The sequence below is a fragment of the Echeneis naucrates genome, chromosome 17, assembly GCF_900963305.1.
Source record: "Echeneis naucrates chromosome 17, fEcheNa1.1, whole genome shotgun sequence".
Classification (NCBI taxonomy): Eukaryota; Metazoa; Chordata; class Actinopteri; order Carangiformes; family Echeneidae; genus Echeneis; species Echeneis naucrates.
In genome coordinates, this window is record NC_042527.1 from 18311774 (window position 1) to 18432225 (window position 120452).

The 120452-nt window shown below is 41.6% G+C and overlaps 10 protein-coding genes and 3 non-coding genes across 19 annotated transcripts; 1 reads left to right on the plus strand and 12 right to left on the minus strand.

The window, feature by feature from the left end:
- Nucleotides 1–3587: 3587 nt before the first annotated feature.
- rabggtb (Rab geranylgeranyltransferase subunit beta) lies at nt 3588–9807 on the minus strand. The gene is made up of 9 exons (XM_029525161.1): nt 9748–9807; nt 9299–9406; nt 8633–8830; nt 8169–8274; nt 7987–8039; nt 7783–7893; nt 7324–7449; nt 6284–6433; nt 3588–5592 (listed from the first exon to the last, which is right to left on the minus strand). The coding sequence occupies exons 1-9, from the start codon at nt 9748–9750 to the stop codon at nt 5452–5454; spliced, it is 996 nt and encodes a 331-aa protein (XP_029381021.1). The 5' UTR covers nt 9751–9807; the 3' UTR covers nt 3588–5451.
- A 580-nt stretch (nt 9808–10387) lies between these two features.
- acadm (acyl-CoA dehydrogenase medium chain) lies at nt 10388–17079 on the minus strand. Its single transcript, XM_029524499.1, has 12 exons — nt 16997–17079; nt 16110–16218; nt 15834–15931; nt 15431–15500; nt 15194–15294; nt 14910–14990; nt 14466–14596; nt 14192–14300; nt 12802–12942; nt 12020–12115; nt 11668–11916; nt 10388–11584 (listed from the first exon to the last, which is right to left on the minus strand). The coding sequence occupies exons 1-12, from the start codon at nt 17009–17011 to the stop codon at nt 11513–11515; spliced, it is 1272 nt and encodes a 423-aa protein (XP_029380359.1). The 5' UTR covers nt 17012–17079; the 3' UTR covers nt 10388–11512.
- A 922-nt stretch (nt 17080–18001) lies between these two features.
- Nucleotides 18002–21972, minus strand: rps8a (ribosomal protein S8a). Its single transcript, XM_029524475.1, has 6 exons — nt 21936–21972; nt 20784–20890; nt 20421–20520; nt 19980–20155; nt 19342–19471; nt 18002–18681 (listed from the first exon to the last, which is right to left on the minus strand). The coding sequence occupies exons 1-6, from the start codon at nt 21937–21939 to the stop codon at nt 18572–18574; spliced, it is 627 nt and encodes a 208-aa protein (XP_029380335.1). The 5' UTR covers nt 21940–21972; the 3' UTR covers nt 18002–18571.
- Nucleotides 19603–19671, minus strand: LOC115058409 (small nucleolar RNA SNORD38). Its single transcript, XR_003842079.1, has one exon. It is a non-coding gene; the product is annotated as a small nucleolar RNA SNORD38 (small nucleolar RNA).
- Nucleotides 20286–20353, minus strand: LOC115058402 (small nucleolar RNA SNORD38). Its single transcript, XR_003842073.1, has one exon. It is a non-coding gene; the product is annotated as a small nucleolar RNA SNORD38 (small nucleolar RNA).
- On the minus strand, nt 20629–20736 carry LOC115058410 (small nucleolar RNA SNORD46). The gene has a single exon (XR_003842080.1). It is a non-coding gene; the product is annotated as a small nucleolar RNA SNORD46 (small nucleolar RNA).
- A 784-nt stretch (nt 21973–22756) lies between the features above and the next one.
- hectd3 (HECT domain containing 3) lies at nt 22757–29244 on the minus strand. The gene is made up of 20 exons (XM_029525026.1): nt 29151–29244; nt 28364–28837; nt 27541–27794; nt 27320–27455; nt 26881–27002; nt 26613–26726; nt 26141–26223; nt 25832–25997; nt 25606–25687; nt 25169–25351; nt 25023–25075; nt 24772–24940; nt 24575–24688; nt 24390–24479; nt 24073–24279; nt 23858–23987; nt 23657–23731; nt 23417–23498; nt 23209–23280; nt 22757–22955 (listed from the first exon to the last, which is right to left on the minus strand). Exons 2-20 carry the CDS (start codon nt 28706–28708, stop codon nt 22871–22873), a joined length of 2562 nt encoding a protein of 853 aa, XP_029380886.1. The 5' UTR covers nt 28709–28837; nt 29151–29244; the 3' UTR covers nt 22757–22870.
- Nucleotides 29245–30015: 771 nt separating this feature from the next.
- best4 (bestrophin 4) lies at nt 30016–32979 on the minus strand. The gene is made up of 10 exons (XM_029525366.1): nt 32714–32979; nt 32433–32605; nt 32234–32334; nt 31920–32153; nt 31591–31745; nt 31429–31506; nt 30779–30931; nt 30606–30686; nt 30371–30525; nt 30016–30284 (listed from the first exon to the last, which is right to left on the minus strand). The coding sequence occupies exons 1-10, from the start codon at nt 32783–32785 to the stop codon at nt 30017–30019; spliced, it is 1470 nt and encodes a 489-aa protein (XP_029381226.1). The 5' UTR covers nt 32786–32979; the 3' UTR covers nt 30016.
- Nucleotides 32980–34735: 1756 nt separating this feature from the next.
- On the minus strand, nt 34736–42950 carry LOC115058062 (leucine-rich repeat and transmembrane domain-containing protein 2). 2 transcript variants are annotated; one of them, XM_029525368.1, is made up of 3 exons: nt 42738–42950; nt 38716–38888; nt 34736–38629 (listed from the first exon to the last, which is right to left on the minus strand). In XM_029525368.1, the coding sequence occupies exon 3, from the start codon at nt 38625–38627 to the stop codon at nt 37416–37418; it is 1212 nt and encodes a 403-aa protein (XP_029381228.1). In that variant the 5' UTR covers nt 38628–38629; nt 38716–38888; nt 42738–42950; the 3' UTR covers nt 34736–37415. The 2 variants fall into 2 exon arrangements, with proteins under 2 accessions (XP_029381228.1, XP_029381227.1); XM_029525367.1 differs by lacking the exon at nt 38716–38888.
- A 506-nt stretch (nt 42951–43456) lies between these two features.
- On the minus strand, nt 43457–82286 carry glis1a (GLIS family zinc finger 1a). Its single transcript, XM_029524848.1, has 9 exons — nt 82168–82286; nt 65624–66752; nt 58710–58871; nt 54098–54211; nt 52194–52320; nt 50368–50488; nt 45940–46073; nt 45755–45853; nt 43457–44962 (listed from the first exon to the last, which is right to left on the minus strand). The coding sequence occupies exons 2-9, from the start codon at nt 66527–66529 to the stop codon at nt 44820–44822; spliced, it is 1806 nt and encodes a 601-aa protein (XP_029380708.1). The 5' UTR covers nt 66530–66752; nt 82168–82286; the 3' UTR covers nt 43457–44819.
- A 4674-nt stretch (nt 82287–86960) lies between these two features.
- LOC115057974 (heterogeneous nuclear ribonucleoprotein C) lies at nt 86961–94261 on the plus strand. Of its 6 annotated transcripts, none has more exons than XM_029525249.1 (9): nt 86961–87099; nt 89247–89359; nt 91044–91324; nt 91602–91674; nt 91863–91916; nt 92032–92201; nt 92712–92825; nt 93093–93253; nt 93569–94261. In XM_029525249.1, exons 2-9 carry the CDS (start codon nt 89355–89357, stop codon nt 93674–93676), a joined length of 966 nt encoding a protein of 321 aa, XP_029381109.1. In that variant the 5' UTR covers nt 86961–87099; nt 89247–89354; the 3' UTR covers nt 93677–94261. The 6 variants fall into 6 exon arrangements, with proteins under 6 accessions (XP_029381109.1, XP_029381110.1, XP_029381111.1 ...); XM_029525250.1 differs by having other exon boundaries at nt 93096–93253; XM_029525251.1 differs by having other exon boundaries at nt 91044–91312.
- Nucleotides 94262–96384: 2123 nt separating this feature from the next.
- LOC115057976 (putative ferric-chelate reductase 1) lies at nt 96385–100239 on the minus strand. Its single transcript, XM_029525255.1, has 7 exons — nt 100091–100239; nt 99804–99895; nt 99362–99553; nt 98397–98498; nt 97791–97935; nt 97450–97620; nt 96385–96987 (listed from the first exon to the last, which is right to left on the minus strand). The coding sequence occupies exons 2-7, from the start codon at nt 99891–99893 to the stop codon at nt 96938–96940; spliced, it is 750 nt and encodes a 249-aa protein (XP_029381115.1). The 5' UTR covers nt 99894–99895; nt 100091–100239; the 3' UTR covers nt 96385–96937.
- A 2680-nt stretch (nt 100240–102919) lies between these two features.
- apold1a (apolipoprotein L domain containing 1a) lies at nt 102920–119971 on the minus strand. Its single transcript, XM_029524298.1, has 48 exons — nt 119900–119971; nt 118041–118093; nt 117924–117950; nt 117781–117834; nt 117158–117211; nt 116918–116998; nt 116623–116682; nt 116466–116522; nt 115901–115987; nt 114865–114915; nt 114405–114491; nt 114148–114219; nt 114001–114066; nt 113790–113858; nt 113641–113697; nt 113475–113546; nt 113336–113398; nt 113187–113258; nt 112696–112740; nt 112507–112578; nt 112298–112351; nt 112158–112214; nt 111650–111718; nt 111328–111399; nt 111028–111075; nt 110886–110954; nt 110694–110756; nt 110544–110618; nt 110401–110466; nt 110269–110322; nt 110123–110185; nt 109565–109630; nt 108922–108987; nt 108783–108848; nt 108594–108659; nt 108468–108503; nt 108312–108383; nt 108155–108217; nt 107856–107927; nt 107715–107771; nt 107491–107562; nt 107344–107406; nt 107102–107164; nt 106805–106876; nt 106691–106727; nt 106560–106611; nt 105905–106319; nt 102920–105299 (listed from the first exon to the last, which is right to left on the minus strand). The coding sequence occupies exons 2-48, from the start codon at nt 118086–118088 to the stop codon at nt 103809–103811; spliced, it is 4713 nt and encodes a 1570-aa protein (XP_029380158.1). The 5' UTR covers nt 118089–118093; nt 119900–119971; the 3' UTR covers nt 102920–103808.
- Between the last annotated feature and the right edge of the window lie 481 nt (nt 119972–120452).

Sequence of the window (120452 nt, forward strand, 5' to 3'; positions counted from 1 at the left end):
TTAGCTCTTTTTCAGTTTGCTGCTGCCGTTTCATCGGCCGCCACCTGGTCCTCCAGCTTTTGGAATAACAGAGCGCACAGATAACCGCTTGGGCTTCAGCTCAGATTGAAATCAGGAGAAACACGTACTGGGGCGGCACGCTGTGCGTCAACTCACTGCGACACGTTTCTGTGTTTGATTCCCAGGCCGAAGACCTGTGGCCTTCCTCCTTCCCTCCAAAGACGTGGTGGTTCGGGGATAATTGGTGACTCTAAATTCAGCCTGAATGGTTGTTTATCTCTCTGTGTCGACCTTTCACCCAAAGTCAGCTCGGTTCAGCCCAGCGACCCTGACAGTAAGCAGAAAAGATAAAGGACAGGGCAAGAGCGTGCGAAACAACATCTGCCGACGTTATATTTCTGTCTGTTAGATACACAAGTATCATTTCTGAGAGATGAGGCCACTATCAGCTTCAGAGAAGTTGGTATTTGGACTTTTAGCTGTCTCCCTTTATGCTAAGCTACACTAATCCTCTCCCAGTTTCACATTTATTGTTTGAGCACGAGTCTCCTTAATTTAATGAACGTCTTTCCTGAAAAATCAAAGTTTTCCATTGGCTGTGACCTGTGAGATAAAATATCTTGAAATACACTGTAAATTCTTTCCTCCAGACCAGATCTGCTAGATTTAAGTGTTTCCTCTTGCAGACAAGAGGGGGACTCCTGTGGCTTTGGCAGCTCTCAGTGATCAATTTGTTGTTTTGAGGTTGTAGGATTTCTATTTTCCTGCAGCCACCAGCTGGTTTTATAGAGTCGGTTCAGAGATTATGGTCCCCAGCTGATCCTCCACTTCTACCAGAGTCAGTCGGAAAAATCTATATCTTTGCGTGATGGGTTTGTCAGAGGACATCACAAGTTTGACCGAAGCAACAGCCCCACGGTCGGCAGAAACCATGGTAACCGGACAGCCCATAAATCTTCACAGTGACATGAAGTAAATTATGAATTCAGAGGAAACAAACTCCCTCCAAACAGGAGTCTGCGGTCCAATGCTGGAGTGCTGTGCTGTAAAAACAGACCTTGCTGGAGCTGCTGGGTGTGAATAATAACATGTCACACTGTGTCCCCGATAATAACTACAAACTAGGTGAAAAGTATAGCAGGACTCCATCGTGTCAACTTCTCGAAAGTATTTCCATCTTCTGCCAAACTCATGAGTCATCTCCCCCACTCACATACAACAGCGTTTTAATTAAGCATTTATTAAGCGATTGTCTGTGCCGCCGTTGCTTCAGCAGTGTTTGGCTGCAGCCCCCGTGGCCCGGACTAATCCTCAGTATTTTGTGCTGCGAGATAACAAGAGGGTGACAGAACTGAAAGGGAGGAGAGGGAGGAAAAACTGGGTTGTGGCTTTTTCCTGCAAAAAAAAAAACCAAAAAAAAAAACCCAACCAAACAAAAGGAGGTTAAAGCTGCGATCTATCCGTTCTCCATCTGCTTTCCTCGCTCTCTGCCTTTATCTCTCATTCCCACTTTTCTTTTCCCGCTCTCTTCCACCTCCTGTCTCCTCCTTCATCTCTCTCCTTCTCACTAATGAGAGCCGGTGGGGTTTCTCAGTAGCCTAACAACCGGCATGTTTTTCTCTGCCCAGACACCGGGGGCCCGCAGATTACTGCTCCCCCATGGACCAAATAAATTGACAAATAAATACAAAACTCACAGGATTGCCACTACATTTTCTTTTCTGCACAGAGAATGTCGTGTGATTAAAAATGCATAGAGCAGGAGCAGAAGGGCGGCATGTCAGCCCGCCAATCGCAAACCAGAGTTAGTACAGCGGATGTATTACTAGGACCTGCAACCAGAGACCTGCATATAAAAGCAGCCACTAAGACTCATTAAATAATAAATTACGACATAAAGACGCAGAATTGACCACAAACGGCTACGAAAAGAGATGCAAAGACACAAGGCCTCCAGAAAGATGAGACACAACATGCATGAGATGTTCCCAAAAGGACAAATTATCAGGACGGTCTACAGAAACTAAAAGAAATTCAAAGACACCTGCTTCATTTGTATTTGACTTGTGTCTCTTTTGGTCTCTGGTGTTTTTTGTGTTTGTGGAGGGGGGGGGGGGTGCCTTGTGTGTGTCCAGGAACCCACTGTCACAAAATCTGTCCATGCCTGTAGGCCATTTGGAATTACAAACAGCAGCTATTTATTGGCTTTGTTTGTATTTGAATATTTCAACTGGCTTATTTATCGTCACCATGTAAGCATAAATAAATAAGGTAGCTGCTAGCAATGCAGTTGAAGAATTATTAGCAAATCGCAGGGTTGAGATGAATTAATAACCGGGGCATTAAATGTTTGCTTTAAAGCACAGTGGTCCTCGTTAATGTTGAAAAAGTTTCTGAGCAGGACGTGAGCAGAGGTGAATGAGAGTAATAAACCGTGCAGCACTTTCACTATCATGATGCAGTAATTAGTGCGTGGAGATAATAATGTACCACCCAGTTATTGTTATCACTTCATCGTTAGTCTGACATTTTATGAAAGCAATTGTTTGAAATTGTTGCCATTTTCTTATCAGGCCGTAGATTGTAGAGAAAGTCCTTATCTTTATTACATAGAGGAAAACAGGTAGGAGAGAATTACCTGCCTCTAATTACTCAGGCGGAGAGCATCAATCTTTATGCGGCCCCATTATTACCATCTGCCGCTGTTATGAAACATAATTTCTCAAACAGCTGTGGCATTTTGCAAGGTGCCGGCATCATTGCTGCAGACTCCACAGCATGAATCAGCATGGAGGTGACGTTGGGCATGAAATGAATGGAAACGGGTAACCAAAAATGATATGATGTGTACAGCATACATTTAATTAGCACCGATCCAGAAGACGGATTCATTTGTTTTTAGCTTTGAAAAACAAACATACCTACATTGAAGTGGCCTCAGCCTCTAAAATGCATTATTTTGAATATTTGCAGTTTCCTCAGTCTTCAATATCAATAAGTGGCCATTTTTACAAGAAGCTCATAAATATGAGCTTTAAATTTCTTTTTTTTATCTCATGGTGGTTTCACATTTTCACACATCTCAGAGACATTAAGCAAAATACTTCAATTTGTTGCCTTAGTATGAGGTTTTTTTTGGTAAGTTTATTTTTTTAACCAAGATTTTGGCTCATAAATCAACGTGAATTGACTTTAAAGGTCAGGCTGCCATCTAGTGGCAAAAACCACTCTGAATCCTCAAAAGCCACAAAAACTCATTTGAAAAAGGGACCTTTTTGGTTTTGGATCCACGTGTAGAGGCACAACTCTGCCTGTATTATATAATGAAGGAATCATATTTAAGTAAGTGAACAAAACACTATGATTTCATGATAAATCGATGAGTTGTTGGTCAGCTCTGGTTGCACAAAAATGTTCAGCCTTTTTTTTCCCCCCATATTAACTTAGAAATGATCACAACAATTGCTTTGCGCGGTCCTTTAAAAAAAACAAAGAACATCATCTTAACGTGACGGCAGGTCGGTCAGCGTTCGTTAAAAGCTTCTCGGTCTCAGTGCAGAAACACACTGAATCACAGCTTGTGGAGAGATCAAACATTTATTGCCGACAGAGGAATCGAATAATTTACATTAATATTCTTCACACATCGAGATGTGAATAAGATGACAGCACAAACATGACATGACAAGGGGTAGTTTAGTTGTGATGTTCAGGACGCACTTAATGTTTCAAGTTGTTCCTAAGATGTATAAAAAAAAAAAAAGAAATAAATAAAAACCTTTAAGCAGCACATTTTACTGAGAACTGTATGTCTAATTCTATTTCCTTATATAAGATTTTGTTTGGGTAAAGTTTTTGTATTAATTCTATATAACAATGACAATGAATACATTTAGTTTCGGGTATCTGTCAACGTTAGGAGGAAGGAGAAACATTTAATAAACGGTTTATGACAATATTATGCAGCTGAATAACGTAAGTGGTTATTAATGCACTGAGTACAACATCTCTGATGAAGATTTATTTTATATTACTACAGTATTTCAGTATATTGTCCTTTATATCATCATAAATGATTTATTAAGTGTTTATATATGCCTTTGAAAAGTTCAATGAAGTCCAAAATGGGAGAAGTCATTATCGTCGTGCTTTGTCTACTCTGTCATGCACAACATAAATGATGAAAACGTGCATTAATTGAGACATCAGTGTAACACAATGAGGATTCAGTTACTCATGAAAGAAAAACAAACAAGTAACGAATTGAGCTGATGTAAAATTCCCCAAAAGCTGTTTGACACATTCTGTAGAGAATCCTCTCAACATGTCATGACTTCTTACACACAGTGTGGGGGCTAATCAACCCTCTGCCCACAGCTACATTACAATGCTGGACTGAGTAACAAGGATTTAAATAAAGAGTGCAGCGCAGCTGAGACTGTGGATAAGATGGCAAATATACTTGGCCAGAGTCACCTCCATGTGTTCCATCCTTCCACTGCTCGCCAAAATAATAGCCTTCTTTTGTCTGTCTTGTTACATTGAGGTTATTGTAATGTTGTAGCATGAAGAAAAACGTCCCGTGTTGCATCTCCAGTTGTGAGAGGAATTGTTAGTAGTGTTGGTGCGTCTGCTCTTCAGTGTAAACAGAATGAGGATGGTGTGCCCTCACTGCACTCTTGCTATTCAACGTTGGAAATGATTTTCGTTCAAACAGGTTGGGCAGGAAAAGGCTCCAACAAATAAGACAAAACAAATATGCGGTGCCTTTTAACCAAATCGCTAACAAAGTCAAGCGTCTCATGGAAAAGCAAAGCCAACTTTCACCTTTCAGCTGAATTTGGCTGATCTTCTCCCACACACAGATCTCCAGCGCTATCAAGGCCAAATGTACAAATCTGTTGCGTGAAACAGAATATTCCTCATTTAGCAAACAATGCTGATAATGAAACACAGCAGAGTAAAAGCCTCTCTCCCTGCTCTGCCAAAAAAAAACAAAAAACAAACTACAGACAGGAGCAACTAACTAACTTGCATTAGTTGACGAGCTGAAAATGTTTGAAAGATAAAAAAAGAGAGATTTCTAAACTGTTTCATGTGCTAACAGTTGTGTTTTCCCTCAAACTCGTATGTGAACAAAAGTTGAGGAATGTTGTTTAATGATTTCTGTGCTGTTGCAATGATGGTTATACGTCAACACTTCTGTTTCTGACTCCTTCAAAAACTGTCCATACCATCTCTCGCCGTCCCCCCCGACTTGAGGGTTTGAAACTCAATTAGGCTTTAAGTCCTTGGTGAGCGGAGTCCAAAACCTGCATCTGAACTGTGAGTGTAGACTTCAGCTGACACTACGATGTGTGGTGGTGGTCTCTCTGCTCCCAACATCCAGTGGTTGTGGTTGAGTGTGTGCGAGTGTGTGATGTTGGGGTTACGGGTGTCGGGGAAGGGGGGCTAGCTGAGGAGGTCCGGCTGCAGTCCGACCCTCTGCAGGACGTCCTCAGGCATGCACAGTACTGGATTCACTGGCTTGATCTGTTCGTCTCCGAGGAGAGAGAGACCTGCCACCCCGAACAGAGTGTGGAAGGGATCCACCTGCAGCGGACAGGGACAGTTGTTGAGAACCAAATGGTAACAGCAGCAAAATATAAAGATTTACATCATGGAGCTGGAAGACATTAAATTAAACTGCGGCAGCAGAGACGAGCAGCTTAACAAAAATGCCATCAAAAATCTGGCGTAGCAAATACTGTCTTTGTATTAGATGATAACAAACTGAACATTTGTTCTGATAAAAAAAATATAAAAAAAATCTAAATCCAGACTTTTATGGCATCTACAGACTAAAGCACAGCACATTCTGATTGATTATGACATGCTGTGCCAATTAACAGCTGTTGATAAGAACTATCGTGGTATCTTTGTTTATTTGAAGCCTTAAAAATAAGATTAATGCTGCTTTTCTTCCAATTTTCTGCTGATGAAGTTTGTTTTTCTGATTAATTAAAAAAAATAAAATAAAAAAAATAAATCAACAAAAAAAAAAATACTAAGCCCTATTAAATTGCAGTGCAGTATTCTTTAGTAGTTTAAAACTTCACACAGTTCAGTGCGTCTACTGAAAGTGAAACTTATCGAGAGAAAAGACTCTGTATAGGAAACAGACAGGAATGGCAGAGTCCAACAGGACAGGGGGATATAACAAAGGAGAAACAACACAGTCTATCTCAGTCCTCCTTTCTGAACCATCACTCAGGTTTTAATTATGTTGTGCTTGGCAGCTCACCATGTCTCCCGGCCGATCGGCGAAGCCTCCCGTCTCCTCGTCCTGGCAGGCCAGAATAAACGTCCGCAGCTTGGCCTTGTCGATCCAGTGAATCTTGTTGATGATTTTCAGCGACGCCAACACCCACCATGAGTAGCAAACATCTGGGAGCTGAGCAAAGTAAAAAAAAAAACAACAACAACAAAAAAACTAATTAACACTTAAAATGTACTCTGCAGAGGTTTGATCTAATAATTTAAGCCTCGTTAGGACTGTCATGGTGTTTGTTTCTAACCAGTTCAAAGTAAAATGTGTCTCCCCTCTTTTTCACTGCATGTGTGCTAGTTGCATGATTTTCGTTTTGTTGCCTTTGCCATCTGGTGTTTGTTTCTGTTTTTCTTGGTGGGTTTTGCCTTTTGGCTTGTTTTTAAGTTTAATGAGTATTTTTCATGCCGTGATTTGCATTATGAAAAGTTTTAGTTATTTGTGGACCTTCAAGCTATACGTAAGAAAAGCTCAGCCTCGTATTTATTGGAGCTCCCTCACCCTGTTAGATAAGCTTTGAATGAGGACAACTCTCAGTGAGGACATGGAAATAATTGCCTATAAACGGCCGACATTATATTTTTTATGTCTGTCTTTTGAGAGTGACAGGTGTTCATAAATATGCATTACAACGCGGAGAGATCTTAAATCCAAGGCACAGAAAAGGAAAATGCAGAGGTGTTAAGCAGAAGGGTGTGAAAAATGAAGCAATTTCCTTCACACATTTAATTGATATTCCATGGAGCTATGTGTTCAATAGTGTATGTAGCATTTAAGAAACTTGCCTGGGGCAATGATATAATATAACAGTGTAGATGTATTTACAACAGCGAATTATTCAAATTACAAGACAAAATTTCCCCCGAGACAAGACACAGTTATGTTAAAGCTCTTTTTCAAATTGAAGAATTCATTCTCAATACTGGAGACTGAACCATTAAACCATTAAAACTGCAACATTAAACACTGACAAGCTGGTGTCTGATTTCTCGAGACAACATCTATGGAGCTCAAACCTTCTCAGGGCGTCCATTAAGGCCTCCAGACGGCAGCTGCCTCTCACAGAGCCACCAGCCCAGCAGGTCGGCGTTCACCTGGTGCAGCTGACCAGTGAGGGACAGGAAGCCGGTGCAGCAGTAAATCTGATCGATGCACAAGAAAACATTCTTTCAGATGATTTTAATACAGGACACCTGGCAAGGGGGGTGTAAACGCTCTCTCTCTCTTTTCTTTTCTTTTTTTTTTTTTTTATAAATCGAGGGCTGGCAATCTATTGGTTGTGTCTATCGATAGGTTGAGACCAGCCTGCAAACAATCATTTTAACACCCGATCCAAAGTGAGAACTAGCAACTTAACACCTCGTATTTTTTATTCTGTTTTAATTTGTAACTTAATCTTAACTCAGTGAGTTCAACAAAACAGTAAAACTCTCAACAGTTTGTCTTGCACGGTACAAGTTCATCAGTGGACTCACCTGACCAGCGTGAGACTCTGAGCCAGGTCTGCAGCCAAAACCTCCATCAAAGTTCATACACGTTAAGACGAACTCTACAGCTTTGTCAACATTTATCTTGTCCAACTTGCCCTTTGAGGGAAAAGAAGATCAAAAGACGTCTTACAATTACAGTGTTGTTGTGTACGTGACGACAAAAACCTGCAGGAAAAGTCGCACACCTACCAATAATGCAAGAGTAGCAACAGCACAGAAGGAAAACCTGGTGTCTATTTCTCCTGTAAAAGCAAAGAACTGTCAGTAAAACGGGCTAATATTTTATATTCCATTATTTATTTTCTTGACTGAGAGTTCTTCTGTATTTTTAGTCAGATGACAAAGATCGAGACAGAGTAAACCCTTCTCACCCCATTTGTCTCCTGCAAATGAGCCGTCTTCCTGCTGGAGCCCTTTGACATATTCCACCACTTTGTCCACATCAATCGCATCCACGTTGTCATACAAGCACAAGATCTGAGGAAGGTATTTAACAGAAACACTATAATTAAATAAAATATAAACGTAAAAAGAGAGGTAACAAAATCATTCAGAGACATTTTGAGTTGACGACTAATCCGTCTGTTGACAGAGTATTTCTGAGCAATATTTTGATAATGAACAAATCATTTTTAATGAATTCCACATTTTGTAAGCTATGATTTTTTTATCTCTATTTTCTGGCATTTTAATCAACAAACGACTGACAAATTAATAGCGCAAGCAATCTACAGATTAACTCATGAAAACATTTCTGACAATATATTTTAACTAAATATCTAAATATCTCAGAAATCAAATGGCAGCATCTGACGCTGACTGTGTTAGAAGTCACCTGGACAGCACTGAGGGTGTAGAGCAAGTGGGGGTCGTGTCCGATGCTGGCGCTGATGCCTCCGCACTCGTGCTGACAAGCCTTGATGAAGTCTATGATCTCCTCCCGATTCATGCGCGACAGTTGTCCCATCAGGTCCATCACTGTCAGCCCCCAGTAGATACCGCTCATCCTCAGGTACTCAGACAGCGTGTACTCCTGAGGAAGTAAAATATGGATCAAACATTTGCTTCTATTTTTACACTGACAAAAAGAAGAGACGCGAAGATGTTGAAGATTTTTCTTAATTTACATTTTATAGAGCAAAAATTTGCTTTCATGAGAAAATTATTAGCAGATGAGTCAAATCTGAAAGGTATTATTCATTGCAGCCCTGCGACACATTCATTTATAAAAATATATATTAACAGCCATGTTCCTTCCTATTTGTATTCAGTTATATCTTACGTTTTGATTTGGGTTGGGTTTTTTTTTTTCAATTTGGTTGTTTTTCCTCTTCTATTTTTCTATTTTAAGTGTTTGTCTCAATTTCCACTTTCTCTGCTGATGCACAAATTCTTGCCTTGTCATGGTGCATGAACAGCCCCGTACTGCCTGATTATATCAAAAAGTGTCCTGCGAAGATCATCACACAAAAGAAGACGAAGAAAAAGGAAAACCTCTCACATAGTCATCTTTCTTGGAGCCGTAGGCAGCGATGTAGTCCGCATGTTTGTCCAACAACAGTGAGCTGGGAGCGTCAGGTTTAATGATGACATCCTTCACTTGGGTCCCCTAACATGAACACACACCGGTTTAAAACATTTCACTGACCTCCATCACATGTGACAAACCGAGAACCCCCCTGGACTATTCTTCTATTCTTCTATTAAAGCGGACTCTAAATAAAGGACTGAACGACATGAGCATCGCTTGTTGACAGGCGGTGCTAGCCATTAGCCACATGCTAACGCTGATGCTGGTTAGATTTTAGCCACTTTTCTTGCGATTTTTTATTCATTATAGGTTAAATATGCGCAGAGTAAAACAGAAGGCTCTTTAACTGTAGCTCGGCTGCAATGTTATCAGAAAGTATACATGCTAACGACCAACATTGACAACAATAAGTGGGTTACCATTCTGGAAATTTTAGCATGATAGTTTCTCTTCTTCCGCTTCTTCTTCTTCTTCTTCGGCGTTTTCGTCTTCTTCTTCTTCTTCTGCTCAAATGTTGGTTACCGCCACCTTCCGCCTCGGAGAAGTTATGAGACGGAGCAGTGATTTTATAGATTTCATGCTTTTTATTTCTGTAAACTTTTTGCTTTATTTACTTGGGCAGCTGAAATTCTGTTTATTTATTATGTAAATAATATGAGTTTGGTTTTTTGTTTTGTCCAAATAGGCGGATCAGTTTGAAGCACATAGTTCTGAATGATTAACACGCAGGAGGTTTTAAAACTTCTTGCGAATATGATCTGTAACCATTAAATGTAAGGCGTGCTTATATTTGTTTAATTTATTTTCCTTATTGAAATGTGTTCAATAAAAAACTTGATATTGGATAATTGAAATTAATGAAATAATGAAATGTCTTCAGGTAGAAATGGGACTGAGATTTGATTGATAAATGGAGAGAAAGTTTGTGTTGAGTAGCTTTGGTACCAATATAAGGAAGTTAGGTTTAATCAAGAGAGGGAGAAATGCTGTGTTGCCAAACACAGCAACAAATTCACTCAGTCCTCCACAATGAGTCAACACAATGCTTTACACAAGATGTTTGTTGGTTGAGTTTTTCCAGGTTTATTTGACTTCACTTTTAATGAACACAAACGGAACACGTCCATCACTTCAAGGTCAAATGGAATAATTTAATGATTGAAGATGATGTACAGATTAATTCATTGTGAATTATGTCAAACTGTGAAAGAACACTCTTAGTCTACTTCTTCTATGTGGTTAAATGTAAAACTGATATCTCTTTATCTGACACAACCATTGTAAAAAAAAACTCCAGCAGTTAAGGATTACATGCCCAATCAGGCTGAACTCCACTTTCTGACAAAATGAAGTATAAAATCAGAAACACACATTCCTCCATCTGAGACAATCTGGTTAGAATCAAACTGGTATAAAAACATGACTGAACTGGTTTTACCAACAGAAATGCGTACTGCATCCAAAAGAAATCTTTCTGGAAGTTTAATTGTGATATGACGTGTGTTCAACTGTGCTACATTTGGCAGGATGTCAAAAACAGAATAAGGCATGAAGAACTGGACATCATCATCGCTGCCAGTCAGACTGAAGAATGAGGACTTGAAGAAGAACTTGAAGTTGCTTCTTTTCCCCAAAACGAGACAAACTTCCCCCACCAGTTGCAAACAAGTTAAATGATTAAAATGGGATGGACAGCTGGCAGACAGCATACCAGACAAGTGTTGAATAAACATACGTCTTTTGTTCTCCCCTGGAATGAAAGCTGAATCCAGGCTGCTATCATAAGCATAGACGTTTGTGTCTGGCTCGCTTTGTTTACTACCCTCGGCGGACTCATTTTCAATTTCATTTGTCATATGTACAAGTCTGCTTGGAGAGGACTGCCTGAATGCAAATAACTGCAAAGCAGGTAAACATGATCATGTGACATTTTGTGACTTAATGAGCTGATGGTCACCTGATGACTCAATTTTAAGATAAATTGAATGAATCATGGCATCATTTCAAAGGCTTTGTAGACTGTTGGCTGGATCAGTCTGAAGAAGCAGGGCAGGTTCAAAATGGCTTTAAGGCAGACGGGATTTCGCTCTGTATCTTGAATTAAAGCAACAAGATCTATTTCTGTAGCATGTATGTGTATAGAGAAGTTAAAACAAACTGCATTTAAATGGAGGACCGCAGAGTTCATTTGTGGTATTTTCCCAGATGTTCTCGGGCAATAATGAGTCTCTGGATTTGAGCCGTACCCTCATAGATCTAAAAAGACAAAATAAGGGAAAATTACATTTTGTCAAATAAACTCTGCTAGCACTCATAAGGAAAACAACATCATCGCCCACCTGGTAGATCTTTGCGTCTCTCATAAGCTTCTCTACTGGATAGTCGCTGTTGAATCCGTTGCCTCCAAATACCTGAACAGCGTCGGTGGCCACCTGATTGGCGATGTCTCCTGCAAAGGCCTTTGCAATGGAGGCATAATAGGTGTTCCTGCGGCCCTGGTCTACTTCCCAGGCCGACCGCTGGTATGCCATCCTGGCCAGTTCCACCTTCATTGCCATCTCAGCCAGAAGGAACGAGACGGCCTGGTGCTGTGTGACAGGAGACAAAAGGGGCTGCTGATGCCGAACTGAAGCGTCCTGCACTGTACAGTGACAATGACTCATGAGAATATGAAGGTCTGTGGAAACAAACCTCAGCGATCGCTTTGCCAAACGTCTTCCTCTCCAAAGCATAATTAGTAGCCTCATCAAGTGCCCTCTGTGCCAGGCCCGTTGCTCCTGCTGCCACCTGGAATGCATTTATTACATCAGTAAACATCACAGACACACAAACCTCATTCGCATATTTAAGCTTGAAATTATATGGTTAAAGAAATTCATTAACATTGAGAAGTATCTAAAATACTTTTCAAAGTTCTTAATGCTGTGCAGTCAGTACAGCAAACTATCAGGTAGATAAAAGTGAACCTGTCATATATGGATAACTCCCCTCATTTCTTTCCAACATTCATGATGTGAAAGACTTTGTGAAGATGACAAACATCAACAATCATGATATTGCCAACCCTCAGATTCCATTATCTCAGACTCCCGGTGTGGTCTGAATCATTTTTGAGTCTTTGAGGTATGATCTGTTGCAGCTGTAATTCCTGGCTGTTTCCCCCCGCTGCTTCAACTCTACATTAAAGACACTACAAACTCATTTTCAGCGGTCATGAATTTATTTCCTCTGTGGCAGCAAACCACTTTACAGAGAGTCCTCTGACTCTCCTGCAAGAATAGCTTGTCAAATAAAACACTTGGACACATAAACTCTGACTAGTCTGGCAACAGTAAGGCTATAAACAATCCATAAAGCGACACTAAAATTATTGACTCAGGCCAGCGTGATATGCTCAATCATATGATTAAATGAAACACATAAGGGTGTTTTGGAAATGCTCAATCCAACCTGATTACAAGTAAAAGACTTACTGGTGGCCTCGTATTGTCAAAGGCGCCCATTGCGATTTTAAATCCAGCTCCCTCTCCGACCAGGACGTTCTCTTTCGGTATCCTCACATCCTCAAAGGTGATGCCTCTGGTATCAGAGCATCTCTGGCCCATGTTCATCTCCTATCAGCACAAAACAGATACAGACACATAACGTGTGTACACCACAGTGGCAAATTATTGAACTGCACCAGTCAAGTACTCCTGGCTGAGTAGCAGTGAATGAGCGTCCGTACAAATATATCTGTGTATACTTAATAGAGCGAAGGGAGACAAACTGCAGGTTTCTAGCTCTAAATTATTCTTCACTGTAACTTAAAAAAACAACAAAAAAAAAGTACAGGAATAAATATGTGTTTTTAAAAATGGGTTAATGTCGGTAATCATGGACAGTTGGTGTTTTCACTACAACATAACTGCACAGAGATTATTCCTCAAGACAGAAAAAGGATATTTGTATGCAGAGTGGATTTCAGCTGAACACAAAATAGACCGAGCTGGTGAACCAAGTCGTTCAGGAGACAGAGCAGCATCTGTTGTTTATCTCCTGAGAGGTTTTGGAATTTTCTATCAATTAATTGCAAACGAGGAGTGATATTCTGAGCAACAAATTTTACCTTCAGTTATCAGAGCACACACGTGGCATTGAACTGCTTGTGTGAATCATGACCTTGTTTCCTTTTCCTCTGTGAAATGTGACACTCGTTTTTCCATTTTGAGTCAATTATTTGCAAGAGTGCTCAAGTTACTTTAAGTCCTCAGATCAAGTTCACTTAATTTAACTGATGCTGCCCTAACATCTGATTTACTGCAAGAAGAATCCTTATAGACGTTTTAATCTAAAGTAACTTTTGATGTTTTCTTTAAGTGATGTGAAAGTGACGTGCAAGCTGAACTCAAGTTTCTGATAACTTTGAAGACGCTTGCATTTTATGTGTTGCCAGCCATCTTTGCATATTCACATAAGTGTAAATTTCAGGACATGTATCTACTAACAATCAGAGAATTTCCCCAAGCAGGTTTATCTGGATAAAAACGGAGCATTCTACTATATTCCTTCTTCTGTTTACTTCAGGCCTAGTAAACATCTCTCATTGTGCCTTTCCAGGTTTTACCGAGGAGGTTTAGCCTGACAACATCATTAACCTTCCTCAGAGAAACCATTCACATGCGCATCACCGTCCAATGAATAGTTACCTTTAATGGGCAGCAGCACTGAAAAACAGTTTGTCATAGTCTAAAGGAGGTTCTCTGTTTTTAATTGTCTTGCAAAAATAAATCTCCCATTTAACGCAGTGTTCTGAACTTCCCAGAAAAATACTGATCGAAAAACAAAAACAGCTCATGTTAGAGAAGGGAACAAATGTCTGACCTTCCTTCCAATTTGAATTCCTGGAGTGTCGGCCTCCACGACAAAGCCGGTGAAAGCTTTGCCAGCTGAACACTTAGGATCTGTGTTGGTGCGGGCCAGGAGGAAATACCTGTGAATATGAAAGGCATGAATGGTCAAACAACCATCACAATTGCAACAAAAAGGATTTATTACAATAGTCTGTGATAATTATACTAGTTTTAGCTGAGTGTACCCAATAAAGTAACAACAAAGTTTCTCTTTGTGTCCAACAGCAATATTACTGAAAACACACCAGTTAGCTTTCCCGCCATTTGTGATCCACATCTTCTGTCCATTAATAACATACTCATCGCCCATCTTCACCGCTTTGGTCTTGATGCCGGCCACATCAGAGCCTGCCCCCGGCTCAGTGACACAGTACGCCTGCCACAAAACAAACCATCCAAAGACTTAACAACATCTGATATGATGGAAACAAGAAACAGCTTTTTCCAAGTCAAAACAAAAACAGAACTATGATGAATCATCAGTGGTTTTAATTGTATGCAGCCAATATAAATCGTATTTTATGCACACTGGTTATTGTGTGAGCTTCATAAGAAGTGTGGGACAATTTGAAGCTCATTCTTATTAAGACCTGCAGGACCGGAACTAAACCCCATCATGGCTCAGTCTGACATTTCTTCATGTAAATTAACTCAATTTACTCCCATTACATTAAATATTAGATACTTACACACATTAGTGGCTCCTCAGTCATCCTTCCTAGGTATTTCTTCTTCTGTGCATCATTGCCAGCGAGAATAACTGGCATTTGCTGTATGAGAGCAAAAGATGCAGCTGAATTACCTTCCTACAGCAGGCACATTTCCGTTGTGCTTACATGAGCCTTGTTTTCTTTTTTTCTTTCTTTTAAAAAATGAATACACCTTCTGGGTATTTTACAATTTTCAGAAAAAACTGTATTCTCAATCCCATTTATTTGTTCTGACATAACATCTCAAGCCCTGGTAGACTTACACCCAGAGAGTTTGCCTCTATGGCTGTCTGCACCCCGGTGCAGCCATAGGCCAACTCCTCTGTGATGAGGCAGCTGTCGAAAATTGACAAGCCCATTCCACCTGAATATGAGAAGAAAAAAACATTTTAGAAACCCAGAACAGGGCACCACAAAGTACGGGGCATTCCACAGTGGGGGAAGCCAATAAATTCAAAATATGGCAGGTGATATTAGAATAATCCAGAAAAGTAATGTACCATATTCTTGTGGAATGTGACTATTCATCAGACCGAGCTCCCATGCTTTTTTGATGATGGGGAAAGGATACTGCAAAAAAGATCACATTTAAGAAGAGTTACATTCATGCTGATGAAAAGAAAAGAACTGTGTCTTTCTGAAACTAATCAAATTATTCTGAAAACGGACAAATTCCTCAAATTTCACCTCAGTTGGGCCTTTACACGTACTCTCAATCCTTTGTTAAAATAATGAGAAGAAATGTGCCCACAGAGACGTAGTCACTTAACAGGTTTATGAATAACAGACAGTATGTGTGTACATATTCTTGTAATAATTCTATTTAAACTCTGGAAATGTATGTTATTATTAATATTAAAATATATATATATTAATATTTGTATTTGTGATCCTGATACTCACTTCCCCACTCCTGTCGTAGGCCGGTGCAGCAGGGACGATCTCTTCACGCGCAAACTTCCTAGCCAGCATTTGGAACTCCTTCTGCTGCTCTGTCAACTCTGAGGGAAATTATAGTTTGTCATATTAGTGCTAATTTGGAAAGGGATCTCCTCCAGGCTAGTTTGGAAATGATGAACAATTACAGTCGCTTTCGAACAGCAACAGCAGGTGAGTATCCGAGACACAAAAGGTGGACATAACTTTTACAATTCGGGAAAAGTTTTTCTTTGTACTGACCAAACGAGTAGCCGAGGGACGTGTGGCCAGCAGAAGATGCTGCAGTGTTGACTGCAGAGGCAGAGGAGCTCTGCAGCCGGATCCCAGACCGCAGGCTGGCCCTGAGCACCTGAGACAGAGAGGACAGACAGCAACACATTAAGCTCATCTTAAAGCGATCACCTCCAAACGTCACACCCATTCAAGTGACAAGTTAGTGCAAACTTATTTAAAACCCAATTTCTGCCTCCAATCTATCATCATAGGCAGAAGAAAGCACAATGGCAGGTTGTTTAAAAACAAGCATTTCCCAGATAAAGGTATTTACAGCATTTCAAACCATGTGGATAATAAAGAACGGAAATGACTGGATGTTTTTCTTTTTTAAAAAACACACAGCAGATGAATAAATAGTAGCAAATATATGGCCAGTTTGACAGAAATTAAGCGAAGGCAACTTGTAAGGTTCAGTTTTTCGCGGATTTATAACCACCAAGTCTGTTATACACCTGTTATATAGTTTAATATTAATCGAGGAACAACACAAGTTGTAAATTTGTTTTCCTTCATTTATGTTGTGATGAAACAACCCGACGGAACCAGTGTACACAACTACTGCCACTATGGAATAACATCAGGGCCAGATTATAAATCAGAGGCTCATCCCTCCGTTTTTAATTATCTGTGTCATATAAATGCTGGAAACTTTAATGATAAAGCGTGTTTTTTTTTTTTTTTTTTGCGTATTAACTGATGCAGTGTTATGCTAGCTCCCGTTAGCTTTGATGCCTTGCCCCCACCGCCCTCACTGGAGGGAATCAAACCTCGTGTCTGGGTGACCATCGACAACTGGTTTAATAAATTGTCATGAAAAACAAAGTCGTACGAAGTTACAACGACGAACTGACCTTGTTGAGCAGCATTGTTTTCACTCGTCTTGCACACAAGAACTTCACTTCCACCTTTCACCCAGATTAAGACAGCCGCTCTGTCAGCCAATCACGGCCGTCGGATTCAATCACGTGTCACATCTCTGGCTACGTCACGCGACTTCTGGCCTATTTTTTCACGTAACTTCACCGCCAGTTTTTCCGCTCTTTCACCTCCTGACGTCCAGCGGCCGACTTTTATTTGCTTCATTTTGTAACATTTTTGTAGATATATTGTAATGTCGGTCCAGAACCATTATAAAGGAACCACAGCCGACCCCGAAGCACCAAAGTTCTCATTTTAGTTGTTGTTTAATTCTTCTAATCCTCTCTGAGGCTCCTGACAGAGATTTCCTCTCTGCACATTTAAATGTTTTCTGTTTGGCATCAATGATGTCCTGTTGTCCACTGCTGTGCATGTGTTATGAAATGTTAAGTTTAAAAAAAGTTCTTTGCCACCCACACACTTATTTATCCTCAGAAAATTCTAAATGACCCCCCCAACAAAACCACATCTTCTTGTTTTGTTGTTTGTCAGTTCAGGCAAAAATAGCCTCCAATTTATTGAAATTGAGTTACAATGGTATTCAGTGATATTCAAGTCACAATGACATAGATTTTGGAATTTAAACCATGAATTAAAATGTCACTGTGATAAAGCTGGAGATTGATTAACTTTAGCGTGCTGTCTGGAATGTTGCAATTATTCTAATACATTGAACTAAATCAGATGGAGATTTCTATATACTACAGGGCTTAAAGTAAGAAAATATCCTGAGCCTGAAATTTTTCCATTTAGAAATTAAAGATTTTAAATGTTAAATGTGAAACTCAGCCGAGCTAATTAATTTGAGAATTATTCCATTTGCAACCATTTCATTCAGCAAAAGACAATTTATACAAAACTATTTGTAAATACAAGCTGTTTAGAAGGCAGCATCACCTGCTGCTGGTTCAACAAGTTTTCCAAGACCCTCTGGTTAGACTGGCTTCGAGGGAAAGCTGTGCTACTCATTCCATTGGTAGGCAAATTTTTACTTTTTATGTTGATTTTTTTTTTCCTAAATCACAGTCCAATGACACTTGTCGGTGAGCCGACACTGTGCCAGAGTACTTTAAGCCCTGAGACCAAAGGGAAAATACCCCAACAATGAGGACACCCTAATTAAAATATCAGCAGTAATTTACTCAGATTGTCCATAAACTGAATCACAAGTCATGATGTGAAGCACCGACTCAGAGCAAACATCCTTAATGCCTCCACATGAAATATTGTAAATTACTACATTATATTACTGATCTGAGGCTGCTGAATTTTACAGCTTGATGTTAAACTGTATTTTCCATCTCAAGAACCAGTCACTCTTTGTATAAATGGGAATTTTTGAACATCGCAGCAGCACTCATTGTTTTATTAACAATGAAAACTATTTCTTCTCAGCCTTAAAGGTAGACTTAAATGTGAACGTGGATGAGTGATGGAGTGCCAACGAAGCAATAGCAGGCAGTTGTGTGGTGGGAGGAATTTATTCATGTTATCAAACAGCTGTACATCTATTTGCCTTTCTTGGCCTTGATCTTCCTCAGGTAGAACTCAAGCTCCTTGCCTTCCAGGATGTACCCATCAGCCCTGCCACACTGGCCAGGTCTGGAGGCAATGCAAGCTGCAATAAGGGACAAAAAAAGTCAGAATAATGAAGGGAATTAAACTCCTGGCTTTCATTATGACATGTTCCAGAAAACCTGTGCTGTTGGTGTCTGCGCTAAATCAGATTTATTAATGATATCAAAAGGGTCCAATGTGACTAACATTAAAAGAGTTAGTGAGCCATCAGTGTCTGATGACCCCTGAACAGCCCACTGAAGATGCCACCAACATGAAGATTAAATTTCAGGTTTGGCAGACAATTCTCATAATCCACATGAGGGGTTTATGAGAACAGCAGCCACTAAGCATAAGGAATGATGTGCTGATCTTGCCCAGTACTTAGCATAATAATAACATTAGCTCAGCCCAATGACTGTTAACTTGCTGTGACTGACAGTAGCTTCTATGACTTTTCTTCACTCTGGTTAACTGACGTGCACAGTTTCTCAGTAAAAACAATGGTTGGACCTAAAGATGTTAATGGGGTTAAGTGAGCACTTCCCCCAAATTGTGCCTAGTCATACTTGAAACAAATCAGTTAATCCTTAAGGGGAGATTGACTTCTCTGAATATAACTAAAGCTTTGGTCAAGTTAAGTTTTCAATATGCTGATAGAAAAACAAACTTTACATATTAGGCCATTCAGGGCAGTAGAAAATGACACGTTGAGACTTACCAAGCAGTTTTCCCTGCTGGAACTGCTCCTCCAAGAGGCTGCTGATCTTGGCTGTCTTTTTACGCTCATCATATTTCTTCTGGGTCCTCTTTGACCTCTTCTTGTTCAGGACTTCCTCCTCCTCTGGAGTCTATGGCAGCAGAGAAAACGTCTTATTTGATGGATATGAAGTGCACACAAGCAAACTGCACTTTGGAAGTCAGTACAATGGGATGTAATTGCATAAATGAACTCTGCTGCAGATGCAACTTTAAATAGGCCTTTCTCAGAGTCTTTGCTATCACCACTTTCATTCAGTAGCAGAACTGGACAAAGTTATCTTCATGGAAAGACGTGCAGCAGATCAGGTGCCTCATAGACCAAAAGGTGATCTGTGATGCATCTGAAATCTGAATGACTTGATATACCAATCATTAAAACAAGTGCCAGTTTAGTGCTGACATCAAATCAGAATTACCAAACAGTATTACATGTGAGATCAGGATGCTCAATCATTTTCGATGAAATGACAGCTTTATTTAAATAGGACAAAGATCAATTTTAACTCATCTGCTTTAGAAATTCCATTCCTCCAAACATTAGCTACCACCAATGCTTTGATTATCATCTAACAGAACACGTTATTTTCCCCAACATACCAGCTTGGCTCCCTTCTTGCGTCCCAGAGGAGTGATGTAGTGAGCCTCATACCACTGCCTGTAAGGAAGACTGTCAACAAGGACAACGCAGTTCTTCACCAGGGTCTTAGTTCTGACCAGCTCGTTGTTGGAGGCATTGTAGACCACATCGATGATCCTGGTCTTCCGTGTGCAGCCTGAGTACAGGGGGAAAAAAAACTGTCAGAAAGAGCAATCTCTGTATTTGAGTTAAGATCTAGTTTGTTTCTAGAATAGGAGACTTTTGATGAATTTTGGGGGGGGATGCATATCCATATATGAAGCAGGTCTTCTCAGAGTCTTTGTTATCACCACTTTCATTCAGTAGCAGAACTGGACAAAGTTTTCATCATGGAACGATATGCACATCATGGAGAGCTGAAGAGGCTGCATTAAGTAAAGAGGGACTGATGACAAACTTACACTCAGAGCCCCATGAGAAGTTTCCAACATCCAATCTCAGAGCACGGTACTTCTTGTTCCCACCACGGACCCTCACTGTGTGGATGCGACGAGATCCAATCTACAGAAATGCATGTTTTTATTAGTGTGAAATAATTACCTTTAATAATTTCCTTTTAAAGTCCACTATGAGAGCTTAAAAAACAAGATTACCATGAATAGGCATTGAGGCGTGTCAGTGTAACTATGACAAGTCCTAGCATTGGTAAGTCCAAAGCTTTGAACCAAAACAGTCCAAAAAAGACAAACCTAAGGTCAAGTTTTCATCACCCACGCTACATCACATTCATCTTCAGCTAGCTGGATCACAGGTTTAGAACTTACCTTCGTGTTTGCAGCAGGGCGTCCAAGCTCATACTTCCTTTTCTTGTGGTAGGGCTTGCGTTTACCGCCGGTCTTGCGGCGTTTATGCCAGTTGTCCCTTGAGATACCTGAATGAGTGGGAACAGGTAACAAGCAGGAGTTAGATCACTTGAAAACTTTCAGGATCTTCAGCACTGAATTAATTTTACATGCTTGAGTAATCAGTTCTCCAAGGTAGAGGATGTCCGCATTTTTCATTTGGATTCCGCAAAATAAGATTCATCATGTCACTCAAGCAATTGTTTGCAACCATCATCTCAACAGTTACAGCCTGCCCATCCAACACATGGCAGAAATGTGCTCGAGATATTCTCAACTATGACCATTTCATAGCCTTTTCCTCTACAACACTGCAGGCCTTTACCTTGAACTTGGAAAAATCACTACAATTCATACTTATTTCTGTCCAAATGCCTAATAACTCAAACCTAACACGTTACATGTGATGCTTCCATGCCCATTTTTCTTATAATCGTTACTACCAAGAAAAGCATGTATCCAACACCGTGTTGGCATGAGGGCCAACTACATTTTAACCGAATTTTCTTAACATTTAAGTCCTTCAAGTAGCATGCAAGTAAACTAATCCGGGTAAGTCTATGCTAAATAGCTTAAAGCAAAAACTGTAGGTGAAATTGAGTTTAAAGCAGCCAACAACCATATTAAAATGATTCGCAGCATTTTAGTGCAGCAGCATGACATGATCATGGCCAGTCTGCTAGCCAATGCTAACAAGCTACGTGTTGGTCTTGCGTTCTTTTACTGATTAAATTGGGAAGAAAATTACTACTGAAACATTTACTAACACAAATAAAAAACTATGGGTTCTACTTTAATGCCTAAAACGTCGCCAACTACTACCTGGACAGGTTTTTCACCACACTTTATCATCCTCCGCTAGCTACAATGCGGGCAGCCATCTTGCATCCCAGACAGCCACTCTTAAATTACTTCAAAAATACAAACTCGATCAAACGTAGACAATTAATAAAAAACTAAACCCATTTAAATAACATTTAGCTTCAGTATAGCAAACCATTATGGGATTATTCCTTCGTTTAAACCCCAGATGGACAAGGATTCTCTCTCCAACCCGAGCATGAAAACACGTACCCATTCTCAGGCGCCGGCTAGAAAGAGGAACCGCAAAGGATCATGGGGAGGTTTGAGGCCACGCGCTCTCGCGAGAACTAACTCCACCGCGAACGAGATTTCCTGGCAACAACGTGGTGGGATGGGAAGTTCTGAACGGATGATTATTTCTCCATAATTTTTTTTACCTTTAGTAATATAACATTTTGGCGTATTTGTCATCTTTTTACACTATATCTGCATGTGCAAAATTGATAGCAAATAGCTGCCAGTTGCAAGTTAAGTATTTACGTAAAGTTTTATTGAGGTTTTATAGAATACAATTTGTTCAGTTTTTCATAATTCAGTTAAATCAATGCTGAATAGTTTTATTTGTAAAAACATAAATGTAAAATTCTAGAAAATAATGAATATACATGGATATATATGCATAAACCTATTCAAAATATGTAAATATATACTTATAAATTTCAAATCCAAAAAGCCCCATCCGTAAGAGATATTTTTCAGTAAAATACCAAAACCACTAACAGTTTGCTTTAGACAGAGTGCATGTTGCATCCTGTTCAGTATTTCATTACAAAAAAAATGACTGAAATGAACGTTGCTTGCTGAATGCACGCAATGATTTCATTTTGGTTTGATTCAGATGTTCAATTTTAATCAGGGTTTATTATCTGAGATTTAAAGGTGCAGCATTTCTCCTCTTTTATTTGTATATCATTCATGAAGAAAGTAATTTCTCCTTATTGTTAAACCTGTCATATTTTACAAAAACTCATCCCTCAATCTAAATCTTCATTCAGCAAAGAAAGTAAAATTGTAATCACCGGAACACTATACCCATTTATCCATATAATTCTTTATTATATACAGCAGAATTAATTGGCAGTTGTGTAGATATGGTGATGAACTTGGCAAGCTTTCTCCATTCGTTCAGTGAAGTAGCAGAGGAATCACTCTTCCCACGGGCTCATGTCTGTATCTATGGCTACACAGTTGTATGCAGCATAACGCAACTTCTCTTCACAAACTTTTGCACTGCAGGAAAGAACAGACAAGAGCAGAAGATGTAAAAGTAAAATTACCATCAATAAAAAAGTTTTACAAATTAAGTTATCCACTTCATAATGTCATAGGGAGTTTTATTGCTGAAGTTCCTCAAAAACAGCTTTGTATCAAATTGCACAATAGCATTACATAGACTGCATTGTAAGCGCAGTTGTCTATTTAACATACACATGAAGGTATTATCACAGATTCTGAGTATACAAAGCCCAGTATATTAGGATACCTTGGATAGTTGGGTAAAAAAAGCGTGCTGGAACATGTGGATGATTGTGGAAGTGCATCTGTCATTTCAGAACTATATCAGGAAACAGAAAACCTTTTGTGAGCACACAAATAAATAGCATCATATTCTAATGCCCATTTTATAAATAAGTGTTTTAGCGATTAAAGAATATACAGACATTTAGCTTTGACAATGTATTTTCACTCACCCATGCTTGTCAGGGAAGACGTAGATAGGCGCAGGAAGACGACTTCTACCAGTTACAAACCTCAGAAACCTGCTGCGATCCTCTGAAAAAAAAATTCAAAGCCACTGTCAGTCATTCACCATATATGTCAGTTCATAACTCATCAGTAGTGCAGAAGATGCTGCACTTGCACACAATTAATGTGACGTTGTTAAAGCCACTGACCAATGTAAAATGTTGCTAAGTAAACTGTGAACTGACCATTGGTAAAGTTTGTCAGCGCTTCCCACAAGTACTGCACCCGAACGTCACTTTGTTCCAGGTCTTCATATCGTGCTGGTGGAGATAGAAACAACACTGATTTCAGTAGTGGTATCAACAACATAGTGTCATCTCTTGAATCACAATAGAAAATGTGTGGTTGTTGGGCTTTGCCATTTCTGTCCAATTCTGAATACTTACTGAGACGTTTCAAGGCTTCCACAGTGATCTCAGGGTCTCCACACACTTTCTTTTCCACTTCCTGCCAGGTGAGCAGATCCAGCACTGCCTGAGGAACCACCTTCAGCAGCCCCGCCTGCATGGCTGCAATCTTTAACACAAAGAATATCATCATCGATCAGCTAAAAGCAGCAGGAAGTCAGAACACATTCAAAACGTTAACACTGAAATCTGACCTGCTTCTTGCTCTCCTCCAGCCGAGCTTTCTGCACCAGGCGGATGAACTCGCTGCGGTCCTCATAGCGAACTGCCACATTACTGCCACCGGGGATGAGCTCCACCATCTGACCGTCACTTAGCAGGGTGGTGTAGAGCAGCTCCTCCCCAAACCTGAACTCAAACATCTCTTGGTCCATGTTCTCCATGGCCTCCAGCAGGTTGACCTGAATACATCCGAAACGATGAAGACAGCAGCTCAGTTTACAAAATAAATGGGGTTAAAATGAACATTGCACTGCCGTTGAGCTGAAGCAGATAATGTGAACGTCCTCACCATAACAGAGTCTACAGCAGGAAAATCTTTACTCCAGCTGATGGCTTCCCCGGTCAGCTGCTTCCATACCAGCCCAGGCAGAGCCAAGACCTGCACCGTTGCACACAGGAGAATTCAGAGGGGGCGATTCGTGATTGATAAGAATACAAACGACCTTGAGCAGGTGGAGAGCTGGCATCACTCACCAAGAAGTCTTTCCCTCGTAGAGCAGCTCCCATGAGCTGACCGATCCACTCGTACTTGTGGAACTCTTTACAGGACGGGTTGGGGACGTAGTAATCTCTGGCCTCTACGGCTCCCTGGGAGAGCAGAAAAAGACATGTATAGAAGGCAGACATCGTGTAAATTTTACTGTATGCAGGCGGTGACCACAAGTGATTACCTCATTGGATGTGCGAGAGAAGAATGGCAGAGGCATGAGACACTCAGCTGAGCTGGGACAAAGCTCCTCAGACATGTCTGCCAGGCTGTCGCGAAATCCACCTCCCTGGTCAATGATTCCCTCTGCGATGAACTTACATTCCCACCACTGGTCATAGCGAGCAGGCCATCTGATGAGTCAATAATATTTTTAGATTTAGAATAATCTTTCCTGAAACTGAAATTGAAAAAACTTTTTCAGAAAATGCACACCTATAATCCAAGGTCTTCTCAAACTTGTCTGAAAGCCTGAGGCCTTCATACACCTGCACGCAGAAAAATTTGGCAAATTCATTTCATTTCATCGCGCCAATGTTTAAGTAAAATATGAAGGCAACAGTTAAGAGTCCAGTCATTACCTGACTGAACACAGCATTCTTGCAGCTCAGGTCTAGAGAGGGGTTGTCCTTGTGCTCCATGGCCAGACGTCTGTTGATGTATAGTCTGGGCATGAAGTTTGGCTTACTGGTCTCAGAGTCCTTCAGGCACTGAGTGATGAGAGCTGCGCGGCGCTTTGACAGCAGGAGGAACTGCTTTATACTCTAGAGGGTGCCAGAGAACGGACAAAAATATCAGCGGAGATCTCGTGTCACGATTAAAGATGCTACAACAGGTGCATGTACATGTCAGAATACATCATCGTGAGCTCTTTTAAAATCAGCCAGGGTGTGCATGAGAAAATGCTGCTCCTGTGTTTCAGTCACTACATACACTGTCACATGTGATCCATTCATGTACGTTTAATCAAAATCTGTGGGCTGTTTCGGGCCTATTGTGACACAGTGAAATGGCTCACTTTGATCTGGTTGAATGTGCCAAGGCTGTAGTCCCATGCTGGAACCAAGTGTGGGAGCACACTGTCCAGAAGGCAGATGAACCTGCCAGGAGCAACACACAACAAAATCAAAATCACCACAAACCCTGAGAAATACTTTCTGCCTAATGATTATAGTGATTGTTGTTTCCGAAATTTAAATAACTTTGGTTCTAAGAGCCAAGGCAGTTGATGAGTGTTTACCTACCTCTGGATGACTAATGCCCTGCGGTACAGGACGTCGGGAGGGGTGCCCTGCAGACGTGGGTAGCGCACCAAGTTAGAGGACTGGAAAACATCAGCATTTAAACCCAGGTACCTCTCACACGATGACTTGATCTTCAAACCTCGAATCCGGACGTCTATCCCCTCGTCTGGAAAACAAAGGAGCAAAACCCATCTTTTAATTCCACAATATCATGATCAAACATGGTTGCAAGCAAAAAAAAAAAGACAAAACAGGTATTCAAGTTTATGTATGTACTTAAATATACATAAAAACAAAAAAAAGTATTACCTCGACATTCTTCAATTCGGACTTCAATGACAGGCAGGTGAGATGTCATATCCTCCAGCACGCACACTTCTCCAATCAGGTTGCTTGAAGGAAACAGCCATCGTCAAACTGACTGAAGGTTTGTAAATTTGCTAAAGATTAAGCTGTTTCCTTGATGTTCTATTAAACATGTCTAAACTTGTGTGTTGCAGTAATTAGTAGCTTTCTTGCAGAAATGTTATAATATCATCATATTTTCCAAATGAATGGAAATGAATCATATGATTTTCCCAACCCCGTTTTGAAAAAAAAATAAATAAAAAAAATAAAAAAATCACCTTCAAATGTTCAATCCTATCAAAGAACACGGTTTCATAACAGCTTCAATACCAAACCACCCTCTAAAACACGTGGTGTAACCTGAAGCAGGTCTGTGGGACCTGATGAGTTTTTTTTTTATGTATATATTGATGAAATTATTGTAGAGTCTCACTCGTCTATGGTGACATCACTCAGTTTCTTCAGGTTGTCTCCCTCTCCTCCAAACACTGTAACTCTCTTCGGCATGTAGTTGTCATCTGTTGCATCCACTGTCAATATCAGCTTACTGAGATCAAAGAGAAGTCCATTACATAAAACAAAAAATCATTCCTGCAATTTATGTATAGACTAGGTAAACATTTATCTCAGACCCTAACATCTTGATTTTATTTGGATCCCTATTGGTCACAGTCATATATTTTTGCTTGGCAGCGTCTTACTTGACCACGGTGCCTCTCTTCATGTGCAGGCGGATCCAGTGCTGCCCCTGCATGCCATCACTCTCCCAGTAAGTTTCCGTGTCACCATCAGTCAGACAGCTCGCCCCTCCACTTGGATCCTCCTATCAACAAATATGAGGGTGGTTTGTGTCAATTCAGCAGTATTGTAATTGCAGGTATTTACAGAAACAAACATCTCTGTAAGAATCACTACTATGCCATTTCTGTCAATTTTTTTTATGTTTCCAGGGAAAACAATAGCCCATAAACAGATGAGTGTTTGTTTATTTGGCTCTTATACTGTGTTTTTTCAAATAGCTTTATCTGCAGTGGACATTATATGAAAAACTCAAACCCTTGAGCGTCTTTGTCCAAAAACGAATTTCTAGACTGTTTCACACGGCTTCAAATTATACACAGAAGCATAGATGTGACTCACTGAGCACGAAGAAACATCGATGCTGGTCACGCACTGCTTCACACTCCCCAAGTTCTCATCCTCCTTCCCGATGTGATCATAGAAGTAGTGGACCAGGTCCTCATCACATTCGTATGTCCAGGTGGGAGGAACATACCTTGAAAACAGAGAAAAATATCCCATATTGACAACCTGCTATTTTCCCTGAAACTCTAATTTGACTTCTCACAAACAGGGTCAACCTTAGCTTCTGGACAGCAGCTTCATCACATTCAGAGATTTTGGGTTTGGAGCCGATGTAAAGTGCATTCTCCACATCAACCACCTGCTCCCATCTGTTGGAGGGTTTGTAGTCGTAGCCCAGGAGCTGCTGCTGCCTGCTGATGCTCTCTGGTGACTCTACCGGCACCAGCCTGTCACCTCCCTCCGTACGCTTACACACCAGGATCCAGCCTTCCTCCAAATCCTGCCCGGTACGGTGCTCTTCCAGCTGCTCCTGGTAACACAAAAACACAAACAGGCCTTTATGTGGTTTGTAGGGTGCCCCCAGTACAAATAGGATCATTCACATTTGTTAGGTCTCTTCAAATTATTCTAGAAAAAACTTTGGTCTAGACCCGCTCTATATATGAAGTTCCTTGAAGTACCTCTGTTATGATTTGACGCTGTGTAATAATTCTATCTTTAGGCAACACAATGTCGAAATTCACTTAGTTAAATAATTAAAAAATCTGACATCAAGTGGCCCGCATAAAAAAAAAAAGAGAAGACTTTATGATTTTAATTGATAATCTTCTCTTTGTTGAAGAGATCTTATGCTTTCAGTCACACCACACTCTGTGGAACCTGTGCTTCCTTTTTTAGATAAAAAACTAAAAGTTTAGGTCTCAACAAAGGCGTGTTCGGATTTTAATTAATCATACGCCATTGCTGCATTTTCTCTGGTCTTTTCTGTCAAAAGATACATTTACTGTTGATTTAAAAAAATATATTTGTTTTTTTTATTTACTGGGTAATTTGTGATACTCTTATTTTACAGAAGATGTGCATGAAGGTGTCGTGCACCTTGTTGATTTTGACCCACAGGCCCTGGCTGTTGCAGTATTCCTCCCCTGTTGTCCGGATACAGGTTCCTTTCTTTGGTTCAATGTTGTACTTGCAGGCTCTCTTGCTGTGGGGGATCTGATGTGGACTTTCAAAGACGGGCACCAGGGTTTTCCCGACGGTGGAGCCTCCTGCCGACCCTCCTGAGGAGGCGGACGACGAGTCCTTGCAGACTTTGTAGCACACCTCTCTGGGGACGTAGCAGAGACACTCCGGCACTGGCTCGCTCCTCCTGAAGCTCTCTATGCACCTGTTCAGGAAGCGGATCCTGCCAAGCAGCAGGTGAGGGTTGTCGCCCAGGGACATGATGAAGATGATGGAGATGAGGAGGATGACAGTGGTGGTGCTGATGGAGGTGACAGTCAGCAGGAGGAGGAGGAGGAGGAGGAGGAGGGGGCGCCAGCTGACATTACACCAGCACTGTCCTGGACAATCCTGTCAAACAAACCCAAACAAAACCGAATATTCCCCAGAAACAGAGGCCTCCATCAACAACAGGAAAAACACGGGGACATTATCACAGCTTAACAGGTCAACAACGCGCTTATCAGCAACCAAAGTCCGCGGAAGCTGCAAGAAAGAGTGTCGGCTTCTTTAAACAGGACTTACTGGGCTAACGTTAGCACGCTAGCTAGGTGCTGGGCAAATGATTGGAAAGACACGATGAGTGAAGTCAAAAGCGAAGAGGACAGAAATTATCTATGAGCTAGAAGCCAGAGAGATGTTTTAGAAACAGCTGAGAACATACCCCCAGTGATGGGAAGGCTTTTTTTCTGCTGTCAAACTCGTCGGTGTTGTAGATTTATGCGGATATTTGACCAACGCGGAAGAAGACTTTTGACCCAAACGGACATCCGTGGTTTTTGTATTTCAAAATAAAAGTAGCGCATTTAATGAATTGGTTTATTGTTACTGTTTATTAAAAATCTATGGAAAGAAAAAAACATATACATTTAAAAGAAATAATATATCACAGTTGTGTGGTTCTACAGGTCTTATCCCGGGTTTTGACTTTGTTTTTGCTTTATTTTCTTCATTATGTAAAAAAAACAGGTGCGGTCAAATATAGTCTTCTGTCACATGTTGCATGGGACACACACATTATACAGTTTGTGTCATTGCAATACTACATGGCAGATTAGGCAGCTAACCTTACATTAGATAATCAATTAGTAAACAGAGAAGTCACACTCAGCTACAGCATCACTAGCTTTACCTCGACTGTACTTTATAAAATGTATGGCTGGTCTTTTTCTGCTGTTGGACTTCCATGTTTGTGACATGTATTAAATTAAAAGTGATCGTAAACCAAAACTAAAAATGTGAGCATGAAGGATTGATGAAGATGATGATGATAATAATCTGAATTTGCCAGAGTTTATGATGTACTGTCATCCTTTTGACACTCGAGATTCACGTCTGGAAAATAAATGACCAATGAAATAGAATTCATTTTCTGATTTACATAATTACATCATTTATTTCACAAATTAAATCTTTAGTGTTGAATCAAGAAATATTTTGTACAACAATAGTTTTAGGTTTTGGTTCAAAAACACCATGTTTGAAGCAAAGCTATCAAGATATCACATGGAGCTATAAGCCGGGTTATTTTCAACAGTGCTCCACTGCAATTTTAATCAATGTCTTTTCTTGTTCTTTGTGGTTGGTGGCGCTGATGTCAGCCTCAACATCATCTTCTTCCTCATTTGGGTGTGATGAGACATCTATCAGGGATGGGAGGCTCACTCCACGTAGGATTCCTTTACCCCTCTGTAGGAGACCGTCAAGGCCGTCACCCAGAGAGCCCCTCTGAGGGAAATACTGTTTCTTTACAGGAGTGTCTTCAGGCTGGTGAATTTCAAGATCCTCAGTACTCATCCTGCAAACATGAGAGATCTATAAACTCAAGTCTTCCAGTGGTTAATGTGCAGCAGCAAAATATTAAAAAAGTAAGACGTAGTTGACCTCATGTCAAAGGTGGAGCCTTTGAAAGCTGGTCTGAGAGTCTCTGCCACTGTGGACAGAGTATAAGGGATGGAGAAATGTCTCTGCGACCAGTGCTTGTCTTTCACAATTGGCGCCAGGTTCTGGTACATGTCATCCACAGCCAGCATTGACACCTACAGGAGAGGAGAAGAGAATTTAAATGAGCGGTCCCACGTTACTTCAGGTGTTGACAGAAGTTGTACCGGAGATAAACCTGAATGTTCCGGTCAATCAGCTGGTTGGTTTCAAAGTCATCGTCGTCTTCACCAAATGGATTGATGATCAACTCCCCCACCTGCAGAAAGGAAACGCAAGGGCATTGCTCTGTAATCACATAATCAAAATAAAATCTGTCTCTACCAGTGATGCATGGGTGTGCTGTGTTACCTTGAGCCAGCCGGTGTAGAAGAAGAACTGCAGCAGTGTGAAAACAGGGACGTACAGGTCCAGTTTGTGATCCTTGTATCCCTTCTCTGGGTTCAGGAACTGGCGGCCAATCACACAGAAGGCAAAAAACGAGTAAACTGCAATAGTAACAACCTGCAGAGACGAGAAACAAGGTGGTCATCAACTCCCTTTTCAAATGAATTTTGGATTTACTTTAAGTAAAATTAAGAGTAAAAGAAAAACAACTCACAAAAAAGGTCTTATGGTCTTATATTAATGTTATGGTATTAAAAGTAAAAGTATTAAATACAAAGAAACGGCCTCAGTCAGTGTTATACATATTAGCTTATTCTGAAAGCGCACACATTCACTTGTAAAGTCCAGCTGCACAATTTAATGCAACTAACGATTATTTTCATTCTGAATTAATCTGATAGTAATTTTCTTAAGTAACAGATAGATTATTTTTATCATAAGTGACATTGCTCGATTAGAAGACAAAATATTACAGAAATATTTCCTTTCCATTGAACATGTAAAGTCTTGAAATAAAGTAAACCATTTCCCTCTGGATTATAGCCAAGACATGTAATTCTGGATTACTTTAGAGTAAATGTGCTCAGCTACATCTCACCAATGGCTCATCCTACCTGAGTGTAGACCAGAGGGATGGTGATCCAGTCGTAGTGGAACAGGAGGCTGCACTTGGCTCTGTAGTTGTTAAGCTCCTGAAAGCACAATGTTTTAACAGTTAAAACAGTTTCACATTTGTAAAATGGAAATGTTTGGAAAAATAGCATCCGATCCCTCACATCCATCAGCAGCCTCAGAGCTATGTCGTCCCTCACCCGACCCTCCTCTCTCGCTCTGGATGCCAGGTTCGAGAACCAAGTCAGAGGCATCCAGTACTTGTTGAAATCAGAGTGAAGTGATTCAAACATTTTCAGCTCATGCATGGTCATGAATCCTGCACACACACATATTAGACACGTTGGCATCAGGTGTAAAACAGATTTGTCTTTCAGAGGGTTCACATTTTCACACAACAGTATGAAAAAAAGTTGAACACAATTAAAATGTTGGAAAAAAAAATTCAGGCTAAACTGTTGACTGGGAGCTGTGGCTCCACTGCTGGACTCACCTGCCTCAACAATGTGCTCCAAAGTGGGGAAACGCTTGTGAACTCTTGTGCTAATTGAGCGGAGAATAAGCACTGAGGATAAGTTGGCGTATCTCATGAGGGTCCGTCGTAGCAGACGACCCGTCTCGTCGGCGCCGTGGACGTTTCCAGACACAACCATCATCAGGTTGTCAGGCAGCGGGAAGCTGGTGTACTGACCCCACCAGCGATTGAAGGCCAGGGTCACGTAGAAACCTGCGACAGAAGATGGAAATGATGGTGACCTGTAGGATCTTTTGATTTAGCTTTCTGGGTTTCCGTTCAGTCAGACTCACCCAGTACAAATAAAACTGGGATGAAGTTGGTGTTGGTAAATTGATCACAGTAAAGGGCGACGCGCTCAAACAGATCCTGCTGCTTCGGTGTTAGGAGGAACCTGCCAAAGCAAATAAAATCTGTCCAGTGGACAAAAAAAACCCCACCTAAAACGGATTCGTTTACAGCAGAGTTCAATGATAAAATCATTTTATTTACCTGTAAAACAAACTGAAAAACAAGTAAACCCCACAAAACACCAGGAGGTCCTTATAGAGCAGCCTGTAGATGCTTCCCCTCCACCGTAACAGCAGCTTGGTGAAGCCACCAAACCGGACATTAGCCACCTCGAGTGTGTAAGAAACTGTCATATTTACTGCAGCAGAAGATGCCTGTAAAATACCAACAATGTTTTTTACAAATGTTCCTTAATCCTGACATGTGTATATTTAAAAAAAAAACAAAAAAAAAAACCCTCAAAACCTCAACAGCCATCATACCTGGGCAGGCAGGTGAATCACCGGGTGCTGTGCTGGATCCTGAGAAGAAAACTTCTTCCTCCTGGTTTGCATTTAAATGTCTCTGTTGTGCAGCCATAAATTAACATCTTAAATTTATTGCCTGAGAACCTGATGCCTAAAGTAAAACACACCTACAGCGATGAGTGACGGTGAATGGAAACGGGGCGATCACTCGTCTTTGTTTCGATAATCAAAACCTCCAGATTCATCTGGTAATCATTATTTTAGGTTGATAAAAGTGTGCAAAATAATTCACATTAACCCTGAGGGGGGGCTGGCTTCCCATCATTATCATTATTTATGATTCACAATAGACAGGAAAAAGCATCAAATCCTCATATGCAACAAAACAAAACAAAAACTGAACATAATGTTTGACAACAATGATAATACTAATAAAAACTAAAAGAAACCTGAGATTACAAAGTTCTGAAGCACAGAAAACACACGTAAGTGTACAATACAATAGATCAGTATTAAAAACATTTTCATCCAGTCTCCTGCCTGAAAATACTCATAAACACACACAGAGACAAATAGACCACAATAAATCAATTACAGCTGCTTTTAGAAACAGGGCGTCACGTCCAGTGCCAACATTTGTTTTATTAGAAACCTTCTACCAGGTTATTAGCTTTTTAATCAATTGGGAGGCCAGCTGATATCACAGGCAGCATTCCCATTTAATTCAAACGAAGGACAGTGATTTAAACATTTTATTTCTAATCTTGCATTCTTTGTGAATCTTCCATGTTCTCTTTATATTCCATATATTTAATCTACTAAGCCTTTAAACATCTATGTTTTATACTCCAGGCTCTTTAAAGTTAAAGGCAATATTAGCATTTCTAAAGATGCCAGAAAAATCTCTTTTAAGCACTTTGGACCTGTTATCTAAGTGAATGTAATGCAAACAAAGCACACCCAGATTGATTCCTTCCAGAGTTATTTACTGTCCCGGCCATTGGCAGCAGTCCAGACATCTCTGCAGGGTGATGCAGGTAGACCGTCAGCTGGGCCCGTCCCATCCGCCTCTCAGCTTTTGTCATTCGCTCGGCTCACTTGTTTATTTTTCACATCGTTACAGCTGCTCACTGTAAATCAGACTCTTTTTGCAGCAGCAGCAGGGTTTTATCTTTTATCTCTGTTTGCTCTCCCTCTGAGTGGATGTTTATGAGGTCACCCATCCTCCAGCACAGACCGAACAAAAAGTTCGGACTGTGGACTTCCCTGTTCTCTGCCGAAGAACCTCAGTGTCTGCACTCATTACCAGCTGATTTATTCTCAGTCTGTTCGGTGCGTCTGCCTTGTAAAGGTTAGTTTCCTCTCCAGTCAGCAGATGGTGCTCCTGTGGTGCTCAGCCTCAGCCCTGAGGCCTCGGTCTGGATTTATCTCATAAACACTGACAGTTTAAGGCTCCTGTATTGACAGAAAACAACGAAGAGAACAGTTGACATATCTAATAACGAGTTAGGAGGACTTTTATTATACCTGGATTAGCTGTTACAGATGCAAAGATTTTTTTTTATATATATATTTAAGAGGTGTTTCAATTTTGCTGTTTCTATGACACACAACTATTTTGATGATGGAACTATTCTGTTTTCACTGAAACTATTCCCCTCAATCAAACTGGGCATCAGATGAGAGGACAATGGTTCCTCTGTGATCTGATCTCAATCCCACTTTAGCATGTATGGATACTACAGTGGTTTCTGCCCAGTCTCTTCCCATACTCAGCTACTGGATATACTGGTCAGGAGCTGAGACCTCTGAAAAGAGGACAAGGAGAGCAGCTCTGTCAGGTAACCCAATGCAGTAATTACAGCTTCCCACGGTGAGTGAAACAAGAGCTGAAATGAAAAGTAGGATCGACCTGGGTTGTTGTCGGGGCAAACAGAGCCAGAGAGAAAGATCAAATCAGCAGTGAACTAATGACATAGTTTGGGTTTGACTTCCTCTCTCATGTCATTGATCATTAACACAATCCTGAAATAGAAATCTTGAAAAAGGGCCTTTATTTGAATGATATTCAAAATATTGCATACACATAAAAAAAAGTGCATCTGCCAGAATAGACAAAAAGAAGATCAGTGCTTTTATTGCATTTCATATCAGTTCATCTATTTTCTTTTTTACAAATAATTAACTGTAAATACTATGGTTAAAAAAAAGTTCTTTCGGCTGTTCAATATTTCATTCTCTCTGTTATATTCTCTTTAAGTTCTTTTCACGCAACCAAGTAATCAATGCGAAAGACTACGGCTAAAGCTAATGGCTAAAGTAGCATTGTTCTGGATTTGCAGCTGTTGGTTGGTCCTGGTATCATCAGCAGGACAAAGGAAATATCAGCTCCAACTGTGAGCTGCATGCTTGTCCTTTTTTTTTTTACATTAAGATGACAGAGGTGTTATAGTTATGACTATTTGATCTTTCTTTATCTTTTATCTTCTAATGCCAAGTTCCTTGAATTCTGGCCTGTTAAATATCTTGCAGCAGTGGAGAACCCAAAGCTAGACGAGGCTATGTTGGATATTTATGATGGCTAAACTCGAACTGGTCACCGTTCAGGGTCAGGGTTTAGGGAACGGTCAGCTGGAGACTGTAAACTCCCTCAAGGTTTCCCAAAACCCCCATGAAAAAGAAGAAAATCTGGGACGTGACCTCAGAGTCTTCAGACAGAGCCGCTGTACAAATTGTACTAAAAACGACTAAAATGCAACATCTTTAAGTTTGTCTTTTGACATTTGGAGCTCGGTAAGTCTTACAGCGTTGATAAGCAAAGATTTCATGGAAAATATGTTCGAAATACACCTCGACTTTTTAAATTCCAGGAAGCTCCACACCCTTCGCTGCTCCCTCACACAATCTGTGCCGCTGAACAAAAGCCAATTAGCATTCAAAGCCAACCAGCGTAAGAGTAAGACATCTGAGTTAACAATGGCCTGTCCTGCCCCGCTCCTTCATGCTGACCCCGACGTTCAGGTATTTTCTCTGTAGGTTTCCTCCTCGGTGTCGTCACGCCGTAGTGCCACCGCACACAAACGCTCCGCGGCTCGGTTTACTGAATGAGCACTGCAGACATTGATATCTTAAACCGGCATGCAACCAGCATTTAGATGAGATATGACATTTGCCAACACTGTGTTTTAGTGTTTTGTTTTAGTTGGTGACGCTTTCACTGTGCTTCTATCGATGTAGGCTTCTCACCAGAGCTTTACATTCCACGTCTCACATTCAGTTCGCAGTGGGCGTTGCGATGGGATTAGTCATTGTTAAGCATCTATAGTTCCAGTTGTGCGGCTCCAGGTGAAGCATTTTATTCCAGAACATCCTGTTTCAAGTGGAATGCATGAAGCAGACACACTCGGGTGAGGTAAAGCAAAGTTCACACTGTGCAAAAGTATTTAAATAAGTAGGTACGTGAAATAAAAAAGATGTGCTGTTCTTTGCTGACTGAAAAACAACACGGAGCGCCGCATTAGGGAGAAGAAACGAAAGCTGGCAAACTGCTGCGTTTTTGCTGAGAGAGAAAAGTGGGCCTCCCTTTCAAACGGTGGCTGCTCAGGTCCCACAGGAAAAGCTGCAGATTAAATCACTTCCCCCGTCGCTGTTCCGACCACACTGTGTCTGCTGATAGACAACCAGCCTTTACTGAAACTCACAGCGTGACGTTATGAGGAAATACTCCTCTTTGCTTTCTTGTTCACATTTACGCCACTGATGTCTGTGCATGTAGACTTAGATGACTTTCTCAGCTGAGACTAGCATATAGATTGGAAACGAGAAAAACAGCTAGCTCGGCTTGCTCGTCCCCTCAGGAAGCCGAGCCAGGCCTCTCTCAGTCTAAACTACAGGAAGCTATTGCTCATCAGCTGTTGCGCCGTTAAAGGTGTCGTGTGTATGTTTTTTTGTTGTTGTTGTTGTTGCTACAGTCCTGTCAGACTCTTCCCTCAGTTCAGCGTGATATTGAAGAAGCTGGCTCATAAAAGCAACAACGGCTCACGCTCCTGGCTATAAAAGCTAATCACCACCACCTGCTTCCAGACAGAAACCACATCTGTTGGCAGAGAAAACGTACACACTTCACCTTTAACCCCCCGACTCCACCGTGACCTCTGATTGATCAAAGCTGAGCTGCTTTACAGACGATAATGGACCGGGATCAATTGTACAAACACGTTTTGAATATGACGCGTTAGCGAACAAGCCACTGAGTTCACTTGGCTGGCAGTCAGCAGGTTATCTGCTTTCGATGAGGATTGTTGAACAGGAGATTTCAAAACCCCGAATGTGAAGGTGATGTTATCACACGCGTGTCATTTATTCAGCTTTAACCTCGTTGGTAGTCATATTTTGTGCCAGGCTAGCTGTTTCCACTCGATTCAAGTGATTACGCTTAACTATGCTACTTAAAGATCCTAAAATGCTGGTTTTTAATGAATGTATATAAATATGCAACAGTAGTCTGGTACATTATGGCTGTTCTGGTGGCTAACCCAGCGAGAAGAGCACAGACGTTTCCGCATAAAATAACAAAATTCAAACCAACTCTTCTGCTCATCAGTCACAGCGATGAGTGTCCAGGACTTTATACCCTGTGAGAAGGTCTGACCTCCTTATTTAGCTCCCAAAACGAAAGCAAACAAACAAATGTGATGTGATTTCTTTTGAAAGGATGTCATGAGAGGTCGACATTCTCGTACTCTCCGTGGTCCGAGTCCTCCAGCTCGATGCCCGGGACCAGGCTGTAGTATTCGGTGGACTGGATCATGTAAGCTTTCTCTCTGTCGGCCGAGTCTTTCATCACCTCTGTCACGCTAACTGTGTCCAGCTCCGTCTTACTGGCCCCGTCGGGCTCCTGGGAGCCCTGCTTTCCTTCCGTGGAGCTGGAAACCCCCGAGGAGACCCGTGGAAGAGACTCATCGGAGCCCAGCTTGATCTCCACTTCTTCATAGATGTCTCTGGTGCTGCCCAGGAGGCCGGACGCTGGACGCAGCAGCATCTGGTTCTTCAGGATCCCCTCATTTTTTCCAGTACTTTTCTGCTCCACGGCCACAGGTGGGGGCTTGCTGCGATATTTCTGGCCATTACAGCCGGAGTACTTTTTCTTCGAGGGACTGAAAACGGACGTGTCTTTCTTCTTCCTCCCGCAGCACAAGCAGAGGACCAAAATGGCGAGGATGAGGAGGGGAAGCACAATGAAGAGTGCGGTGAGGCCGGGAGGGCGACAGACGTCACTGATTCTCACAGACCACACAGTCCTGCCGGCCAAGTGCCTGGGAGAGAAGCAGGTGAAGTTCCCCAGCAGATCCTGCAGGTTGTTTGTCCTGTTAACACGCTGGCCCCCCTCCAGGGCTTCCAATAACAAACAGGAGCAGTCCCAGGGGTTCCCCTCCACTTCCAGCCGCTGCAGACTGGCCTTCTGCAGCACAGAGCTGGGGAGTAAGCGTAGCTGGTTTCCTTGAAGATACAGCTCCTGGAGGCTGTCGGAGTCCTGGAGGAAGCCCTCAGGAAGTTCCTGAAGCTGGTTCCCCCTCAGATCCACCTCCCTCAGATTGGGCTGGCTGGCCAGAAAGTCTTTTGGCAGCTTCGTCAGTCTGTTATGACCCAAGAAAACCTTCTGCAGTGTGGAAGTCTCTCTGCCGCTTATATCAACAGAGCTGATGTTGCAGCTGGAGAGATCCAGTGTCTCTATGTTTGTCTCATTGGTAAACACGGACCAGCGCACATGGCTGACAGCAGAGCCAGAGTAGTTCAGGCAACAGACGCCAGCGGGAACCTCGGAGGGAAACTGGGACAAAATGGTGGCTGCTGGACACACACATGCAACCGCTAGTCTCCTCTGCACCAGCAGTGTGAAAGCCAGCAGGAGAATCCACTGGAAGACCATCTCTGCAACAGAAAGCACAAACAGGCTCAACTGAGAAACAGCTACAACATCCCGTCCTAATCCACCTGATGCATTTCCTCTGTCCTACCTGCCTCCTGCCGTCTCTCTCAGGACTGAAGCGGATCCGCTTTATGTCAGCTCACAGAGATGTAAATATGCCTGTAAACCTAGCAGCTTCTCTGAGGACTCCTGGTTGCTGTGAGGATCGTGGGAGTTGGCATGGTGACTCGGGTCACTGGAGACCAGGAGTCCAGTGTTTGGCTGTGAAACAGACGCTACTGTGACTTTCACGTGAGGGCTGTGCAGTTAATTGGCAGCTTGGACTCGATGGGAGGGCCGTAGCCGAGTTCAGGAAACATACACCCCCTGAAATCTGGACTATTGTCCTCAAAAAATGATCTGAAGAATTAGGTCTATAAAGTCAGGAGCTATTTTCAGACTTCAGTTTACTCCCAGCAGATGTTTGGGGCCAAAGATCAGCTGTCTCCTTCAAAACACATTTGAGTTTATTCAGTGTGGTGATAAGAGCTTCAGTGTAAATACATAAAACAAACATTGGAATAAACTCACTGATCTTTGTTTGGCTCGGCTTTTTTCTTCTTGTCACTGGAATGTGTTTCTTTGTTTATTGCCAATCTCTCTCTGTGTTATGTAATTATTTATCACGCTGTAATCCAGAGTGAACTTCACCAGTTCAGGATTAGATTGAGCTAAAATCTGACCTGATTGAAGTAAAACCAGAATGTTTCATCCAAAGAATACAAATTGATGGAGAGCAGCACACAGTTGTAGAAATACAAACACACACTAAATGAATTCATTAAAGATCTAAAACTTATTTATTTCACACAATATATTTTGCAAAACACAAAAAGCTAAACAGCTTGGATGAAACTCTTTAATTTTACATGGAGTTTATTTTGGTAAAACTCTGGATGATAATAACAATATGAAGGGATTTTTTTTTTATTTTGTGTCTTAATATAAACAATGTGCTGTGAAATACATAACGTCTTTTAACAATACAGTCAAAAGAGGCATCAAGCTGTGCAATGTTTGACTGATTATGTGGTTTAAAATAAAAAATGTGTGTAAACAAAATGGATGCTCTGACAGTACATACACAGAAATAAAGAGCCCTTCACTTCACTTTATATCAGAAACATGAAAATGGGCCAAATTCAGCCGCTGATCTTATTTTCCATGTTCAGAGCAGACGACATCAAAGCTGGTGAGCGCAGTTAGAAAACAACACAAATGAGCATGAGGAGGTTCAAAATGAGATATTGCCTCATTTCACTGTAATTTCCTGAGGCATAAATTACCCCTCTCTGACTATTTTAATCTCAGGTTTCATTTCGTACGCGCATCAAGATGGGAAACTGTGACATGACAACATTTAAGAGCCCTTTCCTTTGGAGACATGAAAAAAAAAAAAATACATCAGCAACAAAAAAAACAAAACAAAACAAAACAAAGCTACTGTAATTGCTGGTCACTTCCTAAAACTGTCATGCACTTGGTGACACCGTCTGAACATAAAAGCACATGCGGTCGACGCAAACAAGACCTGTCTCTTCCAAATGGCACACATGAAGCCGGCAGGAGGAGAGTGAGTTCGTTTGGCCGACTTCATCGCCGCCACAATAGAGCTAAACGCTGCTCTGCTGTGGGGAGGCAGGAATGTGCTAACTCCCCAACAACAGGGTCCACGCTTTCCCGGCGGGGGGGGGTTTAAGAGGACCACGGTTGTCAGCTGGAGTCTGTATGAGGCCGTCTAGACCTGCCAACCAAAGAGCCCCCTCACTTCTCCTGCAGTTTATTTGGGACTGACACTCATCACACGCCGTCAGAAAGAACTTCAGAGGAAAACTTTGCTTGAAACTGAATCCAAAACAATCATGTATACCCATTCGTCATTTCCTTTTGAAGCAATAATGCCAAATACACAATTGTTCCAGCTTCATGAAGGGGACTGCGAGACATTTAAACCAGTCACAGAGCGAAAGATTAATGGAGAAAATAATGAAAATAACCATCAGCTGTATCCATCAAACCTGAAGAAACGGAAGTATGAAAGTGTGGCGACAAACTAGAGGAGCAGAGACGAAACTATGAGGATCAACACAACTGAATTTTGGTTCTGTCTGTATGCGGATTCAGCATTTTCTTAAAGATTGTGGCTGCACTGCGGACCATAAGGAAAATATCACTGTTTAAACCGTATCCTCATCTGTCACAAAGAGGTGACTGTTACCAAATCTGTCTGTGTTTATTTGACAGCTTCCTCCGTCTGTTCTTTGGCACGGTGGCACTTTCATATAAAAGCTAATGTCGACTTGTTATTATTCAGCCTGGAGCATAACACAGAAGCTTTTTTTTTTTATGTGCATGGTGTCATTTCATTATAACGCAGAGACTGAGCAGGGACACACAAAGAAAAAAGAAATTGATGGCAGTTCTTGAAGTTCTCGAAACATGCATGCAATAGGATGTGAAATATCAGCAGCAGACAAACACCGGGGTTGTGTCAAACAAGCCAGTAGATCCAAAACAGGAGGATGGAGGAGCTGTTGTAGACTCCTCTGAGTACAGAGGAAATTACAGTCGCAGGCCTGATCACCAAAACAACAACCTGAGTGGAGCTGAGGGGGAAGTAGTTCAATGACCCGCTAACAAATAAATACAGATCATAGAAGCTTTACATTTCAAATATGCCGGCTGTGAATCAGTTTGTAATATATCTGTAAACCCAGAGGAAACTTTTGATACTTTTAAGGAGATCAGTGTTTCTGATCAAAATCTAGAAATAAATCAGTCATTGTCCAATTTAGGATAAAGAAGATCAGAGTTTGTTTGTTTCGCCTCTTTATTGACTCCAAATCTGAATTTAATGTGTTTATCTGCAGTACACACAGAGTTTAATATCCTTGGCCTCACCCTGGGTTTATTTGCATTTTACACAGCTCTGGAATAATGTTTTGCTCGAGTTGATAGTCATCAGCAGATGATATATTCACGTAGGCAAAGCAGCGGGATTCAAGCGGTCCCTCGTACAAAATCATTTGCTTAGATTTGGATGCTTTGGTACAAAAACACACACCCTTGTATGAGCTAAATTTGGATGAAGTAACACGTTTGTATGGTTATCTAATTCCATGAATTCACCGCATGAAACACCAGCAGAGTCAAATTCCTGTCTCAGTCTGATAAGAGAGATGTTGAAAGGTTACAGCCGACTCTCATCCAATCGTCTGCGTTGTTTGAGGCTTTTGTAGATTTATATCAAGCAGCGCTGACAGTTAAGCGTTGTCTTTGGATTTTTAAAACTTACACACAACCGGCTGACCTTGGCTGCCCTGACAGTTAATCTTAGTGAGAGTGAAGGCCTCTCATCCAAACAGGGGATTTTCTTGGCTCGTGTCCTCTCAGGATGCGAGTGCCCGGCGAGAGGAGCGAGCTTTAAATCTGGAGAACGTGGGTGATCTCACTCAGCAACAATGTGAGTTGCTACATCCTCTCCGGCTGCAGAGCTTCCTCTGAAATAACGGTCACCATTCTGCTTTTAAACAACTTTCCATCAGGAAACTTCTGTACGTTAAAGCAAAGCTGCAGACACACAGGCCCCGTCTCCCAAGTGCGATCTGCTCTGGGAATTCAGGGTTTTTAAACGGAAAGTGTAAAACTCTGATCCAAGTTGTTTTTTTTTTTTTTTTTACATGATAAAATGTTCTGATTTAAGGTAAAGAAAATCTACATAATTGAGGATTCAATATTTTCCCTGTTGGTTCCACAGCACAGTAAGACTGAACCCATAAATCAATGCTGAGAAAAACACAAATAATGAGATAGTTTTATGTACTTAGCATCTGGTCAACATTTTCTAAGAGGGGTGGGGGTGTCTTGAACCCCCGTTATTAATGGCTACAGCCCTGCACTAAGCAGCTTCTGAACCCTCCACACCGCCAGTTATTACTGTGAAAATAACAAACTAAAGCGGTGTACATCAAAAACTGAACTTTTATAAGTAAAAGAATAATAATAACAATAATAGAAATACATTTCAACCCAGATACCAGCAATAAAATAATAAAAAAGATGTTTTCTTACCCGTGACTGCCCAGTGAGCTGCAGTCCTGACTGACTGTCAGAGTCCGGATCCAAACATCACCCAGAGTCTCCTGCCTGTCTTCATCACAGCAGCCTGGAGGAAGCTCCCGACGGGCTGGCGGCCCTGAGGCTGTGCCCCCCCCCCCCGCTGAGCGGAATGTGGAAATACAGCCTTCAGTCGGTGTGTGTCGGTGTGTGTCGGTGTGTGTCAGCAGGAGGGTGGAAACGGTGTTTATTCATTCAGAGTTTGGGGTTAAAGAGGATTTCAGCTCTGATGGAGTCAGAGAAGCACAAAGTTGAGTTGTGATGACAGAGCGGCCCCTGCAGGCTCCAACCCCCCCTCCACGGAGTCTTCAAATTTATCATACCTTTTGCTCAGCAGGTCAGTTTCCTAAAGTTAGATAAGAGAAATAAAGAAGAAGCCTTCCTGTCCAATTTTTAAACAGACACGCCGAAAGAAGCAGTTTTTATTCTATTGGTTGTCTCTGCATTATATTCTGCAATATTATTACTGCAGTTTTGTATTTACAGTTTCCACAATCCGCCTAGAAGCTCTTTCAGAGTCATAATGTTCTGTTGTGTTTACATAACAACATTTTAATTTACAACACATTGACTTGGGTGAGTAATGTTTGACCTGAAGTGTCTACAATTTTCCAATAATTTGTATTTCATCCAATTTGAAAAATGTCATGGTGTCATGGTGGTTTGAAGATGTTTTTGGTTTAAAAAGAAAACCTGAATAATCAAGAAAATTAATCAATGACCAAAATGGCCTTAAAAATCTTTTGCCTACAGCTAACGATCAAAAACATATACAAACAAAGTTTTTATTTAGATATAAAAGACAGGCGCATTTTTATACAGTCTATACACTGTTCAATGACAATAATAAAAAAAAAAAATCAGTGTAAACATTTTCTGGTTGGTCGCTTTCTTAAAGTCTCTGTGATGAGACAGAAAGGAGTGCAGAGAACTTATTGTAAACAAAGCACACCTCCCTTAATGAATATAACACTGATGATAAACTGTACAACAAACATGTAAAGGCACGGTGACGAAGCAACAAGAGATGATATTCAACAAATAAAAAATAAAGGAGATTATGTTTCTGTCTCGACACATTCAAGCGTATCTGTTGTTGGGATGAACTCCACTTCAGTGCTGACTGGTTTTGTTGGTCAGTTGTGCGGCACTGATTGTGTAAAGTGTGTATACAGACACTTGGGGGCAGCACCGCTCCAGTTTATGGTCCAATCTGATAAACAAAAACCTGACAAAGAAATTGTCCATCACATAACCCGCCTGCACAATAACAGTTTTTGGAGATAAGATATAATACAAGTGAGATATGATCCTCCAATCAGCGAGCTTTTTTAGTGGTAGATTCATTTTGGTCAGCTATAACAACGTCATGGCCGCTGCCTGCTGAAGTGAATAACACCGATAAACTGGTGAGAAAGGCACACATAATACAGCAGGTGGTCAGAGCAGATTATCCAAAATGTTGAAGTATTCCTCCGAACACTTCACACCACATTCATTCTAACTAAGGAAGCTTCTACTCCACCAAAAGTGTCAAAAACAAACAAAACGAACAAAAAAAAGAAAAGCAAAATAAAACTTTGCAATATATTGTAGAAATAAAGCAGAGAGTCGAGAAAGAGCGGAAAAATGAGCAGGAACTGTGAAGCAGAACTATGTTGAACTAGGTTTTCCAATTTCACATACCCCCCCCCAACTCTGTTCATTCAGATTGTTGCTTTGACATTTGTTGTTGGCAAAGCTGCTGACGGGGGCAGAAGCTTTAACACCAGAGCCAGCAGCTACCTGACTTTCCAAAAGCTGAAGCGTATAGCTCATTCTATCCAGATCGCAGATGCTGTGGTCATCTCTGAATAAAAAAATCACTGCTATTTACATCCATTATTCGGCCATTTGACATTTGCCTCTCTGCCCCACAGCACCGCCTTTCTTATATTTTGCTTTGATTGTTTGTAGCATTAAACCTCCAGCACGTTGTGGATGTGATTGTCTGTCACACGCCGTTCAGAGACTTTGGTGTCTGTTTCCGAGTCGTCATCACGAGTCCAGGTAGATGGAATAGATCTGATTGAGGCAGCGGTCGACGCCTCCGGCCTGGAAGAGGAAGCTGTCGTCTGGGCAGGGGGACATGGAGTAACCGCCCCCCGCCTGGCCCTGCAGGTCCTGCAACAAGTCGAACCCTGAGAGGAGAGAAACATTTATCTTTCCAGCCGTGAATTCATTCCAAGAGTAATTCAAGTATTCGGTAATTTAACAAACACCTTCCTACCCATCTATTCATCCATCCATCCATCCATCTATCTATCTATTCATCCATCCATCCATCTATTCATCCATCTATCTATTCATCCATCCATCCATCCATCTATTCATCCATCCATCCATCCATCCATCTATTCATCCATCCATCCATCTACCCATCTATTCATCCATCCATCTACCATCCATCCATCTATCTATCTATTCATCCATCCATCCATCTATCTATCTATTCATCCATCCATCCATCCATCTATCTATTCATCCATCCATCCATCCATCCATCTATTCATCCATCCATCCATCTACCCATCTATTCATCCATCCATCTATCCTTCTATCCATCCATCTATCCATCTATCCATCTATTCATCCATCCATCCATCTACCCATCCATCTATCTATCTATCTATCTATCTATCTATTCATCCATCCATCCATCCATCCATCTATCCTTCTATCCATCCATCCATCATCCATCCATCATCTGTCTATCTGAGTGTTCACAGTTAGAACAGCTACAGGCCAAGACAGGTAATAAGTTTGTAAATATATAAACTATCATTTCTGGTGTTCATGGCTGAATGAATGAATGAATGAATGAAGGCTGCTCTCTCATCTCTGTAAACCTGCTGATTATTGCACAAAGTGGTGACTTCTGTTAAAATTGTTGGTTCAGGAGAGAATTTCACCCCCCGCTGAGAGCTTCTTACCTGCGGAGTGGGAAGCGGAGGGGTTTGTGAAGTAGCTGGCAGGTTCGAAGCCTCCGTCGTTGACCGCTTGGACTGCCTTCCCATCTCCGTACAGACAGCCTTGTGGGGGAACCACAGAGGAAATGATGACGGAGGCCAAAAGCAGGTTGATACTGACAGGAGCAGGCTGCTGACGCTGACCGTACCTGACTGCTGGGAGAAGACCTGCTGCTGGTGGCTGTAGGGTTTCTGGTAGCCCTGCAGCCGGACGTCAGCTCTGTCTGACGAAGAGCTCACCGGGCTGACGTCAGCAGACATGAACAACGATGTCGGCCTGCTCCTGGTGTTGATTCAGATAAGAGCTTTGGTGATTACAGAGAGCATCTTAACGGTGTTAAACTAGAACAGAATTATCTTCCATGAGCGTTTTTATTGGCTTTGTGTGCTGCTTTACTTTATATATCGATCTGCATTTCTTCTAAGGTTATTACCAGTGAAGGTGGAGTTAAGTGAAAAAGTCAAAGTGTTTCAGCAAGCTGAGGCCGATAACCATTAGCTGTCCCAGCTGCTATCAGACACAAGCATGTAAATACTTCAAATCGGGGACGAAAAGACGGTTTATATAAGTAAGTGTTTCCACCTCGAGGGGGGGGTGGCGGAGGCGTGCTTTGCGCGGAGCTCCATCCACTGCTACGCTGCAAGAATGTGCTGACTGTGCACAAACACACTGACTCAACATGGAAACGAATGACTCAGTTGAGCCAAGTCGACAAGAAGAAAGAAAGGCGGTCAAATCTCTCTCCAAGGAGATATGCAGCTGAAAAACTCCTAGTATGGTATTTGAGCCCCCCCCCCCCCCCCCCCCTTTTTTTTTTTCCTTGTTCAAAGAGCTCACTCTCAGGAATTCGTGTGGCCTGAGGACTCTCCTCGATGATGTACTGAAGTATATTGGTCCCCAGGGAGCCCAGTGGCCTTGGTTTCTCTTGGAGGGGTTTTAGAGGACTTCATAAACAAAGCAGGGCTTGTCAGAGATACTGATGGCTGCTGGCCCGAGTGAATTCTATATACGCATCCGAGCAGCTATAAAAAGAGAGTAAAAGATTGGAGATTTCTTTACATATCTATCATTTGTCATCCGCAGGTCTCTTTATTGCCCATTTCCCATGTCAAATGTCATTACGTTTAATTTAACAGTCTGTGCTTTCAATGGAGAAACTCAATAAAAGCCGAAATTAATCAGAAGGACTTTTTAAAACCCAAACTAATATAAGTTACAGATGGCTGCGGCTTCCCAAGGTAATAAAATCCAGGTTTTGTATAGGATTATGTAAACAAAGTAGCCTTTGATATTGTGCGACTGTTGAAATGAATGTGCCGCAGTGACTGCAGGCCCCAAGAATTCTACACTTCTCTGGATTCCCCTCCTCGGCCCCCTGAACCACCGATGCTGACCTTAACTATAAACAACCGTCTGCTCCATGGCTTACATTCTTGCAACGCTGCAACAACATAGCTGGGATGTCTGAGTCGTGCGCTGCGTGGCCCAGCTGGGTCCGTGTGCTGTTTTTTGTGGCCGGTGTGTCCAAAAGTCTCAGATGGCCGAGCTTAACGTGGGGTGGGGGGGTGGGGGGGCACGCCTGAGGGAGCGGCTGTCAGCACAACCTCAGGAAACTGTTTCTGTGATCATATTTTACCAAGTAAACCTCCTCATCACCGCCCCCCCCCCCAACTAACTACAGCCAGCTGCCCCCCTTTATATGTGGAATGAGAGGAATCTTGCTTGCAGAATTTAAGATCTAATGTTTATATGCAGTTTAGACCATATACAACCTCAGCCTTAATCCACGGCTGCTTTTTAACAGCAGAGTACTTGGGCTGGATCAGAGGAGGGGATGAGTAGGTTTACCAGAGGTGCCAGCTTGTGCACGCAAAACTTATCTGCTTTCATTTTTGGCAGAGGAAAAGCTGCCGAGTATTTCCGTAATATAAGTTTAGTGGATCACAGAGGGCTGTGTTGAACGTTTGTAAGGCAGATGGAGATTTAATGTGAAGTAAGGCACTACCAATTAGGGCACTTAGAGAAACTTGTTGCGTGTTAGAGCTGTGCCGACATGTCAGACATCTAAGTTAAACCAGCTATTTGGATCCGATGTCGCTAAACTTCATTACTCCTTTTTCCTTCAAACTGCATAATCGTGTTTCTTTGAGACGCGTCCCACGTCGGCCTGTCTGAATCTGAAGGACAGGCCGCTCCAAAAAGCCCATCCAGCCCTCAATTCCGTTCCACCACAAAGCATACAAACACTGCACATCACAAATACTCAGTGACGGACAAGCCTCGGCTCAGGCCTCCAAATCCCTCAAGTATTAAATAATTAAAAGATGTCAAAATGGCTGGCCTGGGCCAGAGTAAACACACGCCTGGCTATGAGGTCAGAGCCCAACGCTGGCTGCGCCGCAGAGCGAAGATAATTTACTTTCACGTGTTTAACGTCTCACCAAGCCATTCGGGGGGAAAAAACAAGTGCTTGTCTGGTATTGGCTTTGGCAGAGCGTGGCGTACTGCGGGCACCAGTGGGATTCTACGACATCCTCAGTCTCCGTAAAGACGTGTCAACGGGCAGATTTGTTTGTGGCTTCGTGGAAGCTCAGGCGGCGCTGGCATCGGGGAAACAGAAGCAGAGAGACGCTGCACGAAGGTGGTCGCAAACCATTGTCCCCTAAAGAACAGGTCCCAAGGACAGAATCCAGGTGACAGAAGCATCTGGATGAAGTTGGATTTTTATTTGGTAGTTTCATGTCAAGTACTTTCGAGGCTATCCGCTGAATTACATTATGACAAAATTTTATTAGTGAACTCGGCTTTTGGGGTTTATATTCAGGGAAGAAAAACTGTCTCAACAACTCATCCAAGACCAAGAATGCACTCAAGTGGGCAAATATTAGCATCTGTAATGTAAAACTTCGTTAAGTCCAAGGACTTTGGTTAGTTTTCAAATTTCCTACATTTCAATCTTGATTAACCTTTTAATACGAGCTCCGTGTTAACAAGGGCCATTTCCCCCGTTGGAGCAGTTTCTCCATCATCTCACAACATTTAAGGTGTCTTTTATACCGTTATATAAAGAAAATGTAAAAATAAAGACACCATAAGATTTTAAAATGTATGTAGTTTGATGTTAGCACATTAAAACTCTCCAGAGTTTTCAAGGTCCATTTTGAGGAATGAACTCTGTGTGACATCAAATAATAATCATACGTCTTATTTTTTTAAATCTCAAGGCTCACTTACAGCAACATTTCCAGAGCTTTCAGGTGAACTTCATCAGTGACTGAAGGCGACGCCACGCAGATGAAAGTTCTGTAAATTTTCCAGGTGGTGGACCTTGTTCAAATAATTTCCTGACATGAGGAGATTGTATGTCAATGTTTAAATAAAGTGTCTGAAAGCTCACAGAAATCAGCTCTTTCATTCTTTGATATGTTTGAATTTGCGTTCAGAGAGGAGAGAAAAAAAAAAAAAAACAACCCCATCCTAACACTTCTGCCAAGACCGAAAGTCCATTTGAAAACAACTCCACAAAATTTCATGAGAAAATATGTGCATCATATGTGAAAATTTTATATCACTTTTTAAAACCACAAAAATGTTATTTTGGCTCTTATCAGCTCCGTTTCATTGGACAGTCTGTCTTTGTTGTTACTGTTGCGACAATAAAAGTTAGTTTACAGGCGAAACCTTCAATGACCAAGGATTTGAGGCTATATTGTTCAGAAACTGCAGCCCTGGAGGCTTTCAGCTGTATCTTTTTAGTCTCACTTCTACTTTTATACTTGGCAGACAGTATTTGTCTCAGTTTACAGTACACATAAGTTCTGCGGCCTCCAACTACCCAATCAGAACGACCACAAAGCCATAACTTCATCTCTGGTGATAATGTCTCTGGTTTATTCAAGAATGCGCGAGCTCACGTCGCTCCGCCTGCGATTTCCAGACTGCAGAGGTGAAAGCAAAGTGACTGCGAAGTCTTCACCCAAGTCCGGTCCAAACAGAGCTCCGAAGAGCTGAGCAGGTTAAAACTGCTGCAAACAATCTAAAAGGTAGAAATCTCCCAAGTGGTGAGGAGCAAAAAAAAAAAAAAAAAAAATTGTGGTTCACTTTTCACTATTTTTATCTTCAGTATAAAAAATCCCATTCAGCTCCATTGTACTGGGCTGGCAGCAGAAGTCTCAGCATCAGATAACTCAGAGCCCGGCCAGAAGCCCCTTGGGGGAAGGCAGGAAAATGTGTTTTATGTTTTTTTTGATGCGGATGAGCGGACCGTTTTAGCTCGCCTCGGGGTGCGTTATTAAATATCATCGAGTGCGCTGCTCTCTGTGAAATAAAAGTCATCTCAGAATGAACGACATGGTAAAAAAAATACAATTCAAAAAGCAAAAATAATATTAAATATTCTTCAGTTATTTATTGCTTAACATCTGTGTTTCATCATTTCTTCACTCTGCTCTAAACAAGTGCAAAACCCAGATTTTTTATTTTTTTTTTAGATTAAAATAATACTGTTGGGACACCCATGAGCCGAGCACTTGGGATGTAACAGCCAGCTCTGAGCTGAAATAAACGACAGACTCACCCATCTGTCATGCCGCCCGGACTGTTGGCATCAAAGTTTCCCTCCAGGCCTTGGTACCTGGAGCAGGATTCGGCTGCTGGAGGGAGGAACTCCGTCGGCCTGCTGCTGTTTGAGTACACACCTGAGACGGAGGAGGAGATGTGAGAGGACTGTATCAGCTTCGATTCACAGCAGACGAATCCAACAGTGACGCAGATTCAGGAAAAAACTGACTTCTACTGATTCAGAATCCATTTTCGAGCCAAAATGTGTCTTAATATTTCTACTCCACTTGCAGTATTTTTGTACATCATTGTATGGCGTCTTTATGCGCATTTTATTTAGATATATTATATGTATCCAGAATCAGTAAGGGACAAATGAAATGTAATTAAATCTCCAAATATAATCAAAAGAAATTGATGACAGACAAAGAGCTTTAGCCTGCAAGCTTCTGGGACTTATGGACTTTAAAAGCTGACAGAAACATAAATATTAAATAAACAATAACATTGGATTGGCTGTTTTTTGTTTTGTTTTTTTTAAAGCAAGCAGCATAATATTGTAAATTATGACACGTTTCTGTTTCAAGACTGGATTTTTTCTGGCAAACATCATTTGGATTAAAAAATAATGACCAGCTGTACAGCTCAGTACCAGATGAACTCCTGCACATCCAAGGAGGCAGTGAATGAGCAGGAGGAAAAGCCGAGGTGTCCAGGTTTGGGGCGGTACTCACTCTGAGGTGGCAGCTAAGTGCTCCGTTTCCTCCAGCATTGCAGAGAAATCAGATTGTGACGGCTATTTACTGTCAGAAAGTGCATGACAGCCTTCAGTTACTGTATCCACTGTTTATACATATAGTGACTTCAGTCAGTTCATATTGATTCATAATTAATTTCATGTTGCGCAAAGAATCCCTCAACTAATTCTTTCAGCAATGAAGCGAAACGTTTTCAATAAAGGTGATGGCCAATGGTATCATTACAGCAAACTATAAACACACGAGCACATTGCAGGAAACTGCTTTGATTATTTGATAACATTTTTGACTTTAAATTGGTCACCCGTGTAAAATTCAAAGCCATCAGAGTCACATTAAGAAAGGGCTGAATGTTTACGAAGAAAACAGCTTTTGGTTTAAAATATCAGACATATTCCTGCTCCCCGTCCACACGACTTTCAACACTTGGTTTTGATTTTGAGTTTTTGAGCTACTGACAGCGTTGGGATCCGTCACCATACATCCAACACTTAAGGCACACACACACAGGATTATACAGAAGGTCTCAGCTCAAACATTTGGCTCTTTCTGATAAGGACAAAAATCCTCCTGGGACATTTTCAAAATTAAACACTGACATGCTTGTTTCACCCTGAATAAACATCGCTGTTTGAGGCTTTTCCCTTAAAGTCTTCTGGGTAAAACTGCAAGTAGTCTGGAGTAATAGACATGGACAGCTCTCCTGGACACTCTCCCCTCTCTTTTGCCAGCCGAGCCTCAATGTACCTGACAGCTTCTTGATCCCGGTTCAGCCATTGAAAGGGGAAGAAAAAGAGCTTGGCTGGAAAAGCGGTTCGGAGAAGTTGAAGGACGAGCGGGGAGAGGGCCAACTCACCCGCAGTCAGTGCCCGGTAATTGGACAAGGTAAACACTGGCATGATGAGCTATCATCGAAGGAATGGGGGAGGGAAAGGAGCAAATGAGGCCATGTGAGGAAATTAAAGAGACAGTTTAACAGCCCAGGTGTTTGGCCAATTACCCCTTTTCTTTCTTTTTACTCTTTTCCAGTGAGGTGTGAGGAGGAGGCGAAAACACAGACTTCCACCGTTTCATCTCTGCGTACCTGTGAAGTCATCTAAGGCCGGCAGAGGTGAGCTGTTTCCCTGGTGGGACGGGGCAGAGCTGTGGAGATGCTGCCTCGCCAGACAATCGCTCAAAATGTCCGACTCCAGCATCGTGTGCACTTGAACCTGTCAATAAGACAAAATACAGATGTTCGTCGGGATGTGATAGCATCGTGGATCTTGTTTTCACATTGGTGAGCATGTGCGTTTGTCTGCCTGGATGCACGGATGAAAATGATTATGATAAAGCTTTTACTTCAGTTTTTTGCTGTTTGGCAATGAAACATCCATGAGCTGTATTTTAAAGTATTCACTTCTCTTCTGATTACATACAGTAGATCAATTGGAAACACAGCGAGTTCCCTGGAGGCTATTTTCTACTGTTCATTTTTCATAGAAATGATGTTTGCACCAGATGCCTGGTTCTTGTTTTGTCTCACGATCCAGCTTCTTGAAGTACAAACTCCAGAAATCTTGTTAGGCAATCTTTATTCCAAAATGTTCTAACAACGTTAAGGCAAGACAATTTGCCTTATTATGCGGCATTAACAGAGCATCCCCCAAGACTTTCCAAAACAATTTATCGACAGCTCTGGGAATCAGAAGAAACTCGCGAAGGACACCCAGGAACCACAAAAGACGAGTGAATAATCGGCGAAAAATGTTTTTGCCCAAACCAGTGTTTATGAAGACACAAACTTCAAGAGCCGGGACACATCAGCTGAAAGAAATGTATAATGGTAAGAAGTTGTTTGATATGTTTGATATTTCAAAGTGCTCTTAGGCCCCTGAGTATTTACTGCAGCACAGGGCGTGTTAGCCGTGTCACAACTTACAAGCACACGTGGTTGTGTTTAAACCTAACAAGGCATGGGAGTGCACACAAAGCCCCAGTGTCACTCATGGTCCATAGAAAACAAACAAGGCCCAGATCGCACCGAACAATAGGCTCCCTATTCTCACTTCCAGGGAGTGTGTGTAATACCTTGTTTTGTTGTATTTCATCCTACTGAATCACAAACATCCTCCTGCTGCTGCTGCTCTCCATCTCCTTCTCTGAGGAACAGGATGAAATGTTATCTGACCTCTGAGATTTCCTTCTGCTACTAAAAAGGTTTTTGAATTTCATCATAAGAACTGTGTGACTATAAAAAAAAAAAAATAATAATAACAAGAATGGAGGAATCAGATGTTTTTTTGGGGTTTTTTTTTTTTTAGCCTTTAGCTAAAAGAAAAAGAGCAAACGTATTTCACCTTCTGATTGACTAAAAAATAAAAAATCAGGATACAATAGAAAAGAAGATGGAGTCCTGCTTTGTGTTTTCCACTCTGACAACACATCAGTCGGGCTCTCTTTGTTCACTTCTCCTGACTCGGGATTTCTTGATTTCGTCAGTATACTTGACATGATTTTGACATGACACTTAAAACCTCCTAAGACTAAAGTTGATAACATTTTCTGATTTGATTTTAGATATTTCAATACAAAAAAGACGAGTTGTGCTTTTATTGGAACGTATGCAGTTAAAGGATTCATCCGTAATGTTGACGTGCACGTGGCGGAGCTAAACATGGCAGTAGTTCACGGTTTGTCCTGGATGCCTGTGGGATGCAGTGTACCACGGCATTATGCCCAATAAAGTTGTCTTAAAAAAGGAAAATGGCCTATTTAAAGCTCCCCTTTTGCTGCTTTCACTGTATTTGATTCACAGTCTCTTTATTCTCAGCCACACTACCACTTACTGCCGATCCAACACATCTAATCTAATAGAATCTAATCTAATATGGTTTGAGCGGCAGAGGGAGGTTTCATTAAAGAAGATGCTGGTAGTCAAGAGATTTAATAACATTTTTGCTCTCTGCTATATGTCCAACGTGTAAAAAGCATAATTGCACTCGGTACCTTGACCTCTCTCTCCTGCAGGCCTTTGGCCGAATGAGCCTTGACGTGTTTCCGTAAGGAGCTGGGGTCGGTGTAGCGTTTGGTGCAGCCCAGGATCTGACAGGCGTACGGCTTCTGTGGACCAAAACCACAACAAGAGGGGGTGAGAGGGAGCGAGGAAGCTGACAGAGGCAGAGGAAATGAAAATAAAATGAAAATAAATTGCAGCGTTGGCTCCTCACCCGCTAATATATGTATCCTGGGGGATGAGAAGCCAACGGCGAGATTTATTTTTATATTCATACATCAACATCAGCAACAATCAAAAGTCAAAATAACATGGAGAGATTTGGGAAGTCATGATTTTGTTTTTATTTGTTAACTAACACGGCAGAAAACTCCTGAAACGTCTCTCCGTCCACTTCAAGTTACTGATTTATTGCATTTCCCGTCTTACAGATGAGACTGAAGGGACTGAAACCAAAACCTGACATCTACAATTGCTGCGGCATTTGCTGTAGCTGAGGAGGAAATATGCCACAAAACGGCAAAAAGAACCAAGAACAACACAACACAACAATGGGAATCTTTGAAAAAGAGGCCCAGGCTGAACGGCCTCATCTGCAATGTGTAAATATCGTAAAACTTAAGACCTCATGTTGTCGCCTGTGCTAAAAAGAGATTCGCACAACTTCATGTCTTTGTGTGTCACAACATTCATCACATGATGAACTCAGTACAGTCAAGCTGGAGGATGTCAAACATAAAATATAATGATGTTTACAAATAGCAGCGTGGCTGAGGCCGGTCCAGATGGGCTACAAGTGCTAATACTGTATGCAACGGTGTTGTGTATTACAGGCAGAAACTTACTGGATAAATACTGGAAAAGCGGCGATTCAGAGTGACAACTGCACAAACAGTGACAGGATGGACGTCTAGATTGTGTTTTATATAACGTGACCCTGGACCAAGAATGGAGCATATTTACCTTTCGTCTGCAGGCTTAAGGGCGGGAAGAGAGAGAGAGGAGTTAGCTTTGTGCTGTTCATCCATAAATCGGTTCATTCATGAGACAAACTCGGACGCAACAATCAGTCTTCACACAAAAAGCACATCTTTTTTCTGTTTGGAGGCTGCACAACATATGTATCATACACATTCATCTTCTACTTCCAACCGTTTGCATTGCAAATGAAAATCAGTACGCACATATATAAACGTTTTGACACCATCAAACTTAAAAAGCAGGAGAAAGAAAAAGCTGTTTTGCATTACTGAGGCTTCGTTGCTTGTATTTCACAATTTCATCAAAGCTGTGAGTTAGGATGAGTTAACGAGGGCATTTCAATGAATCTAATTCTTTACAGATCCTCCCCTCTCCCCCATTTCCATTACTGACTGTTCAAACAGGCGGAGTGAATTAAGTTTTCATGAAAACACATGTAAAGAATTCAATTCAATCTTGTAGGTTTAAGTATCGAGAGCTGAACAACACAAGTAAAAAATAATGACAGAGAGGGTAACAGCAACGCAGCAGGTTTGAGGGCAATATTTTCAACCAGCTAATCTTTGGCTCATTAAAGGTTAGGAGGCAAATGACTGTCATAGTAACGTCCAAAAACAAAAGAGCGTGCGTGTGTGCAGAGAAACACGAGGGCAGCTGCGATGTAAAAATTTATGGTGCGTTCGGGGAACATTTGTACCGAGGAAGCTTGTAAGTCTAAAGGAGGTGGTAAGATGGGAATAAATGAAGGAACATTTGTGTCAGTAGAGGCGTTGACTGACATACAGAGACAAACAACCATTCACACTCAACGTAAAGCTGCAGGGAGAGCACCTTTTCTGCTCTGTCACGTTGTTTTCTACTGTTTTGCTTTATCGGGAGTTTTGTTGTTTTCTCTCACTCTCTCTTTCTTTATTTTATTTAAATTTTTTTTTTAAATCTCAAATAGTTTCTGCATTTCCTCTGATTCAGTTTAAACACGTTTAATTTGAGCAGCGCTGTCAGACGGTAGTAGGTCAGTAGTAGTATGGATGTTGCACCAGAGCAGGGACTCCCCCACGGTGCTTAACGCTACACGCTGGCAGGAGTTGGGCAATATCTTGTTCTTTCCAAAGGATTTCTGAACAATATTCCCAGGGAGACCAATCCAGGGCTCCCCGAGTGTAAACAGATCAGCTCCAAACGAAGCGCTTTCTGTCCCTCTTGTGTTGAAAAGCAAAGTGGTTACAACATTTCGTAAGGTTGAGACATTGTGTAAAGCACACAGACACGGATGTCAGTGTGCAAGTTTGTGTCGTTCAAACAAAGATTCTGTGATTTATTTGCTAATTTGATTGAGAGGTCGCCATCATTCACCCTTATTGTTGATTTTTTGGTTGCATAACGGCGGCTGAAAATTTATCAAATCTACCAGGAACTGGTGTGCGACCGCTGATAATGCTGCCTCAGCAAATTTTAAGTTGGTTGGCTGTATTTTTTTTTTTTTTTTTTTTTTGTCTGACCTCATTTTTGAAAAAAAGAGGACAAAAAATCCTCAACATTTGTAACACAATACAAGTTCTGTAGTCCAACAGTAAGTAACATGTATGGACATTGGTTTTTTTACTGGCTGGTTGTTATACTATATTCAGCAATTACACTTCCATTCAGACAATCTTACACCAGGCCAGATGTGATGGCGCCAGATGTGTCTGATTCTTCATTTGTGACGCAACTGCGAAGCCTCTATCGGCCAGTGGGAAACCACCAAAAGGAGAAAATGACTCTCTCTCCCTCTTGATGCACTAACGCCGCAGCACAATGTACAGCTTCTTGTCATCCGTGTAATCAGAGATCTGATTTGCCGGATTACGGCTAAATCCTCATCGCAGGAGTAAAAATAACTGCGGTGCACCGGAGAGATCCACAGCAGGTATGTAGTTTCACGGTTCTGAAGTCGGGCAAGAATGACGAACGAGGAGGAAAGTTTCCTTTATTACAGAACAATTATTGTGTATCACCAAAGAAGCATGTTGAACAAAGTGAAGTCTGACAGGAGAGTGAGCTTTTTCAACATTCCTGCCTTCATGCGAGCCTGAACGGACGAATATCACAAAGCAAAATACTCCTAAACAAGAAAAGAGAGATACTTTCTTCCATTGGACCCTTTATTGGAGAGTAACTAAGTGCAATCCTAATTTTTCAGTATTTACGTTTAAGTGTTTCCATTTTGGGCTTTTTCATATTTCTCCACTTTCTCACAGCTACTTAAAATTTTCCATCAAAGCAATCTACAGTAAATATATAAATTATTACATGGTGTTTAACATGGAACCGGTATTTTCCAGTCTTTGTGGCATGTGGCTGCTTATTAAAAACAATGTCTTCTTGTTAGTGGTTCCACCAAAGGATGATTTCCCCTTTAAACTTCTCACATGGTTTCAGTTACATAATTGTTTGGAACAAAAAGAGGCAAAAATATCTTAAAAAAAAAAAAAAAAAAGAAAGTTTTAAAACTTCCCAACCCCCCCCAGATTAATCTGGTGACCTTTCGAAGGACCCGACCTCACTGGACTGCACTGAGAAACTCTGTACAAAGTGGTATAAAGATCAGTATGAACCACTTAACAATGTCAGATTATTTTATGATCACCAGCAATCCTGTAAAAGTTTATAATGATCCATCAAATTTGTTTGGCAGTGAAGCTCTAGCAGAGGCGTATAAAAACACAAAGGGGCCCATGAGTGGACCTGAACGCTCCTCCTGGCACCTGGCACACGACCGCAGTTAAAAACAGATATCAGGACAAAGCTGCTGACAAAGTGCTCTGTTCTCTCGCAGGATCCATCAACTGTGGATTTCATAACTTATTTTGCAGAGCAAGCCTTTATTTATGACCACAGTGAACGCAATGGGAAGCGCCCCCCCCCCGCCCCCCCCACCCCAAAGCCTTTCTATGAATCCCCTGTTGTTGTTTCCCATCAGTTTCGTTATGTGACGTGATTAGATGTTGAATTGTGTTGCCTATTTTATTTAAGACACAAAGTTGGCCCTTCTGTTTAATCCTCATTTCTCATGAGGCTGGCAATGAAAACAGAAGAAACGGGGGACTTTAAGTGCTTCAAGGGGGGAAAATCAAACAGTTATTTCAAGCAAATTCAATTTTCTGGGCATGTTGTCACGGCCGTGGTATTGTGGTTGTCTTCAGCGCCTCCTCCAGGTGTCCCCCCCCCCCAATAGGACCGCTCCACTAATGATTGGCGGTGATATACGGGGGGAGTTTTGTGCGTGCTGTGTGAAGGAAGGTGCTGTTTTGTTTTCTGACTAGTGTGTTTTTGATTTTGGACACTGAGTGTTAATTTGAGAAAACCTTCTTTGGTTATGGTTTCATTTATTTGAACCAGTTTTTGCAGCTCCCCTTTTAACAAAAGTCATTATTCTTCTCAATAAGTATCCTGTCATAAGAGCCTCCTTTAACTTTTTCTTAACATTTGTCATTTTCCTTCATCTGCTTGTTCCCCATCTAGGAACATAACAAAATTGTGACTTTTCTTCTGCGTGATTTTAAAAACAGCATGCCGTTTCCTGGCTTTGTGTGATGTGTAAGCTGGTGTGGTTCGGCGGCGGATGTGTTGCCGTGTGCTGACCGTGTCCAGGTGTGTGCGCTGGTGTTTGGCTCGATCGCTGGAGTTGCTGAAGGCCTTGAGGCAGCCGGGGTGCTGGCAGATGTACGGTTTCTCTCCGGTGTGGCTCCTCAGGTGGATCTTCAGGTTCTCCAGTCGGGAGAAGGCCTTGGAGCAGCCCTCGAACTGAGAGGGAGAACACAGAAACAGGATCTTGGCTCAGTGCTGCTGCTAACAGGCCAAAAGCTCTCATTTCATTAACAGAGAATACATCAGGAGCAGTTTAAAGTTCAATGTGTTGACCTTAATGGGAAAACTAAACCACCTAAATAACTTTAGACTTCCTTAATAAAGAGCTGACTGAAGGAAAATGTTATTCCAGATGCTCCTGGATGGATGCAGATGACTTTAAACTCCCATATGCCAACAAGCAGAGTCCATTCAGAAAGTTTGACATTCATTCATTCCCTCATCATCAATCTACTCTAAATGAATTTCTTTTCCTCGAATGTATCATAACTCTTCTGACGTTCGATGCCTCACTCAGGCTCCTCTGTTCCTTTTAATCTTTGAGATGTTTCTACACGTCGATTAGCGTCTGCCTGCAGTAAATTCAGCTGTTTGGACATAAAGTGGGAAGACACAGCTGACAGCGCTGTGCATCACACTCACAGAGCCCAGAGACTGGATTGTGCAGAGGCTCAGATTTGAATGATTAAAAAAGACAAACAAAAAAAACAAAACAAAAAAAAAACAAACCACACAACTTTGGCTCCATTGACGGTTTGTATGGAAGGAGCACGATGGCCTCCATCATTCATACGAAAACAAGCAGGAATCTGCCTGGAAGGACTGTGGTAAGAGAGGTGACCAAGAAACCAATGGTCACTCTGGCTGAGGTCCTGTGAGGAGATGGAAAATTACAACTTCTGTTTGTGGTAATCAAAAGTGTTTAGACCTAATTCAAACAGCCAGAGCGGCAGACTCTCCATGAAAAGAAGTTCAAACCGAGTCTGCTTTCTCTGCTCCAGGCAGCTGGACAATCACTGAGTGTCGGGTCATCGCTCTTTGGAAATTTACAGAAATCTCCCAAATCTGAGATGTGCCTGACAATGTCAATACACAGAGCTGGTTTCTGTGTGAGGCCGCAGCATCTCCTGTTTGTGTTTACTGTGTCCAACAACGTCCACTGTCCTAAAAAAATAACAAAAAAAACCTCAAACATATTCACCGCAATTTCAGTAAATAATAAAAGACAAACTGGGACAACGTGCAGCAGCTTCTATGTTGTATAGATCTGAGTTTTACCTTCCCTCAAGAGACCAGAGGGTATTAAAACATCAGGGCTTTTATCTCCCCCAATAAATCACAAACAAATCCCTCCTGTGTCGTGAAACTGTGTTGGCCTGTGACGTTATTTAATTTCACAATGTCCATGAGCGATGTCGAAGCCCGAGCCAACAGAAACAGCTCAGGAGGCAATTCATCACAATTTAAAACCTCTACAGTTTAGGCTATTGAATCATCATCAAACTTCAGGTAATAGCAAATTGGAAGACAGACAGACACACACACACACACACACACACACTGCAGTAGCCTCTGGTGGGCTGAAGCCAGGCAGAGGAGCAAACATCAGAAAACCAGAAACCGACTCTCTGAAAATGTACAGAAACTCTGTCACGTTCAATCTCAATTCTCAAAGATTTCAAATTATCCGCGCTGTCCAATCCGACAGGAGGTTAAACGTTACTTCTTTTTTTTTTTTTTCTCAATGTTATGTTTCAAATCCAAAGTCAGAGGAGGCTTGGACAATTGCAGGAGTCTCCATCGGTTCCACTTTATTACGTATTAAATTGAACAGATTTAACAGTTTCTTTTTACATGTCAACCACTAACAAAATGAAAGTAATATCCATTCATATGAAAAGATTTGTTTCAGGTGTGGCTTGGACTATAAATTTGAACCAGTTTTATACCAACAGAAAACAGTCTGGTCCATCCTTTTCTAAGCTAATCTGGAGGTAAATGTTGAAGCAGTCTTTCTGCCTAATATTCATTCCAGGATTTTATTAGATCTCACTAATGAGTCAGTAAATGTCAAACACCTCATTTACTTTAAGAAATCTATAAATGAAAAAAAGAAAACAAACAAACAAAAAGCATTGCATCATGGAGATGAATTCATCCAGGGCTCAAAATGGCCTTGGCATGAAGTTAGAAACAGCGAGTCCTTAAAAAACCCGACCAGCGTCGCTCAGCCGGCCCCGCAGATTCAGACTCGATGGCCTGGAAAAGTGAGAACATGTAGCATTTCAGATTTAACGTAAAGTGAGCTGCGGACAAATTCAAATTAAACACATCACTTTGAGTTATTGGTGGCGGTGGGGGGATGGATGAACTTGCATCTTGCAGCCGTTTTTTTCTGCAGTTACCATTTTAAAAGCATCAAATAGCGTTACGGTTGCATATGTTTGGTAAACAGAAACAGATTTCTACCGTCGCTGACAGGGCGGAGACTCCAGCCCGGCTTTGTTCCACCTCTGGTTGTAGTTTGTGTTCATTATATTCTCAGTATGATGGATATATAGTGTGTCTTCTTAAAGTTTCTCCAACAAATACAATTATGTTTCCTGCATTACTTCCATTTCTGTTTGTGCGTCCGCACGATGACACGATGAACTCATTTGCACCGAACATGGTGGAGGGGCAGAACTAAGTCATTTTTGGGGCAGATTTGGATCATGTACCGCGACTTCTCTTCCCCTCAAAGGTCTGTTGTATGTTGTTTGACAACGGTCTGTGCTTTCTGAGGGCCCATCTAGTTTTTTTTTTTTTTAAACGTGGTGAGAAAAAGAATATGAATATTAATAAACGCACACAATCAAAACATACATCAGTCTTTGCTCTGTTTGAAATGTAAAGATGTCCTGCAATTGTAAGTTTCATTTGTTTTTCCTTCAGGCCCATGATTCATCTTTTCTCTGATGAATCATTTCAACTCATTTTCTTCAAATCATGCCATCCACTTAAATGACAAGGCCAGTGATGTTTTCTTTTTTTGTTTTCAATAAGCCAAATATTATCCTGAAAAACTGGATCCAATAATGTGTCGATCCACCTCCTCGTACTTTCCCCTGCCTGCAGTAAACAGCACAAAGCCCATCAGTCACCAATGATACACATCATATATATGATTTATTATATTTCTGAAGTGGAATAATTTTCTTAAATAAGCAGCTCGCTGTAGTTCATAGCAAATGTCACACAAACAGAAATAAACTGTAAATTTGTCTGGTTTATTTTTCTACGGTGGGTGAATATGGAGTGAGTGATCTACTTTTTTAAACATTTCGGTGCCAAATGCCGCTCATCATGGGAACCGCTGGGTCGGTCTGTAATATTCCTGCCATTACTCAGCAGAGAGATTCGATTTAAGTTGATTTAATGTTTTGATTTGAAAAGATTGAAATTGTTATAAATCACTGTTGGGAAATAAAAGTTTTATGATGTGACAACACTGCGGCCGATCTCTGGTTAGGTTTAGGCACAAAAATGACTCAGCTCAGTTTGGGGAAAGACCATGGTTTAGTTTAAAATTACCAGTTTGTTGAATGTCATGGTTACAGTAATAAACTCATGGTTAAGGTTGAGGAACGATCGCGGTCACGCTTAAAAAAAAAACCAAAACAAAACAAAACAAACAGAAACACAGTCTGATCTCTTATTAACCCATCTGTCCACATCGACCTCTTCGCTCTTCAAACTTCAAACTGCCTCTGTGATGACGTCACCTTGAGTCCTTACGTCATAATTCCACGCCGGCACCTTGTTTTTTTGGGGCTAACTCCAAAACGAGTTACTTATATTTGTCTCGTTTTGTTGTTCTAAAGATCATTGTTGGTTTTTCTGTGATTTTTCCGACAGGAAGAAAAATATAAACCGATCCAATTTGTGCTTCAAATCTACACATGAACGTCACCTCAGCACCATAAATGATGAATGATGCATCGGTTTTTAAAACACTTAGGGAAGTGGTGTTTACAGCCTGAAAAGCACCTGTCTAAAATGAGTCCTGACATTATGAGCTGGTAAATAAGGCCTAATTCATTAACAAACACTGAACACATTCATGTGAGATTTTCATTTTCCATTTCAGCTCCAGGAATGACTTAATTTACATGTTTTGGCCCGAGCGCTTTATGAAAATGACATGACGTTATACACGTAGTTCAAGTGTGACTAATGACTGTGTGTGTGTGTGTGTGTGCGCGCATTAGTGTAGATTTAATCTTATTAATCTGTTCACAGGCGTCTCCCCGCAGTAATATATTTACAAGCTGGCAGCAGATTATGTCACTTTAATGAACTAATTCAGTTAAGCAGTAAGTGTGTCCCTGAGTGAGGATTTCTGAATGAATTATTAATTGAAGTCCCAGGTTGATGACAGCAGAGACACCTGGGAGTTACAGAGGGGTTACTCATGCTCAGGGACGGGGGTTCGGGGCAGATGTGTTCGAGCCTCAAAGTGTTTCAGAAGATGACTCACGACGAAGCTGCAGTTCCCTCACAGTCCCTGAACACATCTTAGACGTGTTTCTTTTGTTGTATGGATTGTGTCAGTTCGGTTTAAAATTCCTCCTCCAGAGACCTTTACTGTTTCTACAATGGAACAGAACTGAATTTATAGTTCAGCATCCTTTAAAAATAGACCGTCTTTCATCGGACAAGAGGTCAAAAGCAAAGAAAAGACATCTGATACTCAAAGTGTTTTCTCAAACCTCATTTTTGATAGCTCTACTTTTTTTTCTGTGATTTAATAGACCGCTGCAGGATTTAGGGGGATCTAGTGGTTGAAATTGAATCTATATTATGAATTCATCATGGATTGCATTATTTTCAGAGGTGTTTCAATTGTTCCTAGCCCCTTTTATATTCAAATGGATTAAAGGATTAAAGCCATGTATTTCAGTTATGCGCCACCTTTAAAGATACAACGTCTTTGTTGTGTGGAAAAGTAGTCTGGCTGTGTGCAGGATGACTCCACAAATAGTTTACTGCTTAATGTGCTCATTTTGCTCAGCTCTTCAGTCTATAAGAAACACACTACAAAACAACTTCACAGCTGTCACTTATATATATATATTTCCCTGAAAAGTTTTAAATGCCTGAAATGAAAATGATCATCGGGATAGCTGCTGATCACGTCGCTGCCTGCAATCACCTGGCCTTCATTCAATGATTGAGGCAGCACGATTTTCTTCATTCTACTGCGGCATCTTTGGTGAGAAAGCTGCTCTAGAACAGGAACTTGGGACTTGTAGTTCAACTTCTATCTCCAACCAGATCTGAACTTTGATTGACTTTGACTGATTCCGACTTTACACCAGATGGCAACTGCAGGGGTGGAAGAATGAAACCAGAACGTTGGCCAAGTGGCAAAAAACTGCAATTTTTACTCACAGCCACTTGAGGTGAGTCAGATCTCAGACTTCCATGTTAAAATGGCTGTTTAAATTCCGTTTAGTTTGAAAGGTTCCAGACATATAGCTTCATCTTCTCTATCTAAAGGCTTGAATGGTTTATCTGCTCATCGTGTGTGAATAAGCATCTGATGCTCCTTTCAAAAGAATCGTATCTGCTCCTCGGAGGCTCAGCGCAACAGACACATCTTCCATTCATCCACTGCTGCCACATCTTTTCCTCTGGCATGCATGAGTAAGGGAAACCTGTCATGAGCGGAGGGAACTGTTTGATCATCTGTAGCAGGCTGTAGATGACCAGCTGCACAGTCTGAAGGATCTGTGAGCAAGTGAACGCCTCTCAAAGCCAGTTAAACCTCTAAATGTCCCATCTGAAGAAAGCACAAAGTTGGAAAGGAGAGAGAGCCTGACTGACCGAAAATGCCGTTTGATTCCTGACTGAAAAACTGGCCTTCAGTTTCCCCTCTAATTTTATTTTACATCTCATCTGCAGACGGAGATTTCGACTTTCTTAAACGGGCGGTAAGAAGAAGAATCAGATGCAGATTTATAAATGCATTGCTGATGAGCAATGACATTTGACCAAAATGTGTTCTCTCATCTGGTTTTCTCGAAGCACTGTCCAACACATTATTCAGCTGGGTTGAGATTTGGAGACTGTGAAGTCAATTTTCCATGAATTGATGAAACCTTGTTGAAGCATCGAGGGTTTCCAGCCAACTGTGTTGAAAGTGCTCACCTGGGGCTCGTAGTAAAACACAAACTGTCTCCTCAAACTCCTCCATATGAATATTTCACATGGAACTGACTGCAGCCCATGACACAAAACAGACATTTCTTAATTTAAATGCATTCTTAAAAGTAAAATTAATCAGACCTTGCAGAATTTCTATACACAATCGCCATATAACGAGTATATAAGTTATAATATAGTTTAAACAGGTTTTTGAAAGAAGGACTCAAACTGCCAACCACTTCGACGTGGGCGACTTACTGTTCAAAGGTTTCCAGAGCTAACAAACTTTACTTGCTCATCCACTTAGGTTATCCAGATCGAACAAACTCTGAGGTATCCTGCCTAGTTTGTCTTCAAAGAAACACATACAGAGTGTGTGCCAAGAAAACTTTGGACACATTTTCTGCTGTTTCTTTGCAAATATTTGTGTTGCAAAAAAAAAAAACAAAAAAACAACAACAACAACCAAAACATCTATATGCATTAATGCAGAGTGTCTGCAACTCTACGTTCATGTTCGGGATCCAGTCAAAGCTCTACAGCAGCCTGATGATCAAACAGTTGTACTTTCGATCTTCTGGGAAAAGAAGGATGTTAAATATGATCGTGACACGTTGATGCTAAACTTCAACTGTAAAGAAAAAATGTATGTGTATAACCTGATGAAAGTTCAGCTATTGTCCGGTGTGACCTATTTAATCTGTGAAAACTGGACTCACCATGCATTTATTGGGTTTTTCTCCGGAGTGCACCCTCATGTGGATGAGCAGCTTGTAGCGAGCGTTGAAGGGTTTGTGGCGTCGCACGCAGCCGGCCCAGAAACACGCAAACTCCTCCCCTTTGCGCTGGTCGATGTGGACCTTCTCGATGTGCCGCACCAACTCCTCCTGGCTGCTGTAGGTGGCACTGCAGTCGATCCAGTGACACAGCTGCTCCTGCTGGTCCACGGCGGGGTCTGCAGGTCCGACGGGTCCGTTTAACCTCGGGGAGTGCAGGGGGGTCTGGGTGGCGTCCTGGCCGTTGTGGCAGTGGAGGGCCTGGCCGACGTGGAACAGCTCACCCTGGTGGTTGCTCACTTGAAACTGTTCCCTCTTACACGGCAGGAAATCGTCCGCAGGCTCCTGCTTGATGGAGTGATACTCTTCCTGTAGCTTCCGTTGTTGCTGAGATGTTTTGCTGTTGGTTTCGGAAAGAGGCAAGGAAGAGGCAAAAAACAAAGATGAGGCTGAGGAGGTGGTGGGCATAGAGGAGGAGGGGGCGCAGAAAGAGGGAGATGTTGCACAGCTGGTGAGCATGTAGGACAAAGGCAGCGACGGCTGAGGATAACAACCAAACCTCTGGGTGTTTTTGGGGTCTGTGTGTGCTGTGGTGGCAAAGTCCTCCGTGCTTTTTTCTACGTGGGATCCATTAGTCTTACAGCTGAGTAAGGAGCTGAGGTCCCGCCCCAGGGAGGACAGGGACAGGGACGTCCTCGGTAGACAGCACAGACAACCTGAATGTATCGACGACTGACAGAAGCCCCCCGAGGACAGCGGCGCCTGAATGTCCTCGGCATCTTCGAACACGCTCCCAAAACCGGGAAGGGTCAACTGGGCGTCTGGAGGTCCGAGGTCAGGGGGCCACATGCCGCCCCCCCCTCTCTGACTTCCAGCAGGAGATCCCTTCAGTAAAATCGTTGCTGTTAATGGTCGTGAAGCGGCTTCAGGAATCCATCGGAGGTAACCCGGTCTGCAGCATCTTTCCACACTCAAATGCAGTCAGACTGAGCTCCAGCTGCCGGCATCTTCTGCACGTATGATCTTCTGTCATTTGTTCCAAACTGCCTAGAGGTCAGTCATCTCCCGTGCTCTGTGGGGGTTGAAACCAAACCCAAATGAGTCACCTTAAAAGACAACAGTCGCTAATGCAAAACACTTTCTGGTGATTTCTCGGAAGAACCGAATGAAACACAATGAAAATACATTCAAAGTCTGACACCAGGAGGGAGCATCATCAGCAAAATGTTCATAATGTAAACTTATTTCAATGAAACTCTGTTGTCTCTGTCTCTGTTGAAATTGCACAGATCGGTCAGTGTCCTAACTGCAAGGTCACCAGCAAAAAAGGTGACTCAACATCCAACACCTGGAGTGTGAAGTGGAATAAAATGGAAATATTAAAGTCAAATTGCCACAAAAATTGCACTTAACGGGTTTAGCAGACAGATCACACTCACAAAACAGAGAAAGATTGAAACAGCAGAGATGTTGTCTGTTTTACTTCACACTCCTTTTCCTCGTCTGGTGGCTACATTATCCACAACGCAACACGACCACCAACAGTTCAGTCAGACGCTTTAGCTGCAACGTGCCAGCAGAGGATAATATGGCCTTGAGCAGAAATAAACAGGAGGTCACAAAGTTCTGGCAAAACCACTTCTTCTTTATTTTTGCTTTCAAACTTGTAGTCTTGAACCGACACTTAACACAACGTCCTCTGGAGCCACAAACATCTCACAAATATGCACCAGCACTACTCGATACCTGGCAACAAACTCTGGTGTGTATAATTTCAGTTTTTTGTTTTTTTTTTCTTTCCCCCATACTCGACAAAAACATTTCACCGCTGTTGTAAACTACTATCGGCTAAAATGACTCAGGATTTTTGTGTGATGTTGCAGAGCCGTGACTAAGCTGCTGTGACAACTTGCCATGCCATTCCAAGGTTTGAAACATGAAACCAAAAAATGTGCCACTCTCTGAACATTGTTGCCTCATTTCCAGCCACTGCGTGCGATTGTTGACCACAAATGGGCCGAGGTGACCGGCGGAGAAGCTTTTTGGATGAAGTGAGACCCAAACAAACAGGCGAGTTCGAAACCCCCCTCGTCCAATCAAACGTCTCTGCAACTGAGCGTGTGTTTGGTTTCCTTTGAGCTGCCGTACCGGTGGGGGCTGATTCATTACTGCAGGCATTAAATTAAGGCCACCCTGGAGGAAACAGAAAAGCGTTGCGAGGCAGCCGACCGCCTGAAACCTGGTCCAGATGCTTGTTATCAGGGGACGTGTAATGGTGCATATCTAACTTGTGATGCAGGACAGGGTGGCTGGAAAAATGGTGGGTCAAACAGAAGCACCCCCCCCCCCAACCCCAGATACATATACAGAAGCTCTACTGTGCTTGTCCTTGAGCGTTTATAGGAATAGATTCGATTTCCAATCTGTTCTCAGCCTGTCTGCTGAATATCGACGATATAATTTACGGCAGGATCTCTGGTGTTTGTAATTAGTCATCGCTGAGATTCAATGGGATTTTTACGTTAGTTACTTTGCGAGCCAGAAACCCCTCTCAGCTAAGAGGATGAGTAAGATCACCTCTGTATTTATATTAGCTAACAAAGGACTCACTAAGTGTAGGTTCAAGCCCATAGTTTCCTGGTATAGTCTGGTTTACAGTTTTACGATTCTTCCAGTAAATCTCTGGAGTTCCCCCCACCGGAGTCACGTCGAAGGCCAGTCATGGGAACTGTGGTTGGATCTTAATTAGAGAGGTTGTGATGTGTCTGCATGTCAGAGCGGTTGAATAGGATTAATGATTCTTGCGGTGTGGTGTGTTTTAGATATAATTATAACTTAGTACCTGGTGGCTTTAAGAGCTGCAACCAATATTAGGTTTTGAGGGCAAATTATGGGATCCAAGATGCAAAACAAAACAATAGGATTCACTCCAGTCTAAGAATAGATCTGAATAACCATCTAATGCAGTCAGCCGTCTGCATGTAAACATCCTCCCTGGCATAAATTTAGCAAATCAGAAAATATAGCAAAAAACAAAAAAAGGGGATTTTTATTTTATTTTTATTTATTTATTCTTTTAGCAGTATCTTTTCACAAAAAAAAAACAAAGCACTTCAATCCCGAAAGAAGAGTCAGACAGTAAAACTAAGAAAAGTGTCCCACAAAGCCTCAGCTGAGGCACAAACTGTATAAAATAGCAGGCCCATCTCATGTGGTGTCTTTTAAAGACTCACTCGCTGAGGTTAGCTAAACACAGCTGTGGCATTTCAGGACAAGCAAATGTGTACTTGTCTCAACAATAAGCACTTTGGCTCTTGAATTACAAACTTTTTTTTTCTCCCCCTCCTGCTTTTTGATTTAGCTGAAACATGGGAAACTGATCCTTATTGAAAAGATAGATGTGAATACACAGACAAAATGCAGTTACCTAATCCCATTCTTCCTAACTAATCTGCAGTGGTGTTATACAGGCATCAGACTGGATTGACAGTGACACTCGTGGAAACACTGGATCCTTTCGCCACAATGGGCAAATATTGATTCTATCCGTATGTATATAAACACTACTTATACATGCTAATTCAATGGTTATTTCGTGTAAATATACAGCGTCTCATTGAAAACAGCTGGCTGCTCGTGCTACACCCGCTTGTAAAACTGCACTTATCAATATTGTTATTCTACCAATGTTTCTAAAAACTCAAAATAAGTGAAAGAGATCGTTCATAGGGAGCAAAAAATTTACCCCCCCACCCACCCCCCACCCACCCACAACTGTAGTTCCCCTGAGCTTTGCTGCCCATTTAAATATATTGGTTTCCCAGCCCACAACTTGACTGTTTTGCATCACTGTCACTGATGAAAAAAGTTCTGGTGAACCACAGCAACTGGATGGTGAACATAGAGGAGCATTTGGCAGCTAAACACAGATATTTTTCTTCAGCACTTGGTGGAGACCAATCGCAGAGCTCGAAGGGGAGGGAGTCTTGAATTCATCAGGCGGACGCGAGCGCAACTGGAAATGAAAGCTAACGTTGCTCCACATCAGCAGGTAACCGTTCGGCTGACGCTGTCGTCATATCTACAATGTCGCGTGTTCGAGTGAAGAATTTGAAATAGGCATGCAAAAGTTTGATGTATTTTACAGGTCTGTCTCCGGGTACTAAACCTGTTGACACTTTCTGCAAAGATTCCTTGTCTGAAGTGATCATAAAAACTTGTTAAGCTCATCGTATTTCATCGCATGTATGTCAGGTCATTGCTATTTCTTAACAAAATAAGATTACTGAACCACATGGAAGTAGCATCACTCATTCAAAGGTAAGTCTGAGCTCTGATTTAAAAGCCTGATGTTGCTTTTTTAGGACTTTTTTAGAAAAATTAAACGAGTCTTTTGAGAAATCTAATCAAATCAGATTTATTTCTATAGCGCCAAATCATAACAAAGCTCTCACTCTGCACATAGAGCAGGTCCAGACCAAACTCCTTAAGGAGTTGTTAAAGAGACCCAACAGATCCCCCCGTGAGCAAGCACGACAGCGTCAAGGAAAAACTTCCTTTAAGAGCCAGAAACTTTGGGCAGAACTGGGCTCGGCCATTTGCCTTGACTGGCTGGGTCTAGAGGAGCAGAGGCGGTTAGAGACACAGTGAGGGATGGAGGGATGGAGAGAGAACGAGAACAGGAGAAGATGCCATGAAAATGCAAACAAAACATACACGAAAGATTCAGTTCAGGCCTATAGCAGCACGACTAAAGGAAACACTGTAATTAAACCTACATTTTTAACTGTAGTTGTCATAGAGGAAGGCTTCAAGCCTGATCTTGAAAGCCGAAGCAGATACTGGGAGTTGGTTCCAAAGAAGAGGAGCCGGATAGCTGAAAGAGCTGCCTCTAGATTTAGGAGGCTCTATGAACCACAACTAAACCTACATCCACACTGCGACCTCCCAACGAAGCTCATTAAGAGCTTTGATTTTGAATTCTATTCTGAATTTTACCGGGAGCCAATGAAGAGATGTGGTCTTTTTTTTTTTTAGTTCCTGTTGATATTCGTGCAGCAGCGTTCTGATTCGAGAGCATCCTGATAGATGAATTACTGTAATCCAGTCTAGACATAATAAATGCATGGGCGAGATTTTCTGCATCCTGTTGAGGCAGGATGTTTCTGTCAAGAGTCAGTGTTTGTGGGGAGGAAAACACACAGGTGCTGTTTATATCTCAGGTTGTGACAATATATGTTTGCAAGAGGAAGAAATCTCATGGATGTGGCTGGCTGTGTATAAAAGAAAGCATCTAAATGACGCAACTAGTTTCACAACTGTCGCTTGTGTTTTTCATAAAGGACATGAGAGCGCAGTATCCCAGTAACACAGAAAGTTGGCAGGAGGCTCAGAGTTTACACTACTCTCAATGATGTGCGTCTCAGGGCCTCCGTTTTCCAGAAAGGGTTAATCCTGCAAACCCAATTTTGTAAGCTCGGGGTGCGATAATAAATCCTAATTTACTTTACTCTCAGGTCGGTAACCTTTATTTGTCCAAAGGAAATTGAAAGTGCATACTAGCAGCCACCTGCTTTCGATTCCTAAAGTTAAACACATTTTCACAGCACATATGAACACTGTGCAGTTGAACATCATGAGTTTGGCTTTTATCATTTTCCCAGGCATGATTAAAAAGTCATCACCATTTCTCCAGGATATTAGACAACTGCTCCAAAGTCTTTCCAAAGAACACCAATATTTAGATATTCCTTGAAAATATAGACTTTTTCATTTTCCTGGATTAAGCAGCACCCAGTTATTGTGATGTTAATTTATTTTATTTTATATATCACTTTATCTCTCTCTGTAAACAAAGCTTTAAAGGGGCCAAAACACTTTTGGGCTGCTTTTTTTTTTTCTTTCTTTCTTTTTCCCCCTGTGCTTGAATACGCTGTACTTTCCCATTTTAACACTGAGTCATTCATTATCCAAACATCCATTTTTACCAGCTGACATAGTGTGAGGGCACATTAAACTCTGGGCAGGTTGCTAGGCTCTCGTAGGACATATAAAGACAAAAAATATATTTAGTATGTCATATCTGGAAGAAACTGGAGGGAAAGTGTGGAGAACAGGCCTCGGCTGGTTGAACCGCTGACCATGCAGCCACACCTTTCATGGATTTCATTAACTCAGACTTTCTGCACAAGTTGATTTTATTTTTGTTTTGTTTTTTTTTTTTATCTGGTTGAAGATACATTCGATCAGCATATACAGTTTGGTTGAACAGCTTTAGCCACAGGGTGTGGCATTAATTCACAGACTCAAGACTCAGATGAGATAATGATATGAATCAGATTACACATTTAGTGCCTCTGGGACTCCTGTTTAATTTAATAACTCCTATTTTACCTGTATAGTAAAAATAAAAAATGAGCTCTTTCACAGTGAAGAATGAATAATAAATGTAAAAAAAAAAGATAAATGTCTTCTGATCAGAGAGTGCTGAGCAGATGGATTCGAACTAAGACGCTCAATCAAGGCCTGACTGTTGTGCAACATCCAGAAACGCTCGTCCCTCCAATAACATGATGTACTTCGCATGTAATGATGAAAATGCACAGCAGCTGAGCGGCGGGCTCTGTTTTCGTTCTGCCTTTGACCGCTGCAGAAATTTAGTGGCTTTACGAGCTGCCGAATGACTTCAGCTGAGAAACTCAAACAAGACGGCCATAAGCCGGAGCTCACTGAAACATTTATGTACACTGAGGGAAGAGGCCCAACCTGAAGCTGCTGACCTGCCACCGACAATGTGAACGATACGCCTTCCCCCTCTATGTCCCAAAACCAAAATGAACTCTAATTAATGTGGACCGCTAATGCTGAACTGACTCAACAACTCCAAGCTGTGGTCAGTAGTACACAACGAATCACGTATTAACACAAACGCCTGTATCAATTTCACGCTAATTGGAGCAAGACTACTGCAATTAGTTATGTTTCCGATTGCTGCCTGAAGTCACCGCATCATAATGAAGCGCACGCTGTTTATTAATACTAATAATAGAACACTACAAGTTAAAAGAAACTGAAATAAGTCAAACTAAAACTCAGACTGGGATCATGAGGTTCACCTTAATGAAGGTCTACGTTAAGACCTTAAGTCATTAATACTTCAAAGACCTGGAGCTCAGCGCCGACACCTGCGGACAGAGAGGCCGTGCCAGGAGTCTGGATACTCCACCGATGAAGCTGCCACCTTGTTTCTGAACCTGACAGCTCAGCGTGCCAGTCCGGCGGCTCAGTCTCCTGCAGCCAAGTCTGCAGAAGGCGAGCACGGAAAAAAGGAATCAAAAGGTTTTTGTTTTTTTGTTTTTTTTCCCCAACCAAACAAGCGCAAATCTCTGCACCGTCCAAGTGAGCGAACAGCGGACAGCAAGTCACAGGCGTTCGAGCTGCTGTTCAAATTCAACAGTGAAGAAGAAGAAGAAGACACAGTCGCTAAGGCTTGATACTCTGCCCGAAGAAGAGGCCGGTCCAGGTGACAACACCGCTGATGACTGTGGAAACACAGCTTAAAACTGTAATGAGGAATGCATGAAGCAGAGCACACCACCAGAAGCAGTGATTACTCCTCCATCTCCAGTTATACCGATCCTCCAGCTGGAGGGGGCTGAGAGGATGCAGATGGTAAAAAGGCAAAGCTCACTGCTTTGCATTTTCTGTTTTTGCCAAAGCCAAAAAAATCCAGTGGAGTGTTGATTTCATTACAAATACCTTCGAGGCCAAGGTTTACCTGGAGCGTTCGGGTCCTCAGAGAACGGTCCATTCTGGGGAAAATCAGTCCGCGATCCAAATCAAACCCGAATACCGAAGCGTTAGAAGTCTTTGGCATGACTCTTAAATAGATAAGTGATTGAATCTGATCAGCTCTGGCTTTGTGAAAACAATAATTACCCTGGACAATCCTTCAAAAGGCACCACATGCTAAATTCCTGCTCTCTCAAACTCAAAAGCATATTCATTCAATCACATCATGGGGGAAGAAACCAAACGGTATTCACCCCCACCGATCCAAGTTGTGAATTCATCCAGCCGGTGATTGCTCACAGGTCACATTGTAAGTTAATGTTAACGAGGTTTCAATTTAATGGCCCAGTTTTATTACCATGAGCCTTCAGCTACCTAGAAGTTAAAATATCAGCGTCAGAAAAGTGACTGAACTGTTAAAAGCATGCAGTAGACTCCTCTTACAGCTGCTTCAAACTTGAAATGACTTACAGTAAAGTCCTGAATTCACGCTGTTGGCTCGCCGCGTGCCGTGACCCCGTGTACTGGAAGACTTTGTCAAACTGTCACGGTGCATTTCTTCAGATATTTCGACAAATTTGATTTGTATTTCGTATCGCTGATGTCAAACGCTCCCAACTCGGCTACTCTGTGCTGAGAAATTCTTTGGCTCTTCGGGGTCAAAGTAAACTCAGTAGGAACAGGTGAATAAGAGTCTCGTGTTGCACAAAATAACGGTCTGTTGGAATCACAATTCAGGCGTTTAATCTAAGTACAAGCTTTTAAGAGCGACTGACTTCAGACAGTGATTCTCGGGGTTCTTCTTCTGGTGCCCCATTAACACCCCAAATAGCATGTTTGTAAATGAGAATCAGCTCTCAAACATTTTATCTGGTAAAATAAAGTTCACCAAAAAACGTACATTGTATGTTAACCCCTCATGGCCATCAGGTGACCCCCCCGCTGTTTAAATTTGACACACACACATACACACTTTTGAGTCACTTGAGTATTTCCTTTCTGGAGAAAGATATTGTTCTGTTTACTATTTATTTATGGCTGTAGTTTCAGATTTAATGTTCTCATCTAATTCTTGGTAATAAAGGGAACGTGGTTGTTTCCCAGTACACCAAAATCAAATCAAATTTATTTCTATAGCGCCAGATCATAACAAAGTTACATCAAAGCACTTTACACATAGAACAGGCCCAGACCAAACTCTTTATGGAGTTTTTAAGGACAGATCCAACAGATCCCTCCAAGAGCAAACATTTGCCGACAGTGGCAAGGAAAAACTTCTTTTAAGATGCAGAAACCTCGGGCAGAACCGGGCTCGGGGGGGGCGGCCATCTGCCTCGATCGGTTGGTTACCAAGATTTCAGTTTCAGTAAGATTTAGGAACTAACCAGAGCTTCTGCTGTTTACCTATTTAAAAGTTTTAAGACTTGTTTTAATGACTCACTAAGAAATAGTGACACACATTTATTGGCGTTCAAATCACATTTCGTCAGTGCGCTCCAGTATGACTATGTGTAAAACAACAAAGCAATGGATCCACATAAACAGGAGAGTTGGATGGATTGTCGTTTCTCTACAACATGTAAGAAAGAAAGATTCAAGATTTTTAAAGGCCTCCAGGGAACTGAACTCATGATATTAATAGCTGCCCTGATAACAGAGTATTTTTAAGCTCTAAATATAATTGCCACAGGAATGCAGTAAGTGACTTATCAGTTTCAGAATATGTGCATGTGTTTCAGTAATTCTCTAAACTCGGTGTTAAAATACAAAAAGCACTTTCCGTCATTATTTCTACCCTCTAAAGAAACGGCGATGTCGTGGCTCGGCGCTCACCTATCCCGTCAGCCTCTCCTCCCTGAAAGACCCAAACATTTACAAGCAGGTGTGAATCTGTGAGAAACTCTGACTGAGTACAGATGGCAGGAAATTCCACTGAAATGACAGTTGCTCCGTCCAAACCACAAGACAGTGTGAGCGAAGCCCGTGAATCAGATAGAACAGCAGAGGCAGCCTGTAGGCTCGACTTGGGACTCCACCGGCCTGCCAGCGTCTTGAAATAGGAGCAGCTTCACAAGCCGCCTGTTAAAGCCCTTCACCGATGGGCAGGGTCTGGTGTGGTGGGTGCCGACTGACTCCAACGCGTCTCTCCAGACAAATTTTGGGTGGTATTTGGTCAGAGAAACCTTGTGAAAATAGATTATGTTTTACATCTCGTGGTTTTTATAGCCTGTGCTCAGTGACTCATGACTATTTTAGCCAGTAGATTAGCCAAGACTATACCAACCAACACTTTCCAGCTCTTCACGTCGCACTTGTCCATATGATGTCATGGGAAAGCGAATTTTTCACAACAAGAACAAGAAGATAGCGGCATCGTAGTGAGTAGTAAGTAAACAGGACCACACCATGGGCCCTCAAAGAGCCAGGCATGAAACTTTTTCAAATGTTCCTTTTCTGATTTAACAGATCAGTTCATATAACTAAAGCTACTGAGGCAACATCAGAGCTTCTGTGTCTTCTTTTTCCAGATTACATAGCAAAAATTAACAAAGAGCAATCGGCTTCAAACGGAGTCCATATATTATATTTTTACAGCATCATATCTATATCAGTACGGATGGATCGTGTCTGGTGAAGCCATCGTAGAGCGGATTTGGACGATCCTCAGCACTAATGGACTTCCTCAGACTGTACCTGATAAATCAGCGAGTCAGCAGCGAGGTCCAGACATTCGGACTGAGCCAAGCTGTTCGGCTGCTGCCAGAAATGCGGTTACTGCCAGAAACCTGGTTACTGCACTTCAGCAGTTTATTTACAACAACAACAGTTTTGCCAGCGTTAGCTAACGACAACACATAAACACTTGAATGAAGCGTATTTATTCGCTCAACCATGAGAAAAACGCCATCATCCGTTCAGTCATCGAACTGACCGGGGATCTGATGAAACTCCACGGCAGCCCAGCGTCGCTCGTATGTCTAGACACAGATGGAGTAGTTTGGCTTATTCCTGCTTTGATGAGACATGAGTACTGGTTTAGGTGTCATTTGATCTGCGGTTATCGCAAAGACAGATGAGCGAGAGAGAGAGAGCGCGCAGATGTGTTGAGAAGATCAGACACTGAGGAGCTATTTCCACAGACGACAGACGTGTTTTAACCTTTTTCAACATCTGGGATAGAATGAGCTTCAATCCAGCAAGTAATTTGATTTCAATCCATCCTAAATGCCTTTTGGAGGACTTTTGATTGGATGCAAGTATAAACAGGCTCAGAAAGCTCATCACCGATTGAATCATCTAATATGTTACTAATGATGTCACACAAATTGGACTCATTTTCATTTGCACCAAAAGGAGATTTGCGGCACAAACCGTGAACTTGTTCTGCTGTGCCAAAGTGTTCTGGCACAGTGACACAGTGATCTGCTTTCAGGGTTGATTTGTGCTCAATCAGAAGTTTGTGCGACGTGTTTTCTAACCACATTGCATAACAAGAAAAGTGTTTATGGTTGTTCTGCCTGGAAGTCTGTGAAGATAATGGCGCTTATTTACACTCTGTCCAATGTAAACGCCAGTTTTGTCTCACATTGTTTTGTGTCTTTGCGTGTGTGTGTTGTGGGTTTTTATGCCTACCATCATGCCTTGTTCAATGCCTCTCTGGGGGCAAATAAAACTGAAATCCAACATGCACTTCTGAATAGGCAAACTATCAGCTTCAGGGACTTAAATGGCTTTGTATCTCATGCCGGCGACATGAAAAACAAAGATTGAATTGCATTATGAACACTTAATGGCCGATGATGTTGAAAATGTGTTTACTTGATGATTAAGTTTGTTGTACAGGCAGGAAGTGGAGCTATAAAAAGGGGGAGGGGATCCAGAGAGACTGCAGATGTAGAGAGCCCAGATTTTTGAGCCAGACCACAACTAGAATATAACAATAGTTTTCTCCACAGGACTGTGAAATTTCTGGGATCAAATTGCAAATACATTTGGGACGGGTGGGGAGCAGATGAAGCCAAGAGAGTACAGTAAGAAAGAAGGGGAAAAATTTGTATTAGAAAATTAGCTAATACTGTAAACACACCCTTGGTGCAGGTTGTGGTTGTAACTTTACAACATGTATTCAGGCCAAAGCAGCACAGACCAGCAATCACTGTAAAGTCACATTTTAGCTCATGTTAAAAAAGTCTGTGTTTCCACCCACACCTCGAAAATCCTCAGAGATTTCTGTTCTCAATCTTTGAAATGTAAATTAATTTTCCTCTGGGAGCGAGCGAAGCCGTGTGGACGTCTGCTTTACTGAGCCTGCAAAGCATCATCAATCTTGACAGATCTTTTCAATTTAACTGCTCTATTTGTCTTGCCTGTATGTTAGTCTTAGGTGACTCCCAGAAATAATATTTAAACTTTATAGCAACAACTCGCTCTACATTGAGTCTGGTTCTCTCTTAAGTGTACGAGTCCCAACATAAACTAATGCAAGAGAAGTACGTGATGCTGCTACCGTAAGAAGTATCCTCTCAACATGTCATAATAATAATCTAATTTTTCTGAGACAATCCTTCTTTGTTGTTGAGTTTATTTAGCAGCACGTATGCTGCAATATCACTGCTGAACTGATTTAATTCAAACTCTGCTGCTCTCTGGCTGCTGCATCTCCAGCCTCCCACTGAGGACCTCATAGTGGACCTGGAAACCAATTAGGCTTTATTGTGTTATCCTTTATAAAAGCCTTGTGTCTTCATTTCCACACTATAAACTTTTAAGGAGCAAAAAAAACAACAGTTTTATAAGGTTGGGTTCTGCTGCGTTGTCTTTTTTTTTTTTTTTTTTTTACATTACAAATACATGAAAAGAATGTGTTTAATGTGAAAGGTGAAATATGAGCATCTCTACGGGTTCCCTTTACTCTCTGAAGAATCTCGGTCACAAATCAATTCTACACTGCTAACACCAAGAAACGAGATGCGAATGAAGAGCTCTGCAGCTCAGTTTGTGCACTTCCACACGTGCTACACGCCGTCAGGGCACACACATTAAAGCGTTAAGATTTCATCGGAGACATTAACCTGTCAAAGTAGAAAATATCAGATTTAAGACACAGCAGCTGGCTCAGAACAGTGACTGATCTGTGTGGATACGTTAAAAACGCTACGAACAATGAATGTTGCTTTTTGGGTTTTTTTTGCCGTTTTAAAGCACCCATTCTCTTATTTGACTAAAGAATCTCTTCCAAATAAATTGTACCAGTCACAACAACAACAATGCACTCAACCATTAACACCTATTCTGGAGTTCATATAGAAAAAGTAATATACAGTCAAGCTATTATATTACACATATTTCACTCTGCACATTTCTGGTTCACCTCGCCATCATCGGTTAAATGCATCCATGAAGGGATTATATTGAAAGATTGGTCTGAGTGATTCACTGGTTTAAACTGAACTACCCATCAGACATAAAGCAGTGACAGCTGCATGGCCTGGACTGGACTACAACCAAATAATGCTGTGAAAGACATCGTTCTGCACCGATACCACTTTCATGAGGATGCAATCGCTCATACAAACAAAGTAAATTAATTCTATACCAAGAATATGAAATGGAGGGTCTGCCTGCAACTAAATGTGGACTCAGATGTAAATTGAGAAGGCTAAACACATACACACACACACACACACTTCCTTAATACATTTGTTTTCCATTCTTGTACTGTGAGATGTGAGAATAACCCCCGAGCAAAAATCTGGAGTTTATCATCTTCGTGTACAGATAAACTACCCTCAGTGCATTAAAAGTAACTTTTATAATCCCACTAATCTGCTGGGCCGCGCTACAAGGAAAAATCCTGCTAGCTGTAATAATTTACCAAGTAAACATGGTTTTAAAAGACATTGGCCCTGCAGTTAACACACCAGAAACAATGTTGAAACAGTTACCTCCAATACTCTCAGAGGGTCATATTACCCAGCTGTGTCACCCTTGGGTGTTGCAAAAGAGCACGCACCTCTGGCCAGGAATAACATTTCTGAACCAAACCAAAATGAGCTCTGCTTGTAGGGCAATCACTGCTAATGTCCGTGAAAGGCATTCAGGGACTGGGCAGCTGAGAAAAACAAATGATGAAGCATTTCATCAGCGTGCTATGAACACAGGCACGGCTGTCATAAAACAACACCTCAAACCAGCAAGAGATCGGATGTGACAAATTCAGACTCCGGGCTGTTTTCTTAGAGATTTGGCTAAAAATATTTATGTAAGAGAACGCAAATTTGTTTCTTGACACACACGCTAACAAGTCCCATATGATCAGAGCTCTTCATTGACTTCAAGCCTTTAATTAAATACATCAGGTCACTGTGCTTTGTGTCATGTAAACACAGTATTAAAGGGGCATTAGCAGCACAGAGGTGATGTTAAATGACCTCTACTGGTCGCCACCGGGAATTACAGTAATGATTGATTTCCATCCAAATGTTGCTCAAAAAAAAAAAAAAAAAAAAAATGCTTTCATGCAACTTCTTTATGCAAAACTTTAACCAGAGCCAGGCTAGGCTCTTTGCCTGTTTGACCTCAGCTAACTGGCTGCTGGGTGATGAGGATGAGGATGATAATGATCTTCTCCTCCAGTGAATTAGGATGTAAAGCACAACATGTTGAAGTAAATTTTAATCAGCTCTGTGCATTTCCTACTGATATACTGCCCTTCTCACATCGGCCAAGATACTTTTGCTCTGATATTTAGATCTTTTTTCCCCCTCAGATTTTTTGTTAACACAAAGATTTGCAGAAGTCGAATTTAAAAGGAGGTTGGAGAGCGCTCGGCACAGCCGTACGAGTTCAGGGTGAAACATCCACAAGTGATGATAGAAAAAATTATTTTAATTAAAGGTTCTGCCACTAGCCTTTTCCAAGTTATAATGACTTACGAGACTGTTGAAGGCCGGGAGCTGTGGCTTAAAGCTCCCAACAAAATGAAAAAGAAATTGTACCACGAGTCAACCTTATTTCATCATTTAGCTATTTTTAAGGTCAATATTGAAGTTACTCGCAGAAATGCTGATGACAAGTGTTGGTCGGAGGATAAAATGTCAGACAACATAAAATAACTTGGGATCCGCTTACTCACTTTACTGTGTTATGACAAATATAATTTATTTTGTCAGCTGCTGTTTCCAAGGTGAGAGATGAGCAGTCCAGCTGTCAACCTTTAATCAACTATGAAAAGAAGACAAGTCCCAATTTAGAGACGCTGACATGATTAAAAGCTTCAGAGGGAGGAGAACTCGAGCTGAGATTGGTTTGTCATTTCTGTTTCCAAGCGTTAACTGTCAAGTGTGGCCTGATTTCACCCTTGTTGTTTTTGTGTGTGTGTGTTGTTGTTTATTTTTGCATTATTACCACATGGCAAACACGTGTTGACAAACCCAGTTCATAAATAACACGTAAAGTTCAGCCTCACAACTTCTGGCAGGATCAGTGGATCCAGCTTCAGTGTTCATGCTCTCACTTGCAACTAAATTACATATTTTGAAACTTGTTTACATTTTGCAAAGTCAGCAACAATCCCACTCGAATAGAAATGCTTTTGTTATTTTCTTCTTCTCCTGATGTGAAATCGGGGTGAACGCACGCTGCCAGGCCAAACAAATATTTTAGGGTGAAACAAATCTTGGCTCGGTGCTGCCTCTCGCTCGTAGCGCCATGCTCCATCTCAGCACTTGAGCAAACAATCTCAGCATCTGGTAAAATAATCTGTGAGTCATTGCTATTGATCAACAACCTGATCAACCTCCCAGAGCTATTTGAAGGTAATTCTGTGCTTTACAGAACAGTAGAGATCTGGTTTATTGCAGTTTGAAATGGCCACATGTATACAATTAAATGGGGTAAATAATAAAATGAATTGCCTTTGAGCCCCGGTTGCAAACACCTCTGTGCAACGGGAACGCTGGCCGATACCTGGGAGAATAAAACCCTGATTCTCCTGCACAAGCTGCATGTCAGTGATACCATGAGACTAATGATTAAAACAAGCCTCCTCATCTGTTTGACTCCCAGTAAGCCAGATTTCCACCCCCTGCGCAGCACTTTTCATTCCAGCTACATTACATAAATCAGTGCGCTGCAGAGGAGTGGAAAGGAAGGGTCCCATAAGTAATAAGAGGGGAAAAAATATCACAGGGAACCATTTGGGTAAGAGTTCACTGCAGAAGTACAGCCGAATGTCCATTAATTGCCTTCCTCAAATCCTTGTTGCACAATAAAAACAAGTTATTGTGTAATCCCACATACACAGAGTAAAATTAGATCTGAAATTAGAGCATGTCTTAGCACATGGTGGACGTTTCTCCAAAGCTTTTTCCTCATTTTATCACAAACCTTTGACATTTTTCCTGTTTTATTATGCCATTACTGCACATCTTCCATCCACTAAGAAGCCGTTCATGTCTCAGCTAGAGCTCTACTCTGAAGTAAAACAGATAACTGTTATATATATATTAAAAAAAAAGTAGATTAAACGCTGCCATACTTAATTAATAATTAATAAGACCATTAAATCTGCATAAAGACGAATCCCGCGAGCTTTCATTTCTAAAAATAAATAAATAAATAAATAAATAAGTAAATAATAATAAAACAGGAGGTCCGATGCGACCACAGAAGGATGGAAAGAGAATAAAACTCACAGCAGAGTCCGGTAGAGTCACATCTGAGTTCCTCTCCTCACCGCCGTGTGTCCGCTCATGGCTCGCGCTGGCTGCGCGCGGATTGTGTCTCTTCCTTCTGTCCGTCAGCGCGAGCTCACTGGCTCCATCAGCTCTGCAGCGCGCGCACACACAAACACAAACTTTTTTTGTAGGGGGTGGGGGGGTGGGGGTGTTTATTTCTGTTTTTGTGTTATTAAAGAGCAGATGGGAGTCACAGAGCTCAGCCTCTGGAGGTGACCGACGAACTCACCGCTGCTTTTTATAAGTCTGAAGCCTCCTCATGCTGTTTCTCTGATGGGAGGGTCCCACACAGCAGGACTCTTTCTGACTGCCCTGGGGCAAAAACTTCTGAGTCACACTGCAGAGATACAAGTCAGTGAGATGATAAAAAAAAAAACACAAACAAAACTGGAGCTTTAGACTCTTAAAACCAAATACTGGTAGACAAAGGACAGGAGATTTGATTAAGGCTTATAACAAAAGTCAGAGTGAAGAAAAGTTTCAGTTTAAGATCGTTGATAAAAGAAAAATATTAACAATTCAGAAAATGGTGTTTCTGTCAATTAACTATAAAATAAGCAAGGGGTCTTCTATAGTAGGTTAATACAGCCCTCTATTGTCACTACTTTTCCGACACAAATGTTGTGTTTTACTCTCCAGGATTTATTATTTGACTTATTTATTTATATTGGACATTTAGACTCTCCATACAGTATTTGAAACGGGAGCAAAAATAATGTGCGGTTCCCATACATTAACTCATCCACCAATTTTAGTTTCGCCCCAGTTTCTAACAGTGAAATAAATGCAGAGTTAATGTTTTTGTATCATTCATGATCTAATTTGACGGAATCATATAAAACACACAGCTTGTATTGACAGCTTAAAATAATTTTGCAGACTACTACGGCGTTTCCATCACCTAGAGCTTTCACATTTTTCTTTGTGACGTAGTCTAAAAGAATCCGGGTCAGTGTAAGGGTCAAAGGTTAGGTTAGAGTAATTTGCATTATATTTGAAGTTAGGTTGAATAAAACTGTTACAAGGGCACATTTACAGCTGGATATAAACGAATGGCTTTGACTTTCTCGTGACCGTCATGGAATTTCTCCCCTCTGCTTTTGCTATTTCACTCAAAACAGCTTACTCCAAACTGTATTCTAAACGGCATGGCTGGAGTATTTCTAGAGAGATTAACCAGCATCTCTATTCAGTTTCATTCCCATCTATTCTATTTACTCGAACGTGGCTATGATGGACAGGCTGAGCGTGACTAATCTATGTTTTGGATCTCCCCTTATTGCAAAAATATTTTTCAGAAACTCCTCAAATCTTCATGATCTTCAGAGTCAGTTTGACAGTTTTTTACTTGTTCTGTGTTCATGATACGCTGTCCTTCATTTTCCTGCTGTACTCATGCTGAAATAAGTGCAGGTCAGACTGTGGAGCTCAGTTCAAAGCATGACTAAACCACTGATCAAAGGTTTGACAATTGATTTGCAGTTCTTGCTCTTGTCGGCATATTGAAATGTCCTTGAGCAAGACGTTAAACCTACAACTGCTCCAAATGTATGTGTCAGCCAAATACATATACATGATACACTGTTTTGTAATATTCCCATGTAACAACTAACAGTATCTATAGTGCTTAATAATGGGTTTGCATGGGTCCTCTTTCACTCTGTGGTATTTTTATTTCCAGTGGTATCCCTACAATTTTATACTCAGTGTGTTTGTGGTGCCTTTTACTGACCATTGTCTGGTTTTTTGGTCTGCAGATTTTCCTACGTTACCTCTGTAGCAGTCACACCAGTGAAAAATTAATTAATGTTCAATATCTTGGTTTGCCCTGCCATTTATAAAGTACAATGTGTACCGCATGACAGCCTGTCAAATCCTCTGGCCATACTTCACATTGTTAAGAAAAAGTGCATAAACAGAGCCGAGAAATCTTTCATCTGTGTATCTGATGGTCAGAGTTATATTTCTGATTCCCGAGATGATGCAAAGAGCTGTAAACAAGTCCTCTGGGATGCTGCGCAAAAACAAAACCAGATGGGGGAAAACAATTCACAAAAGAACATATTCTCCATGAAAAATTGTCGAGGGTTTCATCTCCTAACTAGATACAGAAAACAGCTGGTATTGGTCTGTTTTAGTTGCCATCGTGTCTCTTTCTCTCCTCAGGTGCAGTTAAGTTATTCAGAAATATTAAAAGGCATTTTTCACCACAGACTTTTAGACTTGCCATAGCAGGAAAAGCACAGTTGTTATTAATAACATTAACAAAGGCTCTGTTCTATTCGAGTGTCTCCATCTTGCACTGATGGTGCGACGGTGAAGCAGCGTGAACAATACCAGCTAAAAGCAATTTAACGGCCATTATCTTTATTAGTCACACCTGTGCTCTTCCTACTGTGATATGTTGAAATGTCTGTGGTGAAAAAGGGGGATGAGGAAGATAAAACTCAAATGAACACAGAGAAAATCCAGACGTGATGATACAAACAACAGTAAATTGGAACATATATGCGCTCCATCATTTGTTTTCGATATATAAAACAGTTTTTCTTTAATTAAAGGTTTTGTCTGTTATAAATGTGACATTTGGACTCTATTATAGCGCAATGGGCCTCCAGCCACAGTGAATGTAAATCAAGCATAGTAATGAGGAATTATAGTATTATTAATAAAAAAGGGGAACAAGGCAAATAATACATATTTTTTTAGAATAGAGGAACAGCAAGAATTAGTCAGTCAAAAAAAAAAAAAATTAATCAGCAACTTTTTTGATGATAGCTCATTTCAGACATTTGCTGGTTCCAGCTTCCTTAGTGAAAGCATCTGCTGCTTTTCTTTGTCCAATTTGACAGTGACGTGAATATCTTTGGGATTTGGGTTGTTGACATTTTTCAGTCAGAAGCAGTGAATCAAGATAATAAACAGTTATAAATGCAAGGGCATTATTGTGTGACCATATCTTAGTCGTCACTGTGACAAAGACAACAAGCTATGATAGTAAAGTTTTTCTGTAAACTGCAAGAGTTGACTCGCAGCACTGCTGTACCTGTAGATTCAGGATCACCTGCTACATACGCGTTCATCCCATGTCCGTAATTTAGCGTCGCACTAACTACACTAGCAGAGAGTTGGGTTAGTCCTGAGTCCACTCTGGGATTACAGTATATGTCCATTTGTGCGAGGTCGTGGGGGGCTGGAGTTGATCCCAGCTGACACCAGAAGAGAGTGGGGTCTGTCCTGGACAGGTCTCCAGTATACTGCCACATATAAAGACAAACCATTCATGCCTTCAGTAATTTTAGAGCCAACCACTAATGCAAGAGGGAGAAAGGTGGAGTACGTACAGGCGAAGGGTTAAATCCAGAACTTTTTTTTGCTGTGAGGCAACAATGCTAACCGCTGTCCCACTGTGCCATCCTGGGTAACATCATGAATCGTTTTTTCCAATTAACATGGTAACTTTTATCTTTGGGAACTTTCCTGTCTTCACACTGGGTTTTTTTTGTGAGTCCAACTTGTGAAAGTCTGTGGGGAAATGCACATATATTCATAACAGTGAATTAATGTTAGGTTTTGGGGATTTCAATCAACTAAAGTTTCTGTTGCAGGCATAATACAGCTCTTCTTCTACTTTACTCTGATCTATATCAATTTGTCACAAATTCATTGCGGTCATTAATTTATTTTCAGAGCAACACTTCCCTCTCCTGGCTGACTGTGATAACATAGCAATGGTCTAACACTTATTGTTAACTCATATTCAAAAGCAGTGTTGTTTGGAGGTGTTTTTAGATGTTTAAGAGGGCAATATTTTAGTTATAATGGAATAAACACTGTTGCCCAAGTGACCTTGACAGCATCTGGGCCTAAAGACATCACAGTGAGAAAATTAAAATGAATTCACAGCTACAAACACGACTCAACTTGATGAACAGACTTTTTAAGTCAATTTGATGGGTGTAATTCCTCAACAGAATTGCCAAAGTCCAAAAAGTGTGTAAATCTTCTTCAATTTCTTTGTTACATTTGTGACTCTTTCACAATATATCTGATGAAGTATAAAATCTTAATATGTCCCATAGGCTTACTATTGTTTGTTTGGGGTTTTTCCTCTGTCAAGCAAACTAAAACTATTACAATCTATGTTGTTGTTTATGAACTATGTACAAATAATCACCAGATTATGATTTCTTTCATTACTGTGTCAGCAATTTTAGCAAATCCTCACGACTGAGAAGCTGGAAACATGAAATGTGTGCATGGAATTAACATCATAAGGAGTGAATTAATCAAGTGCATGTTACAGCTTTACTTACTTTATATAAAAGTCACAATAATAGGAGACAAAGTTGGTAGAAACATGGAGCAATGAAACAAAAGCACAGGAATGACTATTATGCTTACCTGATATCCTTCATCATTTAAATTTTAATGTTAATGTTAATCAATAAATTTCGACAAAAACGTCTGTTCAGTTAAAATATGTAAAAGCTAAATATGTAAAGTTGATTTGGGTAAAAAATATCGCTCCAAAAACAAACAAACAAAGATAAACACAAATCAACAAAATCTCGAGAGGCTTTTTAGAGGCAGAACAAACCGATTTCAAAAACAACAAAGTGAGCTCGTTTTAAGTCAACACGCCGCGCCGCCGCGGCGGCACATACCTCAGTCGACTGATCCCGCCCCGCCGGTCCGCCCCGTGATACGAGTCAGGCGCTCCCCGTCCAACACTGCGCCATTGCCGGTTAGCATCGCGTTAGCTCGGTGGCTAGAAGAAAGCTAGCTGGCTGCTAAAGGGGGCGAAGCTCCGCTGCTCCGAAAGGACGACCTAAGTAACGATCTCACAGATTTTACCCAAAGCAAGACATTTTACTCGTAAAGGTCGTGGTGAGTATTTTGTTCCCAGACAATTTTTCTTTTCTTTTTGGATTTTTTTTTTAAACTACGGTTTTTCTTTTTCTTTTTCTTTTTTTCTCCTTTTTTTTTTTTTGGTGGCTATTTTGCAAGTGGACAGATCGTGCTAATGTGCTGCTGGGCTGCTAGCGAGGTAGCTAGCTTAAGCTAACTCGGAGATGCTCATCCTCCTCAAAGACACGAACGCTGCTGCTTGTGATTTTTAGCCAAAAAAATAATAAAAAAAAAAAACATATACACGACGTTTTGGATGCATTTAGCTGCAGTTTCACCCCCACCCCCGTCCCTCCTACCCCTTTCTCTTTTTTAGCTTGATTTTTGTAGCGGTTTATTGTGAAGACTTTTCCTTGACGGGACTGATGTTGTTTTTGCTAACAGCTAACGGTCTCCTTTTGGTTTGTTAGTCGCTGCTTCTCCTTGATCAATAACTGATTACAGATTATCGACTGCGCAGTTATTCAGAAATTTGCAGGTTCTGGAGGTTTTTTTTCTTTTCATTTTTCTCTTTGGAGGAGATGAACTGGTCTGAATGCTGGGTATTTTTTGGTGCTTTTTAAATGGTGGTCGGCTAACGTTAGCCAGCAGGCCCCGTGTTTCACGCTAAAGCCTGATGGTGGCGCTGTCGGGGCCCCTGCGGGTGTGTTGTGGATGGTTTAGGTAATTTTTTAAAATAATCCCCAGACTTTGTTTCTCTAGTTTTCCGATGTGGAGTAGATTTTTCCAGTTTTTTTTTTCCTCCTCTCCTCTTCTTTGATCAAGGGCGATATTTTTTATTTTTTATTTTTTTTTTCTCCAGATTTTGGAAGTTTTGGACTTCAGTTTTGTTACTTAACGTTACAAATACACATTTTAACAATTAAACATTTGTCTATCTGAAAGAGTATGATGGCTGTTTATGTGTATCTAAATCAACCCACGCCTTCACTTTCACAAGTAGGCCACATGGATCACCCACAAGCACCATTAAGCCTTTTCACAGGGAGCTAATGAATTTAAATAGTTTGGGGAATTTATCAATGGAGCACATACAGGCCAGGTTATCTTTTAAACTTTTAAATAAAAAAAAAAAAACCTTTAAAGGTACTGTAGGCTATACATTTTATTCATAAAGGTCTTATATAATGTCCCCTTTCCTGCTGTAGCAATAGTCTTGATTTTCTATGTGGCTGTGAGCTGTTGGGAAACATTATTTGTGTTTAAAAAAAAAAAAAAAAAAACAAGAACAACTTAAAGCTTTTTTGAGTGGATCGTGTGCATGTAGGGGCATATGTAAAGAAAAACCTATCAGAATTGGTTGAAGTAATTGTTTGCCCTTTTTCCCCCCCCCTTGCTTCTTGGTCATTGTTTGTCCGATATGAACATAAAATTTAAATTTAATAGCGCTCTGTGGTATTAAAGGAGGCTAAAGGAGTAACTCTGATGATAATAAATAATGGACCTATAAAATTATGTCTTGAGTAAAACAAGATCCCAGTTTCTACCACTTAGTGTTCAATGATAATGAATTTATTGGTATATGTATAAGAAGGCAATCATTCCAACTTGTGTGTCGCTCTGATCTGATATTACCTCATGTGTAAAGATTATAACAGACTACCACAATCAGATGATCAATCGACAACACTTTCAGTTAACAATCTCAGTCATGTGGTCAGACCTGTTAAGTCATTGTAGGGCATTAATCAATTTGTCTCTTACAATCAACTTATCTTATTTGTCTATGATAAGTTGGTGTTGTGGATTTTCAGTTTGACATGTTGACATAAATTTAAATTACACACCAGAGGTTAATGCTCTGGATTTGTCATCAAAGGACCCTCAGACTTACAACTATGTTTCACACAAGCTCCACAATCAGATGCGTATGTGGACCAGTCCGGGCCTGGTTCTTGATTTCTGTGAATGTCCACGGCTCAGACCTTTTTGCTTTGCCATTCAGTTTATCTAAACAAGATTAGTTATTCGCACTTAAAAATGGCTCAGGTTGTAGTTCAAGGAAACGCACCCCTGTTGTCTCTCTTTCCTCATCACTTACTCTTGCATACACTTTCCACCCAGGTAAGATTTGGTACAAGATAACCCTGCTCAGTTTGACTGAGGTGTGTTTTCTGTCACCTCAGTATAAATCGCGAGGGGCGAAGGTGAAGGTCGAGACACCAGCCCAACCAAACTGAACCCAGGCCACAGTGTCAAACATCAGACAGACGACAACCCTGCACACAGACGCTATGGAGTGAGTGATGAATGTTCAGCCCCCTGTCAGCAGGGAGGGGGTGTGGTGTAATTGTTGATGCTGCTACTGTTTTCATGTTTCCCTGTATAGCAGCTCCTTTCCCGATTCAAAATTCACAAACTATTTACTCCTGTTCACCCTTGGTGCTACTGGAAAAGCAGTTGCAAGCCATGATTAATCGATTCTGAGATTTAAACTGGTCAGATATGAAGTATCAGAAGAGTCTGGGGCTTCCCCAGTGAATATAAATTAGTCCTGTAGTTATCTTGTATTGTTGGAAACACGATATCTTAATCAGACAGAAAATTAATCTGCAACATTTGTGATGCCCATTTCCAAACAAAACTGCAAAAATTAACTTTAAAGTGAAAATTAGATGTTTTGATCTAATAGGAAATATCTTTGCGTTTTGGGGTGTTGATCAGACAGAACAAGACTTTTGAAGATGTCACTTTTGACCCTGAAAAATACATTTTTATTTTTTTTTTACTAGTTTACTCAGTTTATCAGAACTGCAACTTATTCATTGCAGGAAACTGGCTGATTAATATACAGTGAAAATAAATTAGTTGCAGGGCAAATATTTCATAGGCAACTGTGTGAATTGTCTTTCTTCACACCACCAATCCCCAGAAACTAAGCGCCCAGCCCCAAACTTGATGCACCCACAAAAGCACCAACAGACTTTGGGTTAGTATACATATTGAGGTAGAATTGGATGTATGTTGTGTCGCCCACTGTTAAACCACAGGTGTACAAATCCTGATGCACACGGTTGTGTGGTTTTCGCGCCCTTTTCTGTCTCTCAGGTGAGGTGATTATTTTGATTTGTGGCTTAGTGTCATCACAAGGACTTGCCATGTTAATGCAGTGATGTGTAAGACATGCCGCCTGGCTTGAAAATATCTGAAGGACTATTTTTGTGGTAAAGCAGAACTGAACGTTTTGAAAATAACTTTTACTTGAATGTGTGTGTTGACTATCTCAACTTGTCCTTTTTATTTGTTTTAGTTTTTGTTTTGTTTTTTTTTTTCCTCTCTCATTTGTTATTTTTTGGATACAGCAGTTGTAAGAGGACTGAAACCAACTCTTACTTAAATTGAGTCTTTAAAATAAAACTGGTGCTCTGAAGTCAACCTTTTCACTTAAAATATAATGAATCAGCTCAAGTGATATATTTTTTATTTATTTATTTATTTATTTTTTGATGCCAGTACGGGCATCACACATACAGTATTTGTATGTAGATGTACAAGTTGTTGCGTACCTCTAACGAAGTGGGTGTAAATGTTAGCAGCTTTCAGTGATAGTTGACTATTTATTCAGTGGACAGTATTTTTATTCTGGAAGAAAATTATACAAAAAATTTTAATTCTGAGGTTGTCTGAGAATTTCAAAGCACCAAAATAAGGTCCAGTTTGGACTTATGCCTCTTGTTAGTAAAGCAAGGATGACCCATTCCTACTGTTTTCTCCTGCAGTCAGCAACAGCCCTTTTTTTTTTTTATTAACTTTCTTGATTTGCCAGGGAAGCCCCAAGATCCTGTGTGCTCTTGTCCTGGTTCTCTGACTCGACTGCTGGAGGTTTTCTAGTGCTCACACAAAGACAGCAGGAGTAGTTCAGAGGGGTCAATGTCATTCTTTTGTGCCACTAAATCTGTGATCTGTGTCTGTCTTACCGCCAGTCGTTCATCCACTACCTCCAGCCTGATGGCCAGCAGCAACGTCACCAACAAGACCGACCCCCGTTCCCTCAACTCCAGGGTCTTCATTGGCAACCTCAACACCCTGCTGGTCACAAAGGCGGACGTCGAGGCCATCTTCTCCAAGTATGGCAAGATCGTGGGCTGCTCTGTCCACAAGGGCTACGCCTTTGTTCAGTATGCCAACGAGAGGAACGCCCGGGCTGCCGTCACCGGAGAGGACGGGAGGATGATTGTCGGACAAGTTCTTGGTAAGGATATTGGTAAGGATATTGTCTTTGCACTGGAGGCTTCAATTTCAGACATCACATTTCTGTAAATTGCAAATCGGGCCACATATGGCTTAGTGCTTATACTTGTCACTTACACCAGATGAATATGAAACTCTGCACAGGGAAATGATCGATGAGAGTCTGGCACTTAAACCAACTTGATCTGTTGTCCTTGGGATCATCTATTTAACTGTCTGTGGCATGTTTGTTTTTTGTTTTTTTGTTTTTTTTTTTGTTTTTGTTTTTTTCTTCTTCCTCTTCCCCTCAGACATCAATCTGGCTGGAGAACCTAAACCACACAGGTCAAAAACCACCAAACGCTCAGCTGGAGACATGTACAGGTTAGTTAATGATCCTGCACTAACACTTACACAGGCAAGAAAATCAAGGAACGCTTTGGCCAGAAAATTAAACCAGAAGTGGAAAAAAATTGGAAGCTCACCTGATGTGGAGCAAGACAAAGATAATACAAAGATAAAGATGATAATGTTCCCATTGAAACTCTTCTTTTTTTGTTTTCTTTCTTTAGCAGCAGTTCCTCATTTGACCTTGACTATGACTTTCAAAGAGATTACTATGATAGGTAAATACACAACACTCATTCGTCACATTTTCCTGACACAGTTCTAATTTTGTCTAATGAAAACCTCCATACTCAGTTGTTATCTTTCTTTTGTCGCCCATGTGCTTGATGCCAGAATGTACTCTTACCCATCCCGCGTCCCCGCTCCCCCACCCCCTTTGTCGCGGGCCGTGATTCCGTCCAAGCGCCCCCGGGTCAGCCTCAGCGGAGGAAGCAGCCGTAGAACTAAGAGCAGCTTCTCTTCATCCTCAAAGAGCAGCCAGAGAAATTCATCATCCAGAACGAGTGAGTGTCTCCCACTTCCTCTTGGGGAAATTAGATTTTGTGACAGCAGTACAAACAGTGCACCACACTGCAGCAGTTCAAAAAAAAAAAAAAAAAAAAATGACTAAGAGCTCAGGAAAATCTAAAAGACTATTTGTGTGAAAAGTCAGCAGGGTGAATGCACATGTGATTTAAAAAAAAAAAAAAATGCAGTCTTGTTGGGAGGAGGAGCTACAGCCTGAGGGAAAGTTGCAGTGGAGTTAGAGGGGTTGTGCATTGACCTTTACGATCGAGCTTTCAGGCTCAGATCACCATACCAGGCAATCATGCAGAATGTCAGGACATAATTTGATAAACCCCATTAAAAATGTCCTCAAACTCTTTAGCCCAGCTCAGTTTGACCTTATATTCACTGAACAGTACTGTGTTTTAAATGTGCAAATGCAGATGTCTTTTATTGGCTTAGTTTCTCACCAGTTGCTCATCCAGATGTATAAAATAACACTCACTCTCCCTCCATTCTCTCTGCAGTGAAAGTGGACGAACTGCAGACTATCAAGCGGGAGTTGACCCAAATCAAAAGCAAAGTAGATGACCTGCTGGAGAGCCTGGAGCGCATGGAAAAGGACCACAGCAAGAAGTCGGGTATGGGTTTTATTACCTGAGAGTCGTAATCCTTGTTTTCCCATTTAAACTCATAAAACATGTACAAGTATTAAACTAGATGGGTAATAAACAGAAAATGTAAGGTTTCAGTGGTGATTTTTTTAATATTTATTTATTTATTTTTTCACAACAAGCAGAAAGTCTTTAAACAGACCATGAATATCAGAGACAGAACAAATATTTTCATCCTATGACCTAATTTATTATTATAGATGATTGCTCTAAATGTTTAACCGTGTTTGGCAGAAGCTAAGAGCATAAAAACTGAGCCAGGAGAGGTGACCTCACCACCACACTCGAGCAACAAGAAGGATGATGGGCTGAAGAGGGAGAGGGAGAGCCAGGAGCTGAACGATTCAGACGAGGACGATGATGAAGAGGAGGGAGACCTGCTGGAGGAGGAAGAGGTGAGCCTGTGACATCCGGAGAGGGTTATTTGTTCCAGTTCATCTAATGTTAAACAGGAACAGTTTAAATGACACAAACATCACAGCAGCCTAGGACGTTAATGAGTTAACAAGTCTTATGACTAGAGTTAAAAATGGAGATGGACAGAGCAGATGTCTGATGGCACCTTGATTCCTTCAGAAGTAATCAGCAAGGACTTGAATTCATTTCTGAGCTGGAGGAGGGGCCCCAAACTGGCATTTCCTGTGTCCATTACAAGTGCTGCGGTGCCACCAGCTTACGTTAATTGATCTCTCTGATACCAAACTGTGCAGGTGAAGAGCCAAGAGAGGGAGGATGATGAGGATGAGGAAGAGGAGGAAGGAGAGCACGTGGAAGGCGACGACGATGCTGACAGTGTCAACGGTGAAGAGGACTCATAGGCTCAGACCACAACGGCGTGTGCAGCGTACACACAGCTTCCAGTAGGAACTCGGACTCTGTTTTATCAACCATATTGTAGATACAAGCAAATGTGCGCATGCATGCACACAGCCATAGACACACACACACACACGCACACACACACACACATACATATAAACACATATAAACACACACGCACGCACACACAAAAAAGCATGGTGCACCCACAATGTTGTTCCATTGTCCCTAAAGCCGATCATTAATTTTTGTTTACTCTGGAAAGTGTCCCGTATCACTGTAACATGATTAATTAGCTGTAGGTTTCAGTTTGTGTTTTTACTGCGCCGTTACTTGTCTTCAGGAGACGGCAGAAACATGGACTGTGAATGTTCTCAGAGACGACAACTCGACGGACATGTCTTAATGTGAGGACGGAAATTCAGCTAAAAAAAATACAGTTTTTAGGCTCAGTGTGTTTTCCCTCATCAGTGAATTTGTTTGACCTTGCGTGTCTGTACGTTAATGTCAGTTTTTTATACTATTCAGTTTAAGTTTAACTGTAAAGGAATAAATTGCAATAAAATATTAAAATTTTATGCACCCTTATGTTTCTATTTTCCACAAACTACATCAAAGATTAAATTGCATTAACTACTACATTGTTTTCTGAGGAGAAAAGATCGCTTTCTTTTATGTAGGGGGTGTAAAATTTAGGAAAATCTTTTACTGTGGACTTCATGACAACCTGTCACTCGTGTTGGTACTCTCTTTCAACTTGGCCATAAACTAAATTTCAGTCTGACACATGAAAAATTATGTGATTGTACGTTGCAGCTGTGAAAACTTTGCCAAATTATTAACAGCTTCAGCAGCCGTTCCTGACACAGTAGGCATTTAAAGGACTGTTTTCCAAACTGAAAAATGCCCCCCACCCACCCGCCTCACAAGACTAGTCAATTTCGTAACGAACCGTTATTTGCTGTAAATATCAGATGTATTTCTCTGTCATCTGTTTATTTCCAGCATTTCAGACAAAAGCTTTCATGTGTCATTTTAGCTGCATTATTGAAGTTGCTTCAAAGCTTGAAATGTTCTTCAGTTGAGCTTTATGGCCTACAGGGTCTGAATAACCAGCCCAAACCTGTCAGACCAGATTTGTAATTGGAGAAACTGTTTGATTAAACTTTACAACTGCAGCTAAAAGTACATAAAATTTGCAAAAGATGTGTATGTAGAAATATATAGAGAGAGGGTAAGGTAAGGCTGTTCTGTCAGATAATGCACCACTTCTCTCAGAAAGCCATTGTAATTACAAATGCTTTGGTATTCATGCGTTTGTTACTTTAGTTTGCATTGATGTAAACCAAAAAAAAAAAAAGCTTGCTGTGTTTGGGTGCCTATCCTGCTGGAGGACAGGTTTCTGACACACGGTTCCATATTTCCAATTCTTGAAATTCTTTTACTTCATCAGATTTCACAAGTGCCATTCACATAAGCTGCAAAACCATCTTCCATAATGTCTGACTGTCAGATCAATCTAATATTACAGTGGAGATTGTTTAAGAAAATAATTTGTTTATTTATTTTTTTTTATTTATTTCTTAAATTTAAACTAAAGTAATAAACATGAATACCAACACATTTTTAAGTGCAATGATGTTCTTTGTGGAGGGGTTGAATATTATCTGACAGAATAGTAAATGTATATGTTTGATAGTCGTCTTTACTGTTTCAGATAGACCTGATGTATCCACATAAACCCATGAATGTTTAGTCTCACTATGTTCAGTTACATAGCAGGTGTTCATCAAGTTCATCAAATCCAAATGTGAACAAACACTCCCTGCGACCATTTTCTCAACAGCAGTCAACAGCAGCCCCGCTGCTACAGCTGATAACAATGATGGAAATTCAGCTTGTACCGTCACCATCTTGGTTTTTCTTTTAGAACCAGAACAGGAGCTGAGGAGCAGCGACGGATCAGTCTGACCTGGACTTCACCGTCTCCTGATTTAAGGCAGGTTCCACTTTGTAGCCACACCCAGATGCATACCGTACATCATCTTGGACTTTATTTAAAAACAGCTTAACATCATGTATTGAAGAAGACTGAGACTCTAAACTCATCAGAACATTTGCTGAGCTAATAAATCAAATCAGAAGTCAGGACATCACACAGAGTCCAATACAATGTGACTGCTTAAGGCTTCACTACGCATTGACGTCAGTGTCCACATCCAGCGTTAGACAGTCAGCGGAGCACAGACCTGAACCAGCGCCCCCCCAGTTACAAACATTTTGTGCATACTTGTTACATCTCATTGTTGATATCTCTGCGCTGCAACCAACCCTTATTTTCATAATGTGTTAATATGAAGATTATTCTGTTATTCCTAAACCTGAAAATGATTCCCATAATTCTTCTCTGGGTAAACAGGTCAAAGAAGAAAAAGCATTCAGGAGATTAAATTGTAGCTCCATCTTTATTCCATTTTCCCTTCAACAAGGTGTAGCAGATTTACATCAAAATATCCAAACTGGTTTGACTTCAGTTTCATGATTTGGGCTCCACTGAAGCTCAGTTGGGATTTAACACCAAGTTGTTCAGCCTTGTTAGGCCCAAAGTGTGCAGACACTCAGTTGGGTAAAGTTTTTACAACATTTTTATATAATTCTCTGGCAAAATAAATAATTTGGTCTGATACCACAGTGTTTGCAAATGTCATTTGAACATAGATTTAAAATTTTTTCATCTCTCTCCTCTTATTTTTTTTTTATTTCTTTGTGTCATTCCCTTGTCCAAGATAGAAACACTGGAGTCGAATTCCCAGTTTGTAATATGTTCACACATGCCGGGCAATAAAACAGTTTCTATTTCTGTTCACATCTAAGAACCACATTTCAGGTACAAATACAGTGCAAAAGATGTTTTTTTCCTCCATTACCACAATCTCCCACAGCAATTTTGGGCCCAAGATGGACCTGACAATTTTCAGAATGGACAAACTTGATCTATGGGAAGACCTGAGAACAATCACACCTGAACAAAAATAATAGTTAAAAAAAACAAAAACAAAAAAAAAAAAAACACACAGAAAGAAGCAATATATTCAGACCTTCCTGGGTGCGATGAGGACTCTATTACACGGCCACTCAGCACTCAAAACTAAATTTAAACTGAATCTAGACCTAGTTTGTTGACACTCTGCTCCTCTGTGCGTAAATCCAGCACAGATGCCTTCACTGTGTCAGAAAGACCGACGTTACTCTGCACTTCCTCAGGCTCTCAGTTTGACGGACAGCGTGACGACGCTCAGGAGAAGAACAGCTGTTGTGGAGAAAGAGAGAAACGTTTATCAGAAAATGACTTCATTCAGCCCAAGTGTCCAAAGAAACAAAAATTTATATCCTCAGTGTCTGCTGGTATAAAAAAGGCATTTATGCCCCACTTCAGTGGAGGTACTCAGACTTAACAGGTAAATATATTTTCCCACATTTGGTGCAAACTTCATGTCTCCTCATAATTTATACAAAAAAATAATAAAAAAAAAAGGAAAAAACTACATTTAGCAGTTACGTGCTGCCTACATGAAATATAGCAGTATTATTTCCCACTAATAATTTCACAAATATCAAACTTTCTGAATAAAGCTGAGGTTGAGAGTTTCCATTTCTTCATCCAAACTAATGGAGCAGATTTTAATCTGACGTATTGAACATACTGTAGTTTCATCCGAATGTGGAGACACTGATGTTATCTGTAAATATGAAATGTTGCTGTGTTGGTTACCGTGAGGCTGATAGACACTGCTGGCTCCTGCCGGCACCGTTGTGATGGTGGTTGTGGTTGTGATGGCGGTTGTGATGCCGGCCGTTGGTGCCATTGTGGTATTGATGTTGAACGTTAAGGCGGCAAGATTTGTGAGGTTGGAATCCAGGATGGTGTTGAAGATGCCAAAGTCTGAAGAACAAAGCCAGAAGTAAGAGCACAGGAACGTTAAAGCCGGACCTCACTGACAGTGAGCCAGACACCAAGAGGTTTGATTAGAGGGAGCATCGAATTCAGCTGAATTCGAATGTAGTCAAAAGCTGTTGGTCTATAACGACGGAGGGAAAAGTTTGGAGACTTACTGTCTCCAGCAACAACGCCCGTCCCCAGAAGCACGGCGAATTCAGTGGTATCGTTGATTTGAAGGATGGTGGCGTTCACATCGGGGATTTCAAACTCACACCGGGTCACTCTGCCATCAAGAGTTCCTCGGATTTCACTCGCAAACTGAGAAAGAGATGAAGTTGAAATTGATGACTGATTGGCCCCCCACTATCAGCACAAACAGGCTGAACACCTGTGAAAGCAGGAACATTTGTGTTGACCGTTTTCACACTTGACAGGTGACTTTAAGGATTGTTACGATATGTTTAGCCCACGTCTCACTTCCCTCTCTGTAAATAAAGAAAGAATAATCTCGTATGTTTCTTTTTTCCTCATAAAAAAAGGTCGTATCTGAGAAGAAAACAAATTTGAATTGGCATGTTTGGCAGGAATTTACTGTATGGTGTATAACACTGTAAAAAATAAATATATATATTTTTTTACATTTAAGCAATTTCAAGCTGAAGGAAAAACAACTTGGCTGATAAAAAGGAAAATAATATGGATCATTTTATAGGCTTTAAAACTCCAACTACAAATTAGTTTCTTTGCCATTTGGTGTATCTGGACAGTGATGTCCTCACCTCCAAAGCTGGATCGAGCGCCCCATCTGGGGCTCTGAGAAATGTGCGGAAGTCTAGAGTGCTGGAGTTGTCCCAAGTGCAGAGGTAAAGAAAGGCCACTCCCTGTGGGGGGGGGGGGACAAAATAGAAATGGCATGAAGTATCTGTTCTAAGGCAGGAAATAAGTCAATAGTCTACACAATGGTTTAGTTTCCACTTCCTGTTTAGTGATGATCAAATTCTTCCATGTTCCTTTTAGCTGCTTCATAAGTTTGCAGTGTCCTCAGATATTTGTTCATGACAAATTCTGACATTTCTTGAAATACATTTGCATTTATTTGTTTTGGTTTGTTGCCTTAGTCAGATGAGAACACTGAATATGGATGAAAACCAATTATGCAGTTAAGTTGTCAGAGAAGCTTTAATGAAATATTACACTTCTTTGGTCGTATTTCAAGCTTGATTTGTCCAGTAGGTATAAAACTGTCGACTAAAACACCAATAGTCCCAAAGTAACGATCCTGGAAAATTATTCAGTTCTTAAAAGTAGTTCACATTTCAAGTTAACCACAATACCAGCGATCGTTGTTATATCTCGGTAGTCTACGTTAATCTGCTGGTTGATCGTGTTGTTAATGTTTGACCAAGTTTGGGAACAATTTGAATGTCAGAGTAGTTGAAAATAAATCTAAAACGTCAGACTTCTGTAAATAATCTCACCTATCCAACCCAATTTCCATGTTTGACACAAGCTTCTTTGGCCTCTGAATATTTGGACAGTTACAGAAGTTGTTTTGTGTTCATGTCACATTTGGGGAATATTAAAGGCTTCCAAATGACCTCGAGTGAGACATCTTCAGCTGTTACCATCATTTTTTTCTGGTTTATCAGTGAATCAAACTGAAATGTTGACTGTCTTAAAGGGTTTTTTAAGACATTGTTTGTCTTATTCGTGTTGAGTCACACAATCGTTTGGTGTATTTTACCGAAGGCGGGTCCTTGGTGAGTCCCACTCCGATGTAGCCGTCTGTCTCTCCTCTTATTTCGAAAGACAGGGTGGTGCTGTTGGACGCCACAATGGACATAAACTGGCAGCTTCCATTTCCTGCAGGGTCGCATTCGGATGGTGTCGCAAGGCACAGTTTGGTGATTCCACAACCATCCTGAGTGACGTTCACCTGGTGGACACACAAAACATTCAGTAACACAACTAAGAAAAGCAGGTATAACATGTCCAATAATTAAAGACACATTCTTTTAAACCAGTGACTTTGAAAGGTGTTTTCCTGCACCTTAAGCAGTGAGGACAGTTATTCTAGCTGAATGATGTTCCCAATGTTACAATGATCAACTTTCTCATTTTGCCTAAAATTAACAAATTTGGTCGATGAAACTGTGAAACACACAAGAAAATGAATGAAAACCAACCGTTGCATTAGAAAACAACAAATGACTGTCTCCCTGGACTCCTGATATCACAAAAACCACAGAAACCAGCAGGATCACACTTCGTTCCATTTCTACTAGGAACAAGGAGAAAAGAAAAAAAAAAACAAAAAAAGAAAAAAAAACAAAAAACGGTATCAATATTCATCAATTTTCATTTTTCTTTTCAAACATTCAGCATGTTTAGATCTTTGGAAATGTAATCATTAAATAGAAAATTAGGCCAAACATAAATCATCTGTTTTTACAGTCCAAAGTAAACTGCTTACTCTATCAATTTGCCAGAAGTGGAAGGTTGAGTTGTTTGTTTCTGCTGAGCGTTGATCCAAAGGTTCTCGTTCTGCTGTTGATTCAGCGACTGGAGCTGATGCAGGACGAGATGGCTTATGGCAGCATCCTGAAGAAGGTGTGGCCTGGGAAGAAGTCACCTGGTCCACCCCCCCACCCACCTCACTGATCAGTCAGGAAATCACGAGTCAGTTGTGTTTCCAAGTTTCTATCACTGAACTATCGATCATACTCCATCTATTCTATACATCCAACTGTCATGAAATGTATAATGGCAGTTCTTTGCTTAATCCAAATCTACTCTGTAAAAAAGGGAACATGTAAATCTTTGAATTCAGCATTTATAAAGAGTCTAAATATTTAATAAACTAGTACAGCTACATTACAATGTAATCATGGGCAAATCAATATATAAGAAGATCAAGTGTTTATAACGTATCAGCCAGATAATTTGTCATGACCTAGTTTGCTGGCTTCCTAATTTCTTTAAATAATCGGTTTATCAGCTGGTGGGGTGCCAAATGTCAGACATGTCCGTAAACGGGCCTGAAGCCTGAAACAGATTCAACAAGTCTGAACTAAACTTTCAAACAAGGAGTTTTGGACAGTCATTTCACCCAGAAGTTCTGGTTCAAGAAGATGCTTTCCCCGCAGTTACTGTACAGATTTGAAGCCCACGCGATTGCTGCATGAGCTGCAAGTTTGTGCATCAAAGAGAGACCAACAAAAGTTTTGGTGAAGCTGTGAAAGCAGGAAAAATGTCTCTCCTGAGAACAGTCACAACTGTTTCCGTTTCACCAATGATTAACTTAAGTAATTCTGTAACTAAAAAAAAAATAAAATAAAATAAATTCATGCTGCATTTACCGTAATATACCACAGGCTCATATGTTTTAGTGAAAAAAAAAACATAAAATAAATGTTTTAATGTTTAACTCATCTTCAATTAAAAGTTTAACAAAAATTGACAACCATGCTAAGCTGCGATTGGAGCATGTAGCCAATTAGAGCTGAGGCTAAGTGTTAGCAACAGACATTACAGTGAACAGATGTGATAGATAAAAATAATCTCTGAAAATTCATATGTAATATTTGTAATTTGAATAAGTAATGAATTGTGAGCTATTTAACATTGAGTATATGCATTTGGTGTGGCCCTCCATGAAAATGAGTTTGACGCCCCTGATCCAGTGTAATGTAACCTGCTAAACCTGTAACAGCAACGTTACACGGTCAACAATAAACCTGTAACCTGCCTGTAAGCCGACAGTATAGCTGTGTTTTCCTCTGTTTAACGTCACCCGTCCATTTTTGTACGTCACGTCAGCCTTATTCAATGCAAGCAAATTAACACTCACTCATCTTTTCAGATATTCAGTTAGCAGCAAACTAAGTTAACGTTACATAGCTGATGCTAAGCTAGCTGTCAGTGTTCAGCTAGTTGATCCAGCGTCCTTAATTTTGGTACCAAAGACTTTGCAGTCTCCTTTTAAAGTATTTAAAAAGTTTTTAAATGACAAAAATCTAAATTTCAAAGGGTAACGTTACAGAAACGGTTGCCATAGTTACCGTCATCTGAGGTACGAGTGCGTGAGGCAACTTTAGCAAAACCTGGTGCAGCTGATATTCTATTTGTAACAGTTTCTATTTATCCTGGCTTTTTTTTTTTTATTTAAGTGGAAGAGTGTTACGTTTTTATAACCTGTGCTTGCTTTTAATTATTTACATGTAATACATTGCCTTTTCTGGCGAGTAGTTTTATGTGAACATATTGAAGTCGTATCGTTACCGTGGCCCAAAAACCGTGATGCGTACCGAACCGTGGAGAACTGTACTGTTGCTTCCCTACAGTTTACAAACAGCACCACAGGATTGTGCGATCACCACCAGGACTGCTTTGGTCACCATCGAACCTCGGAGCAAGATTCAAATCGCAAACGAGATAAAAACGGGGAGAGTAGTGAAGCCCTGAAGAATGGTCACCTCCAGCTCGCCCCTTCACCGATCTCCAGGCTCATCTCACCCTCTCTGATGGAACATTACATAACAGAACATGAACTGACTGACTCTCTGCTTCAACATTTCATGCTCCTTTTGCAACGGCAGCAACTCCTGCTGCTGTTCAAAGGATGAACCAACACTGAGCTGAAGGACCAGCAGCCTCAATATCTCCAGCTTTACCAGGAAAAACCTCCCATCTCATGACGTCCGCCTGGAAAACAGTCTTCAGTCACCGACTCCTGCAGTGACCTACAACTTTCAACAACTGCTCTTTTGTCCAAACATCAAAAAATACTTTTGATGGCGTCTCAGAAAAATCCTCAACCAGAATCATTTTACCAGCCAGCCCAAAGCAAAGCAGCCATCAACACACCAGCTGGAGCAGCAGCAGATGGGAGCGCTCCCTAAAATAACTCACCTCCAGTCTGCATGAGCTGGACTGTGATCTGTCACAGAGTGCTTCAAATCCACAGTCCCCCTTCTCCATGTTCGACCAAATAAAGCCAATCAACTCACCCAGGTGTTTCCTCTCAGGCCCTGCAGAACGGCCCGGGAAACCCCAACAATCAATCACACCTGGAGGCCTCCGACACGACAAAGCGCGGCTGATTGAATGTCCACGAACAAGACAGCTAACGGAAGCTAAGAAAAGAAGTTAAAGGAAGAAAGTATCTGTATGGGGTTCCTTTAAAAAAAATCATTTAAAGTGACCCAAAAAAAAAAAAGCAAAGCACAACAAAGACACAAATAGTCCCAACAATTGTGAAAAGACAAACCTTTAAGCTTAAAATTCAGAGAGACACTCTTTGTTTTGTTGATTGATAATTTATTAGTCCTATTAGAAAGCAGCGCAGTAAAAAAATGTACCCACATAAAAACACGTACAGTTACAAATGAAATATAAATGTTGATCCCAGACAAACGACAACTCACCTCTTAAAAAACCTTAGCGGTCCTGTCTGATGTTAAACCTGAGGAAACAGTTTAAAGTGCTCTGAGCCAAAATCTGTAACAGAATAACAGAGACCCTGCTGAATTCATCACAGAGGAGTGTGTAGTACCAGAAATATAAAAACTTAAAGACACCCGCACGGAACATTATGGAACCACAACTCCACCAGACAACACAATAAATACACACCGTCTATAATAAAAGGCACACCATCCTGTTTTACCCTGAAACAACAGGTATATAAAGTAACACGGATCAGAAATACGCGTTGAGGTTTTATGTTGATTATATATGTGGATTATTATCAGGATGCATTTTAGTTCATTTTGAACAATGACAAAGTCACTTCGTACGAAGATTTCAGAAGTTGAGCTTCCTCGGTGGTAAACAAGAGACAATGAAAGCTTTGAAATCTGACTTGCATTAAATATTTGTTTCGTTGGATTAAATGGGTTTTAAAGAGCTTCTTTGGATTTCACGGCAAATGCAAGGAAAAAGGCTTTTTGTCGCCATGAGCTCTGAAGATAAAAGCAGATTCAGAGCTTTAAAAAACACTTTCCACAGACTTCCACATCAAACTTTCAACATCATTTTTCTTTTTGTGTGGTTGGAAGAAGTGAAATGATAAAAATGTGCTTGCTTTTTCCAGTTTGATGAAAAACAGCAGAAAGCTCAAGCTCGGCAGTTCAGGATCAGTCACTTTACATGAATGTCAGCAGAGCAGAACGTTCGGAATGACGCTGGGGCTAAATGTAGAGGCCGTCCTCCAGCAGAGCGTTGGAGCGAGGTCGAGGTCTTCGGCGGGAAGATCCGTGCTCTCTGTCTCCGTCCTTCCTCCTCTTCTCCTCTTCCTCCTCACCCCGCGCTCTCTCGAACTGCCTCCTGGCGCTTTCGACTCGGCTCCCCCGTTCGCTGTGGTGCGTGGACGGCACTCTCCCGTGGTGAGCCGTTTCGTGGCTCCGATGTGACTCCGCCTTCTCGTGGCCTTCTCGTTTCCCTCTCTGCGATTCTCCCTCTCTCTTCCCGTCCCTCCTTCTCGTCACATCGGCTCTCTGGTCTCTCCCTCCTCTCTCCTCTTCCTCCTCCGTCCTCCTCCTCCTGCTGTCACTTCCTTTCCTCTCCACGTCTCTGCCGCTGCTTCCTCTCTCCTTATCCGTTTCCCTCCTTTCACGTTTGCTCCCTTCTTGTCTGTCCTGGTTGTTTTTGCCGGCGTGTCTCACTACCTCTTTCTCTTTATTTGCTGATTTCCATTCAGGTTTCCTCTCCGTTTCGTCCTCTCTGCTGCTTTTGCTTCTTGGAGTCTCTCGCTCAGTTTTCAGTTTTGTATCCCCTGATTTGTTCTCGATGCCATCCTCTTCTTTTACTTGCACACTTCCCTGTTTTTTGTCCGTCTTTTTATTTGCGTCGGTGTCTTTTGCCTTTTCTCTCTTGCTCTCGTTCTTTTCTTTTCCAGCTGTTAGTCTGTTCTCAGTTTCTTTGTCTTTTTTGTTTCCTGTCTGAGCTTTCTCATTATTCTGCTCTTTCTCCTCTTCGGGTAGTTTCTCCAGTTCTGCTGCTTCTTTGCCTTTTTCCTTCTTGCTTGTCTTGTTTTCGCCGTTTTCTCCTGTTTCTTCCTCCTTCTTCTCCGTATCCTTCTTTTCCTCTGGATCTTCTTTTTCTTTCACGCTCTTCTCCATTTCTTTTTTCTTCCTGTTCTCCTCCTCCACCTTCAGGTCCAGTTTTTCCTCCAGGAGGTCCAGCTCCTGCTCCAGCTCAGCCAGCTTCTTGGGATCCGACTCCAGCTCGTCTTCGACCTCCACCTCCACCTCCTCGATCTCCTCGTACTCCTCCACCTCGATGCCGTCCATCGTTTTCTGCAGCTGCGTCTTCACCTTGTTCAGCTCCAGGAGGCCGTCTTGTAGATCTTTACAAACATCCCTGATCTTTGAGGCGAATTTGGTTTTGGCACCTTTGCGGAGCTCATGGGAGTCTTTGGCGAGGAAGAACACGTCCAGAGCCAGGAAGAGGGCCGACATGACCCCCGTGGTGACGCTGATGGCCTGAGCGGCTTTGGCCGCGCCGCCGGCAGCGCCCAGGACCTGCACGGTGCTGATGAGTTTGTCGGTGTTAACCATCAGGGCTTTCCCGGCGCGCCCGCCCTCCTTCATCACGTGTTTGATGTTGTGGTTCAGAGCCTTTTTGGCGGCACTCTGAGAGTATTTCTCAAAGTCCAACTCCTGCAGGGTGTCCATTCCTTCCTGAGGGACACAGAGCAGAGACAGCCTGATCGATCTTTTTCAAGGATTGTTATCAGAAATGTTTCTTCAGAAAACAAAAGGGTGTTTTAAAATATTTTTTTAGGAAGAAATCTGTTGAACTTGACAATCTTTGAGGTGGAAAAAAGAAATATCAGGAACCTGAAAGAGACATTTCAGGATGGAAACACCGGAAAGAAGGGAACCAAAAGTTTGAATTATTTTGACACTCAATGAACTAATTTAAATAAATAAATAAAATGTACTATTATAATGGGACTAAATGGAGGTTTTGCTCCCATCTAGCGGTGAGGTTGGATATTGCAACCTGCTGACTAATTGGAACCACCCTGCTCCTCCTGTGTGCATGATGGAGTCTTTAAATCTTTGAAAAATCTTCTGCTGAACACAACGGCTCCCTATTTGTAGGTACTGAAACACATAGATTCTTATTGTTGGCTGATGACACAATATTTGAAACAATAATAAATTCAAATCTCATCTGAATCGTACAGCAGCCGTTAAAAGGTGTCTCAGTATTTTCTCCACCTGAACCTGTATGGTCACCTATCAGGCATTTGGGACACATTAACCCGACATGTTCTCACCTGCACGAACTCCAAACACTCTCTGATGACGTTGATCTCCTCCTGGTAGCCCTGAATCATCTTCTCCACCTTCTTTCTGTCCATGTTGGAGTGAACTGTGTCTGTGATATTTGCCGTGGCTGAGGTGATGCTGCCTGCGGTCGCCACGCTGATCCCCACCGCCGTCACAATGATGGAGGCGCCAAAGGTGAACGGCGCCAGGATGAGCCCGGTGATGGTGGCCACGCTGCCCGCCACGCTGGCCACCCCCCCGCCAACAGCCGCCTGCACGGTTTTCTTGTGGAACTGATCGGCGGCATCAGCCAGAGCCAAAAGCTCCAGGATGCGATGCTGCAAAGACGCTCCCCGCTGGTTGAAAAGACGCACAAAGAGTCGAGCCGCCATGTAGATACGATCAGCCGCCTGCTCCATCGCCCTGGGCGGGGGTGAAAAGGTTAAAGTCAGTCTACAAAAGTTTCACACACACACACAGTTTCGTTGTTGTCCAACTTCAGCAGGATCACATCACAGGTTTTTGATATTTTACTACCAAAATAATGAACTAATAAAAACAGATCTGTGCGTCCGAGGTGAATTTTGCACAGAAGTAAAATTAACATTTATTAATATGACTAATTCTATTTTCTGGCTAAATTTAAATGAAGGAAGTGCTCACGCTTCTTCATCCTCTGCCTGGAAACTGGACGAGGCATTCCACTCTGCCCAACCTGGAACAGAGCAGCACAAACCATACGGTGAGTTTCCACAAATAACACAAACTCCTTCGACAGAAAGGTGAACACTGACCTTTCACCGTGTTCCACCATTCCATCAATTCATCCTCCTGAAAACAAACGTGCACATCATGAACAGACGACTCACTTAGAAACAAGCAACTAAAAAAAAAAAAAAACACACAACCTCAGGCTCCAGCAGCTCTTCCTCCGTCGGGTACGCTGCCATCTCCACCGGCTGCACCTCCACTGTGCTGTCCTGGAAAACACACAAACACAATAACAACACAAAGTTCAGCTGTCCAGGTCACTCTGCCTGCCTCCGATCTGGACAGATGTCATTTATCTTTACTGCCACTTTGGATTCGTTATTTATTTTATTTATTTTCATTCTAAAAAAACAAAAAACAGGATGATGAAACAAGATGAACTAAAAGTAAAATCTGTTTTCTCTGTATCTGCTTTATATTATCCTGATGTTAACCTGTGCTGGACTCAGCTCCTGCAGCTCTACAGTCTCCTCGATTATCGGCATCTTATCTGAAGCCTGGGAGGGAGAAAAAAAAACGACAGATAACGTCATTCAATAAATAATAATCACATTAACAAGACTAACACTCAGAGCAAATAAGTAAATATGCATTTTTAAAACGTACATTTGTTTGTCTATGATAAATAGACTTTTAATAACCTCTTTATAAGCTTTTATATAAAATCAGAACTTACCTGAGAAGATGAATTCAATTTGGGCATTTTGGGAAGAGTTTTCTTGACTCTGAATGACACAACCTGAAGAGATCAGAAGAATGAAAATAAAATAAAAAAACAAACACCCAGCTTCTTCGTTCTGTGTGTCGTTGGCCAACAGCTCACTCGTCTTTTCTTCTTGATGGTCCTCCTGCGCCTCAGCCCCGATCCCGCCGGGGCCTCCGCGTCCTCGCTCTCCTTCGACAGAAGCACGACGGTGATCGCATCAGATTTATTCCATCATTATAAATTACTTTTCTTTCTCTCTGCTATCGACCAGACCGATCTATATGCTGAGTGTTGGTAAGCTCCTCTTCAACTCCCCCTCCTGTAGCCAAACACTGATTTACCTGTTCCATTGTTTTGGGCGTCCTCCTGAACATCGCAGAAAACCCGGCTTTTTTCTCCTGGTAAAATATAAAACGAGGAAGGTTGATGTCAAACGGGACGTTCTCACTGTCAAACAGGTGCAGACGCTTTGGAGGACTCACCTTTGTGTTGGCTGCAGCTTCGGAAAGATCATCGTTACTGGCCGACAGCTTGCTGCGTCCTAATGGATCCATCTTATGAATAGAAAAGACAAGTCGGTTACTTTTGAAGGTTTTGGAGTTTGTGGAAATCTTCTCATAACCAGGAAGCAATAAAACAAAGAAAACAGTTTTAAAGGTTTTCTTGCAGGGAATCAGGAGAAAGGAAGGTGCTGAAGATTTAATTCTGTGAAATCCTTTTTTGTTGTTGTTGCTGACGTCTTTCAGGTTTTGACATCAGCCTCGTTTAAAGTCCGTCTCACCTCAGCAGCATCTGTCAGACTGTCCCAGCTGGCCGACAGCTCCTTGGTGCCGCTCAGCGGATCCTGGACAGCAATTTTTTATTTTTAAATACTTCCACTCCAACAAAGGAGAGACAACAAAACTGAAGGCTAAAACGAAATCAGATCATTTGTTCACCTGAGTGGCGACAGATCGTGGAGCTGGTTTGGGAGACCTTTTGAAGATCCCGGCAAGACCTCCAGTCTTCTCCTGAATCATTCACACAATCGATAATCGGGAATCAAAAAGAGAAGGAAACGGGTTGAGACTGTGAGCGTCAGAAGACATTGGTACCTTGGATGCGTTTCCCTCGGAGCCCTCGTTCGGCTCCTGCAAACGCACAAAAGAAAATGAAAACACAAAAAAAAAACAACGCAAAGCACACATGGTGGTGTCGCACAGTGAGCAAAATCCCTGCACCTCATCGGCGGTCCCCTCGGCTGGTTTCGGGGCTTTCTTAAACATCCCGCTGAAAATGCTTTTCTCCTGCAACGTGAAATGGAGACACAACGTTTTATCTGTGAAGCCTCACATTAAAATTAACACACACACACACATTAAAGTAAAAGGAAACATTCAGATGCATCATCACGTTTCCCGCCCTGGTACCTTGGCTCCGGCATTTTCAGACAGACTGTCGTTGCTCCCCATCAGCTCCCTCTGCTCGTCTTTGTCCTGAATGAAAAGGAAAACGGACAGTGAGCAAACGGAGCAAACACAGCGTGCCATCGACGCGTCGCTCACTCACCTCCGCCTCATCTGCTGACGCTTTGGGTGTTTTCCTGAGGAGTCCGCTGAACAGTCCGCCTTTCTCCTGACGAGAAGAAAAGCAGATTGAACAGACTGAGTCATCTCATACAGGACAGTTTAGGCTTTTCATAAGCAGAAGAAACTGTATTTTGGAGGAGAAGATGGAGCTGAGGAGGAGTGAGGGGGATCTGACCCGCTCTGTGCTCTCTGCTTTATTAAAAAAAAAAAAAAAAGACCACAAAGTCACGAGGAAAACATTTACCAAAGGAGAACTAAAGCCATTTTCCCATAGACTTCAAGAAAATTCAGCTCCACAATCAACATTCACTTTGATTATAAAGAAAAAAGCTCATTTCACTTCGATTTGTTTCTACCCAAAAAAAAACAAAACAAAACAAAAAAAAAAAACTCAGGGTCGAAATAAGCTGTATCCAGTGACATCATGACTTTCTGTGACATCACTGTCCCGCGTCGCTGCAGCAGGAAGGACAGGTGCCTTCAAAGACCCCCCAGGAAAATGTAACATCTGATTGTGAGTCGTGCACATTTTGTCTTTACACAAGACTGTTTTCATTCAGACTGACTAAGAAGTCTGTGTGTGTCTGTGTGCGTCTGCGTGCGTCGCCACCTGCAGGACTCACCTCGTCAAACAGGTTGTCGATGCTTGACGATCTTTTGAAAATACCAGCCAGACCTCCTTTTTTCTCCTAAAACACAAAGTTAATATCTCCGTATTCAGATTCAGTTACACCAAAACGAGTCTGCAGCTGATTCACCGCCTGTGAAATGTTTATTTCACATTTTAATGATCTGAGCATTTTTCTAACATCTGATTTTATTTATTTATTTATTAATATTTCTAACTTTGCCGACACGTCCGGTAGGTTGTATTTTATAAAGAAGTGATAATACTTCTTCCACCAGTGGGATTTTTTTTTATATACTTTTCTCTTAAATCTGGTCCAGTTTCATTTCTCTCTCTCTCTTTAATGTCTGAATATTTTTTGTGCAGTTAATTCTTTTTACTTTTTAATTTTTTATAACTTAAACTTGACAACATTGTATTTTAAACTGTGACGACGGACGACAAGCTCATTGCAAACACAAACGATCTCTTTTCACTCAACCCGATTTGTCATGTCGACCTGCTTCGGTTTGACAAAACAAAACAAGAAGGGTTTCATGTGTTTTGTTTTCACCTTTGGTTCAGTCAGATTCTCGCTGCTTCCAGTCAGCTGTTGTTCATCGTTTGCTTCCTGTTCCTGAATCAAACCAGAGCAGAGGAAACATCGTCGTCATCGTCATCGTGGCAGATTTAAACATCGTCTGGGTTCAGCCTTCATACCTTCTCCGCTGGCTTCGGCGGCTTCTTGAACATGCTGCTGAAGATGTTTTTCTCCTGGAAACAGAAGTGTCAGTGAACGCTCCGTCTGCAGACGTCTCACCTGTGAGTGTTTCTCCGTATGATGCAGCTCACCTTGGTCGTGTTGTTCTCCGGGAGGTCGTCGGCGCTCGCCGTCAGCTCGTTCTCAGCTTCTCCGTCCTGAAACACAAAGACATTGACGGCGTTTGAAAGGGATGAAGGAGGAGAGTTTAAAAGAAGACGACAGTTTCACTCACCGGTGACTCCGGCCGTCCTGCGGACGCTTTGGGAGTCTTTTTGAGGAGCCCGCTGAATAAACCTGCAGCTTTTTCCTGATGGGAACAGAGAAGAAGAGATGAGACCGCTGCTGGCGTTATTTAAAATGAAGGCCAGTCAAACTCACTGACCGGTTTGTTCTCAGATAAATTTTCATTGCTGGCTGAAATCGACTTGGCATCAGCACCCTCGTCCTGTAAAACACATCAAACGCAACTTCAATTTAATGGCAGCGAATACACAATCATAAGAGAAGAAAATGTCCACTTTATATCTCATCTTAACAGTCAAGAGCTGTGAGAGCTGCGATAACGAGCAGTTACCTCTTCAGTTTGAGCAGCTTCTGCATGTTTGGACTTTTTGAATATTCCACTAAATATTCCTCCTTTTTCCTGAAAAACAGAAGTATTAAAATAAACAAAACGAAACAAGCGCACTGTGATTAGAAGAAAGAGGAACGCTCACCTTGCTGCTGTTCTCGGACAGACCTTCGTCGTCTTGTTTCTGTTTTTCCTGGGAAAGGATGAAAAGTCCATGAGAAGTTGTTTTCTCACAGCGACTCAGCAGATTCATGAGGATAAAACCTGAAACCATTCCAGCCAGCAAATGCTGTTTTTGGTGGTTGGGACAGAAGTCCTGCAGGTCGTCTCTTGTTTCCCTGCATCTCCTGTCGGACTATGTGTTTTTGGTGAGTATGTCTACTGTCTGTTCTGGAAATCGAACCAACAACCGATACACAGTTTGAAAAGAGGAGACGCTTCTTACTTCCTCTGATGGAGGATCATCTGCAAGTCTGAAGGACTTCTTCAAGATGCCGCTGAACGCACCTCCTTTCTCCTGAAACGTAGATTTTATTCATGTCGTGTCATTCCAGACAAAAATACGTGAAAACTCAACGGGAAGATTCATGAAAAGACATTCATTCCAATTATTTTATCACCAATGACTCAATTTGATCCGTAACACCTGGAAATAAAATGTTTTGGTGCTTTGGCTGAAGCTGGAAATGTAACAATAGCAGCTGAAAACTATTTTTCTGTTGTGTGACTATTTGTCACGTAAAGAAGGAAAATGATGTCAGACTGACCTTGGCGTTGGCGGCCTCGGACAGACTGTCGCAGCTGGTGGAAAGTTCTTTGCGAGCCGACAGATTCTCCTGGAACGAGAAACACAACAAATGGAAACGTCTCATGTGTTGTCGTCTGCTCTTCCAGGATCAGAGCGTGTGAAGTTTCACTGACGCTCACGAGCGGTTCGTTATTTAGTCGAGCGTTTTCTACTAAATGACAAACTGAGTTATTTGTCTGTTTTCTTTTACAATGTTTTTTTTTTTTTTTTTAATGAGTAAATAAAAAAGGCACTTGGACTGCCATCGTAATCTCACAAGTAGCTCTTTAAATAGTTGTTTTGGTTTTTTTTTTTTTGTAGTTTTTGGCTGTGGGACAAAAACAGGAATGTCAGTTTGAATGACAGATCTAGATATCAGAGATTTAAACATTTTTGTATTGTACAGTTTTAGATTTAGATAAATATTTATTTATTTCAATTTTTTTTGTTTCTCTACTGCGTCCACATGTGATCTGCACTTATTGTACCTCTGCAGACATTTTGGGAGTCTTCTTCAGAAGTCCGCTGAACAAACCGCCTTTCTCCTGCAGAGAGAGGAGAAAACATTTTAACCTGATGAGCTGATCCTCCACCGCAGACTCGTCCGGCCGCGGCCTCCGGGACTCACCTTGGTCTCTAACAAGCAGTCGGTGCTGGCTGAGACTTCTCTGTCCAGAGACGCCTGAACACAACAGAAATGTTACTCAACCTGTATGAGCATGAAGACTGGGAGGGAGGGGGGGGCGGTTAGAAGCAGCAATGCCGCATTAAGGAAACTGTTTCGGAGTGAACCAGCTCTGCTGCAGGACAGCAAACACACAAAATGAAAAGCATCACCTCCTCCAGCCGCGGCCCGTCAGGCAGTTTGGGAGATTTCTTGAACATCCCGCTGAAAACGCCTCCTTTCTCCTGATAGCACAAATAAAAATGTTCTTCCTCACAAACAGCCTGATTTGATCCGAAGAACCTCAAGCTGAATTAGAAACTGATTATATAAATATAAATGTAAAAAAGAAGCTCTCTCACTTTAGTGTCGCCGCCTGTCGACTCCGTCTGCACTGACTCTTTATCCTGAAACACAAACGCTTTGTTTGACGGCTCAACGTCACCTTCAGAAACAAAGTTTTCAAAACGTGACGGGAAGCAGCAGAACAAACTGTGAAGGGATTATTTGTCTTTTACACACTTATTATTATTATTATTATTATTATCATGACGTTGATGCAGACGGTGTGTCAAACAGACTCGTATCTGAAGGTAAACAGTTTAACAGGAGAAATAATGGACCAAATATTATCAGAGAATATAGATGATATGTGAAACAGGAAGTAATGGTTGTTTTGTGGATATTATTATTGCTTTATTAATAAGCTGTGTTCTTCTTTTTGTTTAAAAAGACACTTTAATGGACAGACCTGTTCAATTTTCCTGTTTCCATTTTAAGCATTTCAAATCTGTCGGTCTTAATCCTTTCATTTCCTCGATCACATATTCTCTAAAGACGGCTCACACTTTACCTGCCCAGGCGTCCCCTCTCTGGGAGTTTTGGGAGATTTTCGGAGAATCCCGCTGAAAAGTCCTCCTTTTTCCTGCTGACGAAACCATAATTAATGAAAATGTGGCTCCACGTTGCCGTCAGCTCACAGATGAGAAGCTCTCAGCCCACCTTCGTGTTCTCCAACAGATTATCGGAGCTGCCGGACAGCTCGTCGTGTAGAGACCATCGGTCCTGCAGCACAAAACAGACAGAGTCACCGGGATTATCAGGATTACAACTTTGTTGGACTTTGTTTCATCTGCATCACCTCGTCAGTCTGAGCGGTATCTGCCGTTTTCGGGGACTTCTTGAACACGCCGCTGAAGATGCGTCCTCTCTCCTGACACAGGCGGAAGGTTTGTTCAGCTCAGTGACACGTTGTGAGTCTTTGTGTACACTGTCATTACAGATAAAGTCGTCTGCTGGTTTCTCACCTTGTTGTTGTCAGACAGACTGTCGCTGCTGGCCGACAGCTCGGCGCTCAGAGTCTCCTGAGGAAGAAGAAGACGACGAAAACGGACCACATGTTGACATTTTACCAGCTGACTGGAGAAGCAGGAAGTGCTTTTTATTCCTGGCTCACCTGTCCAGCTGTCTCATCTGCTGGTTTGCTGGATTTTTTAAGGATCCCAGAAAAGAAGCCTCCCTTTTCCTGTGAAGACAGAAACACAAAAAGGATCTTCTCCTGTGTTCTTGGCAGTGAGTTGGCTCTTTAGCTTGAGGAGATATAAACCGTATTAAACTCTTTCATTTGTTGTGTCTGTCTATTCAAAGGCCACCAGAAGAAGACTCACGTTGGACTTTTCCGATGTTTTCTCCTCCTCTTCTTCATCCTCAGGCTCACTGTCTGCTCTGCTGACCTGCCGGTGAGCAGAAAAATAAAATAAAACAAAACAAAACTGGATGGAGAAATGAAAGAACAGCAGAAGAGTCGGTGGTACCGTCAGCGCAGGAGACCGGGATCTCTCTTTGGGCGTTTTCCGAAACATCCCGGAGAGCAAACCTCCTTTTTCCTGAAGAGACGTGGAGAAAAAAAAAGCAAACGTTGAACATTTACTTTTTCTGAACGTAAAAAAGTACGTATTTACGGAGTCAATTTGTTTTTGGAACCTAAAAACGTACCTTTTAAACTAATTAGATATCAGACAGTGAATTCCCGTTTGGTTTGTTTGAAAAAGCAGAAGCAGAACCGACTCACCTGTTTGGGTTCTGCATTTTTTTCTTGCTTGTCCTTTTCTGAGCTTCCTTCCTCCGAGCTGGGAACCGGACTCGGCTCTCTGCTGGCCTGAGAGAACAGCACAACGTCACCTACCTGGATTTTGAAATGTAGACAACTTGACGAGAGATTAAAGAGATTAAAAAGGATTCTCCGTTAACCTTCGGCCTCGACACATATATTAAAAGCTACTTTATGAATGTATCAATATGCAAAAAATATAAATCCCACAGCTGAGAGAGGACAGGAAGTGATGTCACAGCGACAGACTGGAGCTGAACCAGGACTGATCGTGCTTCATGAGCCACCACGACAGCCAGAAAAGCTCAAACCTAAAAATAAACACCGCCGTCGACACCCCCACCAAGAAAACAGCAGCTGAGAGTGAAACCTGCAGCCTCCAACACAACAACACAACAACACAACAGACGCTGCCTCATACCTTCGGTGACGACTTCAACTGTAAACCTTTCATTACGCCCTTCAGGACGCCCTGTTAACATCAGCCACAAGTCACACACCGGCTGATAACACGAGGACACACAGAAACACACAGGGACACAGAGAGACACAGAGAGAGACACAGGGAGACACACAGGGACACACACACACACAGAGACACACAAAGAGAGACACACAGGGAGACACAAAGAGAGACACACACAGGGACAGAGAGAGAGAGACACAGAGAGAGACACGCAGAGAGAGAGAGACACAGGGAGACACACAGGGACACACACACACACAGAGACACACAAAGAGAGACACACAGGGAGACACACACAGGGAGACACACACAGGGAGACACAGGGAGACACAGAGAGAGAGAGACACACAGGGAGACACACACAGGGAGACACACAGAGAGAGAGAGACACAGGGAGACACAGAGAGAGAGAGAGACAGGGAGAGAGACACAGGGAGACACACAGAGAGAGAGACACAGGGAGAGAGACACAGGGAGACACACAGAGAGAGAGACACAGGGAGAGAGACACAGGGAGACACACAGAGAGAGAGACAAAGGGAGAGAGACACAGGGAGACACACAGAGAGAGAGACACAGGGAGACACACAGGGAGACACACAGGGACACACACAGGGACACACAAAGAGAGACACACAGGGACACACACAGAGAGACACAGAGAGACACACACAAGGACACACAAAGAGAGACACACAGGGACACACACAGAGAGACACAGAGAGACACACACAAGGACACACAGAGAGACACACACAAGGACACACAAAGAGAGACACACAGGGAGACACACACAAGGATACACACAGAGAGACACAGAGAGACACACACAAGGACACAAAGAGAGACACACAGGGACACACACAGAGAGACACACACAAGGACACACAGAGAGACACACACAAGGACACACAAAGAGAGACACACAGGGAGACACACACAGGGACACACACAAGGACACACAAAGAGAGACACACACAGAGACACACACCGGTTTGCTGCTCGGAGGCTGTTTGGTCGGGATGTCTCCAGTTTTTTCGTCTTGGTCTTTGTCGTCGAGCAGACTGAAGGCTGAAGACTGAGAAGGAAAAATAAAAACTCATTCATTTCACCTGCAGAGAAACGACAACACAACTCTGCCTTGTGTGCTGTCAACGTGTGTGTATCTTTACATATTTGGCATGTAAAAATATGTTGTGTTTGTGTGCTGAGCTAAATGAACGCAGCTTTATCAGGACACAGTTACAGTGAATGTGACTGAACCAACTTTCCCTTTTCCCTTAAAGTTACAGCTCGTCTGTGAGCGTCTTATATCAGTAAGCTCCTCGTTCCTTAGAAATACCAAAAACACATCTCCATAAACTGCTGAAGAAAAAAAATCCAGCTGTACTGATTATCAGGCTGATTTCAGCCGCAGAGGGATTTTCTCACAGTCGTTTTGTCTTTTTGGCTCCGCCGCAATAACCCGGCCAGGACCGGCTGATTACTCTGCAGGGTAAATAAAGAGGAAGATGCTGCTTTATTCCGATCAGCTGATCCGCTTCTGCCTGACGTACCTGTTTGGACTCTATTTCATCTCCAGCAGCTTCTGGTTGGTCTTTAGTTTGGGAGCTCTGAGGAGAAAGAGGAAGGACAGGACAGAGATTCTGCAGTCAGGGCGGAGTGTGGTGTCTCATTGTGCGCCTCTGTGTGTGTGTGTGTCTGTTTGTGTACTTTTGTGTCCTCAGTGTGTGGCCGCCTGCGTTGACTGTATCTGTTAGCAGCATTCAGTTCCTGCGTTGCAAAAAATGAAACAAGTAAGAATAAAAAGAAGAGAAACATGAATCCTCAAGTCGCCCGACCTGATTCTTTACGGTTAACTCCAGAATGAGGGCGAAGCCGACTCACTGCACGTAAAACAAAACATGCACGTTCCCACAATGCTCAGCTCTCACTGAAGTTAAGTCTTATTCAAGCTGAGCGGCCTCCTCACTGTGAGGATTCGCATGAATATTTGGGAGTAGCGCACCTTTTCTGACGGCCGGGGTGGAATCACGGGAGTTTCGGACGATTTTTCTTTTGTGTCGCTTTGTGTTACGTTTCCACCGACCTGACAGAGTTGGAAAAGGGTGATAACGCACTTGGACAATAATCCACACAGCGTCAAAAAGGAAACTTCACAAAACATTCAAAAATCCACATATTCAGTGATTACGTTACGTGGATCACACTCACTTCTTCACTTCTTCACCCTCAAACCAAACCTCACCTGACTGTTTGATGCTGCAGCTCTTTTCAGTCTGTGCTGAGTGTGACTCAGTTCCTGGACAGAAAAAGAAAAAAGTTTCCAAAATAAAAATTCATTCTCTAAAAAGCTGCCAATTCTCTTTGTCCCCCCTCCAATTTATTCATCAGGAAATTGTAAGAAAAAGCTGAGAAGAGTTGCAGCTTGACTCAGCGGAGAAACAAGTCGATTTGAAAGAGTAAATCATCTATGATGCTGTTTTCGATTCGCATCGAAATTCATGTCACGGTTATTTGAGCAGACGGCACGACGGCCGTGTCTGTATCTCATTTTTTGGATACTGGATTGGCCATATTGCAACTTTGATTAAACTCCAATTAACCGAGCAGCGTTAGTTTAGACTGCAGTTTGTTTGGTGGAAAAAAAAAAAAAAAAGGTTGTTACTCAAACCAAAGCTGAATTCCACCAACTTTGCACCAGCATGTTGTTGAAAGTTTGATATTTGGCCTTAAATGTTTCTACAGAGGCCAACAGATAATAACAGACGTCTACAACCACACTTGAATGTTTCCAGATGACCTGCATCCCATAATAGTCAGAGTCAGTCAGCAGGAAGCACAGAAGGACACGGTTCATGCTGAACTCACAGCGTCTGCAGGTCGTGGAGGAACGGGAGGCGTGTCCTGCTGGTTTCCTTTCCGCTGTAAACATTCACAATCATTTTGGTTTGAGCTGGTTAGAAAACAGGATGAGAACTCTGATCCAAAATCTGGGTTTGTCACATCAGTACCTCAGCGGGCTTCGGAGGAGGCTGGGGCTGTAAACGGAGAAGAAGAAGAAACAGCTGAATGTTGGATGATTGTTTGAACTCGACTTTTGTTTCTGCGGCAGCTGTAGATGTTCTCACCGGCTTTGGTTTCTTCTTCACTTCGGGCTTCATCGTACAGGCCTCCATCCTGCCTGTGGAAACAACGTCACCGCTTTATGTGCACAGCTGAAAACTCCATCTGCGACTAGTTTAATCTGTTTTAGAGCGGAGAGAGGTTTACTCCACCTTCCTTAGTGCAATGCATGCTGGGAAAAAAAAGTGTGCATCAGGAACACAGCAATAATCAGCACAGTCGAAGCAAATCATGAAAATGATCCAAACCACGTGTGACCTTCCCAGTTATGGTACGACAAAAACCGTAAACACTGTGTCCTGGATACACAATATCTGAAACGTAATCTGGTGTGACACTCACACACCCACAAACAAACAAACAAACAAACAAACAAATAAACAAACAAATAAACCAATCCAGATGTAAAATTGTCTTCTGTTATAGATATCTCGAACGTGAAGCATCTTTTGGATTTATTATTTACCACACAGAACCAACAACCTCTGAATGTTTGACATCCCAAAAAAGAACTTTGCTTTTTTAAAGTTGTGTTGTTGTGTTGTGTTGTAACCTCCACCAGCAGGGGCCACTCACGAAGAAAACTGAGGCAGAAAAATAAAAAATAAAAAAATCTGACTTCTCCCATTCACACTTGTCTTTTTTTTTTTTTTTTAATTTAACACAACTGTTCAGCGTTGCGTCATTTTTCACCCAAACACAACACGGACTCACTAAAGCTGAGCAGCTGAAGTGAATCCGTGTTGTGTTCGAGTTCCTGAATCTGCTGAGGCTGAAAACAAACAAAAAGACACACAAACCAAACGAGGTTCATGTCGGACCTACCTGCGTTTTGACGTTTTGAAAGCACTTTTTTTTCTTTTTTTTTTTTTTTAAATTTATGAAGAAAGTTTGGACCAAATCAACAACATGAGTGCTCCGGCAGGCTGCAGGCGGCCCCTTCACGGACACTCGGAGATTCCCAGGAGTTTTTAAAACTTCCACCACACCCTCAACATCTGCACTGGGAGGCGTTCAGGGACCGCTCAAAACCTCCGAAATCACACAGACAAGCACACGTTGTGTTGTCTTTGTTTTGTTTTGTGCAGTAAAATTATTGGATTTATTTAAATCTATGGGAAGGAGAAAGACACACATATGTCCAATATTTCATGTTTTGTAACATGTTTTTATAATTTTGGTAGAATTTATACTTTATATATTTTTTTCAACAAATGAAATAAAACAATGGAATTACAAATTGATATTTCTAATATTTATTTCTATGAATTACTTTCCTGATTACGTTCCTGTGTGAGGATAGGGAGGAGTATCAAATTTAAATACTTGAGCTGAATATTAAAAATCCAAAATTCCATGACTTCCTAGTTAAATACTGTCATGCTTACTTTTTATTCATTTATCTTTACTTTGACCTGGATAAAGATTAATTTTATTCCCCAGGTGGTAAATTAAAACTGTGGTATATTTTTCTGATTTGGGCCTGCTCTAAAAAGCTGAACACTTGTAGTTTGGAAATAGAAGCAATGCTTTTCTTTAGTTTCCATGAAACATAACACAACAACATGCACATCACTTCCAGAAACCTCCAAACCTTCTTTACATCTCACCTACTCGTGTGCACTTCACCGGTCTGTCTAACGTCTCTTCAGCTCCACGTTAGGCAATCAAAATATTTCAGACACCACCCCAAGGCGACACTGAACAAAGCACCTGAGACAAACCCAGACACTCCCTGAGAGCTTCTGAGCCACAAATCGTCCGTGTGAAATGATCTCTAACCAAAATGCAGATCCATCAAACCTCACCGCTCCAGAATCTGTCCCAGGTGATACTGTGGAGGATTAAAGGTTCCCTTCCTCACCTGGTTTTTCTGCAGTCAGAGAGGATGCGAGATGTGAGTGTTGTGTGTCTTCTGGCTTTGTGGTGGCGGTGGAGTCACCTGGGAGGGGGCGTGGCCAGCCCGAGGTCTACCTGTGACCTGTGAGGAAGAGGCAGCTCATCCGGGCCTCCGGGCTCCCAGCAGGTGAGACTGACTCATCGGTTTCACCAGACGTCAACAACAGGGAAGAGAAAATCCAAAACGTAATGGCACTTGTTCCAGAAATAGAAAAAGGGAGAGAAAGAAGTTCAAACCTGCATGAAACCTTGTTGAGCCGCGGCTGAATGACATTAAATCACCCAAAGACAAATCATCACCATTCTTCTTTTTTTTTCAGCTGCTGAAAAAGTCCAATATTATCAGATTATTTTGTGTTTTCTGTGATTTTTATTTCTTTGAATGAAGTTATATGTTCATGAGAAAGACGCCACATTCACTATCAGAGCAAATTAAAGTTCAGGTAAATAAACGATGGGTTCATTTTTTAGGCCTTTTTTCCCAGATTGAACCAAATAAATATATTTATTCAAATAGT

What these genes read in the sequence shown, in the direction of transcription:
- rabggtb (XM_029525161.1), bottom strand. An exon ending in GCTCCAAGAAAGATGACTAT is followed by an intron (nt 8,831 to 9,298) that starts GTGAGAGGTTTT and finishes TTACTTCCTCAG; the next exon opens with GAGTACACGCTGTCTGAGTA. An exon ending in CCGATCGGCCGGGAGACATG is followed by an intron (nt 5,593 to 6,283) that starts GTGAGCTGCCAA and finishes TGTCCGCTGCAG; the next exon opens with GTGGATCCCTTCCACACTCT.
- acadm (XM_029524499.1), bottom strand. An exon ending in CCTACGACAGGAGTGGGGAA is followed by an intron (nt 15,501 to 15,833) that starts GTGAGTATCAGG and finishes TCTTTTTTGCAG; the next exon opens with TATCCTTTCCCCATCATCAA. An exon ending in TTGACAATACGAGGCCACCA is followed by an intron (nt 12,116 to 12,801) that starts GTAAGTCTTTTA and finishes AATGCATTCCAG; the next exon opens with GTGGCAGCAGGAGCAACGGG.
- rps8a (XM_029524475.1), bottom strand. An exon ending in CTTCTCATGGGGCTCTGAGT is followed by an intron (nt 20,156 to 20,420) that starts GTAAGTTTGTCA and finishes CCCTGTACTCAG; the next exon opens with GCTGCACACGGAAGACCAGG. An exon ending in GCAAGAAGGGAGCCAAGCTG is followed by an intron (nt 19,472 to 19,979) that starts GTATGTTGGGGA and finishes CTGCTGCCATAG; the next exon opens with ACTCCAGAGGAGGAGGAAGT.
- hectd3 (XM_029525026.1), bottom strand. Translation starts at nt 28,708, where the DNA reads ATGTCCCTGGGCGACAACCCTCACCTGCTGCTTGGCAGGATCCGCTTC. An exon ending in AAGAGAGGCACCGTGGTCAA is followed by an intron (nt 26,727 to 26,880) that starts GTAAGACGCTGC and finishes CTTTGATCTCAG; the next exon opens with TAAGCTGATATTGACAGTGG. An exon ending in AGTGATGTCACCATAGACGA is followed by an intron (nt 26,224 to 26,612) that starts GTGAGACTCTAC and finishes GTTTCCTTCAAG; the next exon opens with CAACCTGATTGGAGAAGTGT.
- best4 (XM_029525366.1), bottom strand. Translation starts at nt 32,785, where the DNA reads ATGCAAACCAGGAGGAAGAAGTTTTCTTCTCAGGATCCAGCACAGCAC. An exon ending in TTTTTCAGTTTGTTTTACAG is followed by an intron (nt 32,335 to 32,432) that starts GTAAATAAAATG and finishes TTGCTTTGGCAG; the next exon opens with GTTCCTCCTAACACCGAAGC. An exon ending in TGATTGACCGGAACATTCAG is followed by an intron (nt 30,526 to 30,605) that starts GTTTATCTCCGG and finishes CCTCTCCTGTAG; the next exon opens with GTGTCAATGCTGGCTGTGGA.
- LOC115058062 (XM_029525367.1), bottom strand. Translation starts at nt 38,627, where the DNA reads ATGGTCTTCCAGTGGATTCTCCTGCTGGCTTTCACACTGCTGGTGCAG.
- glis1a (XM_029524848.1), bottom strand. Translation starts at nt 66,529, where the DNA reads ATGTGGCCCCCTGACCTCGGACCTCCAGACGCCCAGTTGACCCTTCCC. An exon ending in GGCCTTAGATGACTTCACAG is followed by an intron (nt 50,489 to 52,193) that starts GTACGCAGAGAT and finishes CCTCCGTCTCAG; the next exon opens with GTGTGTACTCAAACAGCAGC. An exon ending in CCGGGCGGCATGACAGATGG is followed by an intron (nt 46,074 to 50,367) that starts GTGAGTCTGTCG and finishes AATCAACACCAG; the next exon opens with GAGCAGGCCGACATCGTTGT.
- LOC115057974 (XM_029525249.1), top strand. An exon ending in AGTTCTTGGTAAGGATATTG is followed by an intron (nt 91,325 to 91,601) that starts GTAAGGATATTG and finishes TCTTCCCCTCAG; the next exon opens with ACATCAATCTGGCTGGAGAA. An exon ending in GGACCACAGCAAGAAGTCGG is followed by an intron (nt 92,826 to 93,092) that starts GTATGGGTTTTA and finishes CGTGTTTGGCAG; the next exon opens with AAGCTAAGAGCATAAAAACT.
- LOC115057976 (XM_029525255.1), bottom strand. Translation starts at nt 99,893, where the DNA reads ATGGAACGAAGTGTGATCCTGCTGGTTTCTGTGGTTTTTGTGATATCA. An exon ending in CGCTCGATCCAGCTTTGGAG is followed by an intron (nt 97,936 to 98,396) that starts GTGAGGACATCA and finishes TCTCTTTCTCAG; the next exon opens with TTTGCGAGTGAAATCCGAGG. An exon ending in GGGCGTTGTTGCTGGAGACA is followed by an intron (nt 97,621 to 97,790) that starts GTAAGTCTCCAA and finishes TTTGTTCTTCAG; the next exon opens with ACTTTGGCATCTTCAACACC.
- apold1a (XM_029524298.1), bottom strand. Translation starts at nt 118,088, where the DNA reads ATGGAGGCCTGTACGATGAAGCCCGAAGTGAAGAAGAAACCAAAGCCG. An exon ending in AATTGAATTCATCTTCTCAG is followed by an intron (nt 107,165 to 107,343) that starts GTAAGTTCTGAT and finishes TCTCCCTCCCAG; the next exon opens with GCTTCAGATAAGATGCCGAT. An exon ending in AAGAGCTGCTGGAGCCTGAG is followed by an intron (nt 106,728 to 106,804) that starts GTTGTGTGTTTT and finishes GTTTGTTTTCAG; the next exon opens with GAGGATGAATTGATGGAATG.